A 144,179-nucleotide genomic window follows, 5' to 3' on the forward strand; every position below is an offset into this window, starting at 1 on the left:
GACACTCAGCCCCTGGTTATCAACGGGGACGGCGTGGAGAGAGCTTCCGACTTCCGATTCCTGGGCGTCCATCTAGATGATGACCTGACTTGGAGCACCAACACCACTGCTACCATCAAGAAGGCACACCAGAGACTGTACTTCCTGAGAGTACTCAGGAACAACCAGCTCGCACAGGAACTGCTGGTCTCCTTCTACCGGTGCTCCATCGAGAGCATCCTCACGTACTGTATCTGTGTGTGGTTCTGCAGCTGTACAGCCGTGGAGAGGAAGGCGCTCCAGAGAGTCGTCAACACCGCCCAGAAGATCGTCGGCTGCCCCCCCCCCCCCCCCCCTGGCTGACAGCTCCCGCTGTCTCAGGAAAGCCCACAGCATCCTCAAAGACCCATCCCACCCCGGGCACTGCCACTTTGAACTGCTGCCCTCGGGCAGACGCTACAGAGCGATGAGGGCACGAACGAGCCGGTTCAGAGACAGTTTATTTCCAAGAGCCATAGCTGCGCTCAACATGCCCTAACACAGTTATCTTAGATATACTGTATGTAGACTGTATATGTAGAATATGAATATATATATATATACTGTATATATATATATATATATATATACAATAATAATAAGTATATGTACATAGAATGTTCAAGAATGTACACACAGAACCAAGTTCAATGTCGATGCTTAATGTATATAGGACTGTGCAAGATGCTAAGGGGAATGTAAGTGGAATGTATATAGAGTGTACACAGAACAAACCTGACACTAGACACTTTCTACACTTTTTACTTCGTTTATTTTTATTTTTTATTTTATTACCTCATACTGTGATACACTAGACACGTTTACCCTTTATTACCTCGGTACTTTTATACCATTATCTTTATTACCTAACTTATTGTCTTGTCTAAACGCACATAGGGGATTGCTTCAATTAAAACTTGTTTTGTGACAATGACAAATAAAGCTCATTCATTCATTCATTCATACACATTTTCATTTAAGTTACACATAGTTATTGTACATACATAGACAGACATCATATTCAGCTAGCCTGTAGCGTACATTTGCAGCTCACACTGTACCCTGTCACCGTGTCACTATGTACAGCGCCAGAATACCAGATACGTTGTCTATTAGCCTTCAAATGTGTGTCAAGACAGATGTCATCTGATGTGTGTCCTATAAGTATGTCTGACTTTCTGTTCACTGGAAGGAAAAGCCTGTGTATCCATTGGTGAATATGCAAGAATGCATCTCTTGGCCAAGATCGATGATAAATACTTCATTTAAGATGACTTCTGACTCCTGGCTCCATCTTTTTGATCACAAATGATTTTTCTTCAAGTGGTTTGCTGTTTACCTTTTGGATGGAAATTTCTATTCTATAACAGATGGCCATCATCGAGTGCCATCAGTCACTCGAGCAATTGTGATGTCGTCAGTGATGTCATCAGTGCTGTCACTCGAGCAATTGTGATGTCATCTTCCCGGGTGAGGCTATATAAGTGGTGGGGAGAGGGGAAAAGTTAGAAACGCCCGAAGGGTGCATTGCTCTAGTCCAGTGTAAAAATGGAAGAAACAAATATTGTTTGCGTTAGTAGTGCTGAAAACACACAAACTGTTTTAGCCGAGATGGAGGACAAAGAGACGACGTTGGGTCTGATCAATTACTATTGCTATGAAAAGTATTACAACCATGTGGTAAACGCTGCAGCTGGTGCTGTAAGGAAATTCAGCAATGATTCAATCTACAGTTTTTTCCATGCGTATGGGATTCTAATGCAAGATCAAATTCAAGGAGCCATAGCAGAGTTGGATATGATAAGAGACAGTAGAGATGTGTCCCTCTGCACATCGATTGCCCTCGTCTATGCTGAGAAAAAAAAAGCAAACCCCGACGGAGAAGTCATTCAAGAGCTTGATGCTAAGGTAAAAGAGGATCGTAAAAGTGCATCTGCCAAAAGTCTTTACTACGCTGGAATGTTTCTTTGGCTACTGGGTCGAAACAGTAAAGCAAGGGAATACATAGAGAGAATGATCAAACTCTCCAATGGCTCTAGAGAGGGGATCATCCTAAAAGCCTGGATAGATCTGACATCAAATAAAGATGTATATGCCAAAAAGGCTGGAAAATACTTTGAAGAGGGACTGAGAGAGAGAGCAGATGTTCTTGCCCTGATGGGAAAGGCACAATACTGTGAGTATCATCAGAATTATTCTGGAGCGTTGGAGATGGTTAACCAAGTCATTGTTAGTTTCCCTGGGTTCTTGCCTGCGCTAATCAAGAAGATGAAGCTGTTACTCAGCCTGCAAGACTGGGAGCAAACCATAGATGCAGCACAGCGGCTTTTACAGAGGGATAAAAATAACCTGGAGGCCCTGAGGATGCTAGCACTACACTCGTTATGTAGAGATGGAGATATTACTGAATCGGTAAAGCAGCTGTCAAAACTTATCAGCAGCTTCGACCTTCTAGAGCCTCACAACCCTGAGCTTTTGTACAGGATGTCTCTAGCCATCACCCGTGTTTGTGGAAGAAATGAGAAGGTGGTTGAGCAAACCCACAGAATGGTGGAAAGAGCCTTCTCTCTGGCATCTGGGGACTCATATCTGGCCACAGAGCTCGGCTACCAGATGGTCCTTCAGGGCAGAATCAAGGAGGCTATGAAGTGGTACAAGACTGCTATGACTTTGGATGACATTAGTGTTTCTGCTTTGGCAGGTATTATTCATTGTCAGCTGATAGAGGGTCAAATAGAAGATGCAGAGCAACAGTTGGAATTCCTCAGAGAGAAAAAATCAGGGGAACTACTATACCTGCGTGCTGTGCTGGCGATGAAGAAGCGCCGGCCCCAGGAAGATGTAACAAACCTGCTGAACGATGCAGTGCACACACACTTTAACACGCTGCAGGGTCTGCCTCTGGGAGTGGAATATTTTGAGAAGTTCAACCCTGACTTTCTGCTGGAGGTTGTCAAAGAGTACCTATCACTGTGTCCTGCTAAGCCTCCAGTCCCGGGCCAGCCTCCTGCTCCTCAGCTCCACCACTGTGCCTCTGTGCTGGATACTGTAGTAAAGATTGTGCCAGGTCTCCTCCAGGGAGTCTTTCTGTCAGCCAGAGTCAAATTCCTGTGTGGTGATGTTGAAGCTGCGCAGAGCAGTCTACATCATTGCCTGGAACAATGTCCCTCTCATGCAGATGCTCATCTGCTCATGGCCCAGATCCATCTCCTGCAGGGGAATTTTAAACTGTGTTCCCAGTCTCTTGATCTCTGCCTCAGCCATAATTTTGAGGTTCAAGAACACCCTATGTACCACCTGATCAAGGCTCAGGCCCAGAAGAAAATGGGTGAGCTGACGGGGGCCATCGATACCTTGCAGGTGGCCATGAGTCTCCCAGGGGTCCACAGGGGCGGATCCTCATCCAAGTCCAAGAACAGGAACATTGAACTGAGTCCTGCTGACTGTGTATCTGTCTTCTTGGAGATAGCTGAGGCTCTCTGGCTGAATGGAGAACAGCATGAAGCAGCAAAGGTGATGCGGGATTCCATCAACGAGTTCTCAGGAACCCCCGAGGAGTTGCGTGTCACCATTGCCAATGCTGACCTGGCCCTGCTGCATGGTGACACAGAGCTGGCACTGAGCATGCTCAGAAACATTGCCCCTGAGCACCCCTACTACATCCAAGCCAAGGGAAAAATGGCAGACATATACCTCAACCACAGGAAAGAGAAACCTCTGTATGCTAGCTGTTACAGAGAAATGGTGGAGAAGCTGCCCAGCCCTCACACATATCTCTTGCTAGGCAATGCTTACATGAACATTCAAGAACCAGAGAAAGCCATTGAGGTCTACAAACAGGCTCTGAATAAAAACCCCAAAGATGGCGCTTTAGCCAGCAAGATTGGGAAAGCCCTCGTCAAGACTCATAACTACGTCAAGGCAATAAATTACTATGAAGCTGCACTAAAGACCGAGCAGCAGAACTTCATCTGCTATGACCTGGCCGAGCTGCTTATGAAGATGAATCAGTATGAGTGGTGTGAGAGAGTCCTGCATGATGCTCTGGCCCATGACCCAGCACTCACAGATGACTGTCGTTATTTGGTTCTGTTAGCAAAGGTCCAAAATAAGGTTTACAAAAAGGAAGACGCTTTACTTTCCCTACAAAGAGCCCGTAATGTGCAGGCCAAGGTGCTGAAGAGGGTGCAATTGGAGCAGCCTGACGCCATCCCCATGCAGAAGCAGCTTGCTGCTGAGATCTGCGCTGAGATCGCTAAACACTACACAAGTCAGAGGGGCTATGAGAGAGCAGTCAAATTCTACAAAAAAGCTCTTGTGTATTGTGAGAGTGATCGTAAGGTGATGGTGGAGTTGGCACAGCTGTACCTTACACTAGATGAGGTGGACGCCTGCCAGGAGCAATGCAGCATCATTTTGAAGAATGATCAGTTTAATGAAGATGCAACCCTGATGATGGCTGACCTGATGTTCAGGAAGCAAAACTATGAACAGGCCGTTTTCCACTGTCAACAACTTCTGGAGCAGAAACCAGACAACTATCCAGCACTGTCATGTCTTATTAACTTGTTGAGGAGAGCTGGGAAGCTGGAAGAAGTTCCCAGATTTATTGATATGGCAGACAAACATTCTTCCAGGGCTATGTTTGACCCTGGATATAACTACTGCAAAGGACTTTATCTGCGGTACAAAGGAGAACCTAACGATGGCCTGCAACACTTTAACAAGGCGCGGAAAGACAATGATTGGGGTCAGAATGCTGTTTGCAACATGATTGAAATCTGCTTAAACCCTGACAATGACACCTTGGGAGGAGAAGTATTTGAGAATCTAGATTGTGACATCGGGAACTCCACGGAGAAGCAGGAGTCAGAGCAGCACGCCGTGCGAACAGCTGAGAAGCTGCTGAATGAGTTAAAGCCTCAGACACCTGGTGGACACTTGCAGCTCCGCATATTGGAGAACTACTGCTTCCTGGCTACTAAACAGAAGGCCAACGTGGAGAAAGCCCTCGTTGTTTTCACAGAAATTGCAAACAATGAGAAAGACCATGTGCCGGCACTACTGGCAACGGCAACGGCTTACATGATCCTAAAACAACCTCCTCAAGCCAGGAACCAGCTCAAACGCATAGCTAAGATGAACTGGAGCAACATTGATGCGGACAAGTTTGAGAAGAGCTGGCTGCTCCTGGCAAATATCTACATCCATTCGGGGAAGTATGACAAGGCCGGGAACCTGTTAAAGAGATGCCTCCACCATAACAAGTCTTGTTGTAAAGCTTATGAATATTTGGGCTACATAAAGGAAAAAGAGCAGGCGTTTCATGATGCTGCATTCAACTATGAACTGGCTTGGAAATATGGAAATCAGATGAACCCAACCATTGGATACAAGCTTGCTTTCAACTGCTTAAAAGCAAGGAGGCATGTTGATGCCATAGCTGTGTGTCATAAGCTTTTGAATGCTCATCCTTATTATCCAAGAATGAGAAAGGACATCTTGAACAAAGCACGTGCAGCCCTAAGATCTTAGATTTGAAGGCGTGTGTGTGTGTGTGTCCTGCAACCCTCGCATGAGCATGCTCAGAACATGGGTTTGCACCAAAACTCAAAACCATCGCAATTAAGCATGTTCTCTTCATCTTATGTATTGACCAAAACCCAGGGCGCCAGCTATAACAATGAATGAACCTATACAGTCCTTTACAGTCCCTTCAGAACTCAATGACTATTACTGTGATTCATCATCATAAAGCCATCTATCGTGAAACCTTCTCTACTAGGGATGTTCATTTTGAAAATTTTCCAAAATCGATAATTGGTGAAAATTAACGATCAATTATCGATTATCGATTTTATTAATACTTAGAAAATTTTCAATATTTTTTTTTTTTTTTTTTTTTTTTTTTAACAAAATGAATGCCTATGGCAGAAAATACGAAAGACAACGTGTTCTCCTCAATGAACTCTTTATTTCAATGTGTCTCCTCTCCAACACTGCTGTCCCCGGTGCTGCCACTGCTGTCCCCGGTGAATTTCCCATGTTTAAAACAGTTTTGCTGGCACAAAGGCCCGTGCCCAGCCAGAAAACTAGAGACTATATGAAGCTCCACCTCACGTTAGTCGGCTGTGCAATGGAGTGGGGCGAGGAGGAACGAATTCCACCCAAACCTAGTCCAAAAAAAAAAAGTTTTTTTTTTTTTTTTTTTTTTTTTTTTAATAATTAAAAAATCGATCCAAATGCCACAGGATCGATTCCAATCCTTAACGATCAATTATCGATTTTCGATAATTGATGAACATCCCTATTCTCTACCTTCACACTGTACAAGCAAGTAATATATTACTTTTAGCAGTAACGCAGTAATATATATTTTGCATGTTTTTGGCAGGGGTTTCCTATCTGGGGGAGGCCACAGGAGAGCACGGGGAGAACATGCAAACTCCGCACAGAAAGGCCCTTTTGACAAGCCCACATGGGCAGTGGGCACTGAGGACACACCCTCAGCACCCATAATGTCCCAGGCGGGAATCGAACCCAGGACCTTCTTGCTGTGAGGCGACAGCTCTACCACTGCACCCCCATAATATAACTTAGTTATTACCAAATAGGATTTCAGTAATATTATACCAGTCACTATGTCAGGTAACTCAGGTTACAACTTGAAACTGAGCTGCCGTCAGCTCCTCGTTAGGTTGCATCATGCATTCATCTAGCTACTCAGTAAAAATTAGTATTGGGCAAAGGTAAATTATAATGTTATCGAGATGTCTTCAAATGTAATCTTGTAAAATGAGAAACCTCACAGAAAAAATAAATAGACTTAATAGAGGGAATTATGCCCTATAAGCACAAAGCAACATTATTTAAATAAAGATCATTTCCTAATCAAATTGTGTGTTTTTATGCAAATAATAACCACTATAGATGACTTGATAACAAAGGAACAGGATAACATTTAGAATTTTGGACGGTTTACACTGCACTTCAGGATGGTTGAAATTCTTTTTCGGGATGTTTGGGATGGCAGTGTCATTCTGTGGTAATGCAAAAGTAGTGTAATAATAAGTAACGATAGCCTTATACAGGTAGCACAGACAGTAAATTTATTTGTTAGGTATAAGTATAATGTTTCACTATAGGGTAATAGGGTACACAAAAAGAGTAACTAATGGACAGGTAATAATTAAGTAATGATTCGGTACTCATGAACTACTCAGTATGATGCATCACTTTACAATAGGGTACACAAAAAGAGTAACTAATGGACAGGTAATACGTAAGTAATGATTAACTAACGATGAACTACTATACTCACAAACTGACCATTAACTAAGCATTAACTAATGAGTAATTACTCCACTAAGGAACTGACAACTAATCATTAACTAATGACTCAGAACTGACTTCAACTAATCATTAATGATTAACTAATGATTAAAAGCCATTACCTAATTATAGTTCGTTTCTCATTAGTTTACTCTCTCTCGTAAAGGACAAGCCCGTCTTTTATTGTCACACGAACACCACAATACATGCATGCGGCCACAACACACTCATGCTGACGGTGGCCGGTGAAAGGTGTCCTCTGCATTTAACCCATCCAGGCTTGTCCTTTCCTCCGGGGGGCAGGCCAGGAGCAGTGGTCGCTTTCTCGTACAGCGCCCGGGGACCAACTTCGGATGTTGTCGTCACTGGTCGGATGACGATGACGATCTGATCTTCTGCATGTTCTTAGTGGGGGGGTTATATACGGAGGAACCCCCTGGGGGAGCACGGGGAGAACATGCAAACTACACACAGAGAGAAAGGCCCTTACGACGAGATACCCCACCTGGGCAGTAGGCACTGAGGATATGGGGGGGAACACAACCACAGCGCCCACAGTGTCCCAGGCGAGAAACCACAGCGCCCAGGCGAGAATCGAACTCAGGACCTTCTGACTGTGAGGCGACAGCTAGCGACTGCGCCACCGTACCCCCCTGTAGTAACTACTATATTATTTGTGTACCTTATTGTAAAGTGTTACCATGTATAATCTTTTTATTGTTTCATTTCAGACAATGGTTTAATGTCATCAACAATTGGGGTATACCCAGTCCACCCAAATAAAGAGCAAAACAAAACAGCAGCAAACACACGTAACAGAATCCACAACAAATTGTCTTCAAATAAGTTGCGTGCACGAATATGATGTAATAGTGATCTGAAAAGAATTTTTTTTGTCCCACCCCGTAAACTTAGTCCCACATCAAGTCGATTGTACAGGTTTTGGTTTTAAATTATTAAAAACAAGCAAACAAACAAATAAAAAAGAACAAAGAACAAACAAAAAAACAAAACCAAAGACAAGACGAATAAACAAATTCAAGCGGAGAAAAGCAAGAAAAAAACAAAACAAGGAAGAAAAAGAAAAAAAAAAGAAAAAAAACATTACAACAACATGGTGCTACCAGCCTATTAAAATATGTGTGCTAGGATGTGGACGTTATTCATTTCTGACCTCACCCAGGTAGTCCAGAAACGGGTCCCAGATGGTCGAGAACTTCCGGATTGAGTTAGTCCTCAGAGACCTGAGTCTTTCCATACACACTACTGAGACCATGTCCGTCAGCCACAGCTGAAAGGAGGGTGGAGAGGGGGGCTTTCAAAATAAGTATTTTGACGACGATCATCCCCTGTATCAGGGATTGCTGCACAGCCCTGGGTAGAAGTAATGAGGATTCTGAGCAGCCGAAAATGGCAAGTTCTGTCTCCGGCTCAAGAGTTACTCTATAGGCCTTAGAATACCAGTCAAAAACTTTAGCCCAGAATCCGGATATTAAAGGGCAAAGCCAGAAAGCGTGTGACAGTGTACCCTCTAACACCTGGCACCTATCACATAGTGGTGAGACAGATGGGTAAATCTTGTGTAATTTCGATTTGGAATAGTGAAGACGGTGAGTAACTTTGAATTGGATCAGCTGGTGTCTACTGTTAACTGAGCAAGACTGGACCATAGACACACTCCTGTCCCATATCATCTGCGGTAGAGCAACACCAAGTTCGTCCTGCCATGCCTCTCTAATCCTCTCAGTGGAGGCCCTAATATAGTCATCAAACAGGTGTACTAGTCTAGAAATAAGATGCCTGGAGTGGGGGGGACTCAACAAGACCTCAGAAAGTGTGTTCTTCTGGGAGAACTTCAAAATCTCGAAATTTAGACCGTACATAATCTCTGACTTGTAGATATCTAAACCAATGCGTGTTGGGCAACTCAAATTTCCTCCTCAGAAGATCGAAAGAGGCGAAATGGCCATCTATGTATAAGTCACTGATTGAACACAGCCCTTTCTCACTCCAGGCACAATAGGTTCTGTCTGACCGTGCAGGCAAAAAGGTGTGATTAAAACAAATTAACAACAAATTAAAACAAATTATATGAGTCGTCTGGTATACTCAGAGTTCTTCTGATCTGGTTCAAATTTGTGACCCCATTGTGAGTTTTTCACCACAAAGCTTAAATTCTTGAGAGCCACTGGCGTTTCTAGCTTAGAGAATAACATTGCTGACAGGGAGGAGTCTGTGATAGAACTGACTTCCATTTTTAACCAAAGGGGAGTCCCAGGAATCAGGTTGTCAGGAGTCCCCTGTCGCCAAAACATTAAGGCTCTAGCATTGGCAGCCCAGTAGTAGTGCCTGAACACTGGTAAGGCCAGTCCACCTTCAAGCCTAGGTTTTTGCAAATGGGTTTTCGAGATTCTATGATTCGACAGCTCAAATCTTGAGCTGTCGTGCCAGAAGTTTCTCTGGTTTATCTCCCAATTCAAATTGCCTTTGTCTCAGTTTTAACAGGAGGGTATTTATTTGGCCACCCAGAATACAGTTATATTCATATTTTAGCTTCAATATCTTATTGTAGTCCTCCGAAGATTTTGAGTTCTGATATGCCGCTTCAAAGGAAGGAAGAACATTTTCGAATTTCCAGTAGGCGTCTCTCTCTTTTTCTTGGCTGTGGATTCGTACAAGATTATGTCCCCACGAATAACAACTTTTATGTAGAATCTGATACTTCTCCATTGTCGTTAAACTCCATAAAATGCTTTAATTTAGTAGTATGTTCTATAAATTTCCCATCTGCGAGTAAGGAAGGGTTGAGACGCCAAGAGTAGCTTTGTTTAGGAAGAGAGAGGTTCAACGAAATAGTCAAAGGGGCATGGTCAGAAATCAAAATGTTATGGTATTTTGTGTTGATAACGTGGGAGATTAATTGAGTATATTAAAAAATAATCTATTCTGCTGTAGGATTTATGTAAAGTGTTACTGAAAGGGTTGTTACACAGGCAACTTTTGAAGCCCTGAAGAGAGCTGGAAAAGCAGCAGTTCAGGGAAGTTAAAGGCAAGGAATTTGTGCCATGTTTATTTTAACCCCAGTTTTAACCAGTGACGATGTTGCCGTTACAATTAGACTACAAAAACAGAATTTAGATTATAGAGAGCTATATTCGGTTCAGCTATATTTAGAATCGGGAGAGACCATAGAACATTTCACTCAGACCAAAACATAAAAAAACATCGAAAAACTATTTTCTTTAAACCTGTAGGCTATTTTTTACGTTTTGGTCTGAGTGAAATGTTATGGATCTCTCCTGTTTCTAAATATAGCATATCTGAACTGTTTGGTTTGAACAAGTAAAACAATTTTTATAAGCATTTTACAAAATGTATATGGGAGAATAAATGGCGGATGAAAATCTCTGATGATGTCATCAGTGATGTCATACATAGGCATTATTACATCATTGTGACATCACTGACATGATGTCATCAGTGTGACACACACACACACGAGAGCGAATGAGGGAGAGAGTGGGAGAGAGACTGAGGGGGAGGGAGACAGACACACACACACACACACACACACATACACAGTCCCAGTGATGATGTCATCAGTGATTATGTCATCAGTGAAGTCATAAATTGTGACATCAATGTACGTAAACAGATGTTGCATGAAAGCACACAAGCAGTGAACACATGAGAAAGAAACAATCTGGAGCACAGGGTCAAAGTTAAGGCAATTTTAATAAGTGCAAGCAGACTAACGTTTCGACACACAAAGTGTCTTCAGAGAGTGGTTTTGACTCTGAAGAAGACACTTTGTGTGTCGAAACGTTAGTCTGCTTGCACTTATTGCCTTAACTTTGACCGTGTGCTCCAGATTGTTTCTTTCTCATGTGTTCACTCCAGTCCCCTTTTCTGAGAAGCACCGGTTGGGCGCAGTTCGTCAGCTGAAGCGCGGATTTCCCTCTGTCACACAAGCAGTGAATCAGCTTGAATACTTTCAAATGAAAGTAACTAGTATTCTATATTACATTTTGAAAGTAACTTGCACAACACTGTTGTGCTAGTGGTGGCAGTGGTAAAATGGGATGAATGGGATAAATAAAGACTGAAATAGAAAATTCCAGTACTTCAAAAATTCCAACAGTTTCGTCAATAAGGATTTTGTTTTGAAAGGTATGACAGGAACTGAACTTTACTGTGATTCAGGCTCGTGCTCTGAGGATTTGTTTAGGGGCAGTGAAAACAGCACCAGTGTGCACACTCCAAGTTGAGTCAGGAGAAATGCTGCTGGGGTTAAGGAGGAAACATCTGATGGCTAATTATTGGATAAATTTAAGGGGACATGGAGTGAGTCATCCGACTAAGGGGGTCTTGGAGGATTGCTGGGAGAGGGGTAAAGGTCAGAAAGGAAGTTTTGGGTGGGTAGGTAAGAAGGTGGCAGAACAAATGCATATTCATGAGGAAGAGTTTGGGCCAACGGTGTTGTGGCCAGTGAGACCGGTGTGGACTTTGAAGGAGGCGAGGGTGGACATGGGCATTTTGGAAATAAAGAGCAGGAGTAGACAGGTAGATCTAGTGCAGGAATTCTATACTCATATGAACAGTCAGTATGGGAACTAGTTACAGGTTTTCACAGATGGGTCTAAGGATCCACAGACACAGGTAACAGGGGCGGGGGTGGTGATTCCCAGTAAGAGGGTAGAGATCAGTAAAAGAACATCAGATTATTTAAGTGTTTATGCAGTTGAGCTAGTGGCAATTTTGTTAGCGTTAGAGTGGGTGGAGGAAGGGGTGGAAAATAAAGTAATAATTTGTAGTGATTCAGTGGCAGCGTTAGCAAGTATTAAAAATGGAGCAGGGAAAAGTCATCAAGATTTAGTATATGAACTGTTGTTTGTTAATTCAAGGTTAGTTAGGCAGGGGAAAACTATTAAGTTCATGTGGGTGCCAGCACATGTAGGAATCTCAGGTAATGAGAAAGCAGACAGGGCAGCAAAGGAGGCGATCAGGAGAGAACAGGTGGACATTGACATTAAACTTTCAAAATCAGAGGGGAAGAGTATAGTATGGAGGGAAATAGTTAAACAGTGGCAACAGCAGTGGGATAGGGCAATAAAAGGGAGAGCATAGTATACAAAATAAAGTGGGAGTGGTGGGGAATAGTGGGACTAATACGATTGAACAGAGAGTTATAAGTAGATTGAGAATTGGTCACAGCAACTTAAATGGAACAGGGAAGCACCCAACTGGGCATTGTAGTCAGTGTGAAGTAAGGGAGACGGTGGAGCATGTAATGATCTCATGCAGGAGATATGAAGCACAGAGGGTGATCATGATGACTGGACTGCAGAGACTGGGACAAATAGAGGCCAGTGTGAAGGGTATAATGGGGTGTGTGGGAGTAGTGGAGGGGAAGAAAATAGTTGTCAGTTTTTTTAGAGGAACTGGACTGTTAACAAGACTGTAATGGAATAGGGGAACAGTGGATGTATTAGTCCAGAAGGAGGCGGTAATGCAACATTTTGGATGCCAACCGCCGTAAAACCAAACAGAAGAAGAAGAAGACACTCGTGGTATCCGGTCCCATCCATCTGACCTCCGAAGCCAGATGAATCACCGTTAATGTCTCTTTACTTGTGTATGGAAACTAAAGTGGCCATCCAAAGTTAGCTGACAGTTCATATAGTTCTGATTTGTGTGAGATTTGTTGGTGTTTATATCTTTCTCTGGCTGGAGTCATGGCATGCTCGGAGTCGCCAGTCAAGGCACATGGAGTGGGGCTTTTCCTGGAGCTGAGAAAACGACTGCAAAGCGGACTCCTTATTGTGGGGTAAATTACTTTGAGAGTGCAGTATTTCTTCCTGTGTCTTGCCAATTTGGTAGGCTAATACAAGCGAAGCTAACAGCTAGCGTTAACGTTAACCTGATGTGATGGAAGTACAATTGTCACGTTATATAGGCTTGTAAAAGATACGTGACGTTAGACTGCCAAACACTATCACTGTCTGAATTCTGACTTACAGCATCTTTCATTTCACGTCTGTTGAGAATTTTACATCCACCTCACGCTATGTTAGGTGAATTGTTAGCCTCAAGGCGAGGCGCATCAGTCATTCTTCCTTCAGAGTCTCCGATACGCGGGTCCTATCCACTGGGGGGTCGGTCGGCGCCAATGGCTTCACGCGATATACACGTTATCAATCACAATACAACTGTACCTACCTCAGACACAATGTTGTTCTCCAGCCCTACGGGGCCAATGTACTCCAAAATATTCCGTAGTTTCCAATGCCGAGCCATTATTCACATGGAAGTGCCAAAGTTTTTAGCTCAAGACACAGCCTTCTTCTTCGGCTGTGTGATTTTGGGTTTCAACTGCTCCACAGCGCCGGATGTATCGTTCGGTGCTCAGTGGTTTGGTGGTGTAGTGTACTGCAGATTACAATTTTGAGCATCGGCTCCGGGTGTAATGCCGAGTTTTCCACCCTCGCTGAGAATTGCATCCCCACCATATTTTGTCTGTTTTAACTTAAAAACGGGGATGCAAATCTCGGCAGGTACAAACCGCCGACACTTGCATCCCCCTCCATAAAGCCAGGAGAGATCCCCAGGTCTCGAGGTCACCTGTACCCAGATTTTAAGCACCAAAGTCGACTTCCATGAGCCAGAAGAGAGCCCCAAGCATGGAAGTCACCTCCACGCGGATCTAATACATCAGTCGGTCTCCATGAGCCAGGAGACCCCCTCCCTGGCTTGGAGGTCACGTCTACCCAGACAATTATATAATTTTTAAACAGTTAAGTTTCCATATAAATCATTACAATATGCTCCCGTGATGTGGCGATACATTTGGCGGCGGGGGTGCAAAACTCAGCATAACACCGGCATGCAGTGGTGTAGTAGTCTCTTAAAACAGACTGTTTCATCTACATCCGGCGAATGCAGCTATATACAGTCTGTACGTTACACCCCCAGAACATGCACAAGGAAGTTGGGAAAAAAACCTTCAGACAGGAAAGAAGTTCGACGGAATCCGAACCAATCACGACACGTGTGTCCACGAAAAATGCGGCATATTGGATTCTGATTGGACTAATGAGCGGAAAACCTGCCTTTCTACTTCCCATTCCGGTTGGTGCATGATTCTCCCCCACGAAGTACAGACGGTATGGTGGAAGCATTTGAAAATTGCGGAAGCCAACTCGTCTGTTCTAAGAGACTAGTGGTGTAGTGGAGGGTAGACGCTACCTGCTTATATTTCAGATGGCTTTGCGTCTACTCACTTCTAAATCTTCTCTGATGCGCTTCCATTCAATTAGTGTGCTTCATTTTTTTCTCTGTCTCGAGAGATGAACCCACTTCTAACGGCAGATTGAGATTCCACCATGAAACGTTGCATTACGACCGCGAGGTGGACACCCGGACCTGGTCGCACTCGCAGCCTGTCTAGTGAACGCCTGTGTCCACCTGCAGAGGCGTCCCAGAAGCAGGATAAAGCCAGCAACAATTTTAGCCAGCAACAATTTTAGGGTGCGGTTGTTTCAGGTTGTTTTAGCGTTAGGTTTAGGGGGTTGGGGTCAGGGTTTAGGGTTAGGGTTAAAATCGCTAAGCCGGAAGTCAAATTGTGGGAGAGCGTTGCTCACTTCACGGAGATCTTCCCAGAAGCGGCTCTCCACTCTGCTCCACTAAACAAATCGGCCTGTGTATTTTCGCCGCTTCTCTCTTTGAGTTGCATCAAGCAACACAGAGCAGATCGAGCTGGGCAGGAATTCACGAGAATAATAAAATAAAACATCCTGTCGATTTTCAAAATAAAACCTGTTACTGTAGGCTATGTCAAGAAAGAAACAGTCACACATTTTGCTTTCTATAATAATGCAACCCTGAATTACTTGAATGCTTCCATTATTTTGGCAGCTACTTGGCTTTAAATTAACTTAATGAGTTGGTTTGAAATTTTTGTATCAATGTATTAATTAATACACAGCACAAGATGTTACTATCCCTTGTGCCAAAATCAGAGGAAAAACACATTTAGAAGCCCAATCCAGAATAAAACAAGCTAACGCGCTAACAAACTAATAAACAAGACACAAATCACCAGTTATCTACCCTAGCCAACAGCAGTATGAAGCATGTCATTGGGGTTTTGAAGTGGGCACCTTCTTTCACAGATGTTTCGTTAAGTTAGGCCCACGACACCTCAAGAAGGCTTAACGGTGTAATCCAGCATCTTGGAAACACCCCCCTCCATTGAACTAAATTCAGTAATGTTCAGGTTCTGGTAGCCCAATTGTTTTCATTGTTACATTCATTGTAGCCTATAATTCAATAAAAAGTTTGTTTTTGTAGACACCGACTGCCCAGCAAAAGTAGTTTAAACTAGTAGCCTAAGTAGGCTATATCTGCCGGCATGTGAATAAGGGCTTGCTTGGCGGTTGAGGAGAATGGTGTGGGAAATTGTTTCAAAGGCTGCAGATAGGTCCAGGAGCATGAAGATACTGATATGGCTGGAATCAGAAGCGATGAGGAGGTCATAGTAGTGACCTCTGTAGGCTCATGTGGAGGCAGAAACCGACGTGAATAAAAGCGGCAACTTTAGACAGTCCTTCCGTAACAAACTAATATCCAACGTGGATTTTGATTCTGACATACAGTAAAGCTTCGCTAATTAATACACTTTGATGCACGCTTTAAATGAATGAGGAAATAAACGTGTCTGATGCTGTAAGATCTGGAGCTGTCTATGTTGCATTGTGATTGGCTAGTTGTTACAAACCACACCTCTTTCGTGGGCATGCGCTCACATGCATGAGCATTTTCATGTGCATGAGCTCAGAGCTGGATAGGGAAATCCTAAATTGACAGACCCAGCTGATAACCACCTTTGCGGTATCATTTAGCTAGGGGTCACAAGCCAAAAAAGGTAATCAGAACCCCTGGTCTATAAGCTAACAGCAACACAAAACCATAACCAATTGAGTGATCTGTCATTTTAAACATAGACAATCTTTGGTGAGAGGTCTCTGCTTCTTCCTCTTTGGCTGCACTCCCTGCTGAAAGTGGTTGTAGTAAATGTACAACACCACTAGGTGGTGGTAAAGAGGTTTGAAGTATATTAGAATCTGCCTGGGTCTACTCAGTCTCTGCCAAGTTGCAATGGTTGCAATCTTATTTTAATAATCTATATTTTTTCATCAAAAGCAAATGCTAGGAGAGCTCAAGGAAGAAGTTGCAGGTGATTGGAGAATGCAATAGACCAGTAACTATAGATGCTAGACATGCACATTTCCACAGTAGTTAAGTGGGAGTGGGACCACTGTGGCTATCAGAAAATCATTTCCCACAGCCAGCTATAACATTCACCACTAGGGAGACAGTCAGAGAGGAGGAAACAGAAAGAGGCCATTATTACTGAGCAAAAGTCTTGCATTTTACTTCTTGGAGTGCCGCTATTCTCACTCATCGAGTGATTTTTTCCTACAGGCCATTATTACTATTATTATTATTGTATGTTCCTCTCGGGCATAAACACGAGCTCCAAAAAATGTTGTAAACATCTTTATCCTATATGCTTTAAGATTTCAAAACATCTGTATCCACTGTGAATGACTTTGAATCTTATTATGCCTCCGCCGGCGATAGCCAGGCCGGAGGCATTATGGTTTTGCGTTGTCCGTACGTCTGTCCGTGTCTGTCCATCAGTCCATCCGATGTTCGTTAACGCGATATCTGAGGAATGCCTTGACGGAAATTTGTCAAATTTGCCTCAAATGTCAACTTGGACTCAAGGATGGACTGATTCGATTTTGGTGGTCAAAGGTCAAGGTCACTGTGACCTCGCAAATGCCATTTTCAAGCTCGTTAACGTGATATCTCAGGAACGCCTTGACGGAATTTCTTCCAATTTGGCTCAAACGTCGAGTTGGACTCAATGATGAACTGATTAGATTTTGGTGGGCAAAGTTCAAGGTCACTAACCTCACGAATGCCTTTTTTTTTTTACATCATTAACTAGGGATGCACATTTTCCACAAATTCCGGAATCGATCATTGGTAACGTTAACGATCAACCAATCGATTAATTGTAATTAAAAATACAACATTTTCCAAACAATACCAAATATGTTTTTTCCTCAATAAAACCTTTATTTATATAGCAGCAACATTTCTCACAGCATTGCATAGCCTACCTACGCTATGAAAAACATAAAAACGTAGAGGCATAACTGTTAGACATGTCATTGCCCAGAATCCACGCCGCGGCCGCTGCCTATGTCCAACGACAGGGGTTCACTTACCGCAGATTGTTCATTTTTTCTGCTCGCAGTGTGTCGCAGCTCTTAAACGCTGATGCCGAGTTGCTCAGCTCCAGTCCATGTGAGACTAGGATCCAGGCAATTTATCCGAATGAACATTGTTCAAGTGATTGTTGTTGTAGGTGTACACCGAATCACAGATAGACATCATGTCTTTTTCTATAACCCCGCAGATCGATTGGGTTATTTTTTCTGCATTCTCAGTTCCTCTCTTCCTCTTCTTCATCGCTGAGCTGATGGTGGGTTGCTCCAGGTTTGAGGAAGAGGAGCCAGCCAATTTATCCGAATGAACACTGTTCAAGTGATAGAGCATTGATGTTGTCATGTTGTAGCTGTACACCGATTCACAGTATCTCCTCCTTTCTTATGACTTGTCTGAAACGGGCTATAGTGATGTAGCCGAGTGTCCGGGTCTGCCTATTACTTACACTTTGTTAATAAAACAGTAAAAGAGAGAGTCAGGCTGTAACGTTATAACACGCTTCCACATTTATTCTCAGACAGCTAGTACACTCGTCAACAAGCTTCACTCTTCTTCCCCACACTTCCTGTTCTACGGCAACTCTTGAGGGGACATCCACAGAGCCTCGTACTGTATACACACTGAACAGATATCATTGCGTCCTCTGGAGATTCATTGAAAAATGATTTGAAAACACGTTCTACTGACAGAATGCACGTTGCTTTTTGTTGTTTTGATCGAGTACATTTTCACATGCTCAAGTAAATCCTTAACGAGCGAGTAATCGATCTTTGATTAATTATGTGCATCCCTATTGTTAAAACGTGATCTCAAGAACGCCTTGACGGTTGATTTATTTTTATTTGACTTTTATTTAACCAGGTTAGTCTCATTGAGATTGAAAATCTCTTTTTCAAGAGAGACCTGGCCAAGAAAGCAGCATACAGTTACAGACATATTTTAACATAAACAATACAAACAAAAACATCTAAAACGTAAGAAAATACACATCCATTTACTCAACAACAGGGTTGTATACAAGTTCATTATGGATCAAAACATTTGCAGACCTGGATTTCAGCTTCCTCCATATTTTTTACCCTGGTTTTAAAAATACTCATAGGGACTATGAGCACCTGGAGGTTTAGTGAGCATAGGGACTATGAGCACCTGGAGGTTTAGTGAGCATAGGGACTATGAGCACCTGGAGGTTTATGAGCATAGGGACTATGAGCACCTGGAGGTTTAGTGAGCATAGGGACTATGAGCACCTGGAGGTTTAGTGAGCATAGGGACTATGAGCACCTGGAGGTTTAGTAAGCATAGGGACTATGAGCACCTGGAGGTTTAGTGAGCATAGGGACTATGAGCACCTGGAGGTTTAGTGAGCATAGGGACTATGAGCACCTGGAGGTTTAGTGAGCATAGGGACTATGAGCACCTGGAGGTTTAGTGAGCATAGGGACTATGAGCACCTGGAGGTTTAGTGAGCATAGGGACTATGAGCACCTGGAGGTTTAGTAAGCATAGGGACTAGCACCTGGAGGTTTAGTGAGCATAGGGACTATGAGCACCTGGAGGTTTAGTGAGCATAGGGACTATGAGCACCTGGAGGTTTAGTGAGCATAGGGACTATGAGCACCTGGAGGTTTAGTGAGCATAGGGACTATGAGCACCTGGAGGTTTAGTGAGCATAGGGACTATGAGCACCTGGAGGTTTAGTGAGCATAGGGACTATGAGCACCTGGAGGTTTAGTAAGCATAGGGACTATGAGCACCTGGAGGTTTAGTGAGCATAGGGACTATGAGCACCTGGAGGTTTAGTGAGCATAGGGACTATGAGCACCTGGAGGTTTAGTAAGCATAGGGACTATGAGCACCTGGAGGTTTAGTAAGCATAGGGACTATGAGCACCTGGAGGTTTAGTAAGCATAGGGACTATGAGCACCTGGAGGTTTATGAGCATAGGGACTATGAGCACCTGGAGGTTTAGTGAGCATAGGGACTATGAGCACCTGGAGGTTTAGTGAGCATAGGGACTATGAGCACCTGGAGGTTTAGTGAGCATAGGGACTATGAGCACCTGGAGGTTTAGTGAGCATAGGGACTATGAGCACCTGGAGGTTTAGTGAGCATAGGGACTATGAGCACCTGGAGGTTTAGTGAGCATAGGGACTATGAGCACCTGGAGGTTTAGTAAGCATAGGGACTATGAGCACCTGGAGGTTTAGTGAGCATAGGGACTATGAGCACCTGGAGGTTTAGTGAGCATAGGGACTATGAGCACCTGGAGGTTTAGTAAGCATAGGGACTATGAGCACCTGGAGGTTTAGTGAGCATAGGGACTATGAGCACCTGGAGGTTTAGTGAGCATAGGGACTATGAGCACCTGGAGGTTTAGTGAGCATAGGGACTATGAGCACCTGGAGGTTTAGTGAGCATAGGGACTATGAGCACCTGGAGGTTTAGTAAGCATAGGGACTATGAGCACCTGGAGGTTTAGTGAGCATAGGGACTATGAGCACCTGGAGGTTTAGTGAGCATAGGGACTATGAGCACCTGGAGGTTTAGTGAGCATAGGGACTATGAGCACCTGGAGGTTTAGTGAGCATAGGGACTATGAGCACCTGGAGGTTTAGTGAGCATAGGGACTATGAGCACCTGGAGGTTTAGTAAGCATAGGGACTATGAGCACCTGGAGGTTTAGTGAGCATAGGGACTATGAGCACCTGGAGGTTTAGTGAGCATAGGGACTAGCACGAACCCCATTTCTAAGCTCTTTAACACCATATCTCAGGAACGCCTTGACAGAATTCGTTCCAATTTGGCTCAAACGTCGAAGTTGGACTCAAGGATGAACTGATTAGATTTTGGTGGTCCAAGGACAAAGGTCAAGGTTACTATGACCTCACGAATGCCATTTTCTAGTTCGTTAACGCGATATCTCAGGAACGCCTTGATGGAATTTCTTTGAATTTGCCTCAAACGTCCAATTGGACTCAAGGATGAACTGATTAGATTTTGGTGGTCAAAGTTCAAGGTCACTGTGACCTCACGACTGCTCGTTTTATGCTTGTTAAAGTGTAACTTACCCCCAAAACAGTTCAGCTTTTAACCAATAGATATGACTTTGGGGGTGGTGTGTGAAGAATTCTGGTCAAAATTTCCACATTTGAGACCAAACTGTTGCCATTCTACCATTTGTATCATTTTTCAGCAGCATAACTGGCATAAGTGCCCTCTATGGGTGGAACACTGCTTTTTTTTTGCCCTCAAATGTATGGGAGATTTGATACGGCACGATGAGCCAAAGACTATGGGATTTCAAGATAGTTACTCCCCTACTCCCCCTGTACCCTTTCCCGGCTCCTCACAACTCCAAGCCTATTCCCATGATGTCACAAGCATTTTCCTACCAATATGATGCTACAATACACACAGCTCATTGGCTGTTTGTGTCACTTGACCTGTTAATCACCTGTTAATTGATTACAATCGTCTGTGTAAAGTCTTTCTGATTCTGATTATTTTCCTACCAACTCCTATGTAACACAATACTATCAATAAACGCCACTATAATCATAAAAGGAAGGAAATGGCATTGTGTTGCTGTAAATCATTCCCAACCTTTTTCATACTAAGGAGCCCTAGTTTAGTTCACATTGTGGCAATGGACCCCCATATGATGAGATTTGGTCTCTCAGATGCAAATCTGATTTATTTTTTATTTTTTATGTAGCCTAGATATGATTTTGTCCAGAATTCCATATATATTAGGTTGAGAGACAACAGAGAATGGAATCCTCTCAAGGACCACTGGTGGTCTTCTGTGCCCCACATTGAGAATTACTCAACCACTTGATTGTGCAGAGAGAGAGAGAGAGGAGGAGGGAGGGGTTATTGTGTGTTTGCAGCAGCTCCGAGCCCCCGCACCAAAGTGAGCCTCCCCTCACAGCGACTTTCATCTCCGCCGTCATTTCCGCAAACAAATCTCATCGCAGTTTAGCACACATGTAAAATATAACGCTATACTACGACGTGACAACGTGACAAAGCTGCTCTAAACACATCGGCTACTATAATATATTTCCCTGCATCTCATACTGAGATTAGATCGGTATTAAGTTTGGACAGACTGCAATGGATTGAGCCGAGGAGGAGGAGGAGGGAGCTCTGCTGCTCTGCCCTGCGCTGCGCTCGAGAGGAAAAATCAGAGGTGCAGTACAACTTTTAACAAGAATCGCGAAAAGCCCCCAAACGAAAATTAAAAACGGATTTCATGCCGTGGTATATGGCAAGTTGGACGAGGGAATGACGTGGAGAAATCTTGCATTGTGATTACATGAGCGTGAGAGCGGGGCGTTTGTCCTGACTATTGTGCTGTGCTGCGGTAACCAGCCTCGCGTCACTAGTCTCTTTTAACGTAAGAGGAACATGGGAGAAAAATAATTAAATTTCTAGCTCGGCACTGAATGGCCAAATTGATATAACTTTCAACCATTTTGAGCAACGCTGTTTCCATACAGGCCACCAGCGTTGGCTAGTTGTTGATATTTATAAAGATATTGCAGCTCTCATATAAATTATTTTCGAGGCGGTGGGCAAACTGTAATGGCGTCGATTTCCGGAAACAATTCCTGAGCTGAGCACAGCCAAAGAGTATAGTGAGACAAGAGGATACGTCATTTCTTGGTTTTTCCCATAGGTTTTTTCAAATCAAGCAGCATGCCGTTTGTTACATATCTGGGTTGTAAGTCCCCCTTTAACGTGATATTTCAGATATGCCTTCATGGAATTTCATCAAATTTGCCTCAAACGTCCACTTTGACTCAAGGATGATCTTTGCGCACGATGTAGCTCTCTCTCGACTCTCATTAGTATTGTAATGTCAGTGTTTCCCCTAGAAAAAGTTTCAGGCCTGGAGGGATTTCGAAACATACCTCAACCGCAATGGCGGGGGCCCTCGCTGGCTGACCCCTCCCACCCTGGCCACAAACTCTTTAAGACACTCCCCCACGGCAACAGACTGAGGTCTGCCAAGACCAGAACCACGCGCCACAAGACCAGCTTCTTCCCAACCGCCATCAGCCTCACCAACAAGGCCCGGAAACCCCTTCCGCCAAGGACCTCACCAACAACCCCCCCCCACACACACACAAACTCACTACCTCCTCCTAAACTCAACTGAACTCCCCCCCCCCCCTCCCCCCATAAAACTGGAACTCATATCTAATTTAATGCCTGTCTAACTGGGACTGTAAATTCATGTAAATTCCCTGCACATTTAATGCCTATTTAACTTAGCCTGTAAATTTAATGTACATTCAATGTAAACTCTTATTTAACTCAGACTGTAAATTAATGTAAATCCACTGCCTATTTAACGTCTATTTAACTCAGTCTGTAAATCTCATGTAAATCCAACGTAAATTCATATTTATCAGCCACAGAACACTTCACCACTCATGTACATATTGTATATATTTACTCGATTTGATTGCACTTGCAACTTTGTGATTGTCTTTAGTTATCTTCCTACTTCTTATCTCTGAATATTGATGTGACCGCTACGCTGCATACAGACACTAAGACAAATTCCTCGTATGTAACTTGCATACTGTGGCAATAAAAGTGATTCTGATTCTGATTCTGATCTACATACTATACTGCATACTACATCAAACACACTTGCACTCACACCTATATGACCAGTTTAGAGTCTTCAGGAAGGAGGGAAACCCACACTACTAAAAGGCTGATCTTCTTACTTTGATAATACTAGTCGGCTTTCTGTACTCAACATAGTGTATGCTAAAATGTTAGCATGGAGCAAAAGGAGTGAACCATCTTCCAAAATCTTTGTGTGATCCTGTGTGTTCTCCAGGAAAGCTGTGGCTGCCAGCCCTGGCGAGGTGGTCGTGATGGGCGGAGACTCCTCTCTCCACGTCCGGGTTCCAGGAGGCGAGCTGTGCCTGGCGCTGCCGGCAGGAGTCAGCCACGAGCAGGGCTCCTGCACGCCAACACCCGCGGGAGACGCCTGTGGAGAAGAGCTGCATTTCAGACTGCGCATCACTGTAGACCAAAGCAAAGAAGATGAAGGTAATGTTCTGGACTTTGGGATCAGCAGCGTGGGAATAACACACGCACACACACACACACACACACACACACACACACGCTGTTCTCTGTGCCAAGGAAAGTACAAAGTGTACCTATTTTGAGATGGCTCTCTATTCTGAATTAATTGACTCGAGTCATCACGCCAATTAATTAGTCACCTGAGACAGCGGAGGAGGAAATTTTGTTCTGTGGATCCTCAGCAGCTCACTTGCGACTTATCAGTACAATAAGTTACACTAGTAACTTAGTAAGTTTGGAGTTAACACAGCGACACACCCAGTACCGTCACAAGGGCTGTGCCAAGTGTGCGACCGCACAGTGCCTCGTGCCTCACAGGGCCTCAGGCCTCACAGGGCCTCTGGCCTCACAGGGCCTCTGGCCTCACAGGGCCTCACAGGGCCTCTGGCCTCACAGGGCCTCTGGCCTCACAGGGCCTCGCGCCTCACAGGGCCTCACAGGGCCTCACAGGGCCTGGGGCCTCACAGGGCCTCAGGCCTCACAGGGCCTCTGGCCTCACAGGGCCTCTGGCCTCACAGGGCCTCACAGGGCCTCTGGCCTCACAGGGCCTCTGGCCTCACAGGGCCTCGCGCCTCACAGGGCCTCACAGGGCCTCACAGGGCCTGGGGCCTCACAGGGCCTCAGGCCTCACAGGGCCTCACGCCTCACAGGGCCTCGCGCCTCACAGGGCCTCACAGGGCCTCGCGCCTCACAGGGCCTCACAGGGCCTCAGGCCTCACAGGGCCTCAGGCCTCACAGGGCCTCACAGGGCCTGGGGCCTCACAGGGCCTCACAGGGCCTGGGGCCTCACAGGGCCTCACAGGGCCTGGGGCCTCACAGGGCCTCACAGGGCTTCGCGCCTCACAGGGCCTGGGGCCTCACAGGGCCTCGCGCCTCACAGGGCCTCAGGCCTCACAGGGCTTCGCGCCTCACAGGGCCTGGGGCCTCACAGGGCCTCACAGGGCCTCGGGCCTCACAGGGCCTCAGGCCTCACAGGGCCTCACAGGGCCTGGGGCCTCACAGGGCCTCACAGGGCCTGGGGCCTCACAGGGCCTCGCGCCTGGCCTGTTGGAATCATCGGAAGAGCATAAAGCACAAAGCGCACACATCCTCCACGTTGTGTGGCTGTAGTTTGATGCTCCTCCCTCTCTCTACTCTCTCTTTCTCTCAGCTTTTTGGAACAACACAAGCACACTGCAGGTCAGATGGCGAGATCTTTCTGCTCCACATGTAGATAAAGAAGTAAAGCTACTACACACAGATCTTTCTGCTCCACATGTAGATAAAGAAGTAAAGCTACTACACACAGATCTTTCTGCTCCACATGTAGATAAAGAAGTAAAGCTACTACACACAGCCTTGCTGCCATTGTAATCCATTATTTCAGATATTAAACTACAGTAGTAACAAGCGTGTTAAGTTGAAGTTGTCTAGTTGGTTAGCAACGCCAGGCGCAACCGTAGCACACTGTCCAAGGCAAGCACACTTGATAAACGATGTGTTCACTGTAGTGTCCACTCAGTGTGACTCACATTTTCCAAGCATTTTAGAGCGCTGCATGTGAATATGCCCTTATTCTACTTGTTTAAAATGTATTGCACTGAGATTGTCATTATTAAAGCTTATTCAGCATTAGCTAACCCTTAATTTAGTGACCCTTATTGTAAAGTGTTACCAAATAAAGTAAAATGTGTGTGCCCAAACGTTTGACTTCATGAATGAATAACATCAAAAGTGCACTCCAAAGTCATGGCACTATTGCCCCAAACTATCTTTCATCATTGGGTGAGATTTGATATGGTGTGCATCATTCACCGCTAAGAGGACGTTGCGGCGAAGGACGGACCATTGTCAAATCCAATCAAATGAAAAGCAGATTGATTACCCTCTCCCTGCCCAAGCCGCTTCGCCCACCTGGCGGCGTATCGACTTTGCACTCTTATCGTCCAAGGTTACCGCCATTTCACAAAATTTGGCTTGTTTATTTGTTTGCCTTCGGTCCTCCGCAGAGACTTCAGATGACGTGATGGAGAGACTCCGGGCAAAAGAGAGTTATTGCTTCAACTGCCAAGGCTGCAAGACCAGGCTGCTGGAGGACAGGTGAGGAGGAGGAAGGGAAATGTCTTTTTAAAACCATGCTGCTGGAGGACAGGTGAGGAGGAGGAAGGGAAATGTCTTTTTAAAACCATGCTGCTGGAGGACAGGTGAGGAGGAGGAAGGGAAATGTCTTTTTAAAACCATGCTGCTGGAGGACAGGTGAGGAGGAGGAAGGGAAATGTCTTTTTAAAACCATGCTGCTGGAGGACAGGTGAGGAGGAGGAGGGGAAATGTCTTTTTAAAACCATGCTGCTGGAGGACAGGTGAGGAGGAGGAAGGGAAAGCCTCACCCTTCTTAGCGCCCTGCGGTCCATAGTGGTGCAGTTCCCGTACCAGGTGGTGAAGCAGCCAGTCAGCAGGCTTTCAATGGTGCCTCTGTAGAAGTCCCTGAGGATTTTTGGCCTTAGCCCGAATTTGTGGGTGTGTGCCCCCCCCCCCCCTCCTGTAGTCTACAATGATCTCCTTCGTCTTGGAGACGTTCAGAGAGAGGTGGTTGTCCTGGCACCATTGTTTCAGGGCCTCCACCTCCTTTCTGTAGGCTGTCTCATCGCTCCTGGAGATCCGCCCCACGACCGCTGTGTCGTCTGCAAACTTCACGATGGTGTTCGAAGTTTGAGTCGCCATGCAGTCGTGGGTGTAGAGGTCATACCAGAAGGGGCTGGAGACGCACCCCTGTGGCGCTCTTATGCTGATGGTCAGTGGGGAGGAGGTGAGGTTGCCCACCCTCACCACCTGGCGGCGGTCTGTTAGAAAGTCCAGGATCCAGTCACACATTGCTGTGCTTAGTCCCAGATCCTTGAGTTTGCTTACAAGCCTGGAGGGTACTATGGTGTTGAATGCTGAGCTGTAGTCCACGTGAGGAGGAGGAGAGGACATAGGGAAATGTCTTTAAGAGCAGGCTGCTGGAGGACAGGTGAGGAGCAGGTTGCTGGAGGACATGTGAGGAGGAGGAGGAAGGGAAATGTCTTTTTAAGAGCAGGCTGCTGGAGGACAGGTGATGAGCAGGTTGCAGGAAGAAAGGTGAGGAGCAGGAAAGGAAATGTCTTTTTAAGAGCAGGCTGCTAGAGGACAGGTGAGGAGGAAGGGCTTCTTTATTCATGCCCTCCTCCACAGGAAGGGGAGCATCTGTTTCTAATGGTGTGACCAAGCTGTAGGAGAGAGTTTGGTGTTTCTAATGGTGTGACCAAGCTGTAGGAGAGAGTTTGGTGGTGACGGAATTGAGCCAGAATTGAGTCCAAGCTTGTCAGTCTGGTAAATGGTAAAATGGTAAATGGACTGCATTTATATAGCGCTTTTATCCAAAGTGCTTTACAATGTGCCTACAGCTCAGTGGCCTTGTGGTCTGAGTGTCCGCCCTGAGACTGGGAGGTTGTGAGTTCGATCCCCGGCCGAGTCATACCAAAGACTATAAAAATGGGACCCATTTGCCTCCCTGCTTGGCACTCAGCATCAAATGGTTGGAATTGGGGGGTTAAATCACCATGTGATTCCTGAGCGCGGCACTGCTGCCGCTCACCGCTCCCCCAGGGGATGGGTCAAATGCGGAGAACAAATTTCACACATTGTGTGACAATCAGTGGGACTTTACCTTTACCTTTACCTTAGATTCACCCAATGTAGGCATTCACCCAGTCTGACTGTTTTAGAGAGTTACAGATTGTGTGTAACCAGTGAGTTTGGCTCCATTCCACCCATTACAAAATAATGATTTTTCTTACCTGGAGGTGCTTGTGCAGCACAATGGTATCGTCCCTGTTGCCTTTAGCTTGCTCCTCCCTGCTGTCAGCAATGTGGCATGCAGGAAATTGTTCTCCCTGCAATAGCTGCATTACCAAGACTCTCCCCCTCTGGCTGTGTTTTTGAGCAATAACCCACTAGAAATTGCCTAAATCTTTTTTTTTTCATAAGTTAACGGGTGAAGTGAGGTTATAAGTGAGAAATTCAACAGCAGTGTGTGTTATGCTTTCTTTGTAGCTACTACAGTATTTGTTGATTTTACGGCTGCAATGAGGTAGAGGCTGAGTCGTTTTCAGTCTTCTTAATCTTTGAATAATGAAAATAATAATAATAATAATGATTAAGATAAAGAAAATGAAAATACACAAGAAAAGCCCCAAGGTTAAAAGTAGGCATAATCAAAAACCATGAAATATCTGTCTGCATATACACTACCGGTATACAAAGTGATAAAAAAAAAAAAAAAATGAGGTGAGATATCCCTTCAGTCTGTGGTGCTGTTTTATCTTTTTATCTTTTTTGTATGATGATGATTTTATTATTATCATTATCATTATCATTATTATGATTTCTCTTTTGTATTCTGATCTTCTCTGGACCTCGGGGAACTTGGTACTTATGCAAGATATCAGCACTCACTGCAGCGAGCCCCAATGAATACATTTTAAATTCACAAATATACCCACACTGAAGAAGTACAGAAATAATTATTTTCTTGCTACATCTTGTAATTGCCTTTTTTGTCCTCCTCTCCCTCAGAGTGTTTAAGCGAGTGCTTCCTCTCCCTAATGGCAACTGGAACTCCATAGTGGACGACTGGTGTTGCCACCCGGACCCGTTCGCTAACAAGTTGTTGCCTCGAGCGGAGGATTGTTTACTGGGTGACACCTTCCTGCTGCTGGCCAGAGACAATGGCTGTGAACACACACTCACTGTGGAAGTAAAACCCGCTGGGGCAGAAGATGGCCAGGACCCAAAGGTGAGGGACATTGCAAAGGAGACAACTAGTTAATTCGCTCATGTCGGGCCTTATCCTAGTCATATCCACGACTTCACATACAGTATGTGAGTCTCACATAATGTGAGTCTGTAACCATAATTGGACCTGTCCTATATGAAATGTACGTATGAAGGCAGTAAGCTGTCCATAGTTTGTGTGATTTCCCCCCCATTCCAAGAATCACAAAAATTAAAAGTAAGTCAGTGTTTTCCGTAAAGTCATTTTCTTGGCCTCTAGTATTTCAGGGTTCCCAGAACTTCCCACCGGTGATGGAATTTCTGGAATATCATTGAATTTTGAGGTGTGATTCAAACAGAAAGACAGAAAATTTGGTCAATTTTGCGGACATCAGGACTGGGCGATATGACGATATATTTCGTCTGGACGATAGAAAATGTATTTCGCTTCATATGATGCTCTATCGTTTATATCGTTGTGTTGCAAATCACACTCTTTACGGCAATATTGTCCGTCATTTGGACGACGCTGTGCTTTCATGATTCTGTTTTCTTTTTTATTCACGTCCACACACGCACCAGACTCTTATCAACAATGTTATGAGTGGCACAAATCAGCCGGTGAGTAGAAAGAGCAGGGAAAAGTTACCTCCACTCCAGTCTCACGTAGTCTACCCAGGCATTTGCGCTGTATTAAGTCTGCGTTTGATCCATATTTGCGTGTGTCCTCGTAACGTTAAACCTGGCAAAACATCTCCTCTCATCCTCTCAAGGAAATCCATTGAGGAGCCAATAACCAAACGTCTAGCTTCCTTGGGTGAGAGTTGTGTTGGATAGCCGGGAAATCCTGGAGTGGAGTATTTTTGCTGAGTGAACTGAACTGGTAACATGGATAGGATATCCCAAAGTGGGGCATTTTTGTTCCTTTATAAACAAACTGAGAGAACTGGACTGAACTATAAATAACTTATTCTACCCGTTTTGCTCTAATGTAATCTTTAAAAATTGAGCTGGTGGTGTGGTTCAGTTTGTCTTTCATTCTACTGCCTTGCAGCTAATTATACATTTGTTTGTGTTGTATAGAATAGCCATGCTTATCTGTATTCTGAATGCATGTATCCTTTGTGGGATTTGACATTGACAAAATGTTTACTGGTTTACCCGCTACATAAATAAATGGCCATATGGTCATTTTATATAAACTACAAATTTACAGAAAATATGCTATATCGTGATATATCGGGATATGAAATGACCTATATCGGGATATGAGATTTTGCTCATATTGCCCAGCCCTATCAGGAAATATGTAATTTTATAAATGGCCTATAATAATAATAATAAATCTCAAAGTGCTACAGAGTAAAAACAGAACCATATAAAATGCAACAAGGCAAGAACACTATAAAAGTCACACAGGACGGCCTGGTGTAGGCAAAGGCCTGATTAAAACATTGTAGACAATTGCTCGGAGTCCTCTCTGAACTTCCCTACAGCTGTGCAGCAGTCTCTGTCACAGGGGACAATTGTTGCCAACAAACTCATTCTGCAGAAATGGAAGTCCCCCACTCCACCCTGTTTTCAGTTGTGGTTGGCGGACATGATCTCCGTTATACGAATGGAGAGACTCAGGTTCTTGAGGACCAACTCACCTGGGAGATTTCAAACTATTTGGGACCCATTGCTGGCCTACCTTGACGAGGTTAGGGGTGATGGGTGACTCGCCCGGCCAGTCTTCCTCCCTCGTGTGGGATCCCACTCATTTATATATGTATATATATTTACAAGCATAATTTATATATATTTACAAGCTGTATGTAACTGGTGGCACTAGTGTATGTATGTTTTTTCTTTCTTTTCTTTTCTTTTACTGTATCTGAGTTTGTTTGTTTGTCTGTTTTTGGTTTGTTTTTCTGTGTTCTAAAAAAATTTAATTGCTAAATAAAATATATAAAAAATAAATAAAAAATTGTAGACAATGTCTATAAAACAATAAAAAAAGAAAAAGAAAAAAAAGACAACAATAAACAGTTAAAGCTCTGTTGAAGAGGAAGATTTTTAGCCCCTTTTTAAAGGGGCTAAAAACCTATATACACAAGCCTATATACTTTACAGGAATGTAGCACTATGTGACAGAAATGCAGCAGCAAACTGTATTTTCAACTTTGTTTCACACATTCATCACAATAGATTGGTGTTTGTCAGCTGGAATGGAAAGCAGACCCTAACGTTGCTTTAGTTGGATTAGTGTTTACTATTTTTTATTAACTTAATTAACTTTTTTTTTATTGTTTTAATGTGGACAAGGTGAGGCAGGTTTCACTGCAGTTCAAGTTCAAGGTTACTGTGACATCACGACCGCTTGTTTCATCCTCGTTAACATGATATCTCAGGAACGCCTTGACGGAATTTCATCTAATTTGCCTCAAACGTCCACTTGGACTCCAGGATGAACTGATTACATTTTGGTGCTCAAAGATCAAGGTCACCATTTTCAAGCTCCGTAATGATATATCTCAGTAACAGCTTGACGGAATTTCTTTCACATTTGGCTCAAATGTCCAAATCTGGACAGACATGGATGTCGACTGCTCAATTGTTCTAGTTTAAACTCTGAATCAAATGTTTTATGGTCACAATTCTGCAGCTGGACAGTTGGCTTAGTTGTAGGCTTAAAACTTTAGATAATGATATTTTTAAACGTGATGAGGAAAATTAATTGGAAATACTCTTCCAGACCTCTGCTGTATCACACACACACACACACACACACACACACACACACACACACACACACACACACACACACACACACACACACACACACATTCTTCAGAAGGCTGTGTGTCTGCATCACTGAAGTGAAGCTTGAGCACTCTGTAGAGTAGGATTGATCTCCCTATTCTTCTATTAGTCATTCTCTGCACAACTGACACTCTGCGTGACTGAGAGGCTGAGGGAAATGGAAAGAGAGAAAGATGAAAAGAGCTAGAGGACAAATGACAGTCTCGACCTGCTCTCTCTCTCTCTCTCCCCTCGTGTCTCCCACACGGTTGTAATTATTGATTTGTGGTTTTACAACAGCAAAATGAAAACATTGCGGTGTATGTTTCTTGGTTTGTGCCTGTGTCCTGTGTAGAAGCCATGCCGCAGACTAGCTCTTGTCTCCTGTGCGAGCTGCTTGTCGGTGCTAGGGGAGGCCATCGCACCAGGTACGCATTACGGTTATTGATGTTCTGTCATCACAGCTTCAGCAACTGTGCATATGAGGCTAAGGTCTCTGTCTATTTGACCTTCCAGAGAGCCTGAAACTGTACGTCACACAGGTAGTGGTGGAGCCCAGTGTGGGAGACAGGGAGGCAGACACTTCTCAGCCCAACAGGTGAGTGTTTTTCCATGCATCAGAAGGTGAAAATGAATGTTGAAAAGCTTGTTAACAAACAGCTAACTGATTACCTGGAAGTGTATGGTACACTATCTGGGATGCAGTCTTGTTTTCGTTCTGGGTACGGTTGTGTTACAGCTACTTTAAAGGTTCTCAATGATATCACATCTGCATTAGATGCTAAACAACACTTTGCTGCAATATTCATTTGTATATAATTTTTTTATTGTTTCCTTTTCAGACATCAGTTTAATGCCATAAGCAATTGGGTGTACAACCCCAAGCAAAAAAACAACACAACTGCAGGCGGGACAGAACCCAAAATGTTAGGGTTGTGCTACAACCCGGGTTTTACGAGTGAGAACGAGAGCTCTCACTCTAGTGCCATCTTCGCTGCGCACGCAGCCACTGGAAGAATATTATCTTTGCTCCAAAAATTATCTTTATATAAAACCAAACCACCTACCGACAGGTGGCGTGGTAACCCTGGAACTGAGGCGACCACCCACATTCCTTTCCCCGGGCTCGAACGGATGACCCGCGAGCCCGTCCAGCACCGTAACCAAGTCTGGGAAAGACGCACCGCGACGGCGGGTGCAACCTACGCGCTCCCTTCATGAAGCGCAAGACCAGAGGGAGCCCCCCCCACGGGCCTACCCTCAATTCCCATGTGGCAAGCAGAAATCGTGGCTATGTACACCTTAAGCGACTGCAGGGACTGGCCCGTGTCAAGAAGGCTCTGAAGCAAACCGAGAACTGGCCGCACACCACAATTCACTGGATCCACGCCTTTGTCCGTGCACCAACGTGTACTGAGAGCGGGTCGAAGCAGCCCTAGCACTCTGAATAGTGCACACCACATTATTGGGCAAGCCATGGGCTAGCAAATGGTCCCATTCAGTAGCCAGGCTGCTAGCGTCCACCTGCTGGGGGAGGGGTGGAGTACCTCCCCTTCCGCCTGGGATAGAAGATCCGCCCGCAATGGCAAAGCCCAGGGCGGTCCTTGCGCCAAGGAGATCAGGTCCGCAAACCATATCTGCTTGGGCCAAAAGGGGCCCAAGCAGGGCCACTAAAATAAGCTGTAGGCGCTGCTCCCTCACCCTGTCCAACACCTGTCGGATCAGGGGGATCGGGGAAAATGCATAGAGCCCATCCCGGGGCCACGCGTGCGCCAGTGCGTCATGACCCAGCGGGGGGCTGTCCTCTTGGATCGAGAACCACAGTGGGCAGTGCGTCGCGCACCGCGATGTGAAGAGATCGACGTGGGCGCGGGCAAACCTGGCCCAAATCTGTTCCACCACCTGAGGGTGGAGGTACCACTCCGTCTGACGGGGATTGCCCCGAGACAGCAGGTTGGCCCCGAAATTCAGCCGGCCTGGCACATGAACCGCCGACAACGAATGGAAACGGGCATACGCCCACAGGTGAATCTCCGCCGCTAACCGGTTCAGCGCCTCTGACCGCACACCGCCCTGCTTGTTCAGGTGTGCGATCGCAGCTGTATTGTCCGAGCGGATCAGAACATGACACCCATGTATGAGCCGCTGGAAGTGAACCAGAGCCAGGCGAATTGCCTCCAGCTCTAACACGTTTATGTGGCGAAGCTCCTGAGCTCTTGAAGGAAGTAGGCCGGCACACCGTTTTTTCGACTTTATTTGGTAAAGCTCCTGAGCTCCCCACCGGCCGTTCGGCGAAAAGCGCCCGCAAACCGCACCCCATGCCCAGAGGGAGGCGTCGGTGCGAATGACCAACCTGAGCAGGACAGGGCCCAACCGAGTGCCTCTCGAGAGGTAACGGGGGTCTGCCCATATGGCCAGCGCCCACCGGGCCAGACACGTCAGAGGAACCCTGCGATGACGGTCCCTGGCCGGGTCCAGGCGATGCCTGAGAAACCAGATCTGGAATGGGCGCATGTGTAGCCTCCCCAGCGGGAGCACATGCACCGCTGAGGCCATCAGCCCCAACATGACTGTGCACTGATGCACTGACACGGAGGGACACAGACTTAGTGTCTTTGCCATCCGCACTGTGCGAGCCTGACGCTCTGGTGAAAGACGGTGGGCTTGTCCTGGATGCTACCAACCGAGGCCAGGCCGTGGCCATGGACCAAGGCGAGCCTTGATGACGGGCATGAGACCCAGGGAGAGCTCCCGACCGAACTCGGGCCGTGGGCACAGAGGACAGTGGGCTTGTCCCTAAAGCTACAAGCCGAAGGCTGGCCCCGAGCCCAGACCTTGGCGAGCTGCCATCCCTGCTGGGTGCGTAGCGCCACCAAGGGGCGGACTGAGCAGGTCCCTGCTGAGCTCCGAGCCGAAGTTGGGCGCTGAGCTAAAACGATGGCGGGCTTATAGTCCCCCCCCCTCCCCCAAAGAAGGTGACTAAGACCGGGCCGGATTACCAGCCGCACCCGCACCCCCACGTCCACGCTGCTGGGGACGAGGGCCGTGCATCCTGGTCGGCCGTGGGACCCAGGACGGGCCCACTGCGGCTGGGTGGGGCGTAGCCATTGAGGGGGCACGACCCTGGGGGGGCCGCACCCGCTGGCGTGGGGCGGTTCGAGGAGCAGCCGGCCCCGGAGGGCGGCTCAACGAACGCTCTGCCCCCAGAAACCGGCGGCCGTCCCCTCGTTGCCGTCGTGGCATGAGGGACCTGACCGCAGCGGAGTCCCGTTGCTGCCTCTCCAGCTGCTGGGCCATGTTCTCCACTGATGGCCCGAAAAGGCCCTCAGGAGAAATCTTGGCCCCGAGCAGCCTCCTCTTCTCCGGCTCAGACAACTGCGTGAGGTTGAGCAAGAGGTGGCGGTACGTGAGAACAGAGAAGGCCATCACCTTACCACTGTTCTGAGCCAAGCAGTCCACCATACGGAGGGCGTAGTCCGTGGCCATCCGGAGCTCGGTGTACATCTCCGGGGATGGGTTACCCTGCAGCTCCCTCAGGAGGACGGCCTGGTAACCCTGTAGGATGGCCAGGTTATTTGCCATGGCGGCGGACTGACCCGCCGCCAAGTAAGACTTTTCGGCCAGCTTGGCCGTTAACTGGCACGCCTTTGAAGGCAGTGTCGGCTTGCTGGAGGTGGAGGCCAGATGAGACGCCACCACTTCCTCCAGGGGGGGGCATTCTGGAGAATGCCTGCCGTCCCTCGCCGTCTAGCGCAGACCACGGAGCCATGCGCGCGCAATGCGGCTTGGTCTCCTGTGGTCTCTCCCACCCTGTCTGCACGGCGCGGACCACGTCCTCACAGACAGGCAAGCGGCGCTGCGGGCGGGATGCCTGGCGTGCCTGAAAATGGCACCCCTGTAGCACTGAGGCAGGGGGCTGGGGTGGGTCGGCCCAAGCGATGGCCAGCTTAGCTGCGGCCCTGGACATCACCCCGCTAAACTGCTTCTGGTAGGGCTTGTTCGCTTCCGCACAAGCTTCCTCCTCTGCATTAGTAGTGACGGTGGTAGCACCGTCCCGGCCCTCTTCCCCGCCGGAAACCTCCTCCTGGGGGAAATCGGCTAGGGGGTCGTACCTGGGAAATTGAGGCATGGGCTCATTGCCCCACCTAAATTCAGACTGCTCGTCCCGGTCGGACTGGCCCTGAAGGCCCTGAGCAGCAGGGGCTTCACCCACGACAGGGTGGAGAGATTCAACGGACGCGCTCCTCTCGAGAGGCGTACCGCTGGGAGGAATGTCCTCCTCAACAAAGAGCTTAGCTCCATGACGCAGCACGGCTATCTTGAAAACAGCACAGATGCTGCAAGACCGAGGGTTCAAAAGCGCAGTGCAGCGTGCTCGTGACCAAGGCAGAACACGCACCTATCGTGCCGGTCAAAGTCGGCCAACGTAGCTTTGCACACGGCGCACCCCCTCGCTGACTCTCCCTTCTCCATGCTCATAGCATGAGAAAACAACAAGCTAAGTAGCAGCAAGCTCCCGCAGGCTGTACCAGGTTAGCAGGAGTACCGTAAGAAGCTAGGAAACTAGCGTGAAGAAGCTAGGCAGTAAGCCACCCGGAGGCTAGCGAACATGCACATGCAACGGTAACGAAAGCGGCTAATAGCCTGACCCGAAGGGAAGGCAGCACAAGTGTGAAAACCGAAGAAGCTAGGCAGTAAGCCACCCAGAGGCTAGCGAACATGCACGTGCCACGGTAACGAAGCGGCTAATAGCCTGACCCGTTAAGGGAAGGCGGCAACGCGACCTGCTAAGAGAACAAGCATGAAACCACTAGCACAGCTATCGTAAGCAAGAGAGACAAGCGCGAGCCAAGCTTACTAGTCACTCTAGGAATAAACTCCTCGGCCGAGGAGAAGCTAGTTGATGCTATTCGCACGGATGCAAGCTAGCTATCTAGTTAAGAACTGAGAGCGGCAACACACTCGAGTTCATACTCTCAAGCCCTTTTCCCACATGCGCTTTGTACCGCAAAATGACCGGAACGTGGTCTAATGCCTGCATGTGTGAAAGTCGTCGTGCCGTCATCGCGGAGATTTCACCAGTTTGGAGCCAGTCAGAAGAGCGGTATGCACGATAGCGGACTCAAGTATAGAACGGGTCCAGTCATTTCCCGCGACACTCTCATGGGCGAGGCGTACACATGTTGCTTAATGTTCCAGCGGGCATAATCTACCGGTAATCATTCGCGCACATTAAAGCAAACTGGCGAAATGATCTTGTGATAATAATGTGTGGGCGTGCTGATTTTCCCCTATCTCTGCTGCCTGCTCGCTCTCTGTGGCCACAGTCCTCCTCCTCCTTCAGTCACAGGCACAGCCCGACAGGGACACAGACGCTCTGCAGTGCCGCCCCGCCCCCCAACATACAGGCAATTTAGCTGCTAGATTCTCATATGCGAGAGGAGAGGTGTGAAGGGAAATGTCCGATATTGACTTACAGGTAATTTTCCGGTACGCATGTGGGAAAACGGCTTCAGATTCAAACGTTACTCCAGCCAGGGTGAACGTTTCTATGCAAGCTACACGGCGGTAGCCTAAGCAGAATGTGCTAACAACACAATAAAAGGCAAGGCGCCCTTAGCTTTTGATGAGCTCGTCCGTCGCCGCTGATGAAGAGATGCAGGAACGGGCCCCCGAAGCCTGAAGAATCTCGTCCACCGTACGCCTTGTTTAGTCGGGCAATAAGACGGAATTAGCTCGGCTAGAGAGCGCAAACGTTAAGTTAGCACACAGAGCTTTGAATAATACGTCCTCAGCAGGCTGGAAGAACGAAGGAGTGGCCTCCTGGAATCTGGCCGGACGTGACGTCGTCAAGGGGAAAGGAATGTGGGTGGCCGCCTCAGTTCCAGGGTTACCACGCCACCTGTCGGTAGGTGGTTCGGTTTTATATAAAGATCATTTTTGGAGCAAAAATAATATTCTTCCAGTCGCTGCGTGCGCAGCGCAGATGGCACTAGAGTGAGAGCTTGAGTTCGAAACGAAGTAAAACAAATAATCTTCAAATAAGTTGCATACAGTGTGACAGTGTCCAACAGTGTGAGTGTCAGTGTGCAGCAATATTCATTGACCTTGCCAAAGCTTTCGATACTGTTGATCATTCCATCCTTTAAATCATCACTCACTGGTTTTCACACTATCTTTCTCACCGAGTGCAACGCTTCTCTCTCTCACTCCCAGTAACCAAGGGCGTCACCCAAGGCTCCATACTTAGTCCCACACTGTTCTCCATATACCTCAATAACATACCTCAGGCTGCTGGTAAATCATTTATTCACCTATACGCTGATGACACATTTCTTTATGCTACCCCCCCCCCCAAAAAAAAAACTACTTGCAGCACTCCAGGATAGCTTTATCCACGTCCATCAGGCTTTTACCCACCTCAAACTGTCTCTTAACACCTCCAAGACAAAAGTTATGTGCTCTAGCCCTCAACATCACCACCAGAGAGGGAGCCTCCCTGGATCAGGTCACTGTCTATAAGTACTTGGGCATCATTCTGGCTAGACACCACACTTTCCTTTTCTCACCACATGTCAAAGCTGCAGTCTAAGGTCAAAGCCAAACTTGGGTTATTTTATAGAAATCACTTTGTTTTCACCTCTTCTGCCAAACTCACCCCTCATACAAATGACCATTGTCCCCGTTTTATTACGGTGACATCATTTACAGGTCTGCTTGCAAAGGCACTCGTTCCAAGCTTGACACTCTTTACCACTCTGCTATCCGGTTTGCCACCAATAAAATACTTTTTTGTATCCACTTCTGCCCCCCATAAATGGCTGATGAAATCCCTTGGATCGTATGCTTACCCCGGAAGAGGGCGTGACTTTGGCACTCTTATTACCCCACTTAATTGTTGATGGTTTCATTGGTTATCAATATAAAAAGGTGAGCGCTGTGATCAAATTGCTAAATAACCTGAAACATGGATCCATTCAGCTTTACTGTATGTGACCGAGAAAACCGTATGACTGAAAGATTAAGATGAAGCCCCATTCACTCTGAGAGCTAACTTCAACAAGATGTGGGAACCATTTCTTCAATATGTGAATGTGAATGTATCTGCCATCTGTATCTTCTATTTAGAGCTTTTAATTAATTAAGATATTCCTGCTCTGTGTGTGTGTGTGTGTGTGTGTGTGTGTGTGTGTGGGGGGGGTGATACTGTGAGAATTGACCCAAATGATACTGTAAGCCTGTTAAAGAAAGAAAGATGCTGAGCCCCTTTTGTATTGTTTTGTTTTGTTTTGGTATGTGTCATTTTGTTTCGTTGGGTTGCTGTTCTGCTTTGATTTATTGGTATATATGTCTGCAACCACATGTTTACTTGTAACAAAAGCTAATAAACATATAAAAAGAGATGAAGCCCCGTTCAGATGAAAACAGCATGGTTGGTGTTTTGTGGAGATGGCAGCATGATTTGCATACTGTACTTTCTTGCTTCATCAGTGAACATTGTCCCCTCTGTGACAGATCCCTTTTCCTGGAGAAGACCATAGCAGCCAGGCTGCTGGAGCTCTCCAACACCCTGAGCATCTTCCACTTCTCTGTTCAGTCCCCCGATGAAAAGGCCTTCTTACTGGTAATAACAATCCTCATTTACCTCAGTTCTTACTGGTAATTACAATCCTCATTTACCTCAGTTCTTGCTGCTAATAACAATCCTCATTTACCTCAGTTCTTACTGGTAATAACAATCCTCATTTACCTAAATTCTTACTGGTAATAATCCTCATTTACCTCAGTTCTTACTGGTAATGACAATCCTCAATTACCTCAGTTCTTACTGGTAATAACAATCCTCAATTACCTCAGTTCTTACTGGTAATAACAATCCTCATTTACCTCAGTTCTTACTGGTAATTACAATCCTCATTTACCTCAGTTCTTGCTGCTAATAACAATCCTCATTTACCTCAGTTCTTACTGGTAATAACAATCCTCATTTACCTAAATTCTTACTGGTAATAATCCTCATTTACCTCAGTTCTTACTGGTAATAACAATCCTCAATTACCTCAGTTCTTACTGGTAATAACAATCCTCAATTACCTCAGTTCTTACTGGTAATAACAATCCTCATTTACCTCAGTTCTTACTGGTAATAACAATCCTCAATTACCTCAGTTCTTACTGGTAATAACAATCCTCATTTACCTCAGTTCTTACTGGTAATAACAATCCTCATTTACCTCAGGCCGCCCAAGGTTTCTTCCAAGTTTTCCTACAAAGGTTTTTCTTGTTTGTTTGTTTTTCCCCTTGTGTGTATTAGGGTCTAAGGCCATGTTTAGACGACAATTGTCTGCTTAAAACGGCAAACTGTCATTGCGTTTTGTCGCCTTTGATTTTGTGTTTATACACAGCGTTTGTGATAACGATTTGCGTGCAGACTGCAGCCACAAAAAACTCAAGAGCAGCGTCAAGTGAGCCAGAATAACATCTAAACTTCTGGTCAAAACCTTCACAATAATGACAATTAAATAAACTAATAGCCTGCCTTATGGATGCATATTGCAACTTTTTTTGTGTGTGTTCCGAAATACACAGAACACGTCGAACACAGACAACCAAAAGTAAATTTTAACCCGTAGTGAGTCGACAGTTCAGTTTTTTTATTTACCCAGTTATAAATTACTGCTTTTATTTTCAAGGTAAAAATGCCTAACTTCCCGTATTTTGTCTATTTCTAATGGGATTGATTTAGCTTTATAGTATTACACTTTAAATGAATTTTCCACACGGTAGAGTGACACAGAAGTCACGAATGGTAATAAACTGCTCAAAATTGGTTGCATTACAGAATAAAATCCCAGTAAAGCCCCATAAAATGACCTGTTTTCTTTGGAGCACATTGGGACTTGAGGAAATCGGTGCATCTGGTGAGTTGAGCAATTATTTAATGCGGTACTGATTAATTAATATGCGTGATGTTAATAGCGGGCACTTAACACAGATTGTGTTTTTAGCAAATCGTTATCATGCTTGTTGAATGCCAATGTGATTCACTTGTGCCATAAGGCTGTATTGGGCTAGATGAATGCTGCCATTGTCTGTCATTGTCTTCCATGGTGAAGGTTGGCTGTGTCGTCATCTGAATTGCATTTTTCCACTTTACACTGCGACAGTAAGGGCGGTGTTATCAAAGAATTCCACTCTGGAACCAGTTTTCACTTTTTTGCGTTTTCAGGCCCCAAGAACACCGTTACTATGTAAAAGGAAGGCACTAACTCAAAAAACCTGACTTGACATGATCAGAACAGAAGGGGCCTTGGCATTTTGGTAAAAATAGACCCCTGATTTATTTGAGAAGTGGAAAAAGAGTGATACAGAACGTTCTTCAAGCAATAACGCCATAATGTACAGTGATTTTAGTGGAGCAAATTGGTGTTTTTGAGCACAGCGCCAAGCTCTTTTCTGAAATCAGCCACAAGACAAGCGGCTTATTGCGTTTATAAAACAGCAGTACCATTGCAATAAAATGAGAGCACAGATGTTCAATAAATCTTGCATTTTTAATCAAAAGTAAATTAATATAATCCACCAAGCTATGTAATTCTGCAACAGTAGCTGCACAAATTGGTAGCAAAAGTAGTTGAAGAAGTGACACAGACTTAGCAGCATGAGCTGTGATTTCCTAGTTGGCACAATTAAGCCAGTCAAAACTGAGATGAGAACTGTCTGTTTCATAATCTAGTATAATATATTTTTGTGCATCATCTAAATTCGGAGTGAGTGTGTGTGCATTTTGATTTGTGCATTTTTGAGTAAAAAAAGAAGAGCGATATACAGTAGGTGTCATTTATTTATTTCCCCCCCCCTATTAATTATTTTTCTTGGCAGGGTAGCAACACCTCTTAACTCAGATGTACACCATGACCATGAGACACGAAAACTCTATTGAAACCAATAATGATGAAATAATAATAATAATAGTAGTAATGATAATAACAATACAAACATTCATGCATTTTTTTTGTGGGGAATCCGATCAAAATGTCTCATTAGAATGAAGGGTTAAGGCATTGCCATAGACAACCAGTGTGGCATCAATACAGTAAATATGTAATCAGTTAAACGGCATCATGTCACAGGCAGGCAACACTGATTGGGCCATCCTGGATGGTTAATAAAACACTGATTAGTTAAAAAAGTAGAGTCCGCACACTGCATAGTAGACTTAACTCCCAGTTTATTTGTTGAGTATTATTGAAGTTTCGGTCATGGCGACCTTCATCAGAAACCTTCATCAGACACTGAGTGCGTTTACATGCACACCAATAAACTGTTTATTAGCGGATTTCTGAGTTACCTGATTATTCAAGTGGTCATGTAAACAGCATAAACCGATAAGCTTTATCCGTTTATGGTCATAAACGGGTTATGAATAAACCGATAAACACACCTAGGTTTTTGGCCAATAATCGGTCTTCTCTCTGCATGTATACAGCATAACCAGCTTTCTTTCGGGTTTATACATCTGCACATGTACACGTTGCGGGAGAGAAAGGCAGCTGGAGACGCGCGCTGCTCACTCACTCACTCACTGGCCCCTTTCTGCTTCTTCTCCCCGGCCATGGCGCACCACAGCCGGCTTGATGAGATGAAGGTGAGCAGCACGGAGCTCCTGCAACAGGCGTTTCCCGACCTGCTGCCTCCCCGTTGCTGCACTGCTATGTTGTAATGTGGATACAGGAGATGACGAATATTTGTCTCGAATTTGCGAATAGAACGACGCATTAATAAAACGCATTGGACTCAGTGTGCAAGCCGTGATCTGTGTGTGACGGGTTTTTTCAGATGACGGATTAAAAAGATTTATACGAACAAAACGTAGCCTACTCAGCTGGTCAAAACACAAGTTATCCGCCACTAAAGACCTTAATTATCTCAGTTTTCTGGCAGCTATTTAAATTCAGTTGGGTCAAGATCTGTATCGTTCATGTTATTTGACGTGCTTCAGTCGCCTGCCTGTCTCTGTGCGCTATGCTTGGTAAAGTTGGAAATACAGATTCACACTTCCAAAGCGACGCCTCCCGACAACGAGATACAAACTAATTTTCACCTAAACCATCCTCCGAGCCGGACGAAGAAGTAATGAAAATGTGATTTTGCATTTTGCAACTTCTTTTGTTGTTTTATTGCGGAATTACCGCTGCCTTCTGGAGAGAAATCCGACTAATTGACTGAATCATGTAAACCCGGATTTTTCCTATTGTCGGATTATTAAAGTGCATGTAAACGCAGAAATCAGATTATTGCCATAAACTGATTATTCTCAGTTATCCGTTTATTGTCTGCATGTAAACGCACTCACTGATTGGCCCATCCTGGATGCTTAATAAAAGGCCAATATTGACAGGATATCCCGGTTTAGTTGTACTGTACATGAGTATACAAAACACGTGCATGTGATAGAGGCTAGGCTCGTCGGCCCACATGACGACGTGTGTGTGTGTCTCTCTCAAGTGTTGAATGACCTGTCTGCTCCCGCTGCAGCTCTGGCTGCTGAACAGTGACTCCATCGTAGCGTCGGTCCCGGAGATGTGTGTCAGGGGTGAGAGGTCTGTCAGCCCCCCCGCGCTTCACAACCCATCACCCAGAGCTGCCAGAACCCTGAAACTCCTCTACATCGCCTGCTCTGATAGAGGCATCCTGCAGAGAGAGTAAGCAAGGAAACTTACCCACATCCTCCACCCCCCACCCCCCCATTCCTATCTTTGTTTTCTCCCCTAATCTTATCCTTTCATCTTTCCAACGCTCGCTCTCAATCGCCACCTGTCTCGGCTCACAGCGAAGGATGAGAGACTACTTTTGTCAGCGAACAGATTTCAAGTCTTAATAGGATGCTTTGTGCTAAGGTTGCCCGATTAGACTTCATTGTGTTTGTTATTTTGCAAATCAGCCCGCCTTCAAAGGTGTTCATCGTCTAAAAAGTTGTCAGCTGTGTACGCTTCGCGCGTTCACTGGGACGGAGAGGAGATGTTGTTTTGACTGGAGCGCATCTCTATGTACCTTGCTGTGATGCATTTCAAAGGTGTGGGCGGATGTGTTGCAATGTGTTTTGCCATGTTCTGTACAGCAGCACCCCATGGAGGAGCCTTCCACCCTCATTATTTTCAACTGAATCAGCAATCTGCAGTTTCTCCACCTCCTCTCCTTCCCCGCAGGGAGAACAGAGAAGTTTTGTTGTTTGCTTGTTCTGACAAGCCCGCTTGACTGACGAGAGATGGGGGTAATTAGACAAAATTCACATGAAAGGAGAAGGCCTATCTTCTCAGTCAGAGCAGTAAGTGCATCGCTTAATGACATGATATAAACTGTATGAGCCGAGTGATGCAGGGGAAATTGTTGATGCATGGTGGGTGCCGAGAGAGCCTATGGAGAGACACTGTCAGGGTAAAACAAGCTTTGACTACAGCAACACTATTCTAAAGCCTGAATAAGCATTACCACCAGTGTTCGGTAACGAGTAGTGTAAGGCACTACTGTTCCTAAGTGCAGTAATCACATTACAGTTACTAATCAAACACTTCACTCGTTACTTGCGTACTAGCAAGACAAGTATAGAGAGAAAAGATCTCCGTTTTAATAGCAGATTCTATGCCTCAACAGACGGGGTCACTTAACTGCACACCAGACTCACCCATGGTGCCAACATTTCAACTTTGTATTAGCATGCAGAACAGCGCTATTACACATAACTTTGCAGATAACTAACATCATGCATATAGAACAAGAAGTCATTTTAACCTCCAAAACACATTGACAAACAATTGACAAAAAAATCTACAAACAAAACACACTACCCCAGGGCATGCTGGGAACTCCGTCCACTTTCCTCTTCCACAGGTTCAATTTCCCAGAAAGCTTTGAGGGGGCATAACTTTTTACACTCTGTTTTACAATTAGATCAGGCTAAAAGGTGTTAGATAGGAATTAGGGTTGGCATGATGGACGATGGCATCGACCATCATGATGGGCCGACCCCCCATCGACCTCTGAGCCTTCTACATCGGATCATCGTAATTAAAGGTCCCATTCCGTGCAAAAGCTGTTTTTACTTCTAAATGCATATATGCTGTTGTCATCCCTCCCTGTAATGAGTGCTCAGAACCTCAGAACTGTCAGTGTTGGATTTCTCCCTATCCAGCTCTCTCCTGCTGTCTCCTTCAAGCCACGCCCCCTTACACTCTGTTCTCCCAGAGGGGTAGGTGTTACGTCACAACGCGACTTTAGCATACTGCGCGCGATCTCTCTCACACAAACTATCTGCGCCATTTTGTCTATTGTTTGCCATAGCAAGCTGTTTCAGCGTGAGATTCATCATGACCTGTTGGTCTGTGCTAACCATTTCAGCCCAGAATGTTTTAACAATCTGGGGCAGTACAATCAAGGTTTAGCCACAAAATTAACACTTCTAGCTGGAGCGACGCCAACTGTACGTGATCCAGCAACTGCGGAGGTGCATTCGGTAAGTCTAGGCATTTTGAGATGTCCTGTTTAGCGTAGCAACCGTTAAGTTAGCGATAGCTCGTTGCTAACGTTAGTTGTGGACACAACCTAGCGTGCTGGTCCACGGACGCTAATCTGATTGGCCGCTGGGAGCCTGGGGCAGGCTCTCCCCCAGCGGCCAATGGGAACTGTTAGTTCTGAATATATTATAGAAACAGACCATTCCTGGGAAGCGACGAGATAAGGAAGTGAGAACAGCATCAGTAACGAACGGGTTTGCTATATTTTCGACAAATTAATCCAGAATCATGTTTTATGGACCAGAGACACACGTTTTTAACACATTCACTGCCAACAGTTTTTTCAATACAGTAGGTAGCTTCTGCCACGGGTTTTTTTGAGGATTCTGGCTCATCTTTCAAGAGCAGAGGATTATTTTCTGCTAGGACTTTGTGAACACAAAATATCTCAAAAGAACTAATAGAATGTGTGCTTTCTCTGTCTAAAAGAGTTAGTTTTTATCATGTTCTGTTATGTAGGTATTAGCAGTTGAATACAGCATGGTTTCAGCGTCTGAGAAGGAAAGCTGAGAAAAATGCATTTTTGTGAAATTCGATAGAACAGGCAGAACAGTCACTTTAACCATTTATTTTTGGCATCAGTGAGACATCAGACATCTAAACAATATACGGTAGTTCTGAACAGTAATTTCCTCCATAACAGCACCCCCACCCCCCTCTCCTTCAAACTCCTCCCTCCGTGGGTGTGTCTCTGGTGGCTTTGCAGCGTGTGTCACAGGCGAGTCTCTGCTGCCTGTCTGTGCTGCCTGGCTGCTGGCGGCCGCTCGTCGGGCGAGTCTGGATCGGCTCGTTCGTTTGTTGTGAGCTGGGATGAAGCTGCGTGCGATTCTGGGCTTTCTGCTGTGTGTTTCAAAGTGTGTTGCACCCAGAGTCTATTTTTGGAATCCCCCACCGTTGTGCGCCAGCTCCCAGCGCCAGCGCGAAAGCGTTTTCGCCAAACCATTTTCATGAGAATGGATTCCTCACGCTTTTTCCTGCTGTTTTTGCTCGGCTTTCTCTAGTCTGGAGAGCACTGTCGCCACTTAGTGGGTCGGTAAAATAGGTTATACTAGGGGTGTCACAATATATCGTCCCACGAAATTTCGCGATAGTAAAACGTCACGATATGTATCGTTGAGATGAAATCTCATATCGTGAATTTTTTTTTTTTTTTTTTTTTTTTTTTTTTTTTTTTCAAAAGTAGACAAAGAAACGTCTTTGTTTGTTGAAGTTCAATGTGTGGAAATTAGTTCAGTTGAACAAGTCTCTGAAGAGACACATGAGAAGTTATACAGGAGAGAAACCATTCAATTGAGTTTCTGGCAAAACTGTTTACTTGACAGGAAAAACTGAAGATGCATAAAAAATAGACTAAGAAAAGTCTTGTTGTTTGAGTTTGAAGAAAAACTGAAGATGCATAATGAGAATTTATACTGCTGAGAAACCTTTTAGTTCAAAGTAAATCTAAGTGACAGTGTAACTCATTCTATTTCAAGATAAGCCTTATCTCCAATCTCATGTTTTTTCTAGTTGTTATTGTAATAACAATTTCCCACAACAGCATGTTTTGTATTTGTGCATTTCAAATAAAATACTACTTTTCCAGTCATATATTGTCGTTATTCAAGTTTAAAAAAATATTGTTAAAATCGTATCGTATCGTATCGTTATCGTGTACCCAGTATCGTGATACGTATCGTATCGTGAACTGAGTGTATCGTGACACCCCTAGGTTATACACATTCAATAGCTCCCATATTTTTATAGGAGATGTAAAAGGGTTTGATCCACGTCCCACCGTTTTTTTTGTACGAGTTAACTCGTCCACGGCAGTCAACCGTTTTTTTTTTTTTCAGGAATTAACTCGTCGACGGCAGTGAACGTGTTAAGAGGTTACAGCTGCACGAATTGGGACCTTTAATTATCTGTCCGAATTACATTTTTGCCGTTTTAATAATAAAAAATACCAAGTCCACTTACCGTGACGCGTGGGGGACGCGCTGGCGGCATTAAACGAGCGCACCCAGTTCAGACTCAGAGAAGCCTCCCCTCCCCCTCCTCCGCTCTAGTGCTTCTCGGCACTGGGTGCACTTGTTTAATGTCGCCGGGGCGTCCCCCATGCACGAGAAGTCAGTTCTTTTGTTGTGAAAACTTTTAAGACAAAGAAGAAACTTCACGTTCTTTCCTGTTTTCAACCCAAAGTGAGTACAAGTCTTCAACTGGGAATTTAACTCGCCTGTTTCCAAAGTGAAAGTTGAAGTTGCTCCATTACATACGATACAGCACTACCAGCAATATTGAACGGCGCAAAACAAATAACGTTAACGTTACAGATCCTGACCAACAACGTGTGTGTGTGTGTGTGTGTGTGTGTGTGTGTGTGTGCATGCGTTGAATTGAACTAGCTGGCAGAAAACTGACAGAATTACTGGCGGATATAACGTTAGATTCGCGTGGGCTTTTGAACCTAATGAGAGAGAGTTGAGAGAGAAATACAGCAGCAGCAGCTACTGCTAGCTGTTACAGCAGTAGCTGCTGCTACTGCTTGAGTCGCCTGGCTCTGTGCAGTAGTAGCCTGGCTCTGTGCAGTAGTAGCCTGGCTCTGTGCAGTAGTAGCCTGGCTCTGTGCAGTAGTAGCCTGGCTCTGTGCAGGAGTAGCCTGGCTCTGTGCAGGAGTAGCCTGGCTCTGTGCAGTAGTAGCCTGCCTGTCGGTCTCATGAAGAGCTCAGCTGTCCTGCTGTTAACGTGCATTGCAGCGGCAGATGGCATAATGACGATGCCATCATCAATCACGATGTTTGACTGTGTGTAGTGTCTAGCCTACATAATAAGGGACTACTTTATGTTGTATAGTAACATCCTGTTGCATGCGCAATGAGGGGCGGATTGATCTCTCTCTCTGCCTGTTCACCCTGAGTATCGACCATTAAGACATCGTTAAACTGAGTGCCCTTCTCAAGTCTTTTGATTAATGTTAGTTGTGTAGTTAGGCCACATATACAACAATTGGCGACGAGAATTAAGGACCTACGTCGGGAGATTCTGATCGCTGTGTTTTTTTTGTCCTGGGAGACTTGGAACAGCAGATGAAGAGGAGCGACACACACCTCTACACGGAAGTGCGCTCGTTACACTGACACAAAGGGACGTGAGCATTGAGCTACATGAGTCAAGTCATAACAAAGATGGCGATGATCGGGACCATTACAGCATTTGATGGTGGTATTGAAGACTGGGCAACTTACATTGAAAGAGTGGAGTTGTATTGTGTTGCTAATGATGTTGAGGATAAGAAGAAAGCCAGTGTCTTGCTGAGTGTTATGGGAGCAAAAACATACGGACTGCTACGGAGTTTATTAACCCCTGAAAAGCCAGCTAGCAAGACTTTCAAGCAAATAGTAGACACTCTCCAACATCATCTACACCCCAGACCACTAGTGATTGCTGAAAGATTTAAATTTCACAAACGGAATCAGAGCAAAGATGAAAGCATCTCTGAATATTGTGCTGAATTGCGCAAATTGTCAGAGCATTGCCAATTTGGAGCTGGTCTGTCAGACGCCTTGAGGGACAGGCTAGTGTGTGGCATGCACTGTGAAACCACACAGAGGAAGCTCCTTTGTGAAAAAGACCTGACATTAGAAAAGGCTCTGAACATTGCAATATCAACAGAAACAGCAGCACGGGGTGCTTCAGAGATCCAACAAAAATCTCTGGAATATGCTACAAATAAAATGTCACTGAAAAGAGATGAAGGAAAGAAATGTTACCGTTGTGGTAACATGTCACATCACCCTGATGACTGTTGGTTTAAAGACAAAGAATGCAGAAACTGTGGCAAACAGGGCCACATTGGAAGAGTGTGCAGAGCCGGTAAGCAACAGAAAGGTGAAAAAGATACAGACAAACAGAAAAAGGACAAAATACAGAAAAACAAGAAACAACCGAAAGGAAAATACAGCAGTGTACACAAAATGAAAGAAAGCAGTTCTGATGAGGATGATGATGAGGACTCGGACAAAAGTGAATTGTCTTGTCTGGAACTGCACAGTGTAAAAGAGACAGATGATCGCAGAGCAATATGGATCACTCCACAAGTGGCAGGCATAAGACTAAAAATGGAGCTGGACACAGGCTCAGCCTTAACAGTGATCTCTGCACATGACTACGGTACAAACAACTGTTTTCACACATACCTCTGAAAAGAACTAAACTACTACTGAGGACCTACACAGGACAGAGAGTGCGTCCCAAAGGTCAAATTAAGGTGACGGTGACTTACAAAGACGAAACAAAGCAATTGAACCTCTATGTGCTGAAAAATGGAGGACCACCGTTGCTGGGGCGTGAGTGGCTCAGAAAAATCCACTTGGATTGGCACACCATCAAGACGCTGTTTGTGTCAACAAAGGAGGACGGCGAGGCCAGACCTGAGAGACTGTCAAAAATACTTGCTAGTGCTGAGGAAGTGTTCATGAAAGGAATAGGAACACTTAAGGGCATAAAGGCAAATATTATACTTGAAAAAGATGCACGTCCAAAATTTCACAAAGCCAGGCCAGTGCCTTATGCAATTCGTCCCATAGTAGAAGCAGAACTGAAAAATCTGGAGCAGATGGGGGTCCTGTCAAAGGTGGATTGGAGTGAATGGGCCACACCCATCGTCCCAGTGATGAAGAAAACCTCCAGCACAAAAGCAGGAAAACCCAACAAGGTGCGCATATGTGGAGACTTTAAAGTGACTGTCAACCCAGTTCTCCACACAGTACAGTACCCTCTACCTCGCATTGAGGACATCTTTGCTTCCCTGTCAGGAGGGGAACGCTTCACAAAAATCAATCTGGCTCAGGCTTATCTCCAAATGGAAATGGATGAAGCATCCAAGAAATACCTGACGATAAATACACACCAAGGACTTTACCAGTACAACAGGTTGGTGTTTGGAATAGCGTCAGCTCCTGCAATCTGGCAAAGAGCAATGGACCAGGGGATTCCAGGGACTCAGTGTTACCTCGATGACATCATTGTCACCGGCAAAGATGACAACGAACATCTTTCTAACCTTGAACAAGTGTTCACCAGGTTGCGAGAATATGGGCTCAGAGCTAACCAACAGAAATGTGAGTTCTTTAAAAACGAAATCTCATACTGTGGACATGTGATCAACAAAGATGGCTTACACATGTCTCAAGACAAGATAGACGCAGTGCTTAAGGCACCACCACCTGAAAATGTGCCTCAGTTGAAGGCATATCTTGGATTGGTGAACTATTACCACAAGTTCTTGCCTAACCTGTCAACAGTCCTTCACCCACTACATGAGCTGCAAAGGACAGGGACAGAATGGGAGTGGACGGAGAGCTGCGAGACAGCATTTCAAGAAAGTAAAAGGCTCATAACTTCAGAAGAAGTGCTCACACACTTTGACCCATCTTTACCAATCCGATTGGCATGTGATGCCTCACCCCATGGAATTGGAGCGGTGTTATCACACAAATTTCCAGATGGCTCAGAAAGACCAATAGCTTTCGCCTCACGAACACTGGCTCCAGCTGAACGCAACTATGCACAGATTGACAGAGAGGCCCTAAGCCTCGTGTGGGGGGTCAAGAAATTCAATCACTACCTATATGGTCAAAAATTCACATTGTTGTGGAGGGGGGAGAAAACACGAAAGATCTACAGGTGCAGCTCAAAGAATTAGAATATCGTGAAAAAGATTAATTACACATAGAGTGAAATATTTCAAGCCTTTATTTCTTGTAATTTTGATGATTATCGCCTACATATAATGAAAACCCTAAATCAGTGTCTCAGAAAATTAGAATATTACATCAATAAATCAATAAAAAAAATAAAAGTTCATTTCCATGCACTCAATACTTGGTTGGGCCTCCTTTTGCATGAATGACTGCATCAATGCGGCGTGGCATGGAGGCGATCAGCCTGTGGCACTGCTGAGGTGTGATGGAAGCTCAGGTTGCTTTGATAGATCAGCCTGTGGCACTGCTGAGGTGTGATGGAAGCTCAGGTTGCTTTGATAGATCAGCCTGTGGCACTGCTGAGGTGTGATGGAAGCTCAGGTTGCTTTGATAGATCAGCCTGTGGCACTGCTGAGGTGTGATGGAAGCTCAGGTTGCTTTGATAGATCAGCCTGTGGCACTGCTGAGGTGTGATGGAAGCCCAGGTTGCTTTGATAGATCAGCCTGTGGCACTGCTGAGGTGTGATGGAAGCCCAGGTTGCTTTGACAGCGGCCTTCAGGTCATCTGCATTGTTGGGTCTGGTGTCTTTCATCTTCCTCTTGACAATACCCCATAGATTCTCGATGGGGTTCAGGTCAGGCGAGTTTGCTGGCCAATCAAGCACAGTAATACCATGGTCATTGAACCAGCTTTTGGTACTTTTGGCAGTGTGGGCAGGTGCCAAGTCCTGCTGGAAAATGAAATCAGCATCTCCATAAAGCTTGTCAGCAGAAGGAAGCATGAAGTGCTCTAAAATGTCCTGGTAGATGGCTGCGTTGACTGTGGACTTCAGAAAACACAGTGGACCAACACCAGCAGATGACATGGCACCCCAAATCATCACTGACTGTGGAAACTTCACACTGGACTTCAAGCAACGTGGATTGTGTGCCTCATCACTCTTCCTCCAGACTCTGGGACTTTGATTTCCAAATGAAATGCAAAATTTACTTTAATCTGAAAAGAGGACTTTGGACCACTGAGCAACAGTCCAGTTCTTTTTCTCCTTAGCCCAGGTAAGACGCTTCTGACGTTGTCTCTGGTTCAGGAGTGGCTTGACACGAGGAATGCGACATTTGTAGCCCATGTCCTGGATTGGTCTGTGCGTAGTGGCTCTTGATGCGCTGACTCCAGTCTCAGTCCACTCCTTGTGATGCTCCCCCACATTCTTGAATGGATTTTGCTTGACGATCCTCTCAAGGCTGTGGTTATCCCTGTTACTTGTGCACCTTTTCCTACCACACTTTTTCCTTCCACTCAACTTTCTATGAATATGCTTGGATACAGCACTCTGTGAACAACCAGCTTCTTTAGCAATGACCTTTTGTGGCTTACCCTCCTTGTGGAGGGTGTCAATGACTGTCTTCTGGACAACTGTCAAGTCAGCAGTCTTCCCCATGATTGTGTAGCCTACTGAACCAGACTGACCATTTAAAGGGTCACGAAACCTTTGCAGGTGGTTTGAGTAAATTAGCTGATTAGGGTGTGACACCATGAGTTTCCAATTTTTAACTTTTTCACACTTTTTCACAATATGCTACTTTTCTGAGACACTGATTTAGGGTTTTCATTATATGTAGGCCATAATCATCAAAATTACAAGAAATAAAGGCTTGAAATATTTCACTCTGTGTAATTAATCTGTATAATATATGAGTTTCACTTTCTGAAATGAGTGACAAAAAATATAGCACTTTTTCACGATATTCTAATTCTTTGAGCTGCACCTGTATATTACATTAGACATGAAGTTACTCTTGGAAAGCTGGAGGGAAAAAGAAGCAGAGGCAGACAGAGTAAAGATGATGGATGGACTAACATCATGGCTGGAAACAGAAGACAGTGGATACAGTTTGGAGGGCCAGAGACTGTGATGGATGGAGAGACGTGATCGCCCACGGCGCTGAGCGGCACGTCACTTGATTGATCAATATTCACCATTGTAAACAGGCTAGACATGAGTCTTGGTTGTAGTTTTTCCACATTTGAGTGATTAGCGTTTGAATTTAGCATAGCCTACTTGAGCTAGGGGGGTTTGATGGACATCCTGCAAAGTGAAATGCAGAAGATGTTTCTCTCACTTGTTTCCCCTACACAGCTTTACCATTCCCCCTTCATCACTCATCTCTGACCTTTTTAAATTAAATGTGATGCCAGCCAGGGGGACTGGATTCCCTGGGTGAAGGCCATCCCAGTTGTGATACTGTTAGAGTTGACTTCACCTGGAAGTTGTAGCATGTGCTGTTAAATCTGGCATAAATTGGCTAGGGAATCAGCGAGCCGATGCCTAGGTGGATTATGCCTGTTGATAATGGCAATGACTTGATGAGTTGATTGAAGGTTGCAGCTACCATCACAGTCCAGTAGAGTGGGATCACAGGCATGGAAATAGTCTAATGGAAATGGTATTGAGGCGGTGACCAAATAATCCCTATGGGCTACTCCTCCCATACTATAGTAGGTATTGACCTTTTTCACAGCAGCCATTTTGTGCCTAAAATGCAGGGTAAACACAGGTGCAACCAAGACATTAATGAGGGTTTCAAACTTCCAATCCATTTAGATGTTCCAGTGCTGGCGCCCTCATTAATGTTTTGGTTGCATCTGTGTTTACTTTAACTTTTAGACACAAAATGGCTGCTGTGAAATAGGTCCATAGAGTGTGTGTGTGTAATCAATTTAGCTGACACTAGCACACACAATTCAATCCTTCCTGCCCCCATTTTAAGTCTCATTTAAACGTCATAGCTTGGTTAGAATAACTCTGGTATTCCCATATCAAGCGGGATACTGTTTTTATGCCTCCGCCGGCGATGGCAAGGCCGGAGGCATTATGGATTGGGGTTGTCCGTCCGTCTGTACTGTATGTCCGTACGTCCGTCTGATGTTCGTTGACGCGATATATGAGGAACGCTTTGACGGTATTTAATCAAATTTGCCTCAAACTTCGACTTGGACTCAAGGATGAACTCATTAGATTTTGGTGGTCAAAGTTCAAGGTCACTGTGACTTCACAAACGCCATTCCCAAGTTCGTTAACGCGATATGTCAGGAACGCCTTAGTCTCGCTGGCCAGCCTCCTCTCCCTTCCGTCCGAGGAGTCTGGCGCCGCAGGTCTCCATAACTGGGATAAACCCTCCCCTGCGCTACTCTGCTCTCCCATTGGGGGCGTCGGTTTCAGTGGCAGCCGGATGTCCGCTCCCCGCTTAAGAAGCTCTGTCATTGGCTCCGATCATGTCAATCAGAGTGGCTTCCACTCCCTCCTCCCTGTGTGTTGCTGTAAATAGTCCTCTGCCGCCTCAGGGAAAACAACAACGCTAACTAGCTAGCAAGCTAACGGCAGAAACCTACACGCTAGCTCGTTGCTACACGCTGAAAACGGCAAGTTGGATTGTTTGAAACTATTTTCCAAGGGCACTGCCGCTAAGCGCCGCCCATCGCAATCCCACTATGGACACCTGCGGCGCCAGACTCCTCGGACGGAAGGGAGAGGAGGCTGGCCAGCGAGACTAGGAACGCCTTGACGGAACTTCTTCCAATTTGGCTCAAACGTCAACTTGCACGCAAAGACGAACTGATTAGATTTTGGTGGTCAAAGGTCAAGACCTTGACCTTGACCTCTCGAACACCATTTTCAAGCTTGTTAACGCGATATCTCAGGAGCGCCTTGATGGAATTTCTTCGAATTTGCCTCAAATGTCCACTTGGACTCGAGGATGAACTGATTAGATTTTGGTGGTCAAAGTTCAAGGTTACTGTGACATGACAACGGCTCATTTCAAGCTCGTTAACATGATATCTCAGGAACGCCTTTACGGAATTTCATCTAATTTGCCTCAAATGTCCACTTGGACTCAAGGATGAACTGATTACATTTTGATGGTGAAAGGTCAAGGTCACTGTGATGCCATTTTCAAGCTCAGTAACGAACCCGTAGCAAGACTCTACAACAGAGCGTATAAAATTCATGGTAACTTTCCACCTTGGACTCACCACTGTATTGCACTCTCACACTCCTCTGCTCCAACTTTTCAGAACTATACAAAAAGTCTAGCCATTAAGTTTTATTTTATGCTAAGAAATAACTCTTCTCCAACACTTACAGCTCTACTCCCAAGACACAACACAAGACAAGAACGCATCACTAGATCAATCTCACATGCACTTATACCAGTACCGGCATACAAAAATAACTATGGACTAAGATCATTCTTCCACACATACACCAAAATTTGGAACGAGATCCCATTTCACACCAGAGAAATAACCTCTATCTCATATTCAAAAAAGCTTACAAACAACATTTGATGCTAGAAAACACCTGTATTCACTGATCCGACTCACCCTTAGGTTTTAATCTCTGTTGTTGCTGTCTTTGTATTGATGAATGAATGAATGTCTGTAAATGTAATTGTTTTTGTTAGGTCTGTAATATTGTATGTAGTGAAATTGAACATGTTCTTGTATAATTATTTTTCTGTTTAATGTACTGCAGAACAGGAACCTGCTGAAAACCAGTTTGTAACTCAGTCAGGCCAGTTAAATGTACATGTGAAATGTCATTTTTATCCCTTCCTGTATAAATAAAGTGAACTGAACTGAACTGAACGCCATACCTCAGTAACACCTTGACGGAATTTCTTCACATTTGGCTCAAACGTCAAAGTCTGGACAAACATGGATGTCGACTGCTCACTTGTTGGCAGAGGCATATAACCGCAGTGCGGTCGTTCTAGTTTATTTTACTTTTGGTTTTCCACTATTTGTACAAACTCACACTCATTGGGCATATTTTGATGTCACCAAAACAATGGCACTATGACCGCAAGGAGCACTTACTATAACTAATGGGATCACCAGTGATGTATTAGTAACCTATTGTTCAGTCAAAGAGAAGTGGGGCTGCAGGCAGCCGCTGCACCTTTCATGCTCCTTTGCTGACAGACCATCATCGCTGTTGGCAGTAATATTCTGTTAATTGGTTTATCCACGGCAACAGGGAGACTCTTAACCTGAATACAGCTTAACCAAGTGTGGCAAATAGCTGGGTTTCTCTGTGAATGTAAATGTACCTAATAATGCTGTAGTTCTACTATTGCGTGCGTGTGTGTGTGTGTGTGTGTGTGTGTGTGTGTGTGCGTGCGTGCGCAGTGTTGGGAGGGTTACTTTTAAAATCTATTCCACTACAGAATACTGAATACCTCCCCTAAAATGTATTTTGTAACATATTCCATTAGAATACTCAAATAAAGTAACCTATTTTGAATACTTTGGAATACTTTCATTTACATAATACATTACGTCATTTAGCAGCCACTTTTATCCAAAGCGACTTAGAATAGTACATTTTGTCAACAGTAGTGAAATCAACTGTGTAACACAGACAGTCTGCATGAGCCAAGACATTTTAAAAGCAATAAGTAGCATTTGTCAATTTTTATAATGGCATTAGTAGTCTTTTTGTATCGTCTTGCTGAGCCCATTTGTCTGGGTCACTCTGAATGTAGTTACCACTTGCATAGTTAGGATTAGGAATGACCTTGTTACAGTACTGTCTTCAGAGTAAAAGTTATGCAACTATGTAAAACACAAATGTGGTATGTTACTATGTTTTGTCCTGCAAGTGATGCTGTTTAAAGAAAAATGGAATCCACCAGAGAGAACACAATCTTCACTTTTGATAATACCCCTGCATTCATTTCCACAGCATCAGTTAACCACAGCAAACAGCATCAAGTTAATATTAAAAAAAAATGTTTGAGTAAAATGGATTAGATACCAACCATAAAAATATAGCAAAGTTGATTTACTCTTCACTAGAACACAAACTCAATCCGAAGACTTGTTTTTAAACTATGCTCCCAGTCCCAGACATAGGGATTTTTTAGATAGGTTTAAAGCATTACATAGGGTTCCCACACCTTCTTAAACATCAAATTCAAGGACTTTCAAGGACCCAAATTCACCAACTTTCAAGGTCCCGTGGTAATCCTGATTACATGTAAAAAAAAACTAAAGAAAAAACAGTTGCATGCACTTGTCAAATTAAGTGTGAACATTGAAGTGTCTCAGGGCCAGGCAGATAGAGCAGCAGGGTTGTAGAGAGGCAGGTAGGGCTACATTGTCTCAGGGCCAGGGCCCAGTTGCACAAAGCACCTTAGGTTAAGATGTCTCTTAGAATCAGAGTTAAGGTGTCCATCCTTAAATCTTGTGCTTATGTTTTCCTTAAAATGTTTAACCCTATGGAGAAGATTTAAGGGTGTTTTGTGCAGCCGATTCTATTTTATGGACACCTTAACTCTGACTCTGAGGAAAATCTTAACTTAAGGTGCTTTGTACAACTGGGCCCAAGCAAATATAGCAGCAGGGTTGTAGGGGGGAAGGTAGGCTACGTTGTGCGCGCACACAACTTGCATGCTTCATACTGTATGAATTTGAGAGCAAATAAAAACAAACCAACAAATAAAAGTATTCTATTTTTTTTAAAGAAAGTAACTGTATTCAGAATACCACCCATTTAAAATGTAACTGGACTGAATACAGAATACTAATTTTGTATTCTAAATACTGTATTCTGAATACATGTATTCAGTTACTTCCCAGTTACTTGTGTACTCTCGCCACACTTCCATAACGCCGTGGCTGCAGTCAGCATCATGTTGAGGGCTGAGCCTGAGATACAGCCTGGCTTTTGGAACTGCTAAAACTTTTGAGAAGAGCTTTCCTCCTCTGGAGCTCCACCGATGGCTAAATGTCACCCAAACAAAGTGGATCAGTGCCACACACTGACGGGGCATCACTCTCCCCTGTCTCAATCACTCTTCCTCCTTTCCATCCCGTCCTTCTCACACACACACCCCATCATGCACACTCGTCACACGTACTGCAGATGCATGCATAGAGACACACACAGACACACACACTCGCCATCAATCCAGTTTGATGTATCATTCATTACCAAATGTTGCACATCATCTGAAAGACTTTAGCGGTATATGACTCTGGCAGTACCTGTAAATGACTTTTGTGTGTGTTTTCAGCGTTGCAACTAACTGGGAGGTCAATGCTATTGGCCATCCACTGGTCCTGCCGCTGGAGGTGTGCGAGGAGCTGCTGCAGGTGATGGAGGACAGCAATGCTTCACTTCCATCATCACTGCGGTGCATGAGGTCCTACGAGGTGAGACAGTAGATACTGTAATGGGCAACAGATTATGGTTAAGACAAGCATACTCTTCTATCCCTGGCCTAGATTTTCTTGATCTAAAAAAAAAAAAAAAATCAGCACTACAAGGACTCTTTCAACTGACAGAGCGCACTTATTTCACTTACTTGTTACACATTTTCCAGAATTCAGCGGTGCTTGACAGGGTTTTTATCCCACCTTAATTAATTTCATGATTCTGAGCCTTCAGTTAACCGCCTTGCTTTAGAGATTATTTGAGTCGAATGTAAGGTTTTATTTTTGTCAGCCTTTTTTCAGCCTTTTTTTTTTACCTGTAATAGTACAAAATGTGTATAGTTAGCTAGAGTTGCCAAGGAAAAGCATTGACTAGAAAATAGGTGTTAAGTTTGCTGACAACTCCCCACAGCCATTATACAGACAGTGACAGGGTAATTATTACCACCATTATCCTTTACTTCCTGCTCAGAAAGTTTAGGACGTGACTCCTACCACTTCTGCCAAATGACATGAGAATTGGAATAATGAACAGTCAGCACATGTTGCATCATGGTGCATCAGGTCAAGCTGCTCTTGTTGCCTCATGGTGCATCAGGTCAAGCTGCTCTTGTTGCATCATGGTGCATCAGGTCAAGCTGCTCTTGTTGCCTCATGGTGCATCAGGTCAAGCTGCTCTTGTTGCCTCATGGTGCATCAGGTCAAGCTGCTCTTGTTGCATCATGGTGCATCAGGTCAAGCTGCTCTTGTTGCCTCATGGTGCATCAGGTCAAGCTGCTCTTGTTGCCTCATGGTGCATCAGGTCAAGCTGATCTTGTTGCCTCATGGTGCATCAGGTCAAGCTGCTCTTGTTGCCTCATGGTGCATCAGGTCAAGCTGCTCTTGTTGCATCATGGTGCATCAGGTCAAGCTGATCTTGTTGCCTCATGGTGCATCAGGTCAAGCTGCTCTTGTTGCCTCATGGTGCATCAGGTCAAGCTGCTCTTGTTGCATCATGGTGCATCAGGTCAAGCTGCTCTTGTTGCCTCATGGTGCATCAGGTCAAGCTGATCTTGTTGCCTCATGGTGCATCAGGTCAAGCTGATCTTGTTGCCTCATGGTGCATCAGGTCAAGCTGATCTTGTTGCCTCATGGTGCATCAGGTCAAGCTGCTCTTGTTGCCTCATGGTGCATCAGGTCAAGCTGCTCTTGTTGCCTCATGGTGAATCAGGTCAAGCTGATCTTGTTGCATCATGGTGCATCAGGTCAAGCTGATCTTGTTGCATCATGGTGCATCAGGTCAAGCTGCTCTTGTTGCCTCATGGTGCATCAGGTCAAGCTGCTCTTGTTGCCTCATGGTGCATCAGGTCAAGCTGCTCTTGTTGCATCATGGTGCATCAGGTCAAGCTGATCTTGTTGCCTCATGGTGCATCAGGTCAAGCTGATCTTGTTGCCTCATGGTGCATCAGGTCAAGCTGCTCTTGTTGCCTCATGGTGCATCAGGTCAAGCTGCTCTTGTTGCATCATGGTGCATCAGGTCAAGCTGCTCGTGTTGCATCATGGTGCATCAGGTCAAGCTGCTCTTGTTGCATCATGGTGCATCAGGTCAAGCTGCTCTTGTTGCATCATGGTGCATCAGGTCAAGCTGCTCTTGTTGCATCATGGTGAATCAGGTCAAGCTGCTCGTGTTGCATCATGGTGCATCAGGTCAAGCTGCTCTTGTTGCATCATGGTGCATCAGGTCAAGCTGCTCTTGTTGCCTCATGGTGCATCAGGTCAAGCTGCTCTTGTTGCCTCATGGTGCATCAGGTCAAGCTGCTCTTGTTGCCTCATGGTGCATCAGGTCAAGCTGCTCTTGTTGCCTCATGGTGCATCAGGTCAAGCTGCTCTTGTTGCATCATGGTGCATCAGGTCAAGCTGCTCTTGTTGCCTCATGGTGCATCAGGTCAAGCTGATCTTGTTGCATCATGGTGCATCAGGTCAAGCTGCTCTTGTTGCATCATGGTGCATCAGGTCAAGCTGATCTTGTTGCATCATGGTGCATCAGGTCAAGCTGCTCTTGTTGCATCATGGTGAATCAGGTCAAGCTGATCTTGTTGCATCATGGTGCATCAGGTCAAGCTGATCTTGTTGCATCATGGTGCATCAGGTCAAGCTGCTCTTGTTGCCTCATGGTGCATCAGGTCAAGCTGCTCTTGTTGCCTCATGGTGCATCAGGTCAAGCTGCTCTTGTTGCATCATGGTGCATCAGGTCAAGCTGATCTTGTTGCCTCATGGTGCATCAGGTCAAGCTGATCTTGTTGCCTCATGGTGCATCAGGTCAAGCTGCTCTTGTTGCCTCATGGTGCATCAGGTCAAGCTGCTCTTGTTGCATCATGGTGCATCAGGTCAAGCTGCTCGTGTTGCATCATGGTGCATCAGGTCAAGCTGCTCTTGTTGCATCATGGTGCATCAGGTCAAGCTGCTCTTGTTGCATCATGGTGCATCAGGTCAAGCTGCTCTTGTTGCATCATGGTGAATCAGGTCAAGCTGCTCGTGTTGCATCATGGTGCATCAGGTCAAGCTGCTCTTGTTGCATCATGGTGCATCAGGTCAAGCTGCTCTTGTTGCCTCATGGTGCATCAGGTCAAGCTGCTCTTGTTGCCTCATGGTGCATCAGGTCAAGCTGCTCTTGTTGCCTCATGGTGCATCAGGTCAAGCTGCTCTTGTTGCCTCATGGTGCATCAGGTCAAGCTGCTCTTGTTGCATCATGGTGCATCAGGTCAAGCTGCTCTTGTTGCCTCATGGTGCATCAGGTCAAGCTGATCTTGTTGCATCATGGTGCATCAGGTCAAGCTGCTCTTGTTGCATCATGGTGCATCAGGTCAAGCTGATCTTGTTGCATCATGGTGCATCAGGTCAAGCTGCTCTTGTTGCATCATGGTGAATCAGGTCAAGCTGATCTTGTTGCATCATGGTGCATCAGGTCAAGCTGATCTTGTTGCATCATGGTGCATCAGGTCAAGCTGCTCTTGTTGCCTCATGGTGCATCAGGTCAAGCTGCTCTTGTTGCCTCATGGTGCATCAGGTCAAGCTGCTCTTGTTGCATCATGGTGCATCAGGTCAAGCTGCTCTTGTTGCATCATGGTGCATCAGGTCAAGCTGCTCTTGTTGCATCATGGTGCATCAGGTCAAGCTGATCTTGTTGCATCATGGTGCATCAGGTCAAGCTGCTCTTGTTGCATCATGGTGAATCAGGTCAAGCTGATCTTGTTGCATCATGGTGCATCAGGTCAAGCTGATCTTGTTGCATCATGGTGCATCAGGTCAAGCTGCTCTTGTTGCCTCATGGTGCATCAGGTCAAGCTGCTCTTGTTGCATCATGGTGAATCAGGTCAAGCTGCTCTTGTTGCATCATGGTGCATCAGGTCAAGCTGCTCGTGTTGCATCATGGTGCATCAGGTCAAGCTGCTCTTGTTGCATCATGGTGCATCAGGTCAAGCTGCTCGTGTTGCATCATGGTGAATCAGGTCAAGCTGATCTTGTTGCATCATGGTGCATCAGGTCAAGCTGCTCTTGTTGCCTCATGGTGCATCAGGTCAAGCTGCTCTTGTTGCCTCATGGTGCATCAGGTCAAGCTGATCTTGTTGCATCATGGTGCATCAGGTCAAGCTGCTCTTGTTGCATCATGGTGCATCAGGTCAAGCTGATCTTGTTGCATCATGGTGCATCAGGTCAAGCTGATCATGGTGAATCAGGTCAAGCTGCTCGTGTTGCATCATGGTGAATCAGGTCAAGCTGCTCGTGTTGCATCATGGTGCATCAGGTCAAGCTGCTCTTGTTGCATCATGGTGCATCAGGTCAAGCTGCTCGTGTTGCATCATGGTGCATCAGGTCAAGCTGCTCTTGTTGCATCATGGTGCATCAGGTCAAGCTGCTCTTGTTGCATCATGGTGCATCAGGTCAAGCTGCTCTTATTACTTGGTTAGAAGAAGAAGAACTTGTGGATAGAGTGCTCACTTGAAGGCAGTCTTTCCCTCATCTTTAAGGCTTCAGGCATTGAAGAGGGAACACTTAATTGCACTCAAATACAAGACATATCAAAGATATATGTTCTTCTTTTGATGCTTTAGTGCATTTAAAGGTGCTTCATTGCGTTTTCGCAAAAACGCTCTATGTACATGTTGTAACTCGGCTACTCACCACGCAATGAAATAATAATCCATAGTTACGCGAAACGTCATTTTCGTAGTAAATTCCCACACCGAGTTACTTCCTTGTTTGTCTGTACACAGCGCATGCCTGGTGGCCATGTTTAGAATGTAGTTCCGTAGAAGGTCCTTGGTTCGATTCCCACATGGGACGCTGTGAGCACTGAAGGAGTGCGTGCCCGTCCGCATGCCCTCGAGTGCCCACTGCCCGGAGTTTCTGTGTGGAGTTTGCATGTTCTCCCCGTGCCCCCTGGGGGTTTCCTTCATATAGAAACCCCTCACCAAAACATGCAATATCCTGGTCGCTGAAGTGGTGCCTCCTCTGGGCGTTAGGGGCGCCTGTTCGGAGGGAGGGGAACTCGTTGGAATAGCGTGATCCTCCCACGTGCTATGTCCTACCGGTAAAGCTTCCCCTGTCAGGTGAAAAGAAGCGGCTGGCTACTGCCCATGTCTCGGAGGAAGCATGGAGCCAGTTTCGGCTCTCCCCAGATCGTCAGAGGGTGGAGCAGCAACCAGGAGAAATAAATTAAAATGAGCACTAATGGGGGGGGGAATAGAACGTAGTTCCGGCTGTTTCTCTGCATTTTGCATTAATATTTCATCTCATGGTGAGTACCCGAGTCACAACATGTACATAGAGCTTTATGGCGCTGTTAGAAATGTGTTTTTAGTGACTTTGAAAGGCTGTACCGCAGGGATACTCAACTTGCTTTGCCCGGGGGCGACTTTCGTGAAATGATAGAAGGCCAGGGGCCAGTTAATAAACAAACAATATATATTTTTCTGTAGCGGATTGTAGGTTTTTGGGGTGTCAGCCAGAGTTTAGTCTGACAATGTTGTGCACACCATATAGTTAGTTAAGTTAGTTAGGTTAAGTACATACATAAGTGCCTGGGTAGCAAGCAGACGGCGGTATTTGACAATTTAGCAGCTAAATCATAGATTATTGAAAGATATTCCATATTCCAGACTGAAATGCTATAACAGAAGTGGAGTATTGACCAGAATGACATGAACATTTGGACACTTATTCAGCGGGTATCTTGCATGTTGCGTTCAGGTGCACTGTACATTTTTTTTTTTTTTTTTGCAATTCCATCGCGGGCCACACAGGGCCGCATGTGGCCCGCGGGCCGCCAGTTGAGTATCACTGCACCGTTTCGTTCAATACTAACTAACTGGACGACTGGCTCACTGTATACTGTATGGAGAGTGACGGTAAAGGTATTGTGTATCTTAGTTATGTATGGGCGATAATGGCAAATGGGTGAAACTCCCAGAAAGTTGGCCTATCCCTTTAAGTCAGTGGTTCTCAAATGGGGGTCCACGGACCCCCAGGGGGTCCGCGAAAAGTTTTCAGGTTAAAAAAAAATTAAAAAGAAAAAGAGAAATGCTACATGTTACTTATTCCTTCTCAAACTACTTCCTACATGGTGCTAGTCTATCAAAATATCTTGGCTGTCATTGATTGTGTTGCATAGTGGTTTTCTGTACTGTTGACAAATTGTGATATTGTAAGTCGCTTTGGACAAAACAAAAGCGTCTGCTAAATGACGTAATGTAAATGTATTGTAATAAAAAAAAAAATTTTTTTTTTTGCAAAATCTTCATAGTTCAACGAAAATAGTTTATGCTTTAAATCTAAAATGGTTCATGGATTACATTCTAATAACAAACCTATCAAATTAAAAGTCAAGCACGTTACCGTGGAAACAATTACGGTAAGCTTAGCCCAAAATCACAAATCAGAATGAGGGGGTCCCCGGTATATTTTCTATCTTGTAAGGGGTCCTTGGCTGAAAAACATTTGAGAACCTCTGTTCTAAATGACTGTAAACAAAGGAGATCATCACAGAGAAGATAGGCAGACTCTACCAGCCTCTACACTGCGTTTCACATTGCGAGCCACCTGGTCGGATTTGATTTTGTATTTCTTTACAACCCAAATGAGTATTGTATCGTATAATGTGATCCAAGATCCAAGATTTTTATTGTCACTCCGTTGTACGAGTACACACGTGTGAAATTCTTGTGCTGTGGGCTCTGTTACAGACAAGGTGCTGTAGGTAAACTAAATATAGTGCAAAACACAGCAAACAACAAATAGGGCATGTGTTGTCATATAGGGAATGTGGTCTTAATTTTGAGAAGCACTAGCACAAACATTGTCACAGGCAAGAATATTGTTTGAAAATGCTACACATAACACCTTTCTCATTAAATACTTAAATTGAATGGCATTCCCCACAATTAAAAGTACTTAGGAGTTCATCATATGGCAGGGACAGGTGCTTGATTTCTGGCATATGGACGTTTTGTATTAGTTTTATCCAATCATATTCAGTGTAGCAAAGCAATATTTTACATTTACCAATGGAATACGAGCAAGTTATTATTATTTTTTTATCCTATGAACAGCAAGCTACTTTCTATCACAATGGAGCGCTGAATCCGTGGTGTAACACAGCTGAAATATGGAAACAAAGTTGATGAAAGCTGGTGAAGATACACGCATCACTGAGACAGGAGTATTAATTAATACACAGGACAAGATGTTACTATCCCTTGTGCCAAAATCCAAGGAAAAACACATTTAGAAGCCCAATCCAGAATAAAACAAGCTAACAGGCTAACAAACTAATAAACAAGACACAAATCACCAGTTACCTACCCTAGCCAACAGCAGTATGAAGCATGTCATTGGGGTTTTCAAGTGGGCACCTTCCTTCACCGATGTTTCGTTAAGTTAGGCCCACGACACCTCAAGAAGGCTTAACGGTGTAATCCAGCGTCCTGGAAACACCCCCCTCCATGCTACCACCGCACAACTGCATATTACCTCACTATCTAAGCCTAGCTATCCAGGTCGGTTCAGTATGACATTCCTAACTACAGCACCACTGTCAATGATTCAGCCCTGTTGATGCGGACCGTCAATCATGACCAACAACAAACAATCAATCTTACCTTAGCGAGCTCCCCAGCTAGCATGTTTCCTCCTTATCCACAGCCATTCACTTGCTCGTTCTGCTGCCTGAGACATGTTGCTAACCGCAAGTTTCAGGCTCCGTCCCCGAATGCCCAACTCAGTTAGTAGGGCAATAACGGACTTTGCCACAAAACCACGGCAGCCTACCTCTACAGGCCGCACTCGAGCCCTCCAACCTCGCTGCTCTGCCTCTGCTGCCATTTCAGCATACCTAGCTTTCTTGCGCTCATAAGCCTCCTCAACTCGATCTTCCCACGGGACTGTGAGTTCGATAAAATAAACTATCTTCTCTACCTCAGACCACAGTAACAAGTCCGGACGTAGCCGGGTGCTAACTATATATGCTGGGATGACTAGCTGTTCATTCAAGTCAACCCTCATTTCCCAGGCTCCAACTACACTTAGCTGCCCTAACTTGTGCCTGACCTTAATTGGTCTAATCTTTTCTCCCTCACGTACAAATTTGATCCGTCTAGTCTCTTTGCTAGCAACTAGAGAATTTACTTCTAGCCGCTTTTCCTCAACTGCAGCTGCCAAACAGGAGTAAAACAAACGGTGATAGACTGAATATGCAGGTGGAGACCTGCTTACCTTGACACTTTACCACAAATTAAGGGACCCGCTTGTTTGTTCAGGACTGCGTGCTCAACCAACAGAAAGAAAACTGTCTTTCCACATTTTTTTGTTCTTGTTATTGGACTAGTTTTATAGAGCGTTGCAGTATTCCCCCTTAGAAGTCTCATTTTGAAAGGGGTGCTTTCACTTATTTATATATAATTCTTTCACCACAGGTCTCTGGGCTCCTGTCTCATTATGGAGGTACAGGTACACTGTATGATGCTTCAGGCTTCACATTAAAATGCTTACTATGCTTTCCTTCTCCCACCACAAACCCCCAAGGTGGTAAACTAATTACGTTTCAGCGCCTCTTTCTTGTCTCTCTCTTGTCTCTCTCTCATTGCGATGCGATGCACTGCTTCATGATACTGTTACCCAAACCCTCTCGGCTAGCACCGAGGAACACAGTCACACTTGGGATGAATCCTCATATCTTCTGGGAGAACAACACAGCGGTGGTGGGCGGAGGAAGAAGAATTTAGGCTGTATAGTGAAATGGAGAAGGCAGGAGATGGAGTGACCCAGACATAGGACACAGTATCTGTCTGGTGGAGGAAGGCTGGGGGAGTGGGGGGTTACAGCGCTAATAAGAGTGTGATAAATTGACACGGGCAAACGCTTCCTGAGAGTAGCAGCCTGCTGTACAACAGACGGCAGAGGACCGCAGGGTAATGTGATCGTAGGGCTGTCTAGAGTTACCGGAGATGCTCTGACAGCGTCTGAGAGTCCGTGGTTACACAGTTCAGAAAGCACTCCGATGCACCGTGTGCTGGAGGCCGATAAAGATCTGAAGAGTCTGGGTCTGTTGGAGAGGCTGAGATGAAGATGAGAGACAAAGAGAGAGGGAGGCCGGTGGGGGGGGGGGGGGGGTTGAGCTAGGGTTTAACCGCCTTGGGAAGACCGAAATGTCCGAAATGAGCAGCACCTTCTTGAGAAGAACAGATGGCATCCGCACTGTTAATCGATTCTCCTCATTTGGGTTTCATTGTCTCTAATCTTACCCAGCCCCCAAGCCAAGTTTCTGTGGAAGTGCTCGGGTTTAACTAATATGGGCTTCTGACAGCCGATGCCAGCATTTTTGCATCAGGGCTGCCAATATGTGATTTTGTGCCAAGATCTTGGGGTTTATATTCACGCCCAAAAACAAATATTCAGTGTTTCTCCCTGAACTACTTTATTCTTGGCAGGGTGGGATTCCGTGGGAAGCCTCTGAAACAGCATTTGGAACACAAAACTCTCCATTGACACTGAGAATAATAATACTACTACTGCATAAATTACAACTACAACGACAACTTCAGCTATTGCTGCTAATTCAACAATTACAACCATTACTACAACTGCAATGACAACTATGTTCTACAGCAGGGATAGGCAACTTTGATGATAGAGAGGGCCACAAATCCTGGCCACCAGAGGGCCAGATTTAGCTTAGGGCTGGGGGCTGAATGGCACCGGCATGAAAAATTTGGGGCATTTGAAGCCAGGTTTAGAGGAATAACTCATTTTTAATTAACAGTTGTGATGTCATTATTCAGTCTTAACCACCAATATTTGATCATTTTCTCACTCACTCCTATGTCACCACCTGCTCTCCCTGCAGGGCTTGAAATTAACTTTTTTGACCACCTGCCAATGTGGCTGCTAGATTTTAAAGTTACCAGCCAATTAGAATTTCCACTAGCCAAAATGTTTTTCTTGAAATAAACCAGAATATGAGTGGGTTAATTTAAGCATAAGTATCAGTAAGTGGCCCGGGATTCTCAAAGCCTGTGTTGAGGGTCACACAAGAACAAAAATGCACTCTTGAAGCTAAATAAATCCAAAACCAACGAGTTAATTATTTAAATGTTTACTTCAATGTAGAACAGTCATTTCTTACACATGAGATAACTTTTAGTCATAAAGATTATTGAAAGATATTCCATATTCCAGACTGAAATGTTATAACAGAAGTGGAGTATTGGCCAGAATGACATGAACATTTGGACACTTATTCAGCGGGTATCTTGTATGTTGCGTTCAGGTGCACTGTAAAAAAAAAAAAAATCCAGCACGGGCCACACAGAGGGCGCTCGGCCCGCGGACCGCCAGTTGCCCACCCCTGATCTACAGTATGTAGTCAAGCAAACTGCATCATATCCATCATATCAGAGGTGAACAATACTAACTGTACGATACGATAAGCCAAGTATGAGCCGCCACCACAGTGGTACCTGCGTGCGATGGTGTTGAATATGATGTGTTGATATTGATGTTCTTTCTATAGTGGTACCTGCATGCGTTGGTGTTGAATATTATGTGTGTTGGTGTTCTTTCTATATATATAATTTCAGTGCCTGTAAGCAGATCAAAGCTTGCACCGTAACCAGCCTGTTATTATGCTCCTTGCATGTGGAATGTGTACTGTTGTCAGGGCTGTTGCGCTCTCCTCTCCGCCCTCCATCCTGGGGCTTGGCAGTGTAATGGGGTGTAAAGTAGTTCCAGCTCGGAGCGTCATTCTCCAGCCTCCAACAGACAACACTCCCCCCACCTCATTAATCTCCTCCTCGCTCCCACAGAGACAGCACAGAGGTTAGATAGAAACCGATACAGAGAGGGATCCAGCGGTTTCAAAATGGAGGAAGAACTTGATCGATACATCGCCTCAGTCCCTCTGCCGTCCACACGACGCCGCGGCAGACATTGTCAAAATAAATGACTTCCCCCAAGGTACACACGTCCCGATTCATTAGACGTGCGCCGACGGCTGTATGAGATGGGAAATTATGGGAAGAGCTGTGTGTGCTGTCTGTGCTGTGATGCTGTTCTGCATCAGTCTTTACATCCGGCTTAGACCTATATACTGTATCAGTTCACAGCCTTTTATTCAAAGTAAAGAAATCACTTTGTGGATGCGGGGGCAGTGTGTTTGATTACATCTTCACTGTATGATGAAGCAGTGGTTATCTATGGAAAGCCCTAAACCTTACATCTTCACTGTATGATGAAGCAGTGGTTATCTATGGAAAGCCCTAAACCTTACATCTTCACTGTATGATGAAGCAGTGGTTATCTATGGAAAGCCCTAAACCTTACATCTTCACTGTATGATGAAGCAGTGGTTATCTATGGAAAGCCCTAAACCTTACATCTTCACTGTATGATGAAGCAGTGGTTATCTATGGAAAGCCCTAAACCTTACATCTTCACTGTATGATGAAGCAGTGGTTATCTATGGAAAGCCCTAAACCTTACATCTTCACTGTATGATGAAGCAGTGGTTATCTATGGAAAGCCCTAAACCTTACATCTTCACTGTATGATGAAGCAGTGGTTATCTATGGAAAGCCCTAAACCTGAGCTGACATGTTGATTGAAGTATGCATTCATATGTTTTATCACTATTATTATTTTTTTAGCCAGGGGTTCAATGGAGTGTTTTGGTGTCCTATGATGGTCTACTCTGTAAATGCCGTTTCAGAGATCATTCCACCCTGACGACAATACATTTAATGGGGAAACGCTGAATACGTTTTTTATGTTTTGGAATTATTTGACATGAAATTGAACAAATCTATACATATACTGAATGTCAGCACAATATCAGCTGTCTTTTTCAGGAGCGCCCTGTTCACATTCACATACACACATTCACACCTGGAAGCTGATCAGTACAACCACAGTCTGATCTGCTGGCCACTGAGCAGCACTGGAGCGGTTGGGGTTAAGGGCCTTGCTCAAGGGCACCTCAGTGGTGGTAATGAGGGAGGGATCCTGCGAGTTAATTACTGTGCAACTACGGTGCCATTGCTGCTTACCAACCTTTTTTTGCCTTCATGCACGAATGACTGCTACTCATTGGTCATAATGCACCTTCTGACAAATGTTACAAATCGTTCAAGCTCATATTAACTCAGTGACGGACTTGTATTTAATGACGGTTATTCTGTGGCAGTGACTCAAATGGTTGAATTCTCGCTTCACAGTATCTTAAATGCAGTTGTCGGCTCATGTTGTCCCCAATTCTCAACCAAATGTTAGTTGTTTATTTATTTTTTAGCACCTAGCAGCGTCAGGTTACCTCACCCCAGCCCCAGGATCTTTTCTAGGCCCTTACAGCTCATTCACACCATGCACCAAAGCAACGCTCAACCTAAGCTGAACCCACAAATTTCATTTCGGCGTCCTTGTTAACAGGCGAAGCCGTTCACACCAGCCTGTCTTGCTCAAGGCACGCTCAAGCGATCGTTCAGGACTCAGTCCCATTTTCCAAGCGTGAAGCTGCCAGGCATGAAGTCAATGGGAGTTGTGGGAGGGTTCAAGGCTCGCCGAGCGAGGCGCTGAGGAAAAGAGAAGGCTTGTTGTGTGACTGGTTAAGCGTCAGCTCAGCTTGAGCCTGCCTCAAGCTTCAGCTCTGCTTATGTTAAGCGCCAGGTGTGAACAAAGGCTTAGGCCCGGGTAATGGGTCAGTGGCATTGTTCATATCCTTATCCATCTGTAATCTTCCACTGGCTCGGCTCAGTTCTATTACAATAGTTTTCCTCTCAGGACACTCCTTTTGAGTTTAGTATTCTGTACAGTTTTGTTCGAGCTTGCACCTTTGCTCTCCTCATCTCCACACGTTCCATCTTTTTTCACCAAATATTCCTCTCTCTCCTTGCTGTCTCTCACTTGTCAAGTAGAGAAAATATTCTCCCTGCCGCCAAGTTTTGAGAACTATGATAACAGAATGCCTGGCAGTGAATATCAAACAGTGCATGTTGTGGGAAAGGTTTCCTCCTACCAATCTCTTCTCATTGTCTCAGTACCTTTTCAATACTATGAGAGATTAGCTTCCATTTTGTAAATTATTCCCTGCTTGAACTAAAGAGCTATTACTATTGTATACTGTAGATGGAAAACACTGTTCCAGCATTCCCCTAAACAATTGAAGTGGATGGTGACCAACCTTCAAACGTAAAAAAAAATATATATATATACTGTATACTGCTTGTCTGGTGTAATCCAATTCTCCAGAAGCCCCGAGATGCCAAGTTAACTTGAAAAGACGTTATTTACACCCTGTTTTCATCTTCCATTTTGATTTATACTATCATCAGGTGTTGTAGGGAGACCTGTTGTCATTGTCACTCACTACCAGTTTAGTGTTTAAAAAAAACTTAAAGCCAGACACTTTCAATCTTTTATTCGCCCCTCAACCACTAGATTGCAGCTTTTTCTAAAGTTTTATTTCTCCAGGGGAAAAGGAAAAAAGTCCATCCTCAGATCCTCTTACTCCAGGGGTCCCCAACATTTTTTGGCATGTGGTGTGACCCCACTTTGACATCACAAAAATCTAGGGAGCACAGACATTCAAATTTCAGTCAAACATCGGTAATATCATCAGTGATATCACATGTAACAGTATTTATGCTGACTTTTTTCACATATACGTATGTGTGTGTGTGTGTGTGTGTGTGTGTGTGTATATACTGTATATATATTCCAAGGGACAAGGTTGGAAACCAGTTTTCCACCGTTCTATTATATTCAAACTATTCCAGCAGTTATTTTGTGATGAAATTTACTTTTTGGGTGTAGCCGCGTTCCCTCAACCTGCTATAAGTTAGTAATTGTCTATATTTCCCAGAATGCCTTTCACCAGCCCCCCGAGCAGGGCATGAATCTGTTGCTGGAGACGGCATAGTGATAGCGTTATGTATCATACTGGTTTCAGACGGCCTAAAACCTAACTTCCTACCTATGAATTAGGGATGTTCATTTTGAAAAATTTCCAAAATCGATAATCGGTGAAAATTAACAATCAATTATCGATTATCGATCATATTAATACTTAGAAAATTTTCAATATTTTCAATATTTTTTTTATTTTATTTTTTATTATTTTTTACAAAATGAATGCCTATTGCTGCCTACACACTAGAGGATTTTCAAATCTTAACCGATTTTAAAAACATGAGAGACCACAGACATGAGGACAATTTCATCAGATTTTAACATTAAAATCGCCTGAACACACACACTAGACGATTCGGCCAGACTGCGAGACCACACACCAGCCGTTTGAAGTACCGACTCACAGCGATTCCAGCAACTAGACTGTAGGCTGTTTATATCCCACAGAACCGCAATTTTTCCCCACAGACAACGGCGGATGGCTCTCCAAACATGCGCCGAGCGGCGGGTCCGCTACAAGCGGGCGGACACCCTCGCAAAATAAGCTAAAACAACGTCCTGTCTGAGAGCTCATATTGCAGCATGTCCGCTCCCTTGGGGCGGGCCGCTCCGCTCGGCGCATGTTTGGAGAGCCCTCCGCCGCTGTCCACCCTGTTTTAAGCTGCTGTGAGGATGCTGGGGAGAGGAGCTACATGGCTCTGCTGTTGCCATGGCTGTTGCTCGTTTGTTGTGAGCGCTGCATTAACATCCGGGTATGACGCGTCGACGAGTCCCGGTCTGCTTGCTCTCATTGGCTATTGCGGGTTCCGTCGGGAGACAGCCATCGTAAATATCAAACATGTTTGATATGCCCGATTCGAGATCGGGCAGGCTCCGATTCAATCAATAATTTATTGACACCAGACACTTGACAATTATTTTGACAAAAAATCGGTAGAGACTAGCCTCGAATCGGGCCACGCCCCCCCGAGGGGAATCGGGCATTAAATCGGGCATTTTATCCTCTAGTGTGTGGGAGGCATATGGCAGAAAATACGTAAGACAACGTGTTCTCCTCAATTAACTCTTTATTTCAATGTGTCTCCTCTCCAACACTGCTGTCCCCGGCGCATGCCGGTGTGAATTTCCCATGTTTAAAACAGTTTTGTTGGCACAAAGGCCCTTGCCCAGCCAGAAAACTAGAGACTATATGAAGCTCCACCTCACGTTAGTCGGCTGTGCAATGGAGTGGGGCGAGGAGGAACGAATTCCACCCAAACCTAGTCCATTTTTTTTTTTTTTTTTTTTTTTTTAATAATTAAAAAATCGATCCAAATGCCACAGGATCGATTCCAATCCTTAACGATCAATTATCGATTTTCGATAATTGATGAACATCCCTACTATGAATGCTACCTATATAGGTTGTTTCCTTGCGTTTCAGACACATTCATGTCTTGTGGCTGCATTGCATTCTGTTCTTTTGAGGCTACTGTGGGTGTGTGTCTGCCTCTTCTATGATGGATTTCTCCCTGTATGATTGGTGAATGTCAGTGCAAAACGCTGAGTCTAAGAAGAATCCCTTGCTTTTTGATTCTGAGGGTCTGCCACCAATGTAAAAGACCATTTTGCTGTTGGTGTTTTACATGTTCTACGGTTGCATGCATTCACACCTGGAGAGCTGTACAACCACAGCCTTCTGCTATCAGCCACTGCACAGTGGTTACTCTTTGTTGAGGGAGAATGGTGTGTTTTCTCCCTGCCCAATCAGGGTTTGGATCCAGCAACCTTCCCATCACAAGCCCGCTCTTCCACTCTCTAGGCTATACCATCGCCCCCCGTTCTTATGCTTTATCTCATCTTTCCGTTCTGCGACTTGGTGATGTTGCAGCGACTCACCCCTGTTTGCTGTTTGTTATCATTTGTATGAATTAGCATTGATGCGCTCTAGTGGTGAGCAGACATGGGCACGGGGACAGAGCAGATGAGGCCTTGAGTGTGGCAAATGCCCTCATCCATCATCCCAATATAGAGCCTTCACTGGAGCGCAACCAGGCAGAACAGCAGGAAGAGCAGAAGAGGGCGAGAGAGGGAACATGGCTGGCTTGGTTTCTTTCTTGTGCTCCGTTTATGTGACTGTGTTTTGGAGTTGATTAATTAAGTTGACCGCGCGGTAGATTAATTATCTCTAAACACCTGTGCTTTTTGGTGTTTGAAGACAGTAATTGCAGTTAATGTGTTGCTATTTGCAACGCGCAGACCCTAGGGGCGATGTCTCATAGCGCGATACAAACTGCAGCTTGCCAAAATGCAAAGTGAAAAATGCATCTTATTTGTTCAAATGTATTGTCACGCTGTATAAGTTTCCATATCCATTTGAACCTCTCCTAACCTCCTGCCTCTTCTCCTCAGGTGGCCTACTTGAGGCTGTGAGGTCAAGGGTCAGAAGCCAGGGGGTCAAGGCTCCACTCTTTAAAGAAGTCCTGGGACAGCTGACAGAACAACTGTATGTATGCAAACATGTGTAGCCTATGTATGTTTGTATAGGTTGACTTGGCATGCAGTCGAGAGTGGAGTGACCTAATAGAATTGATAGTTGCATCTACTTTCTGTTTCTTCAGTGTCCGATTTTTTTTAAATTAATGTGTAACTACAAAACTGTAGCATGATGATTGTTGCAAAGTCAATATGTGAATATTTGTTCATTCAAAAACTTAATTTTGTATTCTTCCTAGCATTCTCAACAAAATCAGATTAAACCATTGTCTGTCTGAACGCACCATTGCTTCATTTCTTTAGTTGTATTTATTCTCTGTTAGAGAGAACTACTGGTTGATTTGCGGGGAAGACCTGGTTCTGGAGTTCATTCCTGATGAAGGCTTATTATAGAGGCACTCCATGTCCCCAAGGTGCAGCAGTGCACCCTCCACTTGAGAGTAATTACATTGGAGATGGGTGATTTCTGTCTGTGTACGTATTCATGAATGATTGATGGTATTTATGTAACATGCTTGGTAGCCAGGATCATTGTGAAAATGTATGGAAACTATGAACATGGGTCTCTGGATTTGAAATGTGATGCCCCTCTTCTCACACGTTCACCATGACTTACCTGCTGTAGAGGAGAGCATTGGTTACACCAGTGTTACGATCTCCAGCCATTTTTCTTTGAACTAGTTATTGCCGCTCTTTGTCTTAAACATGTGCACAATTTGAAGGTTTTGGCTTATACTGTATATTGACGTCACTCGTATCATTTGACTGCATTAAATGGCAAGGGAAATGATGCACTGATTACTACGGGAGCTTATCATGCCTAATAATAATAATAATAATATAAGGCATATAATATAATAATATACAATAATATAAGGCATTCAATCTGCATAGGTTATCTCTGACCAACAATGCAGCATCATTTCTGCCTACATGTCTATTTTTACAAGCTCTTAGCAGGGTGTGTGTGGGGGGGGGGAGAGTAGTTTTTTTCCCTGCTTCAGTCTGCATGCCTGGATTTGCCGAATGCTGATGCAGCAAGTAACAATTATTAAAAAAAAAAAAAATACAAAGAAGCATTGTGCCCACTGAGGCGGAAAAGCGGAGAGTGAATTGACTAATTAATTGCATCCAGTGTTGAACCCGTCAAGGGGTTCTCATTTCCTTTCTGCCCTTTTCCCCACAAGTGCAAATGAAGTAGGCTCTAAATAACCCATTTGTTTCAAGCCCGCTGGGCAGAAGGAGGTACTCTGCATTAGCGCTCTGCGGCTGCTGTTTTGAAGACACTGACAGACAGTCACCCAGAAGCGCTTCGTCTTTCTCCCCTTGATGATAGAAAATGGAAGCGTCAAATTAAAAGTTTTTGGCCACCGTCTGTTGACAATGTGCCGCTCATTAGCCTTTTCAGCTAGTTATCTCATGAAAAAGATCAGTGTGAACAGAGGTCTCCTCCATATTCAGCCCTAGTAATTACATGTCCATGGTTGGAGGACAGTTTTCGCTTGACAGTTTTTTTTTTGGCGCTCTTCTTTTACATGTGCTGCTGGGGTACAGGAGCTATAAGGAATAAGGCAGGCGACATGCAGCGGCAGACATACTGCTTACTGCTGGTGAACATTTCAGAACAGCAACAGATTGCCTACAGGACCTGCATTGCCTGTCAGTCTATTCCATCACTGTCCTTTAGCATAGTGTTATATGTTGTGAGCCATATTGCTGTCATGAGAAGATTTTTAACAAGTCTTTGTGATTTTTCATGTTTTAAAGTGAAAATTTGCAACATTTTCATATACATTATCTGTTTTGCTACTCTATTTACAACTGGTATCTGGTTCTAAACACCTGGTGTCTGGTAGGCCTTTCCTAGGACAAATCTGTGCCTCTCTAGTTTTCACCTCATAGCAGCGATGTTCTTGTGCCTCATTTCACATAAAAAGAAATGTAAACTTTCAGAAACCACCTTTTTTCATCCTCCGGCACTTATCAGTCCAAAGTGGTGCTATTTGATGCAACTCTTCACCCTGCACCTCTCTCTCTCCTCTCCTGTCTGACTTCTCTCCCATTGGAGAGAAGTGTCCATTACTACCATACATGACGTCACACATGGAGAGATTTAAAGTCCACAGTCAGGAGCTGCAGTATGAATTTTCCAGGCTCTTGCCTGTGCTAATGTGTTTGATATTATTTTCAGATTAAGCCAGACAGCGATGTGTGAGATTACAACATGGCCACAGGAGAAAGCAAGAGATTCTTCTGGGGGAGTTGAAGCCTTAAAGGCGGGCTCATCTCTGAGGGGAAATGAGCCATTAGATTGAGTTCCCGTTTTAGTCACCCAATCCTAATGGGTCCTCTATCCAGGAGGCGGAGCACAAGATCATTGCTCTTTTGCTTCTTTTCCTGAGAAATAAGAGATAAAAAACATTGTGATAAGGTCGAATCTGGTGTCGTTTTCCACAATTTAATAGGCTTGTAAAGGTCTTGACTTGTGGTCTGTTCCTAGATTTGAGAATACCCCACTGCTAGCCCGTCCTCCCCTCTGGTCTCAATTCATCCATTTATCCAATTCTCATGTGCCATCAAATATAAATATCACCGCTTCCAAAAACGCCTTCTATGACTTTCCCTTGTAGTACAAGAAGAAGAAAAAATCTATTTAGTCCTGACAATAGAGTAGCGCAGGGATGATGTATTTTTGTAGGCGGAAGGTGGAAGTGTTGGATCCTCAGGGGAGAAGTGAATGGGTTTTAGAAGTGGGCATTTCACTTAAATGCATAAAATAAGGTCTGTGGTTAACAAAAGTTTATGGGAGTGGTCATTTGTGTTCAGCAGGATCATATCCACAAACATGAATCACTTTTATGACTTTTGAAGCATTTTCTCTGCCCCTCTCTCCCTCCACACCTCTGCCTCTCTCTCCCTCACCCACACCCCTCTGCCTCTCTCTCCCTCCACACCAGTGGCGCCGGAACGAGTTTGCAATAAGGGGGACACATTTTTAAAAATTGACGTTTTTATGGACGTTTGGATCTTTTTTAGCCATATTTAGATTAATATCTCATTTTAAATTAACATTAGGATTATACTGTAGTGATGTAATTATTCAGTATTTTTCCTTTTCTCACTCACTTGGTGACCTGCTCTCCCTTTAGGTCATTTTATAATTACACTACAACAGACAGCAACACAGGCAGAAACACTGAACTTATTATTATTATTATTATTATCACTTCGAAACACAGTGCAAAACTTGTCATCTCAACACAAAAATAAAATAACAATAACCGTTTACGATTATAGCAGCAGCCAATGACGGTGAGTGCAGTAAAGAGTCCAGGTCTGTCCGTCTCTCAGGTGTAATAATCCCACAATGATCACGGCTTTAACAAGCATCACAGGCTGTGTAAACAGTGTAAAGTGAGCTCTAAAGGCCTAAACATGGTCGTCCGTCCGCCTCGAATTGGAGCCGTCTCGCCGTCTGGCGGCGCCAGCGAGCCCCACATGCTCGGACACCACTACGCCCCCCCCCCCGCGGAAGCTCCGTGTGAAAATGGCGGAGATTGTGTGCCAGGCAGTCTGAATGAAATTGAATGTAACGTTCCCAATTCTATGTATTAAATTCTAAAAAACGACCCTCAACATTTGGGAAGGCTAAGCCACACAACTAGTTCGTTATAATCTAACATCATGCTTTGAAAGGCGACTTTACGACGAAGAGCCAAGGCAACGGCCAATCACAACTCTCCTGCAGCTGTCGTCACGCACGTATCGTCGCCGTGAAGTCACATTTTCGAGCAGCCCCCGTCAGCCGATGGCGGCCCCTCCCCGTAGGACGGCGCTCCACCCGCCGTCACACGGGGAGGGCGGGTCGAGGCTCTGACGGACGACCATGTTTAGGCCTTAAGCGTCAGGGGCAGTTGCCCCCTCAGATTTAAAAAAAAAAAAATTTTAGGGGGACCAAATTTTGTTTTTTTTGTTCCGGGGCTAGTGCTCCACACCCCTCTGTCTCCCTCCACACTCCTTTGCCTCTCTCCCTCCACACCCCTCTTCCTCTCTCTCCCTCCACACCCCTGTCTCCCTCCACACCCCTCTGTCTCCCTCCACACTCCTTTGCCTCTCTCCCTCCACACCTCTCTGCCTCTCTCTCCCTCCACACCCCTCTGCCTCTCTCTTCCTCCACACCCCTCTGCCTCTCTCTCCCTCCATACCTCTCTGCCTCTCTCTCCCTCCACACCTCTCTGCCTCTCTCTCCCTCCACACCTCTCTGCCTCTCTCTCCCTCCACACCTCTCTGCCTCTCTCTCCCTCCACACCTCTCTGCCTCTCTCTCCCTCCACACCTCTCTGCCTCGCTCTCCCTCCACACCCCTGTCTCCCTCCACACCCCTCTGCCTCTCTCTCCCTCCACACCCCTCTGCCTCTCTCTCCCTCCATACCTCTCTGCCTCTCTCTCCCTCCACACCTCTCTGCCTCTCTCTCCCTCCACACCCCTCTGCCTCTCTCTCCCTCCACACCTCTCTGCCTCTCTCTCCCTCCACACCCCTCTGCCTCTCTCTCCCTCCACACCTCTCTGCCTCTCTCTCCCTCCACACCTCTCTGCCTCTCTCTCCCTCCACACCTCTCTGCCTCTCTCTCCCTCCACACCTCTCTGCCTCTCTCTCCCTCCACACCTCTCTGCCTCTCTCTCCCTCCACACCCCTCTGCCTCTCTCTCCCTCCACACCTCTCTGCCTCTCTCCCTCCACACCCCTCTGCCTCTCTCTCCCTCCACACCTCTCTGCCTCTCTCTCCCTCCACACCTCTCTGCCTCTCTCTCCCTCCACACCTCTCTGCCTCTCTCTCCCTCCACACCCCTCTGCCTCTCTCTCCCTCCACACCTCTCTGCCGCTCTCTCCCTCCACACTCCTCTGCCTCTCTCTCCCTCCACACCTCTCTGCCTCTCTCTCCCTCCACACCTCTCTGCCTCTCTCTCCCTCCACACCCCTCTGCCTCTCTCTCCCTCCACACCTCTCTGCCGCTCTCTCCCTCCACACTCCTCTGCCTCTCTCTCCCTCCACACCTCTCTGCCTCTCTCTCCCTCCACACCTCTCTGCCTCTCTCTCCCTCCACACCTCTCTGTCTCTCTCTCCCTCCACACCCCTCTGCCTCTCTCTCCCTCCACACCCCTCTGCCGCTCTCTCCCTCCAAACCCCTCTGCCTCTCTCTCCCTCCACACCTCTCTGCCTCTCTCTCCCTCCACACCCCTCTGCCTCTCTCTCCCTCCACACCTCTCTGCCTCTCTCTCCCTCCAAACCCCTTTGCCGCTCTCCCTCCACACCCCTCTGCCTCTCTCTCCCTCCACACCCCTCTGCCGCTCTCTCCCTCCACACCCCTCTGCCTCTCTCTCCCTCCACACCCCTCTGCCTCTCTCTCCCTCCACACCCCTCTGCCTCTCTCTCCCTCCACACCTCTCTGCCTCTCTCTCCCTCCACACCCCTCTGCCTCTCTCTCCCTCCACACCCCTCTGCCTCTCTCTCCCTCCACACCCCTCTGCCTCTCTCTCCCTCCACACCTCTCTGCCTCTCTCTCCCTCCAAACCCCTCTACCTCTCTCTCCCTCCACACCTCTCTGCCTCTCTCTCCCTCCACACCCCTCTGCCTCTCTCTCCCTCCAAACCCCTCTGCCTCTCTCTCCCTCCACACCTCTCTGCCTCTCTCTCCCTCCAAACCCCTCTGCCTCTCTCTCCCTCCACACCTCTCTGCCTCTCTCTCCCTCCACACCTCTCTGCCTCTCTCTCCCTCCAAACCCCTCTGCCTCTCTCTCCCTCCACACCTCTCTGCCTCTCTCTCCCTCCACACCTCTCTGCCTCTCTCTCCCTCCAAACCCCTCTGCCTCTCTCTCCCTCCACACCTCTCTGCCTCTCTCTCCCTCCACACCTCTCTGCCTCTCTCTCCCTCCACACCCCTCTGCCGCTCTCTCCCTCCAAACCCCTTTGCCGCTCTCCCTCCACACCTCTCTGCCTCTCTCTCCCGCCACACCCCTCTTTCTCCCTCCACACTCCTCTGCCTCTCTCTCCCTCCACACCTCTCTGCCTCTCTCTCCCGCCACACCCCTCTTTCTCCCTCCACACCTCTCTGCCTCTCTCTCCCTCCACACCTCTCTGCCTCTCTCTCCCTCCACACCTCTCTGCCTCTTTCTCCCTCCACACCTCTCTGCCTCTCTCTCCCTCCACACCCCTCTTTCTCCCTCCACACCTCTCTGCCTCTCTCTCCCTCCACACCCCTCTCTCTCCCTCCACACCTCTCTGCCTCTTTCTCCCTCCACACCTCTCTGCCTCTCTCTCCCTCCACACCTCTCTGCCTCTCTCTCCCTCCACACCCCTCTGCCTCTCTCTCCCTCCAAACCCCTTTGCCGCTCTCCCTCCACACCTCTGCCTCTCTCTCCCTCCACACCTCTCTGCCTCTCTCTCCCTCCACACCCCTCTTTCTCCCTCCACACCTCTCTGCCTCTCTCTCCCTCCACACTCCTCTCTCTCCCTCCACACCTCTGCCTCTCTCTCCCTCCACACCTCTCTGCCTCTCTCTCCCTCCACACCCCTCTTTCTCCCTCCACACCTCTCTGCCTCTCTCTCCCTCCACACTCCTCTCTCTCCCTCCACACCTCTCTGCCTCTCTCTCCCTCCACACCCCTCTTTCTCCCTCCACACCTCTCTGCCTCTCTCTCCCTCCACACCCCTCTGTCTCCCTCCACACCTCTCTGCCTCTCTCTCCCTCCACACTCCTCTGTCTTTTATTTATTTACAAAGCACTATTTGGAAAGCTTCCCCTTTATCTGTCCTCAATTCTTACTCATAACAACACAAGTCATCATACCCGCTCACAGTCTCATATCAGACTGCTCATTCTTACTCATAACAACACAAGTCATCATACCCGCTCACAGTCTCATATCAGACTGCTCATTCCACGTGCGAGGACTGAACTCAGAAAGACGGCATTTTCCTTCTTTGCCCCTAATAAATGGAACAGACTCCAGGATACTTTAAAACTGGAACTCTTCATCCACCTAGAGTCCTTCAAAGCGTACATAGAGGGCACCACGCGCGAGGAGTGCGCATGTTTTAATTAATGTACTTAACACATTCACTGCCAGACGTTTTTTTTTTTTACTGTAGTTAGCTTCTGCCAGAGGGGTTTTTTGAGGATTCTGGCTCATCTTTCAAGACCCGAGGATTCTTTTCTGCTAAGATTTTGTGAACACACAATATCTCAAAAGAACTAATAGAATGTGTGCTTTCTCTGTCTAAAAGAGTTAGTTTGTAGAGTTAGTAGTTATGTAAGCATTAGCAGTTGAATACAGCATGGTTTCAGCGTCAGAAAAATTATTCAGAGATAAACGGCTTTTTGTGAAATTCGATAGAACAGTCACTTTAACCATTCATTTTTGGCATCAGTAAGACGTCAGACATCTAAACAATAGTTTTGAACAGTAATTTCCTCCATAACAGCAGGAAACCCCCCTCTGCTTCCAACTCCTCCCTCCGTGGGCGTTCTTCTTGGCTGCAGCGGCCGTCACAAGCTTGTCACCAGTCTCATTGCTTTGCTGCTGCTGTGCCTGTCTGCGCGGCCGCTGTTTGAGGAAGTCTGGATGGACTTGCTCGCTTCTTGGAGTTTTGGTTGAGAGAAGCTTTTGCGATTCTGGTCATATTTATGCTGCGTGTTTCAAAGTGTGTTCCACCTGTAATCTATTATGCAAATTTGCAATCCCGCATCGCCAGCAATCAGCGCGAAAACGAAAGCGTTTTCCCCCATCCATTTTCATGAGAATGGCTGCTTTTTGCTCAGTATGAGCCAGAAGCGTCCGGCGAGCGGGGTAAGCCTTCCTCTAGTCAGGAGAGCACTGTCGCCACTTAGTGGCTCGGTGGAATGGGTTGTAAATGTTCGGTGGCTCCAATAATTATATAAGAGATGTAAAAGGGTTAGATGCACATCCCACGGGCAAAAATAAATAAATCATTTTTTTGACGTATTAACACATTAAGTGCCATAGACGACCTAACTCGTCTTACATAATCCAGCGCTTAAGTGCCAAGGACGGACTAACTCGTCTTACATAAAGATTTTTTTTTTTTGACGGTGGGACATCAATCAACCCCTTTTACATCTTTGAGATAACTATTTGGAGCAAGAGCATGTGTGTAATCTATTTTACCGACCACTAAGTGGCGACAGAGACCGAGAGAAGCCACAGCCATGGGACCCAAAAGCCACGGGACCAAAAGCAGCCGCCTCTTCGATGGCGATTTTACAGTCAGAAGCCCGAGACACACACACAGAACGGACAGAGATCCCTTCCCCCCAGAGCCGCGCAGCAACGCGCGAACACACACACACACACACACACACACACACACACACACACACACACACACCGCGGTAGCAAGCCATTCAAGGAAATGGCGACGCGATTTTACAGTAATCCATTCAAGACTTGTCTTGCCTGAGAGCGGCCGCGCACCGGCAGCAGCACACAGAGAGCGGAGAGCGATTTGCAAAATAGATCATAGGTGAAACACACTTTGAAACACCTCAGAAAGGCCAGAATCAACATCTGCCCATCGCCCACGCATTCCCCGGCCCATCTTGACTCGCACAAGGAGCGTCCGCACGCAGGCAAGCAGGCAGGCAGGCACACAGGCAGGCAGCAGCAAAAGCGCTTCTGACACGCCCGCTGTACAGCCAGGAGGAAGGAGGAGAAGACACACGGAGGGAGGAGTTTGAATGAGAGGGGTGTTTCCTGTTGTTATGGAGGAAATTACTGTTCAAAACTATTGTTTAGAATGTCTGACGGTCTTACTGATGCCAAAAATGAATGGTTAAAGTGACTGTTTCACAAAAAGCCATTTATCTCTGAATAAATTTCCAGACGCTGAAACCATACTCAACGGCTAATATCTACATAACTACTAACTCTGCAAACTAACTCTTTTAGACAGAGAAAGCACACATTCTATTAGTTATTTTTAGATAATTGCTGTTCATGAATTCTTAACAGAAAAGAATCCTCGGCTGTTCTAAAATGAGCCAGAATCGTCAAAAACACCCCTGGCACAACTTACCTACAGGAATGAAAACATGGCTGGCATTCAATGTGTTAATACGTCATTGGCAGTCAACCGTTGGATTATTTTTGACGTATTAATACGTCATTGGCAGTGAATGTGTTAACTCATTCATGGCCAGTTTAGGCCAAAGATTTTCATAATTGTTGGTCATCTTTCAAGACCCACAGTAAATTATCTATTAGCACCAAAGTGATTTGCAATACCTCAAAATGAAGATGTACGTCTCTGGGTTCACCAGAAAAAAAAAGTGAGCTTTTAGCATGTTCTGTACTCTACTTATAGCCATTTATATACACCCTGTTTTCACCAAAAAGGTCTCTCTGAGAAGAGAAATTGCAGAAAATTGCATTTTTGTAAAGGACACTATCTCAGGCAGAACTCGCTCTCAATTCTTTTATTTTGAACTGTATTGACATCAGACATGTAAATATTATTCATTATGACACAAATGACAAAAAAAATATATATATATATATATATATATATATATATATATATACATGAAGTGCTTTTTTTACATTCAACAATACAGTTTACTCAGTGTGAGTGAGTGTGAATGTGTGTGTGTGTGTGCGCGGGGCCCATGTGTGTCTCTTTACATTACATTACATTTCGTCATTTAGCAGACCTAAATGACCGTCCTGACCTCATTCTGAGATGTGGGCTCACAATCGGCTCCTCATCTGAAATAAAAGCAACATATCCTCAGTAAACTATATAATCACATTTAGTACAGAGACAGTGTAGTGTACTAGTGTCTCAGTAAACTATACGATCATAGAATGCAGAGATCAGTGTAGTCTCTCTCACACACACACACACACACACACTCCTTACCGCGAGATCATCCGGGTCCTGTCGCATTGGAGTCCAGTCTTCCTCGCCCTCACATGGAAAGTGGCCGTGCTGCTTGGCTCTGTGTGAAAGCAATTTCTGTGGCGAGGCTGCTGTTCTCCTCCTCACAAAGTTGTGACTCCGTCTCGTCTCTTTCGGGCTGGCACACAGGAACGGGGTCCAGGGACCAGGATCGATCATGTTGGTCACGGGTTTGACTACCGTGAACAACTGATCCATGTCCGCTGCCCTGCAGCAAGGCGACCAGCTCGTGCAGCGCGCCGAGGGGCGTTTCAATGGCGTTTCTCCTGTCTGCACAAGGAAGCGTTTCTCCGTTTTCTGTTCTTTCCTCCTGCTCATTTCAAAACAACAGCTGTGGTATGTGTTTGTTCACGTGTTGTCGGCTTTGTCTTTGAGGCCAGGGACCTGATACCATGTCACAGGCTGGGGAAGTCTTTGAACTACGCGCTGCACTAATAAAAACAAAAACACGTCAAACACGTCTTTGGCGTGGAGGGCTATTCCTGATAACACGTTAAAGACGTCTTTGGCGATGAATGAGTTAAAGCAGGACTAAACCCCCCAGATTTCTGGCAGAACGGCATGCTGCTTGATTTGAAAAAACCTATGGAAAAACCAAGAAATGACGTATCCTCTTGTCTCACTATACTCTTTGGCTGTGCTCAGCTCAGGAATTTTTTCCCGGAAATCGACGCCATGACAGTTTGCGCACCGCCTCGAAAATAAGTTATATGAGAGCTACAAAATCTTTATAAATATCAACAACTAGCCAACGCTGGTGGCCTGTATGGAAACAGCGTTGCTCAAAATGGTTGAAAGTGATATCAATTTGGTCATTCAGTGGCGAACTAGAAATTTACTCCATTGACTCCCATGTGTGTGTATGTAGCGTGTCTAAGTATTATATCGTTAAAAGAGCCTGGTGACGCGAGCCTGGTTACCGCAGCACAGCACAACAGTCAGGACAAACCCCCCGCTCTCAACACGCTCATGTAATCACAATGGGAGATTTCTCTACGTTATTCCCTTGTCCAACTTGTCCTCTACACCGCCATGGACTCCCTTTTTAATTTTAGTTTCTCCCTTTTTCGTGATTCTTGTCAAAAGGTGTAGTCCACCTCTGCGTTTTCCTCTCAAGCGCAGAGCAGAGCTGCATTCTCCCCCTCCCCCCTCCCTCCTCCTCCTCAGGCCCCGGCTGGCGGCTCACAGGCGACACAGCCTCCTGCCTCCTGCCAGTTCGGCTAGCACGCTCGCCCTCACAAAACAACAACAAACAAACACAAACAAAAAACGTGTGCGATTCTTCTGCACATTTTTTTCTGCACAATCGGTATCTGAAATTGGATACAGGATTGTGGGAATCCCGCATCTGTTTACGCGAACCACTGCATACGACTGGGCAAGCCGCTTGTCAGGAGTCGTGTTTCCATCACCCTCAGAAATGCGCAAAATCTAAATATGGCAATAGAAATAGGGTAATGGAAACACGTAAATTTTGAAAAACCTCCCAAATATCGCAAAAAGTTTTTGCGCTCTCATGAGGTGGTTTTTCAGACGTGTCGATATAGCAGTTTATCGCAAAAGTGTAACGTAAACACATTTTCCGCATTTGCACGTCGTGACCCATCTTCTCCTTTGGAAAATGAAAGGAAAATTAGGGAGAAAGGGTTCGATAAGCCGTGGCAAAACCTCCACAGCAAGTGGAAAACTTTGAAGCAACGCTACCTAGCAGAAAGACGAGTGTTGTGCAAAAGCGGAGCCGGAGAAAATTGATAATGTTTAATGGCAGAAATCGGTCCATGGTGACAGGCTGCCTGTGTGTGCGCATTTGGCACAGCGGTGAGATGAGGGGATGAAAAGCACACACCGGTGCGGTGCTGCTGACTGAAGTGAATACAGTGACTGTGAGTAGCTTAATACATTACACACGTTTCAGGTGCAATGTTATACTTATAATACACAACATCCTGATTATTGCACCAAATCAGCCTTTTCCCCCCTCCATCTCTAAATCGGACCAGTTGTATTAGGCTACCTTTTTTCCTCTGTCTGTTGCGCTCACTGCATTCACCGCAGCCAGCAACATGTTGCCACTCATTTTCTTTTGAATTGATAATCAGGCTCGTTTATATGCGTTGTAACTTCATGTTCAATGTTTGACCATTGGTTGGATTTGAGCATGCAGGGGACAGGATATGGGGCAGATCCCCGTGCGTAATCACAGTGGCAGCTGCTGGTAACGGGGAATTGCGTTCAGGTGTGTGCGCCGTCACTCAATGGAAACGCCTACAAGTCGCAATTGTACATTGTCGAAGTTGGAGAAATATCGCAATTATTTTGCAAAAAACTGTAATGGAAACACAGCTACAGACAGGCGGGCAGAGCGTCAGTGCAGCACCAGCAGCTCAGTAGCCTATAAGTCGGAGGTGAGTGTCACTTCACCATGCCTTCTCCTCCCCGTCAAAAGTGAACCAGGAAAATACATTTAGGCTGTAGGCTGCTTTTCTGAAAAAGGGGCACAGAAGAGTCCTCTCTGTCTTCTCTCTGCACAATCAAAGTGGTTGAGTGGTTCTCAATGTGGGGTCCGGTGACCACCAGTGGTCCTTGAGAGGATTCCAGGATTCTCTGTCATCTCTCAACCTAATATATATGGAATTCTGGACAAAATCATATCTAGGCTACATAAAAAATAAAATCTGATTTGCATCTGAGAGACCAAATCTCATTATATGGGGGTCCATTGCCACAATGTGAACTAAATTAGGGCTCCTTAGTATGAAAAAGGTTGGGAATGATTTACAGCAACACAATGCCATTTCCTTCCTTTTACGATTATAGTGGCGTTTATTGATAGTATTGTGTTACATAGGAGTTGGTAAGAAAATAACAGGCGATTGTAATCCTGGGTAAATCCTGGGAAAGGGTACAGGGGGAGTAGGGGAGTAACTATCTTGAAATCCCATAGTCTTTGGTTCATTGTGACGTCACAACGTATCAAATCTCCCATTCATTTGAGGGCAAAAAAAAAGCAGTGTTCAACCCATAGAGGGCACTTATGCAGCTGGAAATGATACAAATGGTACAATGGTAACAGTTTGGTCTCAAATGTGGAAATTTTGACCAGAATTCTTCACACACCACCTCCAAAGTCATATATATTGGTTAAAAGCTGAAAGAAAGTGTTTTGGGGTTTAGTCCTGCTTTAAGTACACTGTACAGTACAGTACTTAATCTTGTCTTGTCTGTCTGCAACTTTGTTTTTCCTGTATGTGTTTTGTTGTACCAGGGCGCCCTTGTAAATGAGAGCTCGCTCTCAAGAGCCCTCCCTGTATAAATAAAGGTAAAAAAAAAAAAAAAAAAAGAATGCCTCTGTCTCCCTCCACACCTCTGCCTCTCTCTCCCTCCACACCCCTCGGTAAAAAAGTATGGGACATCCTGAATAAACTACTAGGTAAACAGAACAAACAGGTAAACAACACCCTAGAACTAAAAGTCAACGATGTTCTGATTAATGACCCCTCTGTACTGGCCTGTACGTTTAATAATTATTTTTTAAATAGTGTATTTGAAATAACCAAACTCTTTGCCCCCTCTGGTGCTCCATCCAGCCCAACGGTGGTTGACGGGCCCCTCTTTGAGCTGGAGGAAATAACAGAGGCGGAGGTAAGAAGAATCCTTGTAGCGCTGAAGCGTTCCAAAGCCAAGGACACTCATGGCCTTGACACTGACTTTATGAAAACACACTCTGACGCTTTAGTAAAACCCATCACCATATTAGTGAACCAATCCATCAGGTCAAAAGAGGTGCCAGCATCCTGGAAGGTGGCGATTGTGACGCCAATTTTTAAATCTGGTAGTAAGGTAGCGGTGGCCAACTACAGGCCAATCAGCATTTTACCCACCTTATCGAAGGTTGTTGAAAAGTGGGTGTCGAAACTCATGATCACACACCTGGACAAAGGTCACACCCCACTCCACCCATTACAATTTGGTTTCCGTGCTAATCACTCCACTGAGTCAGCAAACTGTTTTCATAGAAAAGGTTAAGTACATGCTTGACAAAAATCCATATGTAGGTGCTGTGTTCCTGGATCTCAGGAAGGCATTTGACACCGTCAACCATCAAGTACTCCTGGCTAAGCTGTCCCACTTCAATTTCTCGGCAGCCACTATACAATGGTTCAGGTCTTACCTAACAAACAGAAAACAGTGTGTCATGGTTGACGGTGTCAGATCCCCCTATCTTGACAATCCAGTCGGTGTGCCGCAAGGATCGATCCTTGGACCACTACTGTTCTCCCTGTACATCAATGACCTGCCGGACATATGCCCTGATCTCAATGTACAGATGTATGCTGACGACGCGGTCATTTTTGTACACGGTAAGAAAACTGATCAGATCTCTTGTAACCTTACAAATGTGCTAAGCAAGGGTTAGGGTTAGGGTGCAACAGTGGTTGCAAAATACGTGCCTGCTGCTAAACACAAAAAAAACGGTATGTATGATGTTCTGCAAACGACCAGTTGGCATCACCCGGTCCAATGTGTTTCTGGGGGGGGAGGAACTGGAACTAGTCTCCCAGTTCAAGTACCTCGGGGTCATCTTGGACTCGAACCTATCCTTCAAGAAACACATCAAAAAAGTTAAACGAACAATTAATTTCAATTCAGTTAATTTTAGACAAATTCGACCTTTCCTAACCACTGATGCAGCAAAATCGTATCTTCACTGCATGATATTCTCCCACATTGAATACTGTTTCACAAACTGGCCGTTCGCAGGTGCCACTGTCATAAAACCCATTGAACAACTTTACCATAGAGCCATCAAGGTATTTGCTAGAAAACCATTGTCATACCACCACTGTAACATTCTGGAACAACACCGCTTTTTGACCTTTGAGAATATCTTCTCAAAGGTCTTAAAGAGTGCGTGTTTTTTCTACAAATGCCTTCATGGATTAGCTCCCCCGCCCATAAATGAATTCATTCACAGAAACAGAACTAGTGGACTTGGCACCAGGTCTGAAACTAGAGGCGACTGCAAGGTCCAGCGCAGACTGACCACGTTTGGTCAGAACGTCCTCTCAGTTAAAGGCAGCCAAACGTGGAGCAGTCTGCCAGTCCCCATAAGGGAAAGTCCCTCACTTGCCACTTTTAAGGTTTCACTGAAGGAATGGCTAAAAAGCCACCAGTCCTGTGGCCACAGGTAACAAGGTCAAATTCTGAACTTTTTTTTATTTTTTTATTTTCTTCTTTTTAATGTATACTGTTGTGTTTTTTGAGTGTATTACTGCTGCTTGTGTTTTGCTGTTTTGCACATGTATACTTGTCTTACGGGTGTAAAGCACTTTTGATGCCTATGTTTTGTTGTTTTATATATTCTGTTTTTATGTTTTTGTGTTTTATGTTTCGGGGACAACGGATGGAAACTAGCCTTGTGCTAAATCCGGCAATTTTTACACTTTTATTATGTTCCAGATGTTTTTATCTGTTCCATGGTTATTGTGTTCATTCATTTTGCATTGTCCCGTCTAAATAAATAAATCAAATCAAAATCACTCTGTCTCCAGGAGCCGAGTGCACCAGCTGGGTGTAAAAATGTCGGTCTTAACTGTTAACGGCGGTCTTAGCTACGTCTGACTTTGTGATTTGAATTTGCACCGAGTGCACCAAGCCTGACTTACTACCATGGTCGTAGCTGCGCCCGGTCTTTAGGCTGCGGACATGCGTGTCCATGTGAATACGTGCTTGTTGCCAAGCAACACACTTCTCTAAGACGAGCTCGAGACAGCTGACAGACAGCTCCAACTCAGCTCAAACTTATAGAGTTGTATTCAAAGCATAGAAACATTCTCACAGCTAAATTTAACAGCGCCAACACAAACAGAAACAATATGCATGGAATTTGATCACAAGTGCAATAATGAATGCGATGGCGGACTGCGCACTGGGGGGGTGACAAAGTCAGGAAGAAATGGAAAGATGTTCCGACGCATCAGCTTTTAAAAACCCGCCGACAAGCGGAGGTCCTGCGCCCCAAAAAGTCAATTTACAGCACATATCGATCGATATTTTTGGAGAAGATTCCTCCGCATCACAGGACTGAATGGCATTGACAGCACAGAGCTGTCAGTCCCGACAGCGCAGATCAAGATGAGACAGCTGTCAGTGAGTACGCCTTGGGTGTAACTTTTACGCCTGCTCCATATCAGACGTAAAAGTTACACCCAGGCGCAACGCATACAGGGCTTAAGACTACACGGTGCACTAAGTTAGTCGTAACTTTGAGTTCTACGTCGGACGTAACGTTACACCTAGGCCTACGCCCAGCTGGTGCTTTCTAATAAGGCCATGGGGCATTTCAGAGGGGCCTTGTGGGGCTCATTAGTTTGCCCATTGCTCTCAATGAGCTTCAGTGGCAACCTTGGAGCAAACCCATGATAATGCCAAGCCTTGGAGCAAGCGCCAAAGACTCAACCTGCTCCCGGGGAACAATGACAGCTGCACCGACAAGCGTCAGGCCAAACAACTCAAAACAGAAAAGCATTTTAGGAAGTTCTAGCTCATGTGACAGCACAGTGACACTCCGAAAACTGCCTACTGTATGAGTGGCTGTCCAACGTGTGTACAGTGCATTAGACCGGTAGGGCTAGGCTGTTGCCGAGACTTCACAAATGCGCATCAGCGATATTTCTGTTGTTTACGTTGCAGAATATGCATCAGCTTTGAATATAATTAGAATTTCTCTCATGATCAAGCTAAATTTAATTTCTAACTTTGGATACAAGTCTATTAGTAGTTCAATCGACAGACACAGACTGAGTTGAAGACTCAGGTCTGACACGCACCAGACATTTTGAGCTGACTGCTACAAAGGAGATGAAAGCACCGCTGGAACTGGGGTGTTAGGATGCTTTTTGGAGCTTGATATCTCCTCCGGCCTGAGGGAAGACGAATCCGCCACTGCTACTGAGTCCAAGTTTCTGTCGGAAGGTAAAATGCTTATCAGTGCTTCATGTTCAGCATGTATTGTGGAAAAATAAGCCGTTAAATTCCCTGTTGCCTCTAACCTCTTGGGGGAGATGCATAGTGTGTGGGCTTGTAGGCTATAGAACCCCTGGTTTAAATGGATCAAAATGCTCACTTGTTAGTCACGTTCAAACCAAAAGTTTTCTCAACAAGAAATTAAATTGGCATTTAAAGAGGTAATGTAATCATCATCATCATCCTGTAGATTACAGACTTTTGTTCCAACAGGAAATCAAATTGAGATCCTCTTACTACCAAAAGAGAGATCATTCAACAGCCTCCCATGAATGAGATGACAGCCAAATGGACTGCTACACTGCTGCGCCCGCTTCAGGGAGGCTCTGAATGAGGGATGGCTAGATTTGGGAATTGGAAGGGGGATGTTAAAGACAGGGCAATCTGTTAGCACTCATGGCTGAGACAAATGGTCCAATCTATGCACACTCATGTCTCCTCTGCATGCCTCATGGGTATATTCACAACAGCTGTGGTGTGGCTACTGCCGTTAATTGGATCTTCACAGTCAGCAAATGAAGGGCAAAGAATGTATACATGAATTGATCTTTCCTTGTGGCGATATCAGACATGTCAGAATCGTGTCAGATCTTATTTCCAGAGTGACATTAGAGGTCCATGTTGGATCTTGACAATGACAAGGTAGCTGCATTCCATTCAAAGTTGGACGTTGGAAATTCCCGGCTGGTAGATTGTAGGCTAATTACAACCGTTGTGCATTTAAGTGATTCAGCTCAGAAAAAATCTGAGAAACAAGGGATGCCTGTGAGAGTTTCTTTTGATGGATGATGGACAGCAGGTGAGTGGACTGGTAATGGACTAATTGCATGCAGCTGAACTGGGAGCTAGAAGAACAGTGACTGGAGACCACACACAAACAAAGCATGGAAATGGAGACGGGAGCACAAGGAAGGGAACACGAGAACAAGACCAGGGGACCTGGTTCTGCCAGACCCAGAAGGAACAAACATTTGTTAGTGTCCCCATTCACTGCTGGTTCAAATGGTAGCAAGTCCAGACCTGCTCTGTTGCCACTGGTGGTTGAAATCTGAAGCGTTCCTGAATGGCTGGGGAGGAAAAGAGGGACAGACAGACCGACCGACAGACAAAGCCTCCTGTAGGCCGACCCCCTGGGTCTGGCAAAAACACAAGGATCATCAGAAAAAAATAGAGACACGCACATCACATTGCCCAAACAATAGGCTGGGTGGTGGATACATTTTTTTTCTTAAGAGATGAAAAGAAGGATCCACACAGCAAAAGTAGCTCCCATTTGATTGATTGATTTTTTATTTTTTTAAGCAGTCTTGAGGAGGAGCTGGTGCTCGACACACCAGTCAGGGATCATGACAATGAATGTTGGCAACTGTATTACAGTTGCAAGTGCAACCTTGCATTTCAAATCAAATAGATTTAAGGTCATACAATGCTGAAAGTCAAATGTAAGTTTATTAAGGATTATGAACATATAAAGGTCATGCTGTGTAGCGGTGACAATGTATTACCGCCCCGTTGATGTCAGATAACTGCATCTGGGAAAACGCAAAGTTGAGAAATTTTGTTACTACTAACTTACTTGGAATTCTAAATTCTGGCCCTTTCTGTTTTGTTTCTTAGTAGAAAAGTTGGAAATTCTGGCTTTCCAACTCTGCTACACAGAAACTAGAAAGAACCGTCTTGTGGTTGTATGCCTCACAAGTCAAATTGCAGTCTACACCCATGTCTGTCCAGACTCACAATCACAAATACCTTGAAGCCCACAGCGCAGCGGTGTGGCCATTCAGCTTTATGGCAATGTTTGGGGGTACCTCAACAACATGGTTAATAATTTTCAACATGGAAAATGGTCCTAACCCATCCACATTCCACCAGCTACTCACCCCTCAAACCACGACTCTACGTACGACCTTTCTATTCCTAGCTACGGCCCCTTTCTCCTAGCCCCACCCCCTTCCCTCAGGACACCCCTCCCACCATCCACAACCCCAACTCTTTACAACTGTCCTATCCCTAGCTACGGCTCATTTTCCCTAGCCCCGCCCCCTTACTGATCACGCCTCCCTCCCACCACCCACATCCCCCAACCCACCCCTCGAATCCCGACTCTACGACCTTCCTATCCCTAGCTACGGCCCATTTTCCTCAGCGGTGCCCCCCTTCCTTGACCCCACCCCTTCCCACTAGCCACTCCCTCTACCCACTCCTTGAACCAACTCTCTACGACCTTCCTATTCCTAGCTATGGCCCCCTTTCGCTAGCCACATCCCTTTCCCTCACCATGCACCCTCCCACCACCCACACTCCCTAGCCTAGGCACCTCCCCTACCCACCCCTCAAATATCGACTCTCAATGGCCTTCCTATCCCTAGCTACGGCCCCCTTCTTTGATGGAACTGACAGACGTGAGGTCACAGTGACCTTGAACTTTGACCTTTGACCACCATAATCTAATCAGTTCATCCTTGAGTCCAACTGGACATTTCAGCCAAATTTGAAGCAATTCCATCAAGGTGTTCCTGAGATTAACAAGCGTTAACGAGCATCGGATGGACAACCCGAAAACATAATGCCTCCGGTCACAGCTATTGCCGGCAGACGTATAAATGTGTGGCCAGGGAGAGAAAGTAGAATAGGGTACATTTGCTCAGTCCATTTATCTCTTGTCCTCTCACTCTCTTTCTCCTTGGATTTCAGCTGATTGTTGCCCAAGGGCCTTCTGTTTGTGTAGGTGACCTACCCCCTAGGACACTGCAGCAGCAATATATCCTCCACATGATAAGCTCAAGAAAACTAGAACCATGGGACCAAAGCCAATAATAGGCAGAGACATATTCCCATGGGCCAACCAGGACGGTGTGTGTGTGTGCATGTGTGCCAGTTTGTGTGTTCCCTCTATTCCTTCTTATCAAAGAGAGGCCCTTTGTCTGGTCCAATATGCTATAGGCCTATTTCCATGAATCTATCTTTAGACAGGATTCATCGTGATGAGACTACTGCCCAGTTCCCAATGATTCCAGCACTTTTGCACATTATGAACGTTTTGAGGTACGAGAGTCCCATCTCCCTGAGCAGGTACCAAATGACAGTTTCCACCCCACACTGTTCTCAGTCATAGGCAACATGTTCTCTTAGACAGAACCCTTTATCCAGGGAAGGCTTTATCGCTGAGACAGAACAAAGACCTTCACTCTCCCACCAGGCGAGGCGACAGGTGGGAGGGGAGGACGTTTTGTCGACTTGAGAGCCCCATCTCATTTTTCTCCTCAAAGAGCCCTTGCCTTAGGCTGCAGTGCACTAACGTCTTTCTACCCACAATGGAGGGGAAAATGGCTGCTTCTGTTTTCTTTTTGTGCGTTTCCTTTTCGTCACGTGATCATTGGGAGTTAAACACGACTGTTCGACCCGCTTGTCTGCCTTCATTTACTACAGCCAGTCCACGATGCCTCGGGCCGCAGATCTGGCAATGCATCGTGTCTGCTTTAATAGCTTCCGAGTTAGGAAATGATTCACTTCAAGTTGCTGAAGGCCACGTGTTGTACTGTGCTACGCTGTGCTGCATGGGGACATTGAATCATGACGTTCACGATATTCAATTTTACATCTCATTTTCACAGACAAGTGGATTGGAAAGAGTTCTTGTTTACATTCCCTGCTTTAATTGCAGTGCATTGTATCATCTGCAGGAGTTAGTGGAGATTTTTTTTTTTACAACGTATGCCTTTGTACTTGACATATAGTACTATAGTAGCTTTTGGCTGTCACTCTTATAGCTTTGGCTGCAGATCGACTTGTTTAGCCTTTTCACATGATGCACAGGTGAAAATGGCATGTCCAATTTGTGGTGTTTGTGGTGTCCTCTGCCGGAAATTCCATAGGCTGTGTTGATATTTCAAGAGCCCAAGCTGAAATCTGTCCTCCCATCAATCTATCTTCCCATACCGTGTGGCTTTGTACCTGTCAGCCATGTACACCACCCCACTAAGTGACGTCTCTCAAGGCTGTCAGCTGCTCCAACAGAGGATGATATTACAGCAGGCTTCTTCCTCTGATCGCCCTCTGTCTCTGCTTGTTATCCAGTATCTACTTGAACAGCCCCATCACCACAGTACAGAATCACAGCAGACTGAAGACTGGATCTAATATTATGTGTAACGAGGTCACAGTAACACAGTATCTAAACCTCCTCAATGCTCTTCTTGGCGAAGACACACAGCTCCTACTAACTGGAGAGTATGATATGATGCATGCACAGTCAATCTGTAGTCATCAACATTTTACACTCCTTTGAATTATCATTGTACCGCAACATTATTGCCTGTGGCTCTGGCCTGCCTGCAAGCCTCTTTGCTTTGTTCAGGATCACAATTGTTGTTGGGATGTTTCTGAATGCTTGGTTAATTGGCGGCACATGGAGGAAGCATTTCGCTTTTAACAGATGTCAGCTTGACTTTCTCCCTCTCTCCCTCTCTCCCTCTCTCTCTCCCTCTCTCTCCCTCTCTCCCTCTCTCTCTCTCTCTCTCTCTCTCACTAATTAATGTTGGAGCTTTGCCTTTATTTATTTCCACAATGGGAAAAAGTGTAACAACCTTATTGTGATATCCTGATGAATTATTTGATACTTTATGCTTGTTAGTGTATTGTATTTTTTTATTTGTCAAATAAATTAAATCAATCAATCCTTTTGAAAGGTAAATTAGAATGCAGTCTGCCGCTCTTTATGTTCAAACTCACATGGTGTTAAAGCTGCAACAATGTGATACAGCATGACTAGCCATGTTTATTTATAAAGCACATTTTAAAGAAATCAACTAAGGTTGACTAAATGCTTTTTTTAATGCGATTTGCAGAAAACGCTTCAAAAGTCATAAAAGTTGTCCTCATTTGTGAAAATTATCTTGCTGAACACAAATTTAGCTGTTTCATAAACTTTTGTTAGCCACAGACCTTATTTCATGCATTTGACCAAAAATCCCATACAAAAATCCCTACACATAATAACACGTTAACTGCCAGCGACGTATGCATACGTCAAAAAAAATCCAGCGCTTGACTGCCAGCGACGTATGGATACGTCAAAAAAAACGTTTTTTTTTTTTTGACGGTGGGGCGTTGATCAATCCCTTTTACGTCTCCTGTACAATTATTGGAGGTATTGAATGTGTATAATCTATTTTACCGACCCACTAAGTGTTGACAGTGCTCCCCCAGACGAGCGAAATCAAAGAAAAAGGGAGCAAAGCCATTCAAGGAAATGGCGAGGCGATTTTACAGTATTACATTCTCATGAAAATGGTTGGGGGAAAACGCTCTCGTTTTCGCACTGATTGCTGGCGATGCGGGATTGCAAATTTACATAATACATTACAGGTGGAACACACTTTGAAACACGCAGCATAAATATGACCAGAATCGCAAAAGCTTCTCTCAACCAAAACTCCCAAGAAGCGAACATGCCGACTTCCTCAAACAGCAGCCTGCAGACAGGCACAGGAGAGCAGCAAAAGCACTGAGACTGTGACGGCCGCGGCAGCCAAGAAGAGGGAGGAGTTGAAGCAGCTCTGCCTCTCGCTCTCTCCCTCTCTCTCTCTCTCTCTCGCTCTCTCTCTCTCCCTCCCTCCCTCTCTCTCTCTCTCTCTCTCTCTCTCCCTCTCCCCCTCTCACTAGGATTAAACCTAGTGCGTCTCCCTCCCGAGAGGGAGGGAGAGAGAGAGAGAGGGAGGGAGAGCGAGAGGGAGGGAGAGAGAGAGAGAGAGAGAGAGAGAGGGAGGGAGAGCGAGGGGAAGGGAGAGAGAGAGAGAGAGAGCGAGAGGGGGAGGGAGAGAGAGAGAGAGAGAGAGCCAAAAATGAATGGTTAAAGTGACAGCTCTATCGAATTTCACAAAAAGCCGTTTATCTCTGAATATTTTTTCTAATGCTAAAACCATGCTGTATTCAACTGCTAATGCTTACATAACTACTAACTCTACAAACTAACTCTTTTAGACAGAGAAAGTACACATTCTATTAGTACTTTTGAGATATTGTATGTTCACAAACTCCAAGCAGAAAATAATCCTCGGCGCTTGTAAAATGAGCCACAATCCTCAAAAAACGGCTTGGCAGAAGCTACCTACAGCAAGAAAAAAAGGGCTGGCAGTCAATGTGATAAAAACCAGGAGGTGCAGGGACTTCTGGGTAAGCCTACAAAAAGCCTACAAAAATGTCATCCCTGCGGTACTCTATACCAGTGATACTCAACTTGCCCCCCCCCCCCCCCCCGACATTTTCTAATTCACAATGAATACTAACGTAATATAAAGTTTGACTGAGCTCCAGCTAAATTGTCAAATACCGCCCTCTGCTCGCCACCCAGGCACTTAGGCACCCATGTACTTAGCTATCTTAACCTAACTATCCTGTGTGCACAACATTAGCAGCCTAAACTCCGGCTGACACCCCAAAAAACTACAATCTGCTACAGAAAAATGAATATTAATGTTTGTTTATTAACTGGCCCTGGCTGGCCTCCTATAATTTTACAAAAGTGGCCCCCGGGCAAAGCAAGTTGAGTATCCCTGCTCTACGCCTTTGGGTTGAGTGAATGAACAGCCCTCTTCAGGACGATTTTCAGCAGTGTGATCACCATGAGCAACACCTGTGGCAGACACATGCCCACTGAATGACCTCTAAGGGCCAGTTGTCAAATCAAATCTTCTGAACATGTTTATCCCCCACATTGTTAGAAGGATTTGTGCATGATGGATTAATCCTCCCTGATCTTCAGTTCTCGTTCACGCCAGTGAATTGCAGGAATTTGCTTTTATAGAAATTGGATTCCCACATCAAAATGCCAAGTAGCGACAACGAACAAATAGGAAAGGTCCTAACCTCATGTCTGATACCACAAAGTAAGGCGTATGTAAACCGGTGTGCAGAGTGGGCAGCACCTTACAAAAGCTAAATGAGGTTTTTTTCCTTTCCTTTTTAACCTTTATTTGTACAGGGGGAGTCTCACTGAGAGCAATGCTCTCTAATTCATCCCTGGAAGCTGACCAGTACAACCACAGTCTGATCTGCTGGCCACTGATCAGCTCCACTGGAGCGGTTACGGGTCAAGCGCCTTGCTCAAGGGCACTTCAGTGGTGGTAATGAGGGAGGGGCAAGTGCTGCCTTTTCACTTTGCACACTCAGATTTATCCTGCCGGTCCCGGCGGGGATTGAACCGACGACCTTCTGGTCACAAGCTCGCTTCTCTAACCTTTAGGCCACCACTGCCTTTTGTCCTTATCTCAGCTAGGTTTGTGTACAGAGGGGTAACCGGAGAGATCCTAATAGCCCAAAGCGTTGGCTTGTGGATGGTAATAGAGGTATCGTCAACTATCTGATATCTACATTTGGCGCTCATGTTACACAGCACTTTACCAATATTGCATTTCATCTGTCGGGCTGTCTGAGCCTGTATCTGAAGCCTATTTCATTATCCTCCATCGCTGCTGCCAGACTGCTTTGCTGGCATGGGGACTCGTCTCTTTTCACAGAGAGAATATAAAATGACAAGACGGAGCGCGAAGGGGCGGAACGGCGCACTTGACAACTGAGAGCCGAGATTGTAACCAGAGAAATGCGAATGTAATGAAAGTATGTCCACAGCCACTCAAGGCTCCCATGAGATTGGGCTCCAGTCGAGTAGTTGGATATTATACACACACATATGGAGCGGTAAGGTCAGAGCTAAATGTTGTTTCATAAAGAATCCTCCTCTTGGACAGCCTTGGACCTCATCATCCAGGGTAAACAGCATGTAAGAGCAGCTGTGAGATCTTCATGACAGGGTGGCACTGGTTATGGCAGTGGTTCTCAAATGGGGGTCCGGGGACCCCCAGGGGTCCGTGGCACTTTGCCAAGGGGTCCGCGAAAAGTTTTCATAAAACTTAAAATAAAAATAAACACTTTTTTTGCAAAAGCTTCATAGTTCAACGAAAATATGTTATGCTTTAAATCTAAAATGGTTCATGGATTACATTCTAATCTAACAAACCTATCAATTTAAAAGTCACGTTACTGTGGAAACAATTAAGTTTAGCCCAAAATCACAAATCAGAATGAGGGAGTCCCCGGTATATATTTTCTATCTTGTAAGGGGTCCTTGGCTGAAAAACATTTGAGAACCTCTGGGTTATGGGATCTGGCTGCCTCTGGTGTAAGGAGCAGTGAACAGTCTGGGGTGGATTTCCCAAAAGGGAAAGACATCTTGAAGACATCCATTCATTTCCTGGATCCCCTTGTAACTCAAGTGGTAGGTACACAAAATCTCTTGTTCTTTGATGACAATCTGGCAGGAGGCGTAAGAGTTCATTTATTTCTATACAGGTCCCATGAAGGCATGATCCAGCAGCAGCACAGACCACAGTCTTACCTAAGCTATTGGCATAAATAAAGCTGCGAACCACCACATCAAGCCTTTTCTTTTTGCCTCAACCCTGTATTTATTATTAGGGTATATCAAAGTCTAGATAGATAGATGGATAGATAGAGTACTTTATTTATCCCCAGAGGCAAATTCTTGCATTACAGCAGCAGTAGTCAATGACCGTAACATAACATACTTCTATCAAAAACACACAAAGAAAAACACACCCAGCTAGGTGAAACAAATATAGATATAGTAGGAATATATATACTATAAATGTATAATACAGTATATATACATCGAAACAATATATACATATTTTACACAACTACTAGTAACTGTCCATTTGTATCATATATTATATGATATAGTACTATTATTACTATCATTACAAGTACACGTGTGCTGTGTGGACAGAAAGTGTGCAATGTGCATAATAAATGTGAGTTAAGTAGTGACTTTATGGGGAGAGAGGGAGAGGGAGGGAAAGGAGGAGTTTCCTCTCTCTGCATGTATGGGAGTTATTATAGATGGTTGCGGTGGGCATGAAAGACCTGCACTGGTTTTTACTGCATGGGAGCTGACGGAGCCTCGGACTGAAAACACTGTTGTCCCGCCAGTAGGTTGTGTAGGGAGTGTGTCATGTCGTCCGTTATTTTGAGCACTTTGTGCAACATCCTTCTCTCCACAACCACCTCCAGGGGCTCCAGAGTGGTCCCCAGCACAGAGCCAGCTCTCTGTATCAGTTTGTTCACTTTCTTACAGTCACCGGCTCTGATGCTGCTGCCCCAACTGGTGGCTGCAAAGAGGATTGCACTTGCCACAACAGACTGGTAAAATATATGTCTCCTCTCCACCTCTGACACACCCCACAACTGCAGAGTCATCTGAAGGTTTCTGGAGATGACAGGACACTGAGTCTACATCAATACCCTAAGATGAGCCAGGCATGAGGCTCAGGGATGTTGGAGTAGGCGCAGTTAGCTGACATGAAATTACTTAATATGAATCAGCCGACTGTGCACACCACTAAGAAAAGCATGTGCATTTCTGTCTGTGGGGTGAAGTTGTGGAATGGTTTACCGGAGGAGTTAAAGGAAAGTAAAAATATTGTTCATTTTAAGAGAAAGTTAAAACACTTTATACTGGAGAAATATAGAACTGATGGTTAACTGTCTTTCGATTATGTATAGTTCAAATGCTAAAAATGTATATATGACGTATAGATCAAATGCTTAAAAAAAAAAAAAAATTGCTTGCTGTTTTTGTTAATTTGTTCGTTTGTTTTTTGTAATTAGACCATATGGAAAGTTTGTAATTTATAAGATGAACTGGGTTAGGGCATTTACAAGCTTATAGCTTCAGCCCTAACCTTTTCGGCCAGCATCGTATGTTTGTTTTGTTTCGTATGTTTGTTTTTTTGTGATGTGGCGCGAAATAAACTTTATTCATTCATTCATTCATTCATTCATTCATTCAATCTATTTTAATTTCATATTGCAAACATGAACATGTCAGTTGAGTGCTGAGACATTTGGCTTGGTCTGCACCACACAGCAGTAACTACAATGTCATAAGAAAAGGTTATAGTATGCCATACCTATACAGTCGCCTACGTATGTTGATCAAAGGAATCAAATTGCAATATACACTCACTGAGCACTTTATTAGGAACACCTTACTGATACTGGGGTAGGTATCAGTGTCAAACGGCTACCAAAGTAGTGACATCCGTTGGACGTGATGTTGTACATTCTGAGATGCTGTTCTGCTCACCATGTTTGTAAAGAGGTTATCTAGTTACTGTTGCTGTTCTGAGGGATGGTGTCCAGTTAAACACCACTCGTGCCAACCGATGAATGGCACGCACCTCCTCTTCTGTGTGGACCTTGTTACGCTCCCTCTTGAAGCCCCACTGAGGGCACCATCTGACCTTGTAAAAGTAAAGATGGATCGTGTGATGGAGCTCTTCTCGCCGGTCTCTTCGCCTGATGCTTTGCTGCGGTGTTGCGGAGGTCATTACTCACTGTGACACTCTCCACTGATCTACATCTATTAGGAGGCGTTTAACACCAGGCGGCCTCGCACAACAACCTCAAAGAGGAATGCCAGGCTGTGCTAAATACATCATCGCCACTATTACAGCTTGCTTCTTCAGCAAGTTATATTTAGAGATTTACAGTAAATGCCTCGCTGCTCTGCTCTACCTTGATAACTTTTTACATTACTTTTGCTGCATTGCTTTGTTTGATATTTTGTTTTGTTTTTATTGATCATCTAATGTAGCTTTGCAAAAAGATAAAAGTATAATCCCACTAAAATCCTTAACTCATTTCGCAATCAAAACCCTTTTCCATTTGACCTCCTGTGGTGTAAAGTGCTCAGCACTCAGTATGTAGCATATCATAGTCACATTATGACAGTCAGTATGTGGCATACAATACTCAGTCACATTATGACACTCAGCATGTGGCATATAATACTCAGTCACTTTATAACAGTCAGTATGTGGCAAATAATACTCAAGTCACATTATGACAGTCAGCATGTAGCATATAATACTCAGTCACATTATGACAGTCAGTATGTAGCATATAATACTCAGTCACATTATGACAGTCAGTATGTAGCATATAATACTCAGTCACATTATGACAGTCAGCATGTGGCATATAATACTCAGTCACATTATGACAGTCAACATGTGGCATATAATACTCAGTCACATTATGACAGTCAGCATGTGGCATATAATACTCAGTCACATTATGACAGTCAACATGTGGCATATAATACTCAGTCACATTATGACAGTCAGCATGTGGCATATAATACTCAGGCACATTATGACAGTCAACATGTGGCATATAATACTCAGTCACATTATGACAGTCAGCATGTGGCATATAATACTCAGTCACATTATGACAGTCAGTATGTAGCATATAATACTCAGGCACATTATGACAGTCAGTATGTAGCATATAATACTCAGGCACATTATGACAGTCAGTATGTAGCATATAATACTCAGTCACATTATGACAGTCAGCATGTGGCATATAATACTCAGTCACATTATGACAGTCAGTATGTAGCATATAATACTCAGGCACATTATGACAGTCAACATGTGGCATATAATACTCAGTCACATTATGATAGTCAGTATGTAGCATATAATACTCAGTCACATTATGACAGTCAGTATGTAGCATATAATACTCAGGCACATTATGACAGTCAGTATGTAGCATATAATACTCAGTCACATTATGACAGTCAGTATGTAGCATATAATACTCAGTCACATTATGACAGTCAGTATGTAGCATATAATACTCAGTCACATTATGACAGTCAGTATGTAGCATATAATACTCAGTCACATTATCACAGTCAGTATGTAGCATATAATACTCAGGCACATTATGACAGTCAACATGTGGCATATAATACTCAGTCACATTATGACAGTCAGTATGTGGCATATAATACTCAGTCACATTATGACAGTCAGCATGTGGCATATAATACTCAGTCACATTATGACAGTCAGTATGTAGCATATAATACTCAGTCACATTATGACAGTCAGCATGTGGCATATAATACTCAGTCACATTATGACAGTCAGCATGTTGCATATAATACTCAGTCACATTATGACACTCAGTATGTTGCATATAATACTCAGTCACATTATGACAGTCAGCATGTGGCATATAATACTCAGTCACATTATGACAGTCAGCATGTGGCATATAATACTCAGTCACATTATGACAGTCAGCATGTGGCATATAATACTCAGTCACATTATGACAGTCAGCATGTGGCATATAATACTCAGTCACATTATGACAGTCAGCATGTGGCATATCATACTCAGTCACATTATGACACTCAGTATGTTGCATATAATACTCAGTCACATTATGACACTCAGTATGTTGCATATAATACTCAGTCACATTATGACAGTCAGCATGTGGCATATAATACTCAGTCACATTATGACAGTCAGCATGTGGCATATAATACTCAGTCACATTATGACACTCAGTATGTGGCATATAATACTCAGTCACATTATGACAGTCAGCATGTGGCATATAATACTCAGTCACATTATGACAGTCAGCATGTGGCATATAATACTCAGTCACATTATGACACTCAGTATGTGGCATATAATACTCAGTCACATTATGACACTCAGTATGTGGCATATAATACTCAGTCACATTATGACACTCAGCATGTGGCATATAATACTCAGTCACATTATGACACTCAGCATGTGGCATATAATACTCAGTCACATTATGACACTCAGTATGTGGCATATAATACTCAGTCACATTATGACACTCAGCATGTAGCATATAATACTCAGTCACATTATGACAGTCAGTATGTGGCAAATAATACTCAGTCACATTATGACAGTCAGCATGTGGCATATAATACTCAGTCACATTATGACAGTCAGCATGTTGCATATAATACTCAGTCACATTATGACAGTCAGTATGTAGCATATAATACTCAGTCACATTATGACAGTCAGCATGTGGCATATAATACTCAGTCACATTATGACACTCAGTATGTTGCATATAATACTCAGTCACATTATGACAGTCAGTATGTGGCATATAATACTCAGTCACATTATGACAGTCAACATGTGGCATATAATACTCAGTCACATTATGACACTCAGTATGTGGCATATAATACTCAGTCACATTATGACACTCAGCATGTGGCATATAATACTCAGTCACATTATGACAGTCAACATGTGGCATATAATACTCAGTCACATTATGACACTCAGTATGTGGCATATAATACTCAGTCACATTATGACAGTCAACATGTGGCATATAATACTCAGTCACATTATGACACTCAGTATGTGGCATATAATACTCAGTCACATTATGACACTCAGCATGTGGCATATAATACTCAGTCACATTATGACACTCAGCATGTGGCATATAATACTCAGTCACATTATGACACTCAGTATGTGGCATATAATACTCAGTCACATTATGACACTCAGCATGTAGCATATAATACTCAGTCACATTATGACAGTCAGTATGTGGCAAATAATACTCAGTCACATTATGACAGTCAGCATGTGGCATATAATACTCAGTCACATTATGACAGTCAGCATGTGGCATATAATACTCAGTCACATTATGACAGTCAGTATGTGGCATATAATACTCAGTCACATTATGACACTCAGCATGTAGCATATAATACTCAGTCACATTATGACAGTCAGCATGTGGCATATAATACTCAAGTCACATTATGACAGTCAGTATGTGGCAAATAATACTCAAGTCACATTATGACAGTCAACATGTGGCATATAATACTCAGTCACATTATGACAGTCAGCATGTAGCATATAATACTCAGTCACATTATGACAGTCAGTATGTGGCATATAATACTCAGTCACATTATGACAGTCAGTATGTAGCATATAATACTCAGTCACATTATGACAGTCAGCATGTAGCATATAATACTCAGTCACATTATGACAGTCAGCATGTGGCATATAATACTCAAGTCACATTATGACAGTCAGTATGTGGCAAATAATACTCAGTCACATTATGACAGTCAGCATGTTGCATATAATACTCAGTCACTTTATAACAGTCAGTATGTAGCATATAATACTCAGTCACTTTATAACAGTCAGCTGGCTATTGAAGGCACTATTCTCCACTCCCAGTGTCTTCTGTCCTGTTACTTTTCTTTTTTCTCTCACACAGGTATACTGCAAGATTGGAAAGAAACTGCATACAAAGCAACCAAAATAATTTTCCCAATAGCCCTGGGGCTATTTCTTACAATAGTGTGCCAGACAGTTTTCTTCTCTCTAAACCAGTTTAATTCTTCCTCTCCTCTACACAACAGATTATATGATTCTGGCAACCCATTTGCTTTCCCATACGTTGGACATAAAACGTCCATCACTAAATCTGCCTGGGCTTATTTTGACATGGAATTAAACAAGGCTGTGGAGGATATTGGTCCTGCTCTCGCTGGTGGCCCCTTGACAGCAAGAATAGAAGAAATACACAGACGCTTCAGCACTATTTGGGTTGGATTGTGTCCACACAGAAATCTGATGTTAGTTGTCTGTTGCAGGGGGAGGCTGGAGTCACCTGAAGAATAATTATGATCCCTTTTATTACATGCCTTTATTATTTAACCTTTAACAGGTTAGTCTCTGGAATTTATTCAAGGGAGACCTGGCTGAGAAAGCAGCATCAAGACAAACATGAGACTGAGAGCTGCGAACCAACAGCATATAATAGAATATAAAGTCAGAAGAGGGTCGGTCAGAGGAGAAATATTGTATAAAATCAAAATAGTCAAAATCACATTCAAGAGAAAACAAAGTAAAAGTTGTGATAAACTTCAAAAGGAAATCCAACATCAAACCAGTAGTCTCATGGGCCACACCTATTTTCCACATCAAAAACAGTTGGGAAAGGTCTTCCAAGGTAACCCAAAGAAAAACAAGCGCAAAACTTTTAGAGCACGGCTCCACTTTTCCCACACCCACAACACCACCCATATCCCCCTAGCCGCTAATCCTACCCACCCACAACACCACCCATATCCCCCTAGCCGCTAATCCTACCCACCCCACAACACCACCCATATCCCCCTAGCCGCTAATCCTACCCACCCCACAACACCACCCATATCCCCCTAGCCGCTAATCCTACCCACCCTACAACACCACCCATATCCCCCTAGCCGCTAATCCTACCCACCCCACAACACCACCCATATCCCCCTAGCCGCTAATCCTACCCACCCTACAACACCACCCATATCCCCCTAGCCGCTAATCCTACCCACCCCACAACACCACCCATATCCCCCTAGCCGCTAATCCTACCCACCCCACAACACCACCCATATCCCCCTAGCCGCTAATCCTACCCACCCCACAACACCACCCATATCCCCCTAGCCGCTAATCCTACCCACCCCACAACACCACCCATATCCCCCTAGCCGCTAATCCTACCCACCCTACAACACCACCCATATCCCCCTAGCCGCTAATCCTACCCACCCCACAACACCACCCATATCCCCCTAGCCGCTAATCCTACCCACCCTACAACACCACCCATATCCCCCTAGCCGCTAATCCTACCCACCCCACAACACCACCCATATCCCCCTAGCCGCTAATCCTACCCACCCCACAACACCACCCATATCCCCCTAGCCGCTAATCCTACCCACCCCACAACACCACCCATATCCCCCTAGCCGCTAATCCTACCCACCCTACAACACCACCCATATCCCCCTAGCCGCTAATCCTACCCAACCTACAACACCACCCATATCCCCCTAGCCGCTAATCCTACCCAACCTACAACACCACCCATATCCCCCTAGCCGCTAATCCTACCCACCCTACAACACCACCCATATCCCCCTAGCCGCTAATCCTACCCACCCTACAACACCACCCATATCCCCCTAGCCGCTAATCCTACCCACCCTACAACACCACCCATATCCCCCTAGCCGCTAATCCTACCCACCCCACAACACCACCCATATCCCCCTAGCCGCTAATCCTACCCACCCTACAACACCACCCATATCCCCCTAGCCGCTAATCCTACGGTGGGTAGGATTAGCGGCTAGGGGGATATGGGTGGTGTTGTGGGGTGGGTAGGATTAGCAGCTAGGGGGATATGGGTGATATGTAATCCTACCCACCCCACAACACCACCCATATCCCCCCATACCCCCCCATATCACCCCTCGAATCCTGACTCTATCACCTTCCTATCCCTGTGGCATCTCCCTCGCCCCCCGCCCCCAACAACACCACCCATAACCCCCAAACCACTATTCCTACCCACCCTCTCGAATCCTGACTCTACCACCTTTCTATCCCTAGCCAGGGCCCTTTAACCACTAAACTCACTAAATGTCCATGACTGAGTGACTGAATGACTGTCCTGACTTTTCCATCTTATGACCCCGGCGGGGCCTCTAGTCCAGCGCCACGGTAAAAAGAAAGAAAAAAATTAATGCTACAAAAAGCACATAGGACGAACACAAGAAGGCTTACACGTGTTTCAAGGTCAAATCTCCATCATTGAACCTGTATTAAAAGATTGCGGATAATACGCAGCTGGTTCAAGGGCTGTAGACAACACAACTTCACACATCCCAAACAAAACGTGACTGTGGGTAAGCACTCTGTTTTAGCATTGTAACCAGAACCAAAATGGCAACTGTCTGCTGACCTGCTCACCCAGAGCTGTGTAGCTTCGCTGGGAACCTGGCCTAAGCAGACAGATGGTGGATCGTAGGCTACTAGGACAACACGCTTTGAGACTGTCCGATGAAATAATACCAGTTTAAAGTCTCAGCAAAGTAGTATTAGAGCCTTGGTCATTTAAAAATGTATTCCTTGTCTCTTTTACTCCATGGATAGTTCTTTTTTTGTTTTCCCCTTGCAGACTGCCTATGTCACAAGCATCATTCATGATAATACCAAGGTCTTGGTCCAATGGTAGTTCAATCATACTCCCATAATTCATAGGGCTTGTCAGCTTGAATGGATGGTGATGATTAACACAGCTCATCCTGATGGTGTGCTGAATTTGTATTTTATTATTTTCTAATTAACTGAGCAAACATATAACATAACCAAAAGCAAATGCACATGCAACTCAATTAAAAATGTAGCTTAGTTTTGTAAATTTATCACTGAACACAAAGACAAACCTTTTTTTCAAGCCTGTTTTGGGTGATGCTATTTGTAATCTAAGATGACTAGATGTAAATGCTCAAGCCCTGCAATCTTCTCATGATGCCTGCCAGGATGTCAACTCATTTAATAAACAAATTAGTGTCAAAACACTCCGCCTCACTCTCTGTTTTAAAGCACAAAGGAGGGACTTCTTTATGGCTGAGAGTGAGACAGGCACAGTGAGATATACAGTAAGCCTCCTGGAGTCACCAGACACTTGCACCCCTCAGGGTCACCTACTGTACGTCCACGCATTAATCAGTCTCCTGTGGTTTGAAATGTAACAGAAGCGCTGCTATGCGACAGAGGTTAGAAGAACCAGGGTCGGGATTGAATTCATTATGGGTGCGATCACACAGATTTTCTTTGGTCTGAATCATGCTGGAAAAAAGATATGTTGTTGCACTTTGCATCTAGTTTGTCTGACTAGTGGTGGCCAGTGGTGGCCCAATGGCCAGTGGTGGCCCAACTGGGCAGTGGTGGCCCAATGGTTAGAGAAGCGAGCTTGTGACCGGAAGGTTGTCGGTTCAATCCCCGGGACCGGCAGGATAAATCTGGGTGTGGAAAGCGAAAAGGCAGCGCTTGCCTCTCCCTCATTACCACCACTGAGGTGCCCTTGAGCAAGGCCCTTAACTCCAACTGCTCCAGTGGAGCTGATCAGTGGCCAGCAGATCAGACTGTGGTTGTACTGGTCAGCTTCCAGGTTTGAATGTGTGTGTGAATGTGAACAGGGCACTCCTGAAAAAGAGAGCATTGCTCTCAGTGAGACTCCCCCTGTATAAAAAAAGGTAAAAAAAAAAAAAAAAACTAGAGTTCACACCGACTCATTACAAATGAACCAATCAAAGGACAAGTAGCTGGATTTGTTGACTTGTCATTCATTGCTAAACTTTTTGGTGGTGGTGGGGGGGGGGGGGGGGCATCAAGACAAGTTTATTCTGGTGACTAAGTACGTTAGCAAATCATGCTGCACTATACTCATGGGCTTTATTAATCTTCTTCTATGATTATTTTAAAGAGTCACTAACGAAATACACCCAAATCTGTAGTGAAGCCTGACACCTAATGGTCAAAAGTAGGGTATTGCTCATAATCTGCCATCTGCTATTGGCTGGTCTTTTTCCCAGGTGATGTCACCTCCTATAGAATACAACAGGTGATGACTACTGTATCACCTGGCACAAAGACCAGGCAATAGCATCGATGAGGACACTGTCAAAAAGTAAAGGACCCCCACCCCCACCTACAATAAAAAGAAAAAAAATCTGTTTGAAAGGAATACGTCGAATGTCTAAAGTCTTGGAAGAGTGAAGTTCACTCAGTAAAGGCCAGTATGCTATTAACATTTGACATCTTCAGATCATGCCGTTATTCAACATTTTGTAAAAGATGAAGAAACATCAACAATCTCACCTGACCCTCTTACAGTACTCATAAAGGTCATCCTCAGTATGTTTGTTTTTATTACATTGTATGTTGTTGTTGTTGTTGTTTTTTTTGCCTTGCCTTCTCTTGTTTGCCTTTTACAAGTTCAGAATATATATATAAAAAAAAAGAAAGTTAGCCTGACCCATGGTACTGTCTGCATCCGCCTGGTGATCTCTCCCATATTTCCATTTGCCTGCATCTGTCCCTCAGGCACATGTGGCAGATGCTGCAGGGCAGAGGCTGTCAGCCCACATCCGTCTTCGTTTAGCAGGACGCTTGTTCATTAAGCCCAACATGGCTCAACTGGAGGCGGGCTGCCACAACACACCCATGTGTGGCATCATAAATCCACATTAGAGAGGACGAGTCTCGAGACATCTCGTATGTGTGTGTCTGTGTGTGTGTGTGTGAGAGATCTGGCGTAACCACATTCAGAGCCACATAGTGCCTGGATTGCGTCCCACCATATCAAGGAGATTCAGTGAATTTCTGTTGCTTTGTTACAAACCATGGGGGAAATTTGATCTCGATTTCAGTGTCCAAAGCGCCGCCCATCTGACTGCCATTTACAGAGGCCGTTTCTTTTTTCAGGGAAAGGTCAGCGGCTGGGGCGAGCCAGGTGTTTGTGGAGCAGCAGACCAGTGCAGTGCAGTGAATGTAATTACACCACTGACAATCTGATAACTTGCCAGTCAGTCTCTCAACACTAGGAAAGAGCACTGGCATATTAAACGTGGCTCAACAAACATGGCCGTGAGCAGCGTACAGACAGTGTCTGTGTGTGCAGAGCGAGGGGGGGGGGGGGGGGGGGCACTGGGGGGTAGAGCTCAACCCACATGGGCTTTTGTAAGCTGACATTTCTCGATTGAAACTGCCAATATCTCGTGCCGATATTCAATCTCCAAATTTGACCAATTCATACTTCCCATGACGTCAGATGCATTTTCTACCAATACGCACAGCAGGCTGTGTTTGCATTTGATTGTAATCACCTGTTATTTTCCTGCCAAGATGACCATGTGGTGAACAGAACACTATGAATTTCATGGCGAAAGCTTTGGAGTGTTCAGTGTGAAACAGAATTTAGACAACCAAAAGCTCCATCGGTTTCAATAGAGAGCTTTTGGTTGTCTAAATTCGGTTACCGATGGATAACAACACTAAACCATATACATGCATACCGGTAGTTGTGTGAAATGGCATCTGTTAAACAACCAGTTTAACACTGATGATCTTATAGCTAAACTTTAACCAGACAAGCTGCACCATATCCATCACATCAGAATGACTGGACCATACACATTCTTAAGGCCAAGATTGTCCCAATGCATTGCTCTAACCCTGGGAGTCTGTTCAGATGTGGGCTAAGAGACAATAACAGGGTATCTTAGGAACTCTAACCCTGGGGGTCTGTTCAGATGTGGGCTAAGAGACAATAACAGGGTATCTTAGGAATAGCAGAGTCAGATGTGGGCTAAGAGACAATAACAGGGTATCTTAGGAATAGCAGAGTCAGATGTGGGCTAAGAGACAATAGCTGTGTTTCCATTACAGTTTTTCGCAAAATAATTGCGATATTTCTACAACTTCGACAATGTACAATTGCGACTTGTAGGCGTTTCCATTGAAGTTGATGGTGCGCACACCTGAACGCAATTCCCGTTACCAGCAGCTGCCACAGTGATTACGCACGGGGATCTGCCCGTCCGTATTCAAAAGAACATGTTGCTGGCTGCGGTGAATGCAGTGAGCGCGACAGGCAGAGGAAAAAAGGTAGCCTACAACTTGTCCCATTTTAGAGATGGAGGGGGGAAAACGCGGAAAAGGCTGATTTGGTGCAATAGTCAGAAATCACTTCAGTCAGCAGCACGGCACCGGTGTGTGCTTTTCATCCCCGATCATCTCGCCGCTGTGCCAAATGCGCGCACACAGGCATCGATTTCTGTCATTAAACATGATCTATTTTCCGGCTCCGCTTTTGCACAACACTCGTCTTTCTGCTAGGTAGCGTTGCTTCAAAGTTTTCCACTTGCTGCGCGGAGGTTTTGCCACGGCGTATCGAACCCTTTCTCCCTCATTTTCCGCTCCTTTTCCAAAGGAGAAGATGGGTCAGATGACGTGCAAATGCGGAAAATGTGTTTCCATTACACTTTTGCGATAAACTGCTATATCGACACGTCTGAAAAACCACCTCATGAGAGCGCAAAAACGTTTTGCGATATTTGGGAGGTTTTTCGAAATTTACCTGTTTCCATTACCCAATTTCTATTGCGATATTTAGATTTTGCGCATTTCTGAAGGTAATGGAAACACGACTAGTAACAGGGTATCTTAGGAATAGCAGAGTCAGATGTGGGCTAAGAGACAATAACAGGGTATCTTAGGAATAGCAGAGTTGTAGATATACAAGAGTTGCGTCAACTCCATTCATTCCAATGCACCAGGTTCTGGATTAAGCAGTGCTGTAGAGTTGCAGCAGAATGGACCTTTTGTGAAGTAGGTACTTTGAAAGGGTTTAAAGATGTTTAAAGAATCAAAATGTATATTATCAGCTTTATTTTATGCATTCAAACGTACACTTCCTGGAAGTATAACCCCGCACACACTATAGCTACGTGAGTCACGTGACGTGACTATCAAGCACTTTGGACTTCCAATGGCGCCACTCTCTTTAAATCACTCATCACATGATATACTGTAATGTATAGACCTCAGCAGGTCACATAGTGGAGGAGATAGATGACTGTTAACTCTACTCGTCTAAATGTGGTGTGGCTCAATCTGATTTGAACAACTTTTTTTACCCTCTTGAAACACCCAAACTTAGTGACGCGGCCAGGATTTAGACTCTAATTTCACATTGGAAGAAATAAGAGTAACACTTTACAATAAGGTACACAATTAACAGTAATTACTAGTAAACTAATGAGAAACAAACTTTTAGTTAATGATTAGCTAATGGCCCTTAATCATTAGTTAATCATTAATTAATGATTAGGTAAGTCAGTTCTGAGTATAGTAGTTAATCATTAGTCACATTGTGAGTAGAGTAGTTAATAATTATTTGTCAGTTCCTTAGTAATTACTTATTAGTTAATGGTCAGTTTGTGAGTATAGTAGTTAATCGTTAAGTTAATCATTACTTAATTATTACCTGTCCATTAGTTACTCTTTTTGTGTACCCTATTGTAAAGTGATGCGTCATACTGAGTAGTTCATGAGTACTGAATCATTAGCTACTTAATTATTACCTGTCCATTAGTTACTCTTTTTGTGTACCCTATTGTAAAGTGATGCATCATACTCAGTTCATGAGTGCTGAATCATTACTTAACTATTACCTTTCCATTACTTACTCTTTTTGTGTACCCTAATATAAAGTGAAACTGTGTACTTATACCTAACAAATAAATTCAACACTTGTTCCAGGTGAGATTCGAGCCCCCAGCCCCAAGATTGTAAGTCTGGTTCTCTACCAACTGAGCTAACCAGCCTGTTAAGTCATATTAGTCGGTAGAGCCATACTATGGATCTGTAGAGCCACATCCATTGCTCAACTTCGGTCATGTCCGCATCTCAGCTGCTGTGTGGCCTCGCCTGCTCTATTGGCATGCACAGCTCACAATTACAGTGACATCACTGATGATGTCATAGACATGACATGACATGACAAAAGACAACAATTTAAACAGAGCCCATATACATACTTTTTTACACTAAAATCGGAATGTTTTGCAAATGATATGGCGGCCCACTTGCAATAACTTTGCGGCCCACAGGTTGGGAATGGTTGCTCCATCTTTAACCAAGTTGTTTTAGTTGCCTAACCATAACACAAATTGTTGGCTACAGTCTCATCGTGACGGGAAAAAAATATGAAAAAAGTGGCATCCGGTAGGTAGCGTTGAAAAATGACAAAAAAGCTAGCGTCTGGTGGCATTAAAAAAAAGAAAATAGGGGACCAAATCAAAATAGGGGAGACAAAAGGGGGCACCCAGTGCGGGGTCCCAGGGGGTCCTGACTCCTGACCAAAGTAAACGTCAGTATTTAACGAGTTGGGAGTGAGAATGTGTTGTCCCAGTAGGCCTTTTATAGTGACAGGAACAAACACAGGGCCTTCTTCTGTCTGAAAGTGGGCTTTAAAGAGCCCAGAGACTCACTCCTGTCTTTCTTGACCCAAGTTGAACTTGACACCAAAAGGCAACCACCAGCTATCTAGACATGGAAGCTGTTAGGAGAGCGGTTTTAATAAGCACACTGGATGAGTCAGACAGGGTGCTGCACTCCCCGGTCCCTTCAAATCTCGTCCCCCACACCTCCCCTCCCTCCCTCCCTCCGAGTCCACTCTCCCACATGCATTCTCTCCCCCCCCCCAAATTGTAATTACACCTGCTCTGCCAAGCGTGGCTGGAGGTGTGGCTGGGGGAAATCAATTGTTAATATGAATCTGACGAAAGCCAAGTGTGTGAGGTGGAGCCTCTGCCATGGTCTCTGTGGAAACATTAAGGTGTAAGCAGTCTGCACCTGTACCTCCCTGGGACAGAGTGGTAAGGAGACCTCACCTTGGGGAATTGTGTGTGTGTGCGCGTGCGCGCGTGTGTGTATAGAGTGAGCCCATCCATTTACAAAATAAACCTCCATACAATTACAAAGTCCCATTATGGAAACATTACCTTTTGTCTCGAGCTGCTTTAGCAGGTTGGAATCAATGATAAATCACCTGTAAAATTAAAATCATGATCACAGAATGGTGCCAGAAATTAAAGCTGCATTCAGCGATGTTTTTGCGTGAAAATAAGTGTTAAATGGCTCTATATTCTGACAGCAATCACTGAAATAGAGTGTTTGGTCAGTAACTTGGAACCCCCAACCGCCCAATGTCCTCTATCTCCTGTAGTCCTGCAGGCAGGGCAGACGTATCTCTGCAACCGTAACTCGTAGAGACTCGAGGATAGCGGCATTGGATTCGGGGTGAAAAAATGCATGTAGTCCCTTGAAGGCATCACGATGATGATTGGATAAAAATTGGCACCGACCTCAAACTATCCAATCAGAGAAAAGTTAACATTCTCTGGGAAGCGGAAGGTCAGATCGCGATGCCTATAAAGGACTATATGAATCCAACGCCGCTATCCTTGGACAGTCTCTACAAGTTACGGTTGCGGAGATACGTCCGCCCTGCCTGCAGGACTACAGGAGAGAGATAGAGGACGGGGGGGGTTCCAAGTTACTGACCAAACACTCTATTTCAGTGATTGCTGTCAGAATATAGAGCCATTTAACACGTATTTTAACACAAAAACATCACTGAATGCCGCTTTAAGCTATCGTCATCATCAGCTACCTGAGCAACACATCACCACACCAATCAGAATAATACAAAATAATAATAAAAAGTCTGGCAGGTTAGGGACAATCGGGCATGAAGATATCTTCCTATCTGTGGGCTCAGCACAGCTGTTTTTGAGCCTATGACTCCCGGGAGATCTCCAAGAAGCGAGTGTGAAACCAACAGGCATGACGGCACATCCTCACAGCCCACAGAGACAAGTCAGAGGCTGCTGGATTTGCCAGGAGACGTACAGAACGTTAACACCGGCCCGAGCTCTGGACCAGGAGACGTACAGAACGTTAACACCGGCCCGAGCTCTGGACCAGGAGACGTACAGAACGTGAACACCGGCCCGAGCTCCGGACCAGGAGACGTACAGAACGTTAACACCGGCCCGAGCTCCGGACCAGGAGACGTACAGAACGTGAACACCGGCCCGAGCTCTGGACCAGGAGACGTACAGAACGTTAACACCGGCCCGAGCTCTGGACCAGGAGACGTACAGAACGTGAACACCGGCCCGAGCTCTGGACCAGGAGACGTACAGAACGTTAACACCGGCCCGAGCTCTGGACCAGGAGACGTACAGAACGTTAACACCGGCCCGAGCTCCGGACCAGGAGACGTACAGAACGTTAACACCGGCCCGAGCTCTGGACCAGGAGACGTACAGAACGTGAACACCGGCCCGAGCTCCGGACCAGGAGACGTACAGAACGTGAACACCGGCCCGAGCTCTGGACCAGGAGACGTACAGAACGTGAACACCGGCCCGAGCTCTGGACCAGGAGACGTACAGAACGTGAACACCGGCCCGAGCTCCGGACCAGGAGACGTACAGAACGTGAACACCGGCCCGAGCTCTGGACCAGGAGACGTACAGAACGTTAACACCGGCCCGAGCTCTGGACCAGGAGACGTACAGAACGTTAACACCGGCCCGAGCTCTGGACCAGGAGACGTACAGAACGTGAACACCGGCCCGAGCTCTGGACCAGGAGACGTACAGAACGTGAACACCGGCCCGAGCTCTGGACCAGGAGACGTACAGAACGTTAACACCGGCCTGAGCTCTGGACCAGGAGACGTACAGAACGTGAACACCGGCCCGAGCTCTGGACCAGGAGACGTACAGAACGTTAACACTGGCCCGAGCTCTGGACCAGGAGACGTACAGAACGTGAACACCGGCCCAAGCTCTGGACCAGACAGATAGTGTTACAGTTACACATCACTTCCTCTGATTTCAGAGAGACAAGATTACTCACGACCGCTGATGCTGGCTTGACAAGAGTGAATTCACGTTTTATTCTTTTATGATAGCCTACTGAAATGGAGCCTAAACATATATCCTCATGTGTGCCCCTAAAAATAAAGTCATTGTTCGCTCATTTGAAAAAAAAAAAAAGAAGCTTTCTCAACACATAATAAAGGCATAATGTGTTGCTGCTATATACAGGCCTGGCAAAGTCTGAGCAATGTTGTTATGGTACAAATTAGATGTAGCTGCAGGCTATGTAAGGGCAATTGTTAGTGTGTGCATGTGTGTGCATGTGTGTGTGTGTGTGTGTGTGTGTGTGAGAGAGAGAGAGAGAGAGAGAGAGAGTGTTAGAGGGAGGTTATTATCACTAGGTGGTCTCCAAAAGGCCGAGGGAGTTCGTAGTCATTTCTGTGTAAAAGCAGTGAAAACATTCTCATTAGCGAAGAGCGTTATACAATAGTAATACCACACATGAATTATTTATCCATACTATGCTGGATGGTATAAAAAAATACAAAAAAAAACACAAAGAAAAAAGATGAATTGACAGTTGAGTATTAGCAGTGAGGGAAAACACTTCTTATGCCACGCTAAAACAGGGTCACATGAAAAGCAAAGCTGCTTGAGCTCATTTCCATAATACCTCCTTGTGCCCCACGAGAATCTCTGCTTCACTTTGCCTTCATTTGCATTTGTCACTAAACGGCATTGGTCTTTTCCAGTTTGGCAGCTGTATGCACTGGTACAGTACAGCTGTATGCACTGGTACAGTACAGCTGTATGCACTGGTACAGTACAGCTGTATGCACTGGTACAGTACAGCTGTATGCACTGGTACAGTACAGCTGTATGCACTGGTACAGTATAGCTGTATGCACTGGTACAGTACAGCTGTATGCACTGGTACAGTACAACTGTATGCACTGGTACAGTACAGCTGTATGCACTGGTACAGCACTGGTACAGTACAGCTGTATGCACTGGTACAGTACAGCTGTATGCACTGGTACAGTACAGCTGTATGCACTGGTACAGTACAGCTGTATGCACTGGTACAGTATAGAGTATTTATTGATTGATTGATTGATTGATTGATTGTATACAGTACAGAGTATTGGATTGCTTACGGTAAAATCTATTAGGTAGAGCTGATGGGAGGCAAAAGCTGCCCACTGGCTGCGGCTCAGAAACATTATTTTGGGTATTTGACAGTGGAGCCAAGGATTTTTATCGGAATCACAGTGGTAACTAAATTGGACAGGAGATAAGCTGGCTCCTCTCATCACTTATAGATCTACAGAGAGACACCCATTTAAATTCAGACATGTCCTCGGTTCAACTTCACATTCTCCTCTATGGCAGCAAATCACTTATGAACTTCAAACTAGTACTAAAACTGTGGTTGTAGGTGGAGGTGGAGCCGGCTGGGAGGTTTGGAAGCATTTGCAAGGTGGCAAAGGCACAAAGGTTTAACAGTGTGTGTAGTGTTGAGTTGACTGACATGTGGAGTAGCGGGTTTAGTCTCTGTGATGATTTGGCTTACGCACGTCACGGCATTCCCCCAGGGCATCTGGTGCTGCATGTCTGAAGCAGTGGTGAGTGTGTGTGTGGCCCTGAACTCCTCCGCCAAAGCCTTTGGTTCACATTCCTCAGACTGCAGATTAAAGGACCTCAGTCAAGAGAGAGAGATCCGCAATCCAGAGGCGTTTTATTTATCTGAATACCTTCACGGAAGAAAAAATTGAGAAATCACATCCGCCTACTAAATGCAAAACTATGTGCACTATAATCATTCAAAGAAGGCCTATATCACAAAATCACATCATAAAAAGAATAGGCGAATATAAACAAGCAGCATAGCAATTCTCTGCAGTAGAGGCATAATGAGAAGGGATGCAATAGCCAGCAGGATGTATTCTTGCGAGATATTCTTTGCCTTCTTACTTAAAAGTCAACATAATCGATCTGTTTATCCTCTTTGGGGAAAGTAAAAATACAACATATCACACTTTCCAAGATAACAAAAGCCCATTGCCTCGATTCATTGTCCATGCAATGTTTCAGTACATGGAAAAAGATAAATTGACATCACAGCTGCCATGGTACAGGACATGCACCAGTGGTTGTGATAGGGGGGCTACTTAGGTGCCATGACAGATGTCAAATGTGAACAGCAGGAGGGGAAGGAAGACTCATGCAAATCTTAATAGTAGAAAGTCATGTAACCTCTCACTGCGGGATCCCAGACAGTGTCCCATCCCCTCGCTCAAACGTCCGAGTTGATGCTCAGGTTGGCCAACCGCGGGTCAGAGTTGATCTCATACCTGTAATGGTACCCCTCCATGTGGTCCCTGCATGCATCACGGATGTTGTACATCCACCGCTTGATGCCCTTCCTGTTCAGGTAGAGGACCAGCAGGAAGATGACGCCGATCAGGGCCAGCACAAGCCCCAGGAAGACGTACGAAGTCTCCAGCACGCCCTTCATGTCGCCTGAATAGTTGCACTCCAGCTGGGAGCGCTCCAGCTGCAGCAGGGGCTGGTTCCTCAGGCTCTCCGGCTCTGTGCAGGTCAGGTTCAGCGCGTCTGCCACCTGCTCCGTGCTCTTCAGCCACGCCACTAGGTCCTCCATGAAGCAGTCGCAGCGCCAGGGATTCCCGTCTAGGTGAACCTGGAGGTAGAGATGGGATATTGGTATTGGCTGCTGATACTAACCTAATTCACATATCGGACTGATGTGTGGTAAAGTGGCAGGGGTGTTTAATTGTCGGTTTATTGAAATGCTATTTTAATCATTTTGAATGGATTTTGGAAATATCTCATTACTTGTATTCATTGTTGAATTCAATTATTGTGGAATATTATGAACCAGGTAATGCTATGAGATTACCAAACCAAATAGTAGTAGCCAGCTACTATGTAAATGTGGAGGCTGCAGCTCCTTGGGAGAGTTGCCAAGAGCTCTGGTATCGGAATCAATATCGGTAGATATCCAAATTCAGGTATCGGATCGGAACTGGATCGTGCGCGGTGCATCTCTACCTGGAGGCCAGGCGTGAGGCTGAACTCGGCCAGTGTGGCGTTGGGCAGCTCCCTCAGGCTGTTGTCCCTCAGGTCCAGGTCCCGCAGCGACGGCACCTTCAGCGTCCCGTTCTGGAGAGAAATGATGGAGCTGTTCTGCAGGCTGAGGTTGGTGAGCTTGGAGAGGCCCGAGAACAGGCCGTCTGGGAGAACCACAAGGTCATTGTTGGACAGGTCCAAGCTGGTGAGCTGGAGCAGCTTTCCGTCCTGTAAGACGCTCAGCACCGTGTCCACGGAGGAGTAGTTGTGGAAAGACCTGCTGAGGTTGAAGACCTGCAGTTTATTGTCATCAGGGAAAGCTCTAGTACTGAGGTTCTGGATTTTGTTGTTGCTCAAGTCCAGCCGTACCAGGTTTGGCAGGTTGTCAAATACCATTGCATCCAGAGACTCAATCTCATTCCCATTGAGATAGAGATCTGTCAACAGTCCCAGGCTGGTTGGGAAAGACTCTGCACTGATACGAGAGATGTTGTTTCCTGTGACGAACAGGAATTTAGTATTGGCCGGTAATGAATGCGGAATCGTGTTCAAGTCCTGGTTTTGGCATTTCACAGTTTGTGTGGAGCATAAGCATTTGTCCGGACAGCCCTGACAGGACAAAACCACAGCAAGGAGGAACAATACATGCCCCAGATCCAAGTTCGTTGTCCTTTCTCGGATTTCTCCACGTTTACACGCACACAATGTGCTCAACAGGCACATCTTAACTCTTGATTTCTAGAAATCTGACGGAGACCGTGCGTAAAGATTGCTTTGCATCAACCCAACCCAGTCACCGCCTTGTTCTTCCGCACGGAACGAGAGCAACTTTTCCAGCTCTTTCTCCCCCCTTTCTCCTTCTTAAAACTACGTCCACTTCCGACACAAACGCCATAAAATTAGCCCCAAACCATCCTTATCGGTCTACATTTCCATGAGGACAAGTTATCCTCTTCGTGCTTTTGTTTTCCAAATCCGCGGCTATGAATGTCGATATTTTCCCAGTCCCGACGAAACAAACACGTTCGAGTCGGCTTTGAAGACGGTAACAACTTGCTCGATGGTTCCGAAAGAAACAATAATCCTTGTCTCCCAAGGGTGCTGTCCGTGATGTGCGCACTTCGCAACACTCTGTAAAGACGGTGGGAGAGACGAGAGGAATAGTCCAGACACAGTGCCACGGTGCAAAACAGTGGAAGGAGGGACTAAACCATTTTCAGTATTAGGGGGTTGAACAGTATAAACTTTTACAGACTGCGTTTGGTCCACGATGTTTCTAGTTATGGTCATGCTATGCGCTTCTTCTCCTTCTTCTTCTTCTTCTTCTTCTTCTCCTTCATTAACTTTTCCATTGATCTACAAAATAAACATCACACAGCCTCAAGCGCGCATAGCAACCGGTACGCCTAAAATGCATTGGTGTGCGCCAATTGCACTTCAATAGTGTCGATATGAGATTTTGTGGCTGTGGCCCATGGATTAACCAAATTATTGTGATTTCCAAAATAGGGTCCGGGGCCACGCCACCCAAGGGCCCCTGAATCGGGAGTCCATGATGAGGTCAATGAAGAATAGATACATTTCACTGTTATTAATTTGAAGATACTGCGGCATACAATGTTATGTCTCTTCATGTTTCATTCTCCCACTAATACCAGCCTGCAGCAACAGTTATAGCCTACTAAACAATAATAAACCACAAAAATCTTCTCTGATGGGGTTTGTCTTATCACTACATAATCTGTTTGTTTGGGAGACCTTGACAGGGAATTGTCTGGGAGGAGCCCCATGGGTTAACCAGTTTGATCTATAGGCCTATTATACGATTTGACACCCAATCCAATTCTACAACATTACCTATTCAGCCCAAATGCAAATGGAATTTGATAAGCTTTAGTCTCAGCAGGAAAAACACTGCCAGCCACATCATAATGTAGTTTGACAGTCTTTTCCTTTTTAACCTAAATGAATTGAGAAGCAGATACAAAACTGGTGAGGGAAATACATTAATCATTTGAGCCACAGCCAGCTTATGTCACATTATATATTTCCCCTGGGCATAGTATTTGCCATGGATTGCAACGCACTTATCAAACCACAAACAACAATTCCTTTAAAATCCTTATTTGTCCTTGGATGGGATCATTAGACCTTCTAATTCCCACCCCAGAGGTTTGTCAACCCCACAGAGGAAGAACTCTGAATATATAGGGGAGGTGACTGTGAGGATAGCAGCCTCATGGTGATTTGGAATGGGGTTTATTTACTGGCTCAGATATAAATATAAAGAAGATTTAATTACAACTACTGTGGCCCAACTTTGGGCATAGGCCGCAAACCAAGGCTCTCCAGGCATCCCGGTCCTGGGCCAATTTCTCCATCTGTCATGTATGGCCAGTCCTCTTCATCTGCCTCCAGGTGTTTGTTGGTCTGCTTCTTTTACTTTTCCCTTGTGGATTCCAAAAGAGGACATATCTTGAAGGGAGATTTAGTGAAAGTAAAAGTTCAGACAAATTTCTTATAAAGTTAATAAAGGCAGTTGAATTTGAAATGCTATTTTGATGAAGACTATCCACTTTTATCTCACCACGTACAGTCAAGATTTAAAAAAAACTTTATTGAAGGGTTGAGGGTCTAAACAGATGCATATAGGCTACTGATCTGGTCTTTGACATAAAGAGGTTTAGGAGATGCTGATCTTGCCTATATGTAAGGACTTCAAGTTAAAGGGTTGCTTAAAGGCAACTCAGCTCATTTTATTATCTTTTGAATGCAGCTCGGAAGTCAGATTTATTAATTATTTTTGTGTCATTAATTTTCTTGAGCAAATAATTAAATATTTGTAAAATTTGTCAGCATCAAGGATTCTATATATGGAGCACAGACAGTAGTAGGGTAATAGAGTGGACCCTTTATGTCTTTAGGTTTCCACATCTGCCTTTGGAAATGACTTGAGTGTGACCTTGCAAGTCGAAGCATTGTCTGTTGGATTATGCAGGATTATACTGCTGAGAAGCAAAACTCTGGATGGCTTCATGCTTGAATGGAAGTGGTGGTGGTGGTGGTGGTGGTGTGTGTGTGTGTGTGTGTGTGTGTGTGTGTGTGTGTGTGTGTGTGTGTGTGTGGGGGGGGGGGGGGGGGGGGGGGGGGGGGGTGATGAGTACACCCGGTGTACTCATCAATATGTCATTTTTTGAAGCCCATGCAGATCCCAGTGTAACCCTATCTTTACCCCCGCGACGACCCTCTCCTATTCTTAGCTGTTGCCAATGTGACAATCCCCTGAGTAGGCTATATTTTCCAAGGGACCTGAAAGAAACAAAAAAAAATTGTTATGCTGCTATTTATTTAGGAGTAATTAAACATCCCTTTAACAATAATGACACTGGTCATGTAACCGAAGGTATGGTACAGAAGGCACCATACTTTAAGATTAGGTGTAACATCATTACATTATTACAGTATGTGCTAAACAGGCCATTCAGTCTGTGCAAGAAACGGGACAAAGCCCTTTGTCCTGCTCAATGCTCTGAACCCCAGTAACTAGAAATATATTTTTATTACAAGTAACTTGCACCTAAATATAGATACATTATGCATTAGCGCTATTTATACTTTTGTGCATTTTTTTTTATTATTAAAATGTAGGCTACTATAAAACAACATGTTACTCTTAATCCTGACACGAGGGACAAATGTAGCTCTGTATAAATCAAAAGAACTGTTTTCAATAATAGATCCTAAAATTGTCATTATATTTGATATTTCACCAGGGAATAGTAACATGATTTTCCAATGTTTCACAATATGGTACTGTCTTGTCTCTTCCTTCTTTCATCTCATCTCCCTGCTTCTCCTTAATTAAATTGCATGAAGATTTTTTAATAGGCTACTTTTTTTTTTAAACTAAGACAATGATTTTCTTTATAATCTTTAAGCACATAATTCGAGACAAATAAAATTATATACGACTGTAGACTGACAACATTTTGCACACCACTGATCTAAATTTAAAATGAAAAATTGCAACACAGCACAGCAAAGCGCAAAATGACGAGTACCCAATAGGAGATTAGAATGTATATGCATTCAACCAATCAGAAGTCTGCATATTCCCAAGCTTCCCTCCTCCGAGGTCTTTCCGGTCCTTCCTACCTACCTGCAGGACTTCAAGCAACTGTCAACATTTCCATCTGTGAAACAGCCAAAGGCGTCTCCTATTTACAATAATGCCAGAGTGGATATCAGCCGTTTTTGTCAGCTCCATGTCTTCTTCTTTCTTCATCTAGCGGAAGGTGAGGAATGTTCTGAAATCTTTGCAACGACGTTCATTTTCCAAAGCGAGATAGCTGAATATCAGCGAATGCTAGCTATAGCGATGATGTCAGAGTTAGTTAACAGAGTTAGCTTAGCTGTCGTTATCGTTATCGTTAACGTTGCATCTAGGTGCACATTTTCTGACATGCCAGTTCCTTCAACGTTAGTTGTTTAACGTCAACGTTAGACAGCTGCAGAATTAGAAAATGCATAGCAAATAATGCTTGGTGTCTGCCTTGCTTGGCAGCTGCTGTCAAACCTTAGTCCAGGTTGTGCACAGCTTGCTACCAAGTTACGCTATATGGGACATATAGCGTTAATATGATGTTAAATGTTAAATTTCAACAAGGGAATTATGCTTCGCTTGGTCACAGTTCACCAGTTCTGTAATTTAGAGCCCAACGAAGGTCCCGGAAATGGATGGCGATTTGCAGAGGGTAAAACAAGCTCTTTGCTAGCTAATTAGCATGTTACATAATGCTGTTGGGCCAACATTTACTCAGATCCTGGAACCAAGAATTGCGTACCTGCACCGTAAAACCCAATATAATATTATGTACTGTACTGTAGACTGTATGCAAAGTCCAAACTGTTATTTTTGCAGTTAATTACAAGCAAAACCCAAGGAATATGTCTGGCTGTCAAACAAATGCCAACTCAGCTGATCTGACTGTGCAGATGAATCGTTGGTCTGGAAATAGGTAAATCTGCTGTGCAGCTCTGACCTTTGCCCTTGCAGTAGTGGCCATGGCAACTTTATCTTGCAAGGCAGAGCAGTGTCCATGTTGTGTGTAGGCTGTTGTTTTTCATTAATAATGCTGTAATTTTCTTCCTCAGGTGCACCATACAATTATGGAGTTTTGAAAAGGGAGCAGGGAGTTTTGGGGGGAAAGGCGGCCTTTCCCCTCAAGTTGGATGGTTGGACTACTGGATGGGAATGTCAGATGGTTGTTGAAATTGTAGCTTTTTTTGTACATTTAAAAACTAGTAAGAGGAGACACTATTTTTGGAAACACTGAAAAGTATATTTGTACAATTTTGTATAAAACACATTGGATTTAGTATTGATTGAATTCTCAATGTCATTGTATACTGCAAGCACCTTAGGTTGTGTGGTATTGTTGGTCGAAATGGTGGACTGAAACTAGTCAGTAGGTTCTGGGGTTGCTAGGGTGCGGTGGAACCTCAACACAAGCACAATTCTAGCACCCCAAAAGATCTCGACCTTAAATACGGTATGTATATACAGTAACAGTATACAGTATATATTATTTTCTTTATATTCTTCTTCTTCGAGAGCAGCTCTGTTACGATACCCATTATCATTTGAAAGCCAAGCTTGAGTGGTGCGATAGTGTTCAGGTTTGTTACTTTGTATTGCGTTGTCGTTGTTGCTGTTGTTGTTGTGGGCAGTCAGGAGGGCAGGGTGGGACTTGTGTAGTAGCAGAGGGAGGTGGGTTCACTTGTGAGGCCAGGGCAGAGGACAGAATGAGTCTCGCAACACCGGACTGCACACCCAAATGCCGCTCGCCGCAGCACGCAGGCCAGGTGGTGGCGGCGCTGACGGGTGGCTCCGAGGGCCAGCTGCGGGCTTTCTTGGCCGTGCACTGCCACAATGCAGCCACCCTGAGGGACGCCTTCGGTCGCACGGCCCTGCACCTCGCAGCCTCGCTGGGCAAGAAGGCCCTGCTGGAGTGGCTGCTGGACAGTAAGAGTGCTGACATGACGGTGAAGGATAAGGAATCCGGCTGGACCGCTGTGCACCGCAGCACCTTCTATGGGCAAATCCACTGCCTCATGGCACTGGTCAAGGTGCGTATCCACGGTGGATCATAACAAAGAGGAGTCTGATGATTCAATATCTCTAAATCATCAACACATTTTCAAGTGCTACCCATGTTCTACAGGGTTTTTCCTGCATAGACCTGCTTAGACACCTGGGGGCGGCTGTAGCTCAGGAGGTAGAGCGGGTCGTCCACTAATCGCTTTGGATAAAAGAGGTCGGTGGTTCGATTCCCGGCTCCTCCAGTCTGCATGTCAAAGTGTCCTTGGGCAAGACACTGAACCCCAAATTGCTCCCGTTGGTGTGCCAGCACCCTGCGTGGTAACCTGCCGCCATCGGTGTGTGAATGGGTGAATGTACGGTACCTACTGACTGTAAAGCGCTTTGGATAAATGCAGGCCATTTACCATTTAGACACACCTCCGTCAAATTTCGTGCCACTTCCAGTTCCAGCTCGTGACAAAACTCTTGACAGGTGTTTTCATGGAAAACACTATTTTCTGACAAGCGTTGCACTGTGAGGATTTCTGTCATTTGTAATTTCGGCATTATGCTGATGTGTTGACAATTTAATGTTAAATATTCTTTAATAAAGGTATTTGTTTAAGAAAGCAGCCTTCTGAGTACCTTCGCATAGTCATATCAGTGCACAATGCACATAGAAAACGTCTTTTCATTCCAACTAAAAATAAATAAATAACTCTGCCGCCTATTGGTCATCTGTGAAATTTTCCCCACTAAAATCGGGCTCTAGTGCCACCTCCGCCTCATTTTAAGCCAGGAAAAACCCTGTTCTAGGGTGATTAGGCGCAATGTTGCATCCAATTATGGTCTTCATCGGGCATACTAATAACATTTAACAGTCCGGACTAACCTGATTAGTCGTATATTATACAGTATAATTAAGCAATAATATAATTTATAATCAGTAATCTGTGGTGCTGCAAGAGGAATATATAAAATGACTCCTCATGTCTTGGTAAATGAACACTTAGCATTAGTCTTGACCTCGTGCTTAGCCTTTGCCCAAGTGGATTAAAGCATTAAGAATAAGGCCCTATGTTTGACTGAGTTGTTTCTTGTCATTGTGTCAGCATGGCGGACTCCTCTCCACCCAGGACAAGGAAGGGCTCTCTGTCCTGGACTTGATCATGAAGGACAGACCAGCACATGTTGTCTTTAAAAACACCGGTAAGAAAAGAAGTTATGTCAGCTACTGTCTTCTGCACTTAAATGGATGATGATGTACCTCAATTAGGCTGACAAAACTGATACGTTTTTGGTTTTGCCAATCAAGAGTCACTTGGCATATTTTGTCATGGTTTCTCAGTCTGCTAATGGACATGTCTTGTACTTGTGACTGCAGTGCATGGGATTCAATTCTGCCTGCACTCAGTCACATCTAGCCAATTTCTCCTCTCTTTTTACAGTACATCTGTCATTTTATTTCCAACAATGCCAAGTACATTTACAGATAAAATAATTTACTTTGGTGTTTGGTGCTGCATTGTTAAAGGTGTGAGCTGCAGACAGGAAGAAAGTGTTCTTGTAGCGTGAGGTCTTAAGGACACTTGAGGAGGGTGTACTGCCCACTCGGACTGAAAAGCACTCTCCGTTCAGACGCAAAAAAACAAAAACAAAAAACCCCTTAATGGTTTCTGTCAAGCTCCTGGTGGAGGTAATATTGTGGCAGTGCTTGTAATTGTGTTTTCTTGTTTTCTTCATCTTCACAGACCCAACTGAAGTGTACACTTGGGGCAACAATACTAATTTCAGTCTCGGGCATGGTAACCAGGAGAGCAGACAGCACCCTGAGCTCGTAGATGTGTTTTCCAGGACTGAAGTTTGCATCAAGCAGGTAAGCTAACAACAACACTGTGGTTGTCTCAACTGTCGAGGGAGCAGGTAGGCTAACAACACACTGTTGTTGTGTCAACTGTCCAGGGAGCAAAGCAGGTGTTTGTTTGTTTTGACACCGTCCTGTCAGGGTGACGACATAGGGCTTCCCCACCTTATACATCCCACTCTCTTGTGTCTCCCTCACACCAGTTAGTAATGACCTCACACTCTGCATGCAGCAGTGCACGTTAGAAAGAAAAAAAAGGCAATCCACTTGGGTCCTCTGGATAAACCACGTCACCTGGGTCAACCTGCAAAACACTCCTTCCCCAGAGTCCTCTTTATTTACTGAGCCTCTCTTCAGGGTCAATTGACATTTGTAAAAGATAAAAAAAAATGTTTTTCTCCTATAAGCATAGGCACTGTTTTTAAATAGTGGCTCTGGCTCATACTTTGTCTTTCTCCTTCCACAGCTGTGGAAATATTGGCTTAGATATTGCTTGAGAGGTGCACACATTGTACGTTTGATGAATGAGGATGTTGGTACTAATACGGCCATGGTACATGTAATATGAGACATTATATTGTTATGCATATTAAACCAGAGGCATTATTCTTCTGTGGCAATGGGTTTGGGAGGATGGTTATTAGAAATAGGAGGCCATCAGTAATGTCATTGGAGTGAGTCAGTTAGAGGGCAGCAGAGTTGGCGTGTCAGGCCTGGGCTTATTGGGTTTGTCTTCTCCTTTAGAAGCTAATTTGTGACTTTGTGGAGCCCGTCTCTGCATGGTTAAACCCACACTGCCAGGGTGTGCCTGTGCCAGCCAGGCTACAATTTCATGGCACTTGTCATGTGGATGCTCAGTGTGTGATTAATATAGCTGCTGGCACCAATACCATTGCCTGTGTGTGTGTGTGTGTGTGTGTGTGTGTGTGTGTGTGTGTGTGTGTGTGTGTGTGTGTGTGTGTGTGTGTGTGTGTGTGTACACAACATCAGACGCTAGTTATATTAGATTAGGTCGGTGATGCAAAATGACTGTTGGATATGTTGTCATTTCAACCTATTTGTGAAGTGTGGGGTATGTAAGTAGTTTTGTGGCGAGGAATTTGTCCTAGTAAAATGGGAAAATAATTCTGCACACTGCAAATAAAAGGCTAGGTATGAGGTAGAAATGATGTATCTGGGCTACATTTCACAATATACTGTTTCCGTAAGAAAGCCTATGCTCAGGGTGTTTGTCTGACCTGTGTGACCTGTGTAAGAAAGCCTATGCTCAGGGTGTTTGGCTGACCTGTGTGACCTGTAAGAAAGCCTATGCTCAGGGTGTTTGTCTGACCTGTGTGACCTGTAAGAAAGCCTATGCTCAGGGTGTTTGGCTGACCTGTGTGACCTGTAAGAAAGCCTATGCTCAGGGTGTTTGTCTGACCTGTGTGACCTGTAAGAAAGCCTATGCTCAGGGTGTTTGGCTGACCTCTGACCTGTGTGACCTGTAAGAAAGCCTATGCTCAGGGTGTTTGGCTGACCTGTGTGACCTGTAAGAAAGCCTATGCTCAGGGTGTTTGGCTGACCTGTGTGACCTGTAAGAAAGCCTATGCTCAGGGTGTTTGGCTGACCTGTGTGACCTGTAAGAAAGCCTATGCTCAGGGTGTTTGGCTGACCTCTGACCTGTGTGACCTGTAAGAAAGCCTATGCTCAGGGTGTTTGGCTGACCTGTGTGACCTGTAAGAAAGCCTATGCTCAGGGTGTTTGGCTGACCTCTGACCTGTGTGACCTGTAAGAAAGCCTATGCTCAGGGTTAGGGATGTCCCGATCCGATCACGTGATCGGAGATCGGGGCCGATCACGTGATTTTTAGAAGATCGGAATCGGGGGGAAAAGATCGGGAGTAAAAAAAAAAAAAAAAAAAAAAAATTATTCAACAAACATGACCATGTTCACATCTTAAACTCATCCTGAGGCCTTAGTTTTGGTTTTAAATTACATATCATCATTCATTTATTTAGTGTCGCACAGAGCAGAAGAATTTACCAAAACAAACGCATTTCCTGATTTACATTGTTATTGCACTATTCTGCACATCATTTGTTTTAGTTTACATGGTTATTTTGTGGTGCACCACTGATAAGCTTTATTTTATTTTGTTTTAAATTTTGAATCCATGTTGGATATAATGAATACTGTTAAATAAAAAAGCCATATCCATGTTGGATATAATGGATAGTTAGTTGGATACTGTTAAATAAAAAAACAATCTTAAGGGTCAACTTGATTGCAGTTTTTTCTTTTCTTTTTTCTTAATGAATTGCCGAAAGATCGGATCGGGAAAAATCGGTATCGGCAGATACTCAAAATCACATGATCGGGATCGGATCGGGAGCAAAAAAAATGTGATCGGGACATCCCTACTCAGGGTGTTTGTCTGACCTGTGTGACCTGTAAGAAAGCCTATGCTCAGGGTGTTTGGCTGACCTGTGTGACCTGTAAGAAAGCCTATGCTCAGGGTGTTTGGCTGACCTCTGACCTGTGTGACATGTTGTGTAGAGAGTAGTAATTTCATAATGCTTAGCGGGGGACAGATGGATCCCATTTCATGAGCACACAATGACCCAGAGGCTCCACACAGCCTTTTGTCTTCCCAACCCAATCCAGCAGGTGATGGGGGTTAAATATTAATTCCAGAATGACATGTTTTAATTAAATGAAACAGGCTGGTATGTATGTGTGTTGATGTCTCCATCAATGTGATACTCCAGGGCTTGAGGGGAGTGATGTATTAGTAATGATGTTTGTGCCGTGGCCTTTATTGGAACTATGTTTTACTATCAGTACAAGAGGGCTTGGCCAGGGACATGGAAAGAGATGCATCGCAGCCTCTGTTATGAGGTCAAGGTTACGATGCCAGGAGTCTTTCTCAGCATCTCAAGTTGTATTTTTCCCTCAGAATAGTTGGGAACTCAACAATACTCCCTGACCTCACAAAGCACAAAGAAATGCATGAATTCAAGCAAAAAAACAAAAGCAACAACAACAAAAGTAACAAAAAATGATAAATGTATAAACATCGCCCTCTCCCTGCAGGTGGTCCTGTGTAAGTTCCACTCTGTGTTCCTGTCTCAGAAGGGCCAGGTGTTCACTTGTGGACACGGGCAGGGAGGACGACTCGGCCATGGGGACGAACAGACTTATCTGGTGAGTCTTCTTGTTTCTTCTTCTTCTTCTTCTTCTTCTTCTTCTTCTTCTTCTTCTTCTTCTTCTTCTTCTTCTTCTTCTTCTTCTTCTTCTTCTTCTTCTTCTTCTTCTTCTTCTTCTTCTTCTTCTTCTTCTTCTTCTTCTTCTTCTTCTTCTTCACCACAATTCTGGGAGAATTACTGTAAAATTTCAGATTCATTTATTAACTCATTGAGTGCCAATGACGTCTAAAGATGTCAATTCAAATAGTAACGTAGAGTGCCAATGACGTCTAAAGACGTCAATTGCGTTTTTTGACGGTGGGACGTGGATCAAAGCCTGATGCATCTCCTCTATAAGTATGGGGGATTTTGAAGGTGTAGAAGTTATTTTACGGACCCATTAGGTGGCGACAGTGCTCTCCGGATTAGAGAAAGATGAGAAAAAAGAGTAGAAGAAGCCGTGTGGGGAAACGGAAATGCTGTAACGTTAGCTGTGCCTGTGAACAGCAGCCAATCTGCTGCCACAATTGAGCCCCTCCGTCTCCGCTGCGATAGCCCATCCACACGATTAGTTGCCAGAAAAGGAGCACCCGACACCAGCGTCTTTCTGAAAAGCCAAATCATTCTCAGCTGGAAGCGCTGGGAGCCGGCAAACAAAAACGGCAGAACGATGTGAAATTAGAGCTGGGTGTAGCGCACTTTGAAACGTGCAGAGCAAACGTGCAGCAGAGAGCCACCAGAGACACTCCCACGGAGGAGTTTGCAGTTGAGGGGGGTGGGGCACGCAGGGCACCATACAACACGTACCGACCCAGACAGCAGGCTCGATGGACAGATTGGCAAAACACAAGCTAGAATATCTGATGCCCACCAGCAGTAAATCAAGACCAGCAAGAAGGCCAGCGCTGCTGGTTGCAGCTAAAAAATATAATTTTGCCATCAAAATTCCTTTGTTTTCGCTCTTTTATTGAAGGGAATTATTTTTGAGGTGTCACTACATCAGAAAATATTAGCTTCAGAGTCAGTGATGTATGTGCTTGAAATGCTTCATTTCACAAAAGGCTCATTATCTCAGCTTCTAATTTGAAACGTCTGTTTTTGCTGAAATCAACCTATCTTCTCCGGCTGATAACTAAAGAACGGAAAATTATATCAATAAACTTTTTTTTGCTGATGATACAAGATAGTCTCATCGTTCTTTGGGCGTGTTCGGTGTTTACATAGTAATATCACACAATATTCTGTGGGCCTCGAGAAATCACTGAAAACGCTCTGAAAGGGCTGGCACTGGGAGCATCCGTTTTCCAAAAGTGGCTGGCACTCAATGAGTTAAGGACTGCACAACAAAGTCGGCAGAATTTGCTTTCGGTACAGCATATTATAGCACAATAGCTACTGTGTCAGCAGAAAAAACATGGGAAGTACAGATATGAAAACAATACACAGACAGTACAGGTAGCACATAAAGACAAATACAGGACACATTCAACATGAACAGAAATTATGGAAGCATAATTTAATGATACTGAATATCTGCAAAAATGATTGCCATCAGCCACTTCAGTCCAAGTTGAATTAAAACCTCCTTCTCACTATTCTCCCAGGTTCCTCGGATGGTGGAGGGTTTGATGTCCCACCACTGCTCCCAGGTGGCAGCAGCCAAAGACCACACGGTGGTGCTGACGGAGGAGGGCTACGTCTACACCTTTGGCCTCAACACCTTCCACCAGCTGGGCCTCGCTCCTCCACCCGCCTCCGCACATGTCCCTAAACAGGTAAGGGAGTGTGGAGAATAACTGGGACAAGGTCAGCCATGGTTAATAGCCAGAGAGATTCGGAGAATTGCAGTTCACATTTTGCAGTACATTAGTTCTGTGTCCAGACCTTAGAGAATAATTTTCTACATTGAGACTAGTCTAGGAACCCTTATTACTATATAGCTGCAGTATCCCTGTCCTGTGTCCTATGCAGGTGTTCTCCAAGGCTCTGAGAGGGAGGACTGTGATTGGAGTGGCAGCAGGAAGGTTCCACACAGTGCTGTGGACCAGGGAGGCTGTCTACACAATGGGACTCAATGGAGGGCAGCTGGGTAAGTTACAACATTCAAATGTCAACACCCTTTTCATGTACACATATTCATCATGTTTTTCATAGAGGCAGCAACTGCTATCAAGTTTCACCTATTGAGCACTTTAGACGACAATAGTCATATTCCATTGATCCATTTGAGTGACCCTGAGGCCTGTTGCAGATGTCTTAGCATCAGTTTTTGAAGGCTGATATGGACACAGATATTTTTGGATTGATCTTCCTATGCTTTGTGCTGATATTTTGTGCCAGTAATAGTACTCATTATTCCCCTCATAATTTCTTGGCAATCTCACGCACGCACGGCACGCACACACCCACACACACACACACACACACACACACACACACACACACACACACACACACACACACACACACACACACACACACACACACACACATTACTGAACAATTAAATGATTATCTACCTTATTTTTGAATGCCCCACTGTATAATAATTATGGGTACAAGGTCCGGTTTAACGTGACTTGATTGTTGCAGCTTGCCATTTCCTTTGTTATACTCTTTGGCTGCGAATTATAAACCGGAAACCGGAGTACGTTATAAATATAGTCACGTTATCCACCTTATTTTTGAATGCCCCACTGTAAAAAATAATTGTGCGTACAAGGTCCGGTTTAACGTGACTATTGCTGCAGCTTGCCATTTCCTAAAGTATTCTACTTGATTTGAAAAGATGGCTGCCTACACTCAGTCTCTTGTACCCTGGCTGAATTGAACATAACTTGGTCAATAAGTATGTAACATACAAAATAAAACAACCCGTAATATCTTAATTTTATGTAGAATGCAGAGGACATGTAACTGTTTAGTTAAACTTGCATTCCAGGAATATTGTGCTCTTAAGATGACTTTAGTGGCTCGAGTCTGTTTTGTCCTGGAACCCACACGCTTTGCGGTGGTGGTTTTAGCGTAACCTATGTGCGTTTTAGCGTAACTTATGTGGGATTCGAGGCGTAACCTATGTGGGGTTTGGCGTAACCTATGTGCGATTCGAAATAACGTATCCGAGATAGAAAACGTTATGAATAGCCACGTTATAAACAACAAACTAACGCCGGTGATCCGTATGGAAACTGTGTTACTCGAAATGGTTAATATTGGCCACAGCAGGTGATTACCCATGAATGCACTGCGCTCTTAAAGGGATATTTATCGACGAGATTTTTGCCAAGCTGGACCTGGTTAGTGATTTGCTCCGTTCGCCCAGACGGGTGTCAAGCTGTCAGCAACAAGGCTGGGAGGATCACACCGGAAGAAGCACCCATCAGCAGATCAGGCAAAAATGGCCGCCAAAAATAAGGTGGATAAAGAACTAACCAACACTGGGGGTCCGTATGGAAACAGTGTTACTTGAAATGTTAAATAAAAGTTAAATCAATTTGGTCATTCAGTGGCGTTTTACTGCCATGTAAAGTAACTAACGCTAGCCGCTAGCATTAGCCACAGTAGCCGACTACCCATAATGCATTATGTTATCCCAGCACCCGAACGACATTCCCTGCATTTATCCCATTTTCATCCCCCATTAGTGCTAATTTAATTTATTTATCCTGGTTGCTACTCCACCCTCTGCCGATCTGGGGAGAGCCGAAACTGGCTCCATGCTTCCTCCGAGACATGGGCAGTTAGCCAGCCGCTTCTTTTCACCTGACAGAGGAAGCTTCACCGGTAGGACATAGCACGTGGGAGGTTCACGCTATTCAAACCAGTTCCCCTCCCTCTGAACAGGCGCCCTTAACGACCAGAGGAGGAACCACATTAGCAACCAGGATATTGCATGTTTTGGTGAAGGGGGTTCCTATATGAAGGAAACCCCCGGGAGGCACGGGGAGAACATGCAAACTCCACACAGAAAGGCCCTTTTGACGACCCCACCCGGGCGGTGGGCACTCGAGGACATGCGGACGGGCACGCATTCCTTCAGCGTTCACAGCGTCCCAGGTGGGAATCGAACCCAGGACCTTCGAGCTGTGAGGCGACAGCGCTTACCACTGCACCACCGTACCCCCCCGAACGACATTTAATGCATAAAATAAAGCTGAAAACGAAAACCAGATTTCTAAATAGCCTAAATTATTTATCGTTATTTGATAAACTGAGCACACATATCTAAATGGTTACTTTGACCGGCTACATTTTTTTCTAAACTTATAAAAGTGACATATTCCCTTACAGCTGTAGAGCAGAATGGTTCTGCTGTAAAACCCTCATAGAATTTTTTTTCTGTCAAGTTAAAACCGTCTATTACACCAGAAGAAGCACCCATAGGCATCATGGCAGCTACAAATAAGGTGGATAAGTTCAAAGAAAATAAAATTGCATTGAAGGTTTTACAGACTGGCATATCTGATTTTAATCACACAAGAATTATAAAGTAATTTCTATGGCCCCCCATCTGAAATAAAACAATAATAATACAGTAGTATGTTATGGTAAAAATATAGGATCAGTTAAAGACCAGCTTTGGTCGGGGAGGGAGTTTGGGAAGAACCTCTGGGTCTTTAGTCAAAGGCCAATACTGTATACTGTTATATCGGTCTAACTCTACTCTACTGCTTGTTAACTTCCAGGTTACCTGCTGGACCCCAATGGGGAAAAGTGTGTGACGGCGCCCCGGCAGGTATCAGCTCTGCACCACAAGGATATCACCATCGCCATGGCTGCAGCTAGTAACGGGGCAACCGTGGTTGTGACTGAGAAGGGGGACGTCTACCTGTTGGCAAACTACCAGTGCAAGAAGCTGGCTTCAAGGTGAATAGGACAGGAGACTTAAATATGTCATTACACTGCAAAAATCCAACTAGTTTGATATTCAATCTTGGCATCATATTTTCTTAAAACAAGTGGGGGGGGAAATCTGCCTGTGGGGTGAAATAATTCTGTTCGTCTGCTAGTACTTGTTTTGCAGGATCTTTTTTGAAACCAGGCAGAATAGGGAAGACCAGATCAGTTAACAGATGGAGCAATTGAAACAATGGTCAACCAAGGTCAATCCCTTTTTTCCCTCACAGGCAACTGAACATCAAGAAGGTCCTGGTCAGTGGAGGTAGCCTGGACCACCGTGTGGATCTGCAGGTCCTGAACGAGGGAGCAGGAGAAAAGGTGGCCATCTTGGCCCTGGATGAAGCTGGGAGGGTAAGTACTGTATGGTCAGCAAAGATAGGACAAATGGCTTTTTCCACTCCAGCGAGAAATGTCACTTCTAAATCATTGATGGTCCTCAAAGTGGTGTCCAGGTACCTTGAGGTGCTTCCAAGGGGTCCCCCAACAAAATGAGGAATCGTTTAAGTTGACTATTGTTGCAGTTAGTAGGTATTAGCACAGTGAGAGAATTTATAACATCGCTATTTCAGTCACAAGCCCCTTTCACACAGAGATCCCGCAATATTGGTGTAAAGGGGTTTAAAGAGGATCTGCCATTAGTTCCCATCTGCCCTTTCACACCGAACCAAGCAGCCCAGCAATATGTCCGCCCCAGAGTGTGCTTTTGATAGCCTCCACCCCTCCCGGATTGAAATGAGGCGTGAACCATGGATGCTGAGTTTCCGTTATTATAATTAATCAAAGTCCTACAAATTAAAATCATGCTGGTCACCAAGTCCGGTGAAAATAATCCCATCGCAGCACAGTTTGAGTTGTAGCCTATTGAAATAGGCTCAAATTACATTTCCACCCAGCTCCTCCTATTCAATCAATCAATCAAACCTTTATTGTTATTGCGGCATACCGCTCTTCTGACTGGCTCGAAACTGGTGAAAAGTCCGCGATGATGGGGTCGCGCTTATACCGGAAAACAACTTTCACACATGAAGGCATTAGACCGCTTTCCGGTCATTTAGCGGTAAAAAGCGCATGTGGGAAAACGGCTATAGATAGATAGATAGATAGAGTGAGCATGTGCATGCTTGTGAACATTATTTCTTAGCACATCAATTATTGTAAACTCAGCATAAATGAATGACATGAAAATATTTATAAAACAAATTGTATTTTAAATTGGAAATATTACTTTTCCCAGGTTTCTCATGACCATATGAACCCTGAAATTAGTTTGGTTGTACTTGTACTGTTCAGTAACTTGCAAAATAGTCTTAAAAACCAATATGAAAAAGAATCGTGGTAAGATCGTGGATCATGATCCTCCCTGAAAAAATCGTGATATGATATTTTTGCCATATCGCCCAGCCCTATTTTGGTGTACTGTATACATGTAAGGCATTTCCTGTAACAACCTAAGTATATGCAGCTACTTTCCTTTGGTTTTCCACCAAGTAAACCCTGGCCTGAACATTGAACAGCTTGAGTTTGTGCATTTTTATGCCTCTGCCGGCGATAGCCAGGCCGGAGGCATTATGGATCCGGGTTGTCCGTCCGTCCGTATGTCCGTACGGACGTACGTCCATCCGTCCGATGTTTGTCAACGCGATATCTGAGGAACACCTTGACGGAATTTCATCAAATTTGCCTCAAACATCGACTTAGACTCAAGGATGATCTGATTAGATTTTGGTGGTCAAAGGTCAAGGTCACTGTGCCCTCTCGAACGCCATTTTCAAGCTTGTTAACGCGGTATCTCAGGAATGCCTTGATGGAATTTCATCAAATTTGCCTCAAACATTGACTTGGACTCAAGCATGAACTGATTAGATTTTGGTGGTCAAAGTTCAAGGTTACTGTGACATCACGACCGCTCGTTTCATGCTCGTTAATGTGAGATCTCAGCAATGCCTTGACGGAATTTCTTCCAATTTGCCTCAAATGGCGATTTGGACTCAAGAATTAACCAATGGCGGAGGCATTGATCCGCGGTGCGGTCGTTCTAGTTACTGATGCCCCCTGGTGGTCACAATCTCTAACAACTTACATTGTATACAGTCCTATCATTCACCAAAAACAACTAGGAACCAATCCGAGGAGTGTAGGAACCAATCCATTTAAGATAAGATAAACTTTATTGTCCCCAAGGGAAATTTGTCGTAGGCCAAAAGTGCCGCACACATCCACAATCACAATGCAGTTCCAGTACGAAACAGGGAAGGGAACACAAATGACAACAAAAATAACAACAGTGACAATATAAAATAATATGGGTCCCCTACATGATTGATTACCCAGGAGAAACGGTTTGGGCATCACTCGACAGAGCAAGTATAAGACAAGATGAGAGATGGCTTATCGCCGTCCTCAACATAAAGTGCACCTAGTGTTGATCGGGCTGCTCTAAACCTAGATATTGCACAGTACAGTACATTACAGGAAAAATGCACAAGTAATGGGTAATAAACAGAAGTGGGACTTCACCCCACCTACTGTAAGTGTGGATTCCCTCAACTCTCTGGTGCAGAGCTACCACCTACTGGACGGGGCAAGTTGTGTAGTTTGTTCAGCAATGCCACTGAAGTTGGGAGAAAGGAGAGTTTAAAGCGGTCCATTCTGGTCCATATCGCCCAAATCAAGACAACCGTTACACAAATGTCAGTTACACACAACAGTGGGATTACAAAATGGGCCTGCCTGGTAAACAAATGTGCATGGCTGGTACAATTTCAAATGGGCCAGCCGCTTTGGCTGACAACAGGCTCATCAACGCTTTATCGCGCTGGCCATATGCCTGGTTCCGACCTAGCCTTGTTTACTTTGACTTATGCCTTTCTTGCTGTGTGAGGTGGTGTCCCCTGTAACTTTTTTTTACGAATGAGCTGAGCTTCGATCCGTCTTCCCATGGGTACCGCTTCAGACAGACGTCGATTCGGGGCTATGACCACCTCCACTGGCGGAACGAAAGGCGTAACAAAATTATCCACCACTCTGCATTTGTGACTTTCACACAGGAGGCGAGGCTTAATAATCCTACAACAATCATGGCTTTCACAGGCTGTGTGAAAGGGGCTAGAGTGATACTTTCCCCATTGTTATCGCCCCACCTCCAGACAGTATACAGTTATACATGTACTGTATAAGTCCAAGTCATATCAAATGGAAGAAGTCCTCTAGGTCCTAGGATACAGTTCCATGAAACTGGGGTCCATGGTCTAATGCAGGGGTGCCCAATACGTCGATCGCGATCGACCGGTCGATCGCGAAGGTAGTGTGGTAGATCGCATGGCATTGAGGGGTATTTTTTTTTTTTTTTTTTTTTTATAATAAAATAAAATATAATGGAAGTACATGCATTTGTTTATTTTAATTATGGATCATAATACAATGCAATTGTATTGTAAAGTGAGAAAAAATAAATCATGTATTGGGGGAAAAAGTGATGCATCGATTTAAGATGCATCGATAATCGTAATCGAATCGAATCGTAGCCCTCTGAATCGTAATCGAATCTAATCATGTGGCCAGTGAAGATTCACAGCCCTAATGTCAAGTGGTTGTGGGACAACGAGAAAGTGTTGTGAGGTTAGTTACTGCAGGCTGGAAACGATGTGTGTGCGTTTGCGATGTTGAAACTGGACTGGTAGATCTCGGGAGGCTGGCTACTTGAAAAGTAGATCTTGGGTCAAAAAAGTTTGGGCACCCCTGGTCTAATGCTTCTATATTTTGGGGGTTCTTTACATGAAAATGGTTTTGAACTCTTATCATAAATTATATTATTGTATAGACTAAATCAAATGTGGTTGTCACTCTCTCACTCTCAGGTGTTCTGCTGGCGTTCCTCAGGCAGTTCGGTGAGACAGTGTCGCTGGGCGTACAGCCGTCAGGTTTTTATGTCGGACATCGCTCTTAGCAAGAACAACATGCTGTTTGTGACTCAGGACGGGGAGGGCTTCAGTGGCATGTGGGCCGGAGAATATAAGAAGTACGAAGAGAAGAAAGGTGAGCAATGTAGGATACTGGTGTCTTACAGTGGTGAATTAATGAGTGTTTATTGATGTTTTGAATGATTGGCACTTGTATTGAACTGTTGCTTCATTGTGACTGATAATGAACTTTGCACAGCTCTTTTTCAAAATGGAATTTATAAAAATTAAATAAAAAAACTGAAAGAACTAAGATCAATCAAAATACATTAGAGCAAGTAAAAGTGAAAAGGAATAAGAATAGAGGATATAAACAATATAATGGTAAAAAAAAATCACATAAACTCAGGTCAAGATGAAACCGATTCTGCTTCTGATTCAAACTCTTGTCATGTTACAGATGGTAGTGTGGAGGTTTGCGGCCATTCAGATGCTGGAGCAGTATACGAGCGAATCCGCCTGGAGAAACTTCCCTACGTCCACAGAGCCGTCGGCGTCACCATGGACTCCAAAGGGCGAAATTTTGGAGTTCTTCAGTCTGATCCCAAAACAAGGTAGAAACAGTCTCTGATGAAGCACAGAGATTCAGGACTTTTCGACATCTGTCCTGTTAATCACTAATCAAATCGCCTCCAATGACATTTATAATGTTTTTACATTGGTGAAAAAGAGATTGGTAGCAGCCTCTTGGCATTTATTTTCAGTATGCTTTGTGGAATGACCTTTCTCATCCTTTAGTCTAGTATTGAGTCTTACTCAGTTTTGATCAACACACCACTGCCATCCACAAACGCAGCCAGCAAAGACTCTCTGCCGTACGCAAACTAACAGCACTGTCACTATTGTATAAAAGCATCATCCAACCCATCCTACTCCAGTGTTTCCCATACATAGGGGAATTTATGGCGCACCGCCACAACGGGATTTTGACCGCCACAACAAGATGTTGACAGTTTTTTTTACCCCCTCTCACAACTCCACATTGGTCCGCTGTCTGTCTCTCTCTCTCACCACCACGGTGTCCGCCTGTTGCTAATTCTCTGTTCTGTTATTTCCATCAGTCTTTTGTGTTGCTGCCTTCGGCTCTGGTGAAATAAAATCTCCGATCTCCTTGCTCAGCCTTAACATGACGTGTTTCAATTGTTTTGAGAGAGAAAAAGTCCGCTGCTCGGGGAAGCCCTTGTACTTGCGTGTAACGTCGGCTCCGCTAGGCCGGAGGCGGGCGTTTAGTGAAGCCGCGGTCTTGCCTGGGGGGAGGCCGCCGGGCTAGTGGCTCCCCTTCTCCCCGTAGCGTAACTCCCGTGTCTAACCATGTTAATGACCGCTAATATCAGCCAGCCACCGTTCACTAACGTTACACATCAAAGGGCATCAAAACAAGCCTGAAACTCCGACTTAACCATAGCTTAAAATAACATTAAACGGGTTGTTATTTTGTTTATTTAATTTGATTTATTTAAAGGAGAATTGCACACTTTATTTTACCTCATTTTCTATTGTTTTTGTATTATTTATTTCTGCGCATCAGACTTGAAAAAAAAAAAGTAACTGCTTTCAACTGCTACACTTTTTGCCCAGTCTGTTTATATAGTGTTGGGTTTATGTTTTGTTTTTATTTTATTTTATTTTATTTAGTTTAAAGGAGAATTGCACACTTTCTTGTACCCCATTTTCTAAGGGTTTTACATTTATTTATATTTATTTTAATGAAAAAGTACATGATGTAATATAAATATGTTGGAGTCATATACACCGTGTGAGTGCACTTACAAATCTTACAACACAGGCATAAAAACTTGTTTCTGCAGCTGACTAAAAGAGCCTGGATCAGTGAGTTACTACTTCTTTAATTCAATGTTGATGAGCATCAAAGAAAATGGTTAATGTTCAGCTTGTGTTAATGTCATTGAGACCTATTGAAAAGTTGTTCCTGTAGTGACATACAGTAGCCCTACTAGTGAACACAGGTTTGGGCTGACTGAGCCACAGGCTCATGGAGACTTAGGGTATCAGGGGGACACAGAGGTCATGTTCCGGCCTAGTTTTCGGTCTTGTGATTTGAGAGATCTGATATCTTATTTTGTGCTAATAAATGACACAAACGATGTGTAGTCAAAGAGAAGTTATTCATCTAATCATTCCTGCTTCATCAAAATTCAATTTCTGACAAATTCCAGGATTTAGATGGTTTAGTGATGTGAGATAACAGAAGAATGTACCTGTAGGAGAACCAAACAAATGTTACTTTGTATTTTGAGTTCTCCCCTGGAAGTGATTTTGGTATAGATGGGCCATTGTATTTAAACAAGCAGTATTCTACTGAGTGACCTGTATTCAGAATGTATCTATAAAGAGAAATTTAGTTTGTCATTGTAAACCCACAGCACAGTAAGGATGACATGTTCTTCATAGATCTAGCCTTTTAATTTTGCTCTTAAGTGCTTTCTCAAAGTACACCAAATTCATGCTTTTTACTTTAAAATGTAAAAAAAAAATCTTGCAGGGGTGCTTCCCCCCGCACTGTACTCTACTGCAGAGGTTCTCAAATGTTTTTCAGCCAAGGACCCCTTACAAGATAGAAAATATACCGGGGACCCCCTCATTCTGATTTGTAATTTTGGGCTAAGCTTAATTGTTTCCACGGTAACGTGCTTGACTTTTAATTTGATAGGTTTGTTATTAGAATGTAATCCATGAACCATTTTAGATTTAAAGCATAAACTATTTTCGTTGAACTATGAAGATTTTGCAAAATATATATATATATATATATATATATATTTTTTTATTACATTACATTTACATTACCTCATTTAGCAGACGCTTTTGTTTTGTCCAAAGCGACTTACAATATCACAATTTGTCAACAGTACAGAAAACCACTATGCAACACAATCAATGACAGCCAAGATATTTTGATAGACTAGCACCATGTAGGAAGTAGTTTGAGAAGGAATAAGTAACATGTAGCATTTTTTTTTTTTTTTTTTTTTTTTTTTTTACCTGAAAACTTTTCGCGGACCCCCTGGCAAAGTGCCACGGACCCCCATTTGAGAACCACTGCTCTACTGTCTCACCCTGCTTCTTCACCATGCTAACAGCCACAAACAGGAACAAACTCACCCGCATCACACATAACGCCTCAAAACTCATTGGACTCCCCACCTAAAACCTCTCAGACCTCAATAACAAAGCCCTAACACGCAGAGCACTCACCATAGTGCAAGACTCCACACACTCCCTCAATCCACTCTTCTCACTCCTCCCATCTGGCCACAGGTACAGGGCAAACGGGCCCACTTCAAAACCTGCTTTGTGCCATCAGCTATTGAGGTACTGAATAATATAACAGACACTGAATGGAGGTGTGTTACATGTTGTGTGCGGGTCATATGTATTTATGTATGCATGTATTTATGTGAGGCCGAAAGTGCAAGCTGTGAAAACAAATTTCCCTCAAGGGACCAAAAAAAGAAATTGTATTGTATTGCATTGTTTTAAAATTAAGGGGTTGTCCTACAACCCAGGTTTTATGAGTGAAGCGAGGCTCCCACCTCAGGTGCCTTGCTGCCAGTCTGTCTGGTCTGTGGCCGAATGCCGGGTGAGTGGGGTTATCCCGGTCCAATTTCCAGGCGTGAGGGCGCAGGGCCCCGCCTCGACCCGAGCTATTGGATCGGAGACCATGAGACAGTCAGGAGGATCGCCCCGGATTTTCCAAGGGTCCAGTCTGCATCCTGTCAACGGTCTAATGAATGGTTGGAAAGGACACTTTTATAGTAATAAAAGGTAAGAGCATTCGATAGCGTGTACCACGCAGAGATGGCAATAGGTGGGAGCCCAGCTTCAACGAAATAAAACCAATTTTTCTTAAAACCAGTGAAGAGATCTGTCAGTGCGCTGAGATCATTTCACTTTCCAATGCAAATCAACTTGTTTCAAGAATTCTGTAGAGTCAAAACTCCATTGGAACAAGTTAAATTGTCTCAGCCTTCCATAAGCGATATGTATGTATCAATAAGTAATGCATTTTAGTCCCCTGAGACATTCGAGCCAGAACTGTTATTGAATGACAATACAGTGCAGAATGTGTAATTTCAATTGTTGGAGCAGATTTTCTGACTTCCCTCTCCACCCTGTTTCTTCAATCCAGCTTATACGAGATTCCCACCGTCTCTCCCTCCTCCTTCTCCCAACACTTCCACGGCCTTCTGGAGGAGGCGGACGAAATGGACAGTATCCACGATGTGACGCTGCAGGCTGGCGACCGCACCTTCCCCGCCCACAAGTACATCCTGTCCATGAGGTCTGAGTTCTTCCGGAAGCAGTTTGTGGGCGAGATCGATGAGGAGCCAGATGGAGAGGTGAGGAGGAGCCAAGACGCCGTGGGCTGTGATCTGCTCATCTTGGAGAAGATCTCCCCGGAGATGCTGGAGTACGCCCTGCACTTCATCTACACCGACTCCTGCGAGCTGCTGCTGCATGGGGCCCGGCCCAGAGTCTCCGGGGAGCCGCCGAGCCAGAACCAGGTGAGGAGAATCCACCTCCGATATGATGGAGGCTCCTCTCTGACTACAGCTACGAAATGTTTTGTTATTAGTATTATACCGCTGGCGCTGGTAATGGCGACAGGCAGCAGTATGAGTGAGAGCGTTGTGGTTTTTAACCTGTTTAACCGTCCCTACTAATCCTTATTTTCAACTGATCTGTGTGTGACAGTTGCAGCAATGACTCACCTAAGTTTGACAGGCTTTTCCCTCCTTTTGATGGTTTTATGCCAATTTCTGAGCGGACTTTGTGGGCACCGGGAGCCCCTCCAATATAGCCGTGAGTTCTTCCTGCTTTTGCGCAACTCCAATGCGGGCGTCGTGGAGCCCTCGGCGGCTCTTCCAGCAGAGATCGCCCGGTCGGCGGCAGGCTCTTACGCTGCGAACAGGAGCTGGACATCCAGGCCGACGGGGTTGAGGAAAAGGGGAAGACGTGGCGGCGTGCGCCAGAGGCTGAAGAGACAGGGCCACCGTCGGATCCCCCTTCCCACAATCATTCTTGCCAACGTTCAGTCACTTCGCAACAAAGTCGACGAGCTCCAGGCTAATGTAAAGTTTCTGCCGGAGTACAGAAACGCCTGTCTTCTTGCTCTAACCGAGACATGGCTCAAAGAACATGACTAACTTTCCGATCTGGAGATAGA

General features: G+C 44.8%; 3 protein-coding genes and 1 pseudogene across 5 annotated transcripts in view; 3 read left to right on the top strand and 1 right to left on the bottom strand.

The window, feature by feature from the left end:
* Positions 1 to 1,629: 1,629 nt before the first annotated feature.
* On the top strand, positions 1,630 to 5,553 carry LOC310777140 (tetratricopeptide repeat protein 21B pseudogene; annotated as a pseudogene). The gene has a single exon. The product of its transcript is annotated as a tetratricopeptide repeat protein 21B pseudogene (transcript).
* Positions 5,554 to 12,944: 7,391 nt separating this feature from the next.
* Positions 12,945 to 73,866, top strand: ube3d (ubiquitin protein ligase E3D). The gene is made up of 10 exons (XM_083643853.1): positions 12,945 to 13,177; positions 23,513 to 23,727; positions 25,755 to 25,845; positions 28,339 to 28,558; positions 31,676 to 31,748; positions 31,837 to 31,918; positions 38,836 to 38,944; positions 42,859 to 43,025; positions 57,656 to 57,794; positions 73,620 to 73,866. The coding sequence occupies exons 1-10, from the start codon at positions 13,086 to 13,088 to the stop codon at positions 73,638 to 73,640; spliced, it is 1,209 nt and encodes a 402-aa protein (XP_083499979.1). The 5' UTR covers positions 12,945 to 13,085; the 3' UTR covers positions 73,641 to 73,866.
* Positions 73,867 to 117,014: 43,148 nt separating this feature from the next.
* On the bottom strand, positions 117,015 to 120,101 carry tpbg (trophoblast glycoprotein). Its single transcript, XM_083647183.1, has 2 exons — positions 119,006 to 120,101; positions 117,015 to 118,634 (listed from the first exon to the last, which is right to left on the bottom strand). The coding sequence occupies exons 1-2, from the start codon at positions 119,744 to 119,746 to the stop codon at positions 118,230 to 118,232; spliced, it is 1,146 nt and encodes a 381-aa protein (XP_083503309.1). The 5' UTR covers positions 119,747 to 120,101; the 3' UTR covers positions 117,015 to 118,229.
* Positions 120,102 to 123,183: 3,082 nt separating this feature from the next.
* Positions 123,184 to 144,179, top strand: part of ibtk (inhibitor of Bruton agammaglobulinemia tyrosine kinase) — a 68,412-nt gene continuing 47,416 nt past the window's right edge. The window contains exons 1-12 of one of the 2 annotated variants that reach the window (XM_083646339.1): positions 123,184 to 123,318; positions 124,178 to 125,152; positions 126,218 to 126,314; positions 126,857 to 126,981; positions 130,042 to 130,152; positions 131,738 to 131,908; positions 132,105 to 132,222; positions 134,819 to 134,999; positions 135,260 to 135,383; positions 138,890 to 139,067; positions 139,392 to 139,545; positions 143,142 to 143,517. In XM_083646339.1, the coding sequence (XP_083502465.1) occupies positions 124,829 to 125,152; positions 126,218 to 126,314; positions 126,857 to 126,981; positions 130,042 to 130,152; positions 131,738 to 131,908; positions 132,105 to 132,222; positions 134,819 to 134,999; positions 135,260 to 135,383; positions 138,890 to 139,067; positions 139,392 to 139,545; positions 143,142 to 143,517 (1,959 nt within the window). In that variant the 5' untranslated portion in view covers positions 123,184 to 123,318; positions 124,178 to 124,828. The remainder of the gene's footprint in view (positions 123,319 to 124,177; positions 125,153 to 126,217; positions 126,315 to 126,856; positions 126,982 to 130,041; positions 130,153 to 131,737; positions 131,909 to 132,104; positions 132,223 to 134,818; positions 135,000 to 135,259; positions 135,384 to 138,889; positions 139,068 to 139,391; positions 139,546 to 143,141; positions 143,518 to 144,179) is intronic. The other variant, XM_083646340.1, reaches the window with a different exon arrangement.

Source organism: Poromitra crassiceps (genome assembly GCF_964638095.1).
Source record: "Poromitra crassiceps genome assembly, chromosome: 1".
Lineage (NCBI taxonomy): Eukaryota > Metazoa > Chordata > Actinopteri > Beryciformes > Melamphaidae > Poromitra > Poromitra crassiceps.

Excerpts from the sequence above, each read along its gene's own strand:
- ube3d (XM_083643853.1), top strand. The coding sequence starts at position 13,086 with ATGGCATGCTCGGAGTCGCCAGTCAAGGCACATGGAGTGGGGCTTTTC. Across the intron at positions 23,728-25,754 it reads CCAAAGCAAAGAAGATGAAG|AGACTTCAGATGACGTGATG; the intron begins GTAATGTTCTGG and ends GGTCCTCCGCAG. Across the intron at positions 31,749-31,836 it reads AGGGGAGGCCATCGCACCAG|AGAGCCTGAAACTGTACGTC; the intron begins GTACGCATTACG and ends TTGACCTTCCAG.
- tpbg (XM_083647183.1), bottom strand. The coding sequence starts at position 119,746 with ATGTGCCTGTTGAGCACATTGTGTGCGTGTAAACGTGGAGAAATCCGA. Across the intron at positions 118,635-119,005 it reads GCCTCACGCCTGGCCTCCAG|GTTCACCTAGACGGGAATCC; the intron begins GTAGAGATGCAC and ends CTCTACCTCCAG.